The 144,179-nt window shown below is 36.6% G+C and overlaps 1 protein-coding gene across 3 annotated transcripts; it reads right to left on the bottom strand.

The window, feature by feature from the left end:
• Positions 1 to 28,683: 28,683 nt before the first annotated feature.
• Positions 28,684 to 120,232, bottom strand: GULP1 (GULP PTB domain containing engulfment adaptor 1). 3 transcript variants are annotated; one of them, XM_085321711.1, is made up of 14 exons: positions 120,144 to 120,232; positions 116,552 to 116,633; positions 106,770 to 106,963; positions 105,882 to 105,998; positions 88,068 to 88,143; positions 78,548 to 78,609; positions 66,603 to 66,674; positions 59,719 to 59,817; positions 56,746 to 56,883; positions 54,341 to 54,457; positions 53,871 to 53,963; positions 41,984 to 42,122; positions 37,932 to 38,026; positions 28,684 to 30,998 (listed from the first exon to the last, which is right to left on the bottom strand). In XM_085321711.1, exons 5-14 carry the CDS (start codon positions 88,093 to 88,095, stop codon positions 30,927 to 30,929), a joined length of 915 nt encoding a protein of 304 aa, XP_085177837.1. In that variant the 5' UTR covers positions 88,096 to 88,143; positions 105,882 to 105,998; positions 106,770 to 106,963; positions 116,552 to 116,633; positions 120,144 to 120,232; the 3' UTR covers positions 28,684 to 30,926. The 3 variants fall into 3 exon arrangements, with proteins under 3 accessions (XP_085177837.1, XP_085177827.1, XP_085177844.1); XM_085321701.1 differs by lacking the exon at positions 106,770 to 106,963; XM_085321718.1 differs by lacking the exons at positions 106,770 to 106,963; positions 120,144 to 120,232 and adding an exon at positions 44,972 to 45,196.
• Positions 120,233 to 144,179: the final 23,947 nt, after the last annotated feature.

Below are 144,179 nucleotides of genomic sequence, written 5' to 3' on the forward strand. Positions count from 1 at the left end.
CAACTAGGTATGTAATTTCTTCATTATCACACATGGTCACATGATGTAAATGCCCGTGTGAAGGACACTAGATGCTTCCTGAGCTATCATTCAATCAGGAAACTAATCTCTAGAGTTCTACACTATAAATGGGTAGTTTATTTTATTTTGTGTACAAGGGTTCAGCATCTACTCTTGGTCCTTCTTGGATACATGTTGTTATTCTTGTACCATCCACATTCATGCGTTAACTCTTCATAATAACAGCTCATTGTTTATAACTGTAATTGTGAAAGAATGGTCTTTTTTTTTTAAGTTTCTCTGAGGGCACAGGGGTTAACAGGTTAATGGGTTTGTTCTATCTCAGAAATGCCCATACTCAAGACATTGCATAAGACATCAGCATCCATGAGAGGCACTTTTATGCTGGAGTGAGGACTGCATTTTCTCTTTTAAAAGATACAAGAAGGCCAAGCAATTAAAGATGCTACGGCAGTGTTTTAAATATGCTTCAGTCACACAGACCTGCAAGAGCTGAATAGCGCTGTCATAAGATGCACACTGTCCACATTTCTCTCACATTTTTATTTTATTAGTGTGAACTGTTTGCCAGGTGCTTTGGCAACTACTTCCGGGAGGCTTCGCTGGCTGATTTAAAGAAAGAAACTCAGGATGATGAAAYGAGCTCTCTAGGTGAATGTCTTCTCTTGGAGAAAGCAAGAAACTCCAAGCTTCACAGCCTACTCAGTTACTTACTGAGGCAAGAGAGCTGATCCACAGGCTTCCCATAGCCATCAAACASCTGACACAAACACAACTGCTGTGAAAACTTCAACGAGCCTGCTGAATTTAGCTATCCTATGAACAAGACATCATCCAGATAAAGAAGGGATTACCTTTGCAAAGCCACAGCCGCCTCTTGCAAGATGCTGACACACTCAGACAGAATGCTGCTTTACCAAAGAGACTCTGAAACAGGAATTTGAACAGATTGAAGTTRTTAAATGTTGCTAGTGCCAATTTGGTATGCTATGGCCATACTGGAAAACAGAACAAACACTGGACCRGTGCTATGACCAATCCATCCCATGGGATCTGAGTTGGAAGAGGTGATAAATGAGACTAACGTGCCTTTTAAAGCATCAGTTCAAACAGAAAAACATGCACATATTTCGTAAGTGGAAAGTGCAAAAATCTGTTACTCTGCCACTAGAGAGCCTTAGGTTTCAGCTTCTTARCAGACTGTAACCCTTAGCATGTTGCATGACATCTAATTGCTACATAGSAGATACGCAACTACAGAGCACTTCAGAATGTGCTAAGCAGCATCCCTCATACTAAGGTCACTCTGCTACCATACAGAAAATGTAAGTGCCCCAATAAGCAACTAAGTGATTRAAATCAAGCCTCAGGCTCCTCTGTGGAGATCAGCAGCCAGGTATCTGTCACCAGAGGGCTGCCAGCTCTGCCAGCCCATGCTCCATCTCTCATGCCAGCCACAGGCAACACCTGCACGGGACAGCAAGAGAACGCGCTTTGAAACTTTTCTAGCTCAAAAGTGCAAAATCTCTGTCCCAGACAACAGAGATAGAAGTAACATAAAGCAAGATTTCCTATAAATATGCCAGCTGTTGTTTTTATGTTATATTCATTTTGGCTGGTACAAATTATCTAGGCAGGCAAGTAGGTAATTCTRCTACACGTTATTTATTACAACAGCATCTCACTGATACGATGTCATTTAAACTCATGTTCACCAATTCCAGGGAAGAAAACTTTCCTGGGTCAATTTGCAATTTTGGCTATCAAAACAGCCTTCCCAAATCCCCTTCTTTCCTAAAAGTTTGGACTAGAGATAAGCTATGCAGAATTTCCTGAAAACAGGACTGCTGCAGGCCACAGATGGGCCCACATTCCCATTTTTGGTGGAAAATGGCATTTAGATGTCTCTCTCTTCAGGCTTTTATGTATTTTTATGCTTTGTGCAAGCGACAGGTCTGTGACAGATTTTGGTGTGAAATATAGGAGAAAATGGCCCGTTCTCTCACTGCAGTGCTCGAGCAGGTCCCACAAGTGCCCTAGATGATCCAGCCAGTATCTGCTGGATATAGTGGAAATAGTGTGGGGAGTGCAGGGTATTTGTACACATCACTGTTTTGCAGTGTGATTTAATCATAAGTAATGCACAGGAATAACAAAATGTTATTTTTTCACGACCAAAAGCAAACAAATTCTGATATYCTGCTCTACAATGCAACAGAAGCAGCCACATTTTATGTCTTGATATTTTGTCATTCATATTCCTTTGCTTGTGCTTTTAGAAAAACAAGGAACAGAAAAGAACAGATTTTTTCATCATTGGTGAAATCTCATTTATATCGGTGAAGTTAACTAAAGGAGATTCTGATTTAGAGATTTTACTGTGTAGCCAAGACTTCTCCTAGCTCTACGATAGGATTTAAACAAAGGAAGAATCTAATTAGTTGTTACTGCACTGAGCAACTTAGATCTTACAAACAGTAATAATTATGGCCCAGATGGTAGAGTTTACAAAGTTAGCAAATAAAGCTGATTTATTCAGTTTAGTAACATACAGTTAAAAGATAGAATGTTTATGCCTGTGAAGTTTAATGCATTTCCTTCCAATGTGAGTTAGGTAAAGCATAAAAAATGAGCAAATACGGATATGAAAAAGATRGGATTCATTGTGCTTTGGGATTTTCAATTAGAAGGGATTGATCCATAGCCCAGGCTTTCAGCAGTGTTTTCTACAASGCTGTCTGCACTGAAGGGTGGCCCTAATGTCATGCTAGTGGTAGCTGCAATTTCTGCAAGATTTGGGTGATAAGAAGGATGTTCTGCTTTACTAGAGATGCTGCCTTTGGTGCCACCAACCCCAGTCGGCACAAAGTAGCTCGTCTTTCCTGTGGCCAAGTCTGGCCTCCTACGCACTGARGAGAAATATGGGGTTTATTGGTTCAAATTCTTGCCCATTTTCCACAGGAAGTAACCTTCTTCCACAAGGCTGGAATGTTTAGGGAGGAACTCCATCAAGAGAAACTTCTTGGATGTTTATACATATCCACTCATAGCAACGTTTAGTTGCCAGAAAAGTGTTTTATATTTACTTCATTTGCCAGTTTTCTATAAAAAACAAAAGGATCTGGAATTAACTGATCTGCATTCAGTGCAAATTGTTAATGTGTTCAAGCACAGCTGGATGCTGAAGCAGAAAATAATAGCTTTGTCTGATAATGATGTCTTGCACAAAATAGACACCGTATTTTACTGAGTTGTGGTTAATGAAAATGTTGTTATAAATATATACAACTTCATATAAGAATATTTCCTGTTATCAAACTTTTTGCTTTTATCAAACTTTTGATGAAATGGCTTTCCTCAAACACTGATTTGAGGTTCAAAACACTGGTTCAAAACACTTTTTACCCCAAAGTCCTCATGTAGTTTAACAAAGCTTAAAGCTGTGGATTCAAGACTGTGGAATCACTATGCACAAGGGTGAAATTCACTTTTTTTCTTTTCTCACATAATTCTAAGAAATAGACATTTTACAATCCTTTTCACAAGAGCAGCATTCATGCAAGTGAATGGTCCTTGTTCATATCCTATTCTTTGATAGAAAAAAAAAAAAACAAAAAACAAATTTAGGGAATATATGCCCAAATTGATCCCACCAACATTTGCCTCAGTCCTCCAAATGCTGCTGATGTGAGTTATGCCAGTAATGTAACTTTAGGCCCTTGGACTATGCAGAAGACAAAGCTCTAAAATGCTACTATGCACAACATGGAGTACTGCAGTTAAAGGCTAGAAACTCCAACGTAAAGAAGCATATACGTTTAAAAACATTTCTGTTCCATTAACAGAGAAAGGAAATAAGCAGAGCTGAAGAACTACTTTGGCTTATGAAATGAGAAAAAATGTAGGAAAGGAAATCAGTTTTCAAACAAAACACAACTGAAGAATAARACAGCAAGTCTCTCAGTAGAGCACTGCAGAGCTGGAAAAGCTTTTTGTATTATAGACTGTGTATTTCAAAACATGTAAACCAGGTCTATAAACTTGCAAGTCCTCACATGTTCTCGAGACGACCGTGTCAGATAAGGTCAAACAAAAACATTCCAAATGTGTCTTATTTCCAGAAAGAAGTACAGTTGAGGGAAAAATTAAACAAAACAAAACAAAACATTGACTGAGAAACAAAATGAAAGAGGCTAATTAGAGTCTTCTTTTTTCCCTGAAAAACTTCTAGCTACAGGGCTGCAAATTATAAACACACAATTTCTAATACTGCTTATCTGCCTATTTTTGGTAAACAATAGACTAAATTTCTACTAAAATAGCTGATTACATTTRTGACCACTATTCTTTGGACACATTAGAAATTGTCTGCAGACAATTTCTGTATCTGCAACTGTGTCCAAAACAATACCCAGATGCTATTTAGGCTTTCCATCTGCAAAAGCAGAGATACAACAACAAGCAGCCTTCAATACAAATACCCAGATTATTTAAATACTATGAATTTGAAAATGTTTATCTTCCTTCATTTTTGCAAAACTGTAGCTGGTGACTCTCCCATCAAAGCTGCATGATCCCCATGTAGTATGTAACTAATCTATRGTACAAGAAACAGAACAAGGTAGCATTTAATTTTGTGAGTTGAAAATTATGTTTTATTTCTAGTATTAAAGTGTAAAGATAAGATAATACCTAACTTACCAACAAATATAGCAAGACTCTGTGGGCCTCCCTCCTTCTGCCTACTCTCTGAATCTAGTGCAAATGCAAACTCTCTCTCCCCAACAGCTGAGACATTTACAAATTTGTGTACCATACATTCCCCATTTACACATCAGGGAACATGTTACAGGCTAAATCTTGTAGCAGATGCTGTATCTCATGGGGCTCCTTGACTTCCACAATTTCATTTCTTGGTTGTTACCTTTTGCTGCTTTCCTCACAGTGCATGTCAGAAGCACAGAACTGCTTAGGGTGGAAGGGTCCTTTGGAGGGCACGTACTCCTGTCTGCTGCTCAAGGCAGGGCTAACTTCAAAGTTAGGTCAGAGTGCTCAGGGCCTTGCCTAAGATGGTACCATACGTTAGGTATGAAGGATGGAGGTCCCACAACCTCTCTGCACTACCCATTACAGTGCCTAACCACTTAAGCTGTGAATTCACATCCTGCAGGAGTTCCCAAATTGCAATTTATAACCATAGTCTCTTTGTAACCTCTGAGAAGAGGCCAGCTCTGTCCTCTCTGCAGTGTCCACCCCCAGGAGAGCTAAGGTAGCAGTTAGACTCTGCTATTAAWGCTGAGCAAAGCCAGCTCCCTCAGCCTCCCTCAATATGCTCCAGGGTGCAGGCCTCTAGCCCTCTTGGTGGAYCTCTGCTGGACTATGTGGAGGACCTTAGGAGTTACTTACAGAAATACATACTTATGTTCATAAGTTCCTCTAGTATAGTCTTGCAACAGAAACAAATGACATATATTCACATAAGCATACCTCAGCTGTGCAGTTAACTGTTAATTAATGCACTTTCTGTAATGCTGTCCTRTTGATACTGAGACCTGAACAAAAACCTTTTGGGATCCATCAGGAAGACACTTTTTTTTYCCTTTTTTTTCTTTTTATTAGTGAGCACATGCTTGTTCCAAACACATAAATGTAGCTACACAGAGATAATTGCAGTAATCTTGCTTGCACTAAAGTAACAAAAGCAATACTTCCATATTGCCCCAGGCTACGGAGAGCAAGGCTAGCCCAGTACCTGGTGAAGTTTGGTTTGGTCATGCATGTCACGAACATGTTAACCAAGGTTATATATCTCTTTTCTTTATGAGCTTTTGGCAGTCATTTTGATACGATACAGGCACTGCAAAATGCCACTGATGGTATGTTAGCCCACCAGTGTTTCAGTTTATTTAAAAAACAGCAGGCTTATTTACAACTTGGCTGTTGCAGTAAACTATTGCTCAGAAAATCCCGCTGACTTCCTCTGCAAGATTTTAGAGTTCTATTAATCTTTCAGGCTTCCTTTCCTGTTCAGATAGTGATGAAATAYCACTGATCTACCACCAATCTAATGAGAATAGTGATAAAAATATTAAAGCTACTTTTGTCCATCAACTATATTTAATACATATGTATTAAATTATACATTAAATACTTAGATGTAGGCACCTATTATCTAGCCTATAAGCAGTGAATATTCTCTGTCATTCTATATGCTTTCATACTGTGCAGAAACATGGATGTTGACTTTTTTCCTGAAATAGGTTTCATCCCTACTCATAAATCTGTCTTCTGGGTCCCCAGAAAGTGGAGATGCCTCATGTTTGAAACAGAAGCTGCTTTTTCATATTTGGCTATTTCGAGAACTCCCTCTTCTGTTCACATTTAATCTTTTGTTTTCTAAAACCAGCCTGGGAGCAAGAGCCACCCAGGCAATTTATTTCTTGGTATTTGAGCCCCAAGAGGTCACATGACTCACCCACGCCGGCTCCCACCAGATGCTTTCAATCAGAGACCTGCAGGAATCCACGCTTCGGAAGGCTCCCAAACAGATGCTCTGGACAGACTGTTTCTGCTTTGCTGTCACGTCTTTGCCTGGAAGGGTGCTTTGGGCTACRCAAGCCTAAAGGGAAAAAAGGGGGTAGGGGAACGAGAGCTCAGAGAGCGCATCAAAGCCCCGGTGAACTAGTACTTCAAAATAAGGATTATCAGATATCAGATGTAAGGAGGGGGAGGGAGGCCCATAGGTCGGCTTGGAAGGCCCAACTGGCTGCTTGTTAGCATCAGATCTCTGGAGATATTAAGACTGTCAAGAGGAACATGGAGAATAATGAAACATTTCTTCAGCGCATTAGTCAGAGCAAGAATGCCTCTATTGCAGATTTTACTGCCTTTAATGCCAGGTTTGGTTTTGGCTCCGTTAGAAACAGTCTCCACTGATTACATGTTTGAGGAGTGATTATATGTATGAAGATGTTTTTAAAACAAATTTTATTTGACCTTTACTATAAAATGAAAAAATAAAATGTCAGTTTGCTATACCTCAAACTGCATTTTTTTTTTTTACCTAATCTGAACAGTACAAAAGCAAATTAGTGTAAGCTGAAGTTGCTCCAAGAAAACTTTATATACTCCTGTTTTTTTAAAAGTTAGACTTTTGGCTGTGTTTGAACTTGTGACATCTATGCAGGAAGCATTTTGTAACAGTTTTATAATGAGAATCGTATGCCTAACTAATGGAATAAATAAATCTAATAAAAAAATATATATTACCTAAATTACTTTGCATTTCTATACTATTTTCAACATTACATGCTGAGCTTGCTGATTGATTTATAATAGTAATAATACTTTAAAAAATACTCTACATAGCATAAACATCTATTGAAAGTGAATAATAAAGTCTATTATAGCTGTATGACAGCTATGAAGCAAATATTGTTCGATCAAAATAGAAGAACATGAATACAAGAACAGAAAAAAGCATCATTGGCTTTGAATGATTCAGGATCAATTCTGCTCACACCCTTTTTGTAGGCATTTGACAGCCTTAAGTCTCATTGATTTGAGTAATATTACTTATAAGATTTCATTTATATATATACACACACACACATATACACGCTGAAGTATTTTCAGAAAGTCAAGAACTGATTTAAGTCTAAATTATCTGAAGACTGTTATTTGCTTTGTTTAACTTTGACTGCAGCTCCCCTTTCTGCCTCACAAAACAAATTAGAAACTTTCTCATGTCTAATGATCTATAAAAGGCTAGTCTACAGTAGGTTGCTATCTGCATGACACCACCCATGTGGTCACTGTTACAATTTAGCTTATTTGGCAAAGCTGGTCTGGACAAGCCCCAGAAGAACTCGCCTTTTTATGTAAAGAACTACTTTCCTGTAAGGGTTAAAGTTGAAAGATAGGCCACTATGGGCCAGACAATCTTTGTGCTAGCATATATGTAATTAATTATACGTCATCCTTTATCTCCTATGTGATATGTTCATTAAAATGAAACATGTATTGCTTAATGAGACATTTGACTTTATGTTTGTTTCCCAACTGTTCAGGGAAATTTATATTTGTAAGCTTAAAGCATTGCCAAATTAACAGTGATAGATGCTTTGGCATTAGTCACTTTTTTCCAAGATTTAATCCAACAGTATCTTATTGAATACAGCTGCAATGTTCAGATCTTACAGATGGTCACCGCAATTCTCTGAGACTAGAAAGCCAAGACATTGGTGCCAGCTGATGTAATGACCCTTAAACAAAGTACTGACACATACAAGAAAATCCATGCGACTCTGCCGTGACTTTTTTCACAAGTAGGCACGGTTCTGAAGGGGACCTTATCTGAACAACACTAAGAGGTCAGCATTACTGAAGGCAAATGTGAGGGTATACACTTTTATCCCCTCATTAGGAAGGAACAAAACCAGACTGTTAATGACTGCTTGGCTTTCCCATGGTGGTAGGAAAAAGAGAGGACAATCTTTGCTAGTTTAGTTTCTTCTCAGGGCATATTGACTGCTTTTATTTTGTGGGGACTCTGCGGGGGGAGGGGAGAATCAAGGTGCAGTCACTAAAACAGGGTTTTTTCCCACATCTTTGAGCACACCTAGCTTCTATGACTATGAAAATTGCTCCTATTTCGTGGAAGAGAGCTTATCATACAACCACTTGGAACAACAAATAAGAGTAGAAATTGTTTCAGAGCAGCTAGTTAGCATTCACTGCAGTTTAGAATGTACCATCTCTGTTTTAAAGAATCGGGTCTACAACTAATGTTTTCAAAAACATTTTATAAAGAGAGCTCTACTTCAATTATTAAAATATTTGTTTTCTAGTCCTAGTATGCCCACTTCTTACTCAGTGAGAGTATTAGGACAAGATATCTTCATGCACAGTTAAGATATCCTAATACACAGTTAATTGCTGATTTTGAAATCATAAAGGGACAGTTATGGACTACAACAGAAAATAAGAAATTGGAAATGCATGAGCTTCTGTTACAAAATACATCCTGTTCTTACGCAAATGTAAGCATTGCTGAGCATCTAAAAAGGAGGAAAGACAACATCCATAAATTACAGACACAGAATTATTTCCTTTCCAAATATTTCAGTAGAATTTTCTCTGAGGCATGAGCACCTCTCTGAGAAAGAGGTAGAAACTGCATGACTTTTTGAGGTCCAGATGATCCAGCAGGCAGCTACACCAAAAGCACACCCAACTGCTACAGCCCTGCATAGCGATTTATCTAGATTTTGGCTAAGCAGAATGTACGTGGGTAGCACTTACTTCAATGTGATAACATTGTATGTATCTTTTTTCCCAGGTGCAGAGGCAACTTGTTACAAAATTTGGAGAACTGAATTTCTTGAAGTGTTTTGTAGTAATAAAATGCATGTGCTTTGGATATGATTATTAAATATATACCTGAATTATTTAAAAATATTATATTCTATCTTAATAAGTAAAAATCAGAATAAACATAGCAGAATTAAATATGAAATCGTCTTCTTTTTCTTATTTCTACTGGGTCTAATAATTGGAAAATGTGTGTTTATATATTTATACTAGTTTTACATTTTGATAGCAAAGAGCAGGATACAGAGATACTTGGCAATTTAAATCAGTTGCAGATCTGGCCTGTGACTGTGTTGTTTTAGATTTGGCTGGAAGGATATGCAGTGCATTAGCTGGTCATATCCAAAGCAATGATCCAAGAGTTATTTAGCCAGAGAAATTATTAAGCTGCCTGATTTTGCACTGTATCCATGAACTTTACACACCACTGTGGATGAACATACAACTTTTCTTCACAGTAATAAAATCAGCATAATGGTATATTCTCCTCCGCTGTCCTATTTAGAGGAGGTTAGGAGCATTAAAAAGGCACCACTGAAAGCAAAGTAGGGGACTGCTATGCCACCGCTGCCCTCATGTTTCTGCGTGAGGCTCTGTGGCGATGAGTAGGGCCCAGGGAAATAGAGATGGGGAGGAGAGAGGGAAGGGAGCTACAAACAAGACTATATAGCATGTAACCATCCTAACTATCACGTTATTTATTTCTACACCATTTTCTGCCAACCTGCTAGACAGAAGATTAAAAAATCTTACAGCTTATTCTATACTAGAAAAAAAAAAAATTCTCAGGTGTATTCCCACTAAATTGTTGCCAGCTGCCGGACACACATTTAAAATGTATCACATGCAGCAAAAGGGGATTGATACACAAATGTATTCTTACTGTCTGAGATTAAACCAAATACCCTTTTCTTCCTAGCCCAAGCTTATTTGTGCTTATTCCAGAGAGCCAATTTTTCTGTGTTACTGACATGGTCTCTTTTGAGATGTTTTTATAATCTTTGGAACAAGCAAAAGCTAACAATTGTCTTGATGTTTGCTGTTTATTTAGGGCCAATGTAAACCATCTATTATATATTCCAATCCTTAAATGACCCTCAGATGTCGATTTAAACATATTTTTCTTAGGATTAATACTGTTGATGCCAAAAATTCCATCCAGGATTGCTAAGGGCTAATGTTGTGCTGTTATGATCATGCTTTTCTAATAACCTTAATCCACTTTACTGGGTCTCATCATTTGCAGGAGTTCCAGCAATTGCAGATCATATACTGTTGGGGCCTCGAAAGGTTTGTGGGTTTTATACACCCTAGAAATACATAGGTTCTCACTTTGTACCATTGCATTTTTGCCATACAGCTGGAACAGTACGTCTTCAGGCATCAGGTATCTTGTGTGTTTGTATTTAACTTGACATTTTTGCAATTGTAGCTGAAAAGTAATCTTTTTGAGAGTTGTTTGCCAAACACCTGTTGCTCACCAGAACCCGCTTTAATTCCCTAGACCTTCTCTTCCATAAAGCAAAACATTGTCTTTGTAGTTCTTAGTATCTGTTGTACAATGAAAATGTGTTTCTTGAAGAGCTGCAGTGCCAAACACAGCTAAAATAGGGGGCTTAGAAGAGAGTCAAAGGGGGTGTTGAATATAGACAAGTTGGTTTACTGCTTCCCTTAAACTGTTTTGTCCTTTACTCATGGTCCATCTAAGGAAAACACCTTCATGATGACTCTCTAAGGAGCAGGTACTTATTCTCTCTTTTTGTGAATTTTATCCATTCCCACTTGTAATGTATGCATTCACGCACTACAAACACCACATTAATGAGGATGAAATCACCACTGCAAATCTACTCTGTATATGATTTTTTTCCTACTGTCCTCTTACTTTCATTGCTCCCTGTGTCACTGACACCACTTTGGGTTGCAACTCTCCGCAGAGTTTAAAATTAAGAAACTTTCCATTTTGTTCTGGAATGGCATTTCTGCCACGCTCTGCCTTGACCCCAGCGTGTTTGTGTGTGGCCGCCCCGAGCTGCAGGGTATCTTGGCCCCTGAAAGGGGCCACAGGCAAATTGAGACACTCACGGTAAAGGCAGGAAGCTGATCCAGGGCCAGGCCGCAATGGTGGTGAAAAGCAGCTTTTTCTTCTGGTTCCTGGGGGACTGCATAGAATTTGCTGCAAAGCAGAAAGTAATAAAATTGCCCAACTGAAAGCACGTACAGGGAACATCCTGTCTTTCAAAGACAAAAAGGGCTGGCAAAGGTTATTTTCAGACCCCCTCCTCCTCTTTTTTTTTTTTTTTTTTTTTTGGGGGGGGGTGAGGGGGGGGACATTTCCTCTCTTTCATAAATTAGCTTGTTCCAGACCATATGCTAATAAAATTGAAGCTAGTCAAAATCTTTTTAAGTTCTTGGCACATTTGCTTCAGACAAGGGTACCGACAGATCTCAAAACCTGGGCTAGTTTGGGATCCTGTTGCCCTTCTGAAATGAAGGGATGAAGAGGGCTCCCCTGCCCCTTTCCAACAACAGCGTGTGTTTCTACAGGGGCTGACCACTGCTTGCTTTGTGCACGCTGGGACACCAGGACACCACGTTACGCTTCCTCTTGTGGACTCAAATCTCTTACATGGAAATATTTTGCATTCTCTGTCACATGTGAGAACAGAACCTGCTTCCTACACTCTGCATCCGAATTTGTCTGGCCAGCCTCCAGTTGCTTTATCAGCGTTTGTCCTGGGCCCTACAATAGGCTCCAACAGAATTTTGACCTGGATCCCAATTTGTCTGTTCTTTTAGCAGATTTTTTGCTCTCTCTTTTTACATGGGGTTCAGAATGCTCTGTACTGTATTTCACAATCTCCCTTTTTCCTGAAGACCTGAGAACTGTTTCTAGGATTTCTGAATCAGAAAACATCAATAAAACCAACTTCTGATAATGTCCCTTTTCACTGGTATCCACAGCACTTAAAAGGTTGTTTCAAAGCTGCTTAGGCTGTTTGCCTTTTTCAGAAGTCTCAGTCTGCAATACAATTTTTCTATTTTTCTAAAGGCTTTTTTGTTTTATTCTTGGTGTCCGTAACCATGTTGAGCCAAGCAATCTGATCAAGTTCAAGTTCTAGAGTCTGTTGATGTTCAAGTTAACTGAGCGGCATTGCTGAATTCTTGCACAACACACAAAAAAAACCCCAATAGCAACATGTTTAGGACACTATTTCTAAAAGTGCCACTACTCAAAAAGAACAAGAAGCTGCATTCATTAATTGATTAACGAAGTCCCACCTCTGAAAAAAATTACTGCTTTCATAAGGAATTAGTCTGATTTTCATTTTTTAAGAGATGAGAGGAAACTGGAAATTATTTAAATTTAACCATAAGAACCAGAAAATAGAAATTGTGACCCAAAGCTGCTGATTTTCTCTATAGCTATATAAACCTTTTAGAAATATTAACTCTATAAATGGAGATCTAGAAGATAACTAAAGATTAATATAGAAAGACAATTATTTTTTGCTGGAATCTATAATAATCTATACTGTGCTATACAGCTTTTCTAGAATTGACTCCCGATGGGAATTTTCTGCAGTTTTATTAAGAGGAAAAAAAAAATCCAGAAGTGCTACAGAATTTAAATAGTCCCAGATGAGTTCACTCTTGCATTATTTTTAGACACATATGAATATACAATTATTTTGAGTTTGACTTTTAAAGATATTATCCCATAAAATAAATATAGCATAATGAGTACAGTAGTTTTCTGAAAAACCTGGAAAGCTAAAGGTTCTTGCAATAACTATAGTTATTATCTATTATTTACTATTTTATATACTTACTGTATTTCCTTACAGCACTTAGAGTTGTATCTGCTATCAACTTTAGACTACAATCATTTTATTTACTCATTTAATTTCACATTGTTTTCTGGTACTTTTGAGATATTGCTCGTTATTGGACATCTTCTTTTCACATTTCTCCCAGTATGTAAGTGTATTGGCCATCATGGAYCACTCACAGCAATACTGCATTCAGAGGAACGTTAGAGGACATTTAATACTAAGTCACATCACTCACGGTTGTCAAAGCAGATGTAAAACAAAGTATGGTCATGCAGCAGAGAGCTTCTAAACATGACAACAGACATTTTAAGTGACATGACAGTTAGATGGAAATAGAAAAGAAGCATCAAAGCCTCTCCACAACCTGATATTGTTACTATCCTTTAAAAACAAACATAAGTTCGCATTCCCTCAGCCTCTGCCTCATCTATACCTTTATTCTTGCCACTGCTGTCACATAGGTATGTCCTTACAGTAAATGAAGGAAGCTTTATGTTCCAACTAAGCAGAGAGGCTAAAGAGCCTATAGAGTTAGCACAGAGAGTGGGAGTGAGCCAGTGCAAACTATAGCCAATAATGCTCACCATACAGCCTAAGCCTAACAGGCTGAAAAGAAAAAGGATATTCATAATAGATCCAGAGGAGGTTCAGGCAAAAGTTAAGATGGACAGCCAAACACTTCACATGATGCATACTGATTCAGGCTATATGGGAAACAGGATATGTGGGAAATAAACAACAAAATCTTCAAAACTTAGTACCTGGGAAAAGCATTATTTAACTGCTATTCAGATAGTGGCAAAATCAAACATATGACTGATACACTGATACAAAGCTGTATAACAACAGTTATACAATAGTTTATGCTGTGAGATTCACAATAGAGAGGGAAAATAGAATTGCTTAAAATCCCTGACTGATTACTAAGGGCAAGAGAAATTGATAATTATTATAGTGGATTTTTCTTCCACAGAACTCCAAACCAGGAAATCCCATGGTTAAGCAAAAACTCTTTACAGATAAATTAGAGGGTATATATTCCTTGAAGACTGGAAAGATGATTCTAGTAAATGATGTTGCTAGCTAGAAGGGAACAAAGTTACAGTTCCAGTGACATAGGGGGAAAATGACTCACATAAATTAGCCATGTTCCAAGCCCCAAAGCTATTAAATGGGGCACTGGTTTGTGGCATAATGTTACATCTTTGCCTCATGACAGAGGGAGAAACAACTACTTTCCACAATAGATGTGGACAAGATCCTTTCGCTGAGCACAGATTAAAAACAAACAAACAAAGATCAGTTTTGTTAAGAGTCAGGCAAAGTTAAAACGTGGCAGCGTGGTCCACAGTGGGTCTCTAAAGGCTCTCTATATGTGGATACGAGTGCTTTCTGGAGTTTTCACTCAAGATCAAAAGTCATCTATGTCTCCAGGTTTAGCTGCTCTCAACAGCATTCTTTATACAGGAGCTACTTTAACTTCAGTAAGAAAGCATGCATCAGATCCACGAGAGCTTGCATCACCCCCATCAGTTTTAGGGGTGGCATCAGATCCTGAATCTCACAAAGGGACCCTCAAACGTTTCCTGTAAATCAAAGGAGAATTGCTGCTGCTCAGGCACACAGTGGGACAGCCAAAAAAAACCCAGGAAGACTTGGCACTGGATATAACACTCGTAGTCAGTCCTGGAGATGAGAATGGTGGTTTGGGGTTAAATCCATGGCACAGAGCACTGAAGGAAAAGACTGAGTACAGTGGGAAGCTGTAATTGAACCAGGGATCATCAGAGGACTAATAGGGTTCAAGTGGCTCAGAGTGCCAGAGTGCCGAGACACTTCGCTCCTTCCTGACAGACTTCAGTGCTGCACCTCTGCCTCTTCACTAGGGCGACGGACAGCCCCGGATTTGGAAAATTCTCATGAACTCTGTTGCCTGCTCCACCTCCACTGCCACTATCTGTACTCAGAGTGAGCTACATCAGCTGGTGTTTTCCACTGAATTTCCACAGACTTTGGACACTGAATTCTCCTTCAGTTCTATGAAAAATACTTTAGCAACGTTTAAAAAACAGATTGAATGTAAGTGAGGACATCCAAGTAAAATTATATTTCTACTGAATATCTTCTAATGTAGCCCTTACAGTAACTGATTTCCACACCTCAGCTTTGTCACACAAGAACTCTTACAAATAGAAAATTTTCAAAAGAAAGCCACAATGTCAATCAAAAAGAAGAAAAGCATGTGGTTGCACTATGTATTAACAGATGGAAACAGTAGACAAGCCCAGATAATGTAATAATCTCTGACAATATTAATTTTAAATGAGAAACACTGTGAGCAAAAACATCAGATTTTCCCCAAAGACATTAATAAAACCTAAATCAGCTAACACACAAATAAAATAGTCTAATAAGGACATCACTGAGGTTTTTTGTTATTCTTTCTGTAATTTGGTGCAGTGTCACCTTGACACAGAATGAAGTTATGGCCAAGAGATCCACACAAATAGCCAACGGCGTCTAATAGCTATTAAATTGACTGCGCTGTGGTCAGCATTTCACCAGGCAATCATTGTGAATGGCTGCTAGGAAACATTACCGGCTCCCACCGCGACGGTGCTTCTATAAACACGGGGCCTGCATAATTGTTGAAAATTATAGCTGTATGATACACTTTATTAAAGAGAAGTACAGTAGTGGAATTAGATGAACTACACATATAAAATAATAAACAGAGAAATGAAATTGAGATCTTTATACTGCCTAAGTTTTAGAAACCAGTGCTGCTGGTAGAACCTGATTACTACTTTCTCTACTTTTTTCTGCACTATCATTTACAGCTGTACAGCCTGTTACTGAGCTTGCAAAAGCGTTTCAGTGTAATAAGCTTCAAGCAGCTCATATGTTACAGATTTTATACACACAGATTAAAGTAGAATATAGTAGCCTATATAATTCAGTGCCTTGAATTTTAAAAGAACCACAAAATTTATACTGGAAAATTATAGAATAATTTGCTTATAGCAGATATTTCTTTCCAAATCCTGTTCAGCTCGTAGTAAGATGATGCTAGGAAGCACAGGTTTTATTACAACAGCATGCTATAATCAAGCATTTTCTTATTACGTTTTTTTTTTTTAATCCCTGTGAGCTGTTGTCTTTGTAAAGGGTTTAAAATCTCTTGGTTAATAGCAGTGTAGTTGAAGTGAGCTTGTTGCTGTGCACCGGACTCCGCAGGCGCTGCGCGGGCCCTGAGCACGCTTGCCACTTACTGCCGCGTCTCGGACGCGTGACGGGGCAGGGGCCGAGGCACCTCCGCGCCCAGGAGGGTTGCTCGCTCGGATATGCTTACCTCAGCCCCCTTTAGACTCTGGACTTACGCAGAGCTAGGTGGGACTCTCTGGCAGGATAACGAGCCGATGTGGTGATGGTATGGCCGCGGAATAAGCGGTCACCAATTCAGCAATAGCCTCTTTCCCTGCCAAGCTGCTAACGGCGTAAGGAGTGCCGAGGACATAAGGGGACGCTCCCGACTCGCCTCCCTTGCTGCGCCAGCAGCAGCGAAGCTAGGCCAGTGGCTAGAAATGAATCTAAGATTTTGGTAACTAAAACGAAGCAGATGGCTGTCAAGGATTTCCTAACAGAGCAGTCTGAGATTTGCAAACTGCATGTTCAGACTTAGATCAAAACCACAGAGCAGAGCGTTTTGGAGTCCAGCTTAGATTTGAGTTTTTCCAGAAACAACGGAAACATGATATCACTTCACATCAGGGACAAAAGAAGTAAAATTTTCATTGCAGAGTTCAGCTTGTGGTCATGTCATATGAAAGAAGGTCAGGTTACTAGTGGCAGCACTAAAAGCTCTACTCGTAGATGAGTTGAGATATAACGAGAAGTGAAGGAAAAGCAACTCTTTAATATTAGATCCAAAAATATCACAACCTAGTAGTATTGATGAACTTTACTTAAAGTCTGCTAGGGCATGTGTTACTAACGATAGCTAAAACATCAATTCAGAGAACAAAACAACTGAGCTCAACACATGAAGCACCAGGAAACTCCTCTGTTGCTTCGAATGGTTTGAGTTTTTTTTTTTTTTTTGGCCTTGGAACTGCTGGCAGCATATTCATGTGCATAATTCCATTATATTAAGTGTGATACTTTTAAGGCTTAAGAAAAGCAATAATTGTGGAAAAATAATAATTAACAAATATTTTGACTTATTTTTTCTTATGAAATAAACAGAACTTTGTTTCCGTTTTAATGTATGCTACCATGGCACTTGTTAAATACGTAAGTATTCTTTCTTACAATCTGTTCCTTTTTGATAATAAGCTGAAGGCAGGAAAATTGCTGCATCAAGCATAACAAGAGTATCTGTCGTCACCAGTGTGCAGCATCTCTTCAAAGGTGAACAGCCAGTCCTAGGAAATCTGGCTGGGGCCTGTGATAAAATCTTATTCCTACTGTGTCAATATAGCCTAACTCATGAACTAGTGACTTTTATTTGGTTCAGAATGTGCAACCATAGGCTGATTCAAAGCTTTATACGTTGAAAACTCAGTAATACCAGAATGTCTCTTACTATACATTATCCTACTTTATTCTCTTGTTAGGAGAAAAACTCTGAAGTTTGAGAATGTGTCAAAAGTATTACTAAGCACAATAAGGAGAAAATAAAAAATGCTAACGGTGTTAAGCTAAAAGAATCTGTCAATACAAGGAAATGTGAAGGCTGAGAAGGCTTCTTCAGCCATCTTTTTTTTTTTTACTTCCCCTTTATTCTTGACTGAAAATGATAGAGTAAATACAAATACTCCTGGTTTTGCCTACTCTTTTCAGATATTGAATGTTAATATAGATTAAGTATGATATAAATTAAAATTCATTAGTGTATGTAAGCTTGTAAAACTGTGGGTCTTTCATTTTAGCAGTATTAATCTAGCAGTGACGAAAACCTCAGCTCTTAAAATCTAATTATTCTCCTTACTGTGCTATTTAAGCCTCTCCCAGAAGATGTTGCTTTTGTTTAAAGTTAGACACACATACACATATTTGTAAGATTAAAGCCAATAGCTGCAGTTTAAGGCATTTGTTTTTAACCCACTCTTGGCAAATTCTTAAGAGGTAAAAGGTTCATATTCAATTTTCCTAATTGTAGATTGCCTTAATATAGCCAGTGATATTACTCTTTATGAACTTTATTCAGACAAGTTTCCTTATTCCAAGGATTAGATTCCCTGGAGATGGAACTAGAAATATGCCAAATTATTACAGGAGAGGAACAATGTGCCTCTACACTGGTGGAGACAAGTGCCTATGGCACCTGACAAATACCTAAAAGTACCTATAGGACAATCACAGGGAGAATCACGTCAGCTTGAAATAATTTGTTATACTCTAACAATAAAGGCTATTGAAAAAAATAATTTAAATTAAATGCATAATATTCCACAGAAGGATCACATCAATGAATGTATTCCCATACACAAGTATAAATATATCTTCCCAAGGAATTCCATGCTATTTTCAGTTAATACATTCCAGGACTTTGGAACGTGTATTGACTGGGTAAGAAATGCTTTCTCCATGCATTATCACACACTCCATGCTCAATAGTCACCGAATATGACAACATGCAGCAAGCACTGGGGAAGCCAAAAGTGGTATCAGCATTTTCTTTTTTAATATCTTTAGTTATGCTATTGTCAGAGCCAATAGGATAACCTAAGAGTCACAGGTGTAACGTAAATGTGCTGAGCACACCTATAGTGACCTGAAACATGGTTCATTTCATCTCAGACACATCGTAAAAGCATAGACAGAAGATAGAAACAACAACTGAACAAAAAAAATTCCACAGCTTTATCTCTTCCCTCTCAGTTTCAAGTCTGTCTTATGCCTTTCTCTTTCAATTACAGTAAGAGGCTAATAATGCAAAAGCCCTTCATTTTTGACCCCAGCCCAAACCTCCTTTCGCACTAACCTTGGCCCTGCTACTTGTTTGCCCAGCCAGCTTGTCCAGACATCAGTTCCAGTTGCAGCTTCCAAAGGAAACTGATAAAGCCATCATAACCTGGCCTTGCCCAGCAACAGGCTTCGCAGCCCCTGCAGGGGCAGATTGTCTTCTGCAGTTCCCAGAGCCTGCAAAGCAGCACATACCTCCTTGTCCTCCACCAGAATCTTCTCTAAGGACTATTTTTCCTGCAGTTAAAGTCAGCAAAGTCCTTGGCCACACTGGCCAAGACTCAGAAGAAATTCTATCAAATAAAGACGAAAGTGAAAAAAGTTTGTGGATGACTTGGACCACAAGAACTTTCTAAGCTCCTGCCTTTTTATCGTTGTTTGATGTTTCCTCTGACCATCACCTCACACAGGATCCTGACTGTGCCCTGGAGTTCCCAGAACTTGGAGACAGCTAAGGACAGCAGCCAGAGGCAATGGGCCATTTGGGACCACTTATCTGTCAAACGAACAGTGGTAGAGGTGAAGCTGCAAGCTTTACGGTCTGCCTGGGTGTGTGGTCTTATCCTGAGTTAATGTATAAGGTTGGAAGATTCAGTGCCTTTGGTCCCTTTAAGTTTCTGACAAACAGCACACAGGCCTTCAGCAATACATATGAGAGGATGAAAATATGAATCAGAATATTGGTAAGAAAGAGTTATGTGGGTGGTAGATTCTGGACAGTCCAGCCAGCCAAGACTGTGGGGCAGTTATTCACTTTTACATGTGCATTTAACCTGCAATGGCCAGGGACTGGCCCTGATAGCACACTGTGGAAATCGAGAGTACGTTTGGCTTGGCCCCAGCCAGCATCTCTTCTCACCAAACAAACTGTTGCGGACCATGGTGCAGCCACACAAAGCAAGTAGTTCCAGAAAGACTTTCAGGGGAAAATGTAATTGATTTGTAAGATGCATCTAGTCTGTCTTTCATATTTCAGTACTTACGCTTCAAACAGATCTGATAGGAGCAGTGCTTGGAAGCCTGGTTTCTCTCTCAGCAGAGGCAGGCACTCCACAGGATGCAATTAAAGCTTGTAGAGAAAAAAATAATTAACACATATCAAGTGAGGTTCAACACAAGATTTCTTTTCAAGAGCAGGAAGGAGAGTCCTACATAGATTAGTCAGGAGATCAGGATCCTGGAGGCGGCCCTAGCCATGYCAACACAATTCCGCAGCCTGCATGGGGATTGCCGGTGTGAGGAAGAGGGGAGCTAAAGTAAAGAGCTGAAGAACCAAATACAGGCTCATTTTTGCGTGAACTTAAGCATCCATCCCATTAACGTATGCAAGTCATCCTGGCACATACAGCAGTTCATGTTCAATGAAACCAGCCAGGACTAGGATTCCTAAGCCACCTTGTCCTCCCGTTTTTATTCTGACCAGAAAGGCTCCTCACTGTCTCTAACAGCCTTTTATTAAGCCAGCACTTTCTGTTGACTGGTGCAAAGAATGTCAGCTGGGCCGCACAACCCCTCTTTCCTATTTGGGTATGGTGAGCCTCTATACCAACAGCGATCCCTCTCCACCTTGTAGGTCATCTTCTCACCAACCTCTTGCAGAAAGTGAATTGCTCAAGGTATGACGGGACAAATGGCTTTTTGCACATGGCACAGAGCTCATGACCACAATAGATTTGTCTGTCCTGTTGTATACAGGAATATCTCTGAGTAAGCAGACTGGAAGCAAGAGACCGTTGTCCTAGAGATAGCTGCAAATGTGCATATGCACTGGATTGCCCACTGCTGGGTACCTGACACGCTGAGCACCAGAGGATTACATGACGGTCAGCTGAACACACGAGCCCAGAGGTCACAGCAGACAGCTGCCATAGAGGTACACAGAGAGAGCTGTGGCACCAGAAGCCCAGGGGTGAGTCTTCTTGGTGATGCGGTCTTCTAGACCTTGGGGAATTATTTCTACTTCTGACCAATTTTACTCCACTGTGGAGAATCTGTAATGCATTTCCTAACCTGAGATTCTTTTAGGCCAAAGGAATAAGGATCACAGCAATAACACAACATAAAAAGACACAGTTTATATGTATAGCCTTATTTATATCTAGATAGGCAGATACATATGAAGGTAAAGTACTGCCTGAAATCTGATGCCTTGAAGATTAAAAAGTTTTCTTTTGCCTCTATCCTACACTAACAATCAAAAAGAGACTAGGAGACTTCCAATACAAAAGTGCTACTAGAAGGTAATCACACGCTTCCCCTAACAAATCAACTTTGAAAAGCCACTATTTATAAAACGGTATCAGAGCAGCACATGAGAATTTTGCTCAGAAATTCTTTATATAAAACAAAATTATACAGCAATTCTCTTGCCCTGCTTTATATAATTAGTCAACATTATTATAGCATATATTCATTTTGCATTGTTATGATGTAAACCATAACACCAGAGGAAGGCTAATAAACAGCAGCTGACTAGATAAAAAAAAAAAAAAAAAAAAAAAAAAAAAGCTAAACTAAAAGGTGGAAAGTAAAATTAACTGAAAAAATTCCCCCCCCCCCCCCCCCCAAAAAAAAAAGTTTGTTTGATTATTTTTTTTCCTTAACAGGTGGCTGCATCAAGTTGTGGTTCTTGCAGTGACACCATCAGTTTTTACTCTGCCCTGTCCCAGCCTCTCAACTGGGAACAGCAACTGTACTCAGCTCACACAGATGGATTCAGTGAAAGCCAGGGTTGGCAGTGGAATTTATTTTCCTCTGGAATCTTGTTGTGAGAAAAAACGAAGCAGCTCAAGGAATCTGCAAAACTTCAAAAACCTTGAATCTTCCCCGCCTTTCATCAGGACTCAATACATACAGAACTTGATTCACTAAGTTTGCACCTAACATGGGTGCAAACTCTCTGTTAGTTTGCACTTAAAATAGTTTCCTCCTGGATGTTAGCCACAAGTACTACTTTCCAAGTGTGTAAGACTGGAACATTTTCAGTCAGTTCTCAAGCAGCGTGATGCTGTGGCACAAGGTGTGGAAAGAAGCTGTAAGAACACATGGAGTTGTAGATTTCAAACTGGCTTATCACCCCTGGAAGACAACACGCTTCTCAAGGCCAACCACAATATTTTTCTCCAGTTTCCTTAGTAGGCTTGCATACTCTTTAAGAACATAAATATACGATTTGTGATTCCCAGGAAAAAGACTGAATTTCAGCTTTAACAAAGAAAGGTGTCATGCCATTGTTTTTAGGCAGTAATATGCTGAAATACTGAAGTATGCACAAACTGTATACTTCAGTTTTGCAGAAGCTTCTCTAAAATGAAAACCAAGGGGAAAAAAAAGGATGAACTTGTAAAATTCAAGTAAAATCTATGATAAAAATAAGCATCATTCAAATACATAGGAGCTACAGTTTTCCATGTACAAATAACTATTCCAAGTTTCAAAAGCTTGCATTTATAAAACATGGAAATAATGCATTTTTTTTTTATAAATACCATTATACTCACTCTCTCTCCCCTACTAGCTTTTTACTTTTTAATTAAATATGGATAGTCAGAAATGTACCTAGTTTGATATAGTTCTGCAGGAATCCATCAGAAGGTACCTCTTGCCATGGGTTTACTCTGGACTGAAAAGAAGCAAGCTTTACCTGGTCTCTCCTGTCTAACAACTCCCATTGCAGGCCAGGGTCTGCAATGCTTTCCATACCTGTCTGCAGTTATTGGCATTGGCCTTGAAATACAGGTCAATTTGAGATTTCTACAAATCTTGCTAGCTCTTTTAATCTGTATTCCAGTTCAGAAACTGGTGTGTGAAGCACTTCCCAGTTTAACCACCAGACTCCCCCTTGTGGTTCCCAAACTGCATTTTGAGATGTCAGTCTCTATTGAATAAGCATTCGGGACGCTCATTTGTACATTAAAATGTACACACTATGCAATGCACTGTACAGAGCAACGGAAATTGGCTTTCCAATTCCAATGTGAATAGATTGGTAGGCAAATGTCACTTTGGACATTGCAAACATTCACTTTGTCCTCAGATAGTCTTTATTTTTCATAAAAAGCTGTATGTACCTACAGGTTTTATATTTTATACATATATATATAAAACATACAATGATATAGCAGTATTTTAGACACAATAAATGTTGCTCTGTCACATTTTCTGAATCAGTTACAAGTTGACAGATGCTCGATGTTTTTTTTCCTCAGGTCACTAAAACATCACAGGAATGTTTTCTGTGATCCGTGTTGTCACGCAAATTAAGGTTTTTCTTGTTGATAATCTCATTACCCAAACTTAAAACCCGTATTAGCTTTTGCATTTTCACCACCTTCCTCATTGCTTCCCAGTGTCTTTTGTCACCATAAAAACCTGCTCAGGACCACACCAAGCATCAAGATGAATTCTATGTTTCAAAATAGGACTGCTAAAGTCATAATAGAGCTAATCTTCTTTTACACTTATTCAGTGGAGAATGCTTCTCACAAGTAAATGTTATTTGTAATTTGTTGAACTGTCTCAATAGGCAATCTGCCCTATGCTTGTGCTGACTGTACTTCTAGTTCAACTTTAACATAAACTTAGCTAAAGCAATAACTACATCAGGGACATAAGCTGTTTAGATTATTGTGGGAGTTTTTATTTTCTCTCCCCTATGGCATTCAACTTTTTAACTGGGGAGTCTGTGAGAGACTCGATCTGTGGTCCTGAGAAAATAATCTCTGCCTTCCTAAGTTTTAAGTGCATTCAATTTGGTTATATGACTCACAAGGCTTTAGTGGTCTTACAGGCTTATTTATTGTACTGCCAAGTGGCATTTTTTGGTTTACTTAGGTCTCTAATCATACATCTGACTTTTAAGTAACACTTAGCTGTTAAAAAAATATTTAAATTTTCAAAGGACTATTAAATCATTGAACCTTATTTGTCATTATACTACTTCAGTTTTATACATGAATCCATTGTAATATTACAACACCAACCAATTTTGTTATCATAGATCACAGGCTTGGAGGATCTTTTGGTAGTGTAGTTTAAATATTATGACAGTCTACAAATACTATTAAAATATATACAACGTATGTTAACAATCCTGCAACATATTGCAGAATAGGCTTTAGACTCCCAACATTAAGGTTAGAAAAGAGACAACTTAGAAAGCCAAGATTAATACTCTCGATCATTAGACGCTTCTATTGATAGCTCAGAATCAGCACGAGGCATTTTAGTTATTCTGTTTTTTCAGTATGCTTCTCAGAAGCAGTGTGTCTGATCAGCAGTTAAAACTAATATATTGCTCCACTTGGCAATCCTAGCATTACTACACAGCAAATACAACAGAACATTTTCAAAAACCTTCATCACAAAGTTTTTCTATGGGATAATCATCTCCTGTGAAATTTCTGCCTCTCGGTCATCTTAGATCATGAACACTGTATCCCTCCTCCCCTCCCCCCTTTTATTTTTCTTGAAATGTGGTGGCTATTTTTGCATCTCAGATGCATCTGTCCTAAGTTACACATGTCATCGTGTCATTATTTTATAGGATTGAATCATCTCAGAGATTCAGACCTATTCTGACTTCTTTATAACATTCTAATTTACATAAGACTGTAAAAAAACCTGGAGAATTTGTCCACTGGTGCCTATTCCTGCATCGTTGAAACGATACGCGTATTTTTGGCCTGTCAAAATAGTAGGTGCCTAGAAAAATAAGACAAGTACGTATGTGAACAATGTTGTTGGTCTAGTGTGCTTTAAGAATTAACAATAAACATGAAAAACAGATTTTTATAGTACATTAGGACCCTTCAAAGAAATTTTTTTTTTTTTTTTTTTTTTTTTTTTTTTTTTTTTTTTACAGAACCTATCTTCACTACAATCTCTTCCCAACACAGCACAGGATAAGTATTTTCTCAGAGTCTTACCTGACATCAAGGAAGATTTTATTTGAGAACAATGAAATTAAGTTCCTTTTAAAAGCAAGAATACCAATGGATTTAATATGTACAGTGAGGTTTTCAAAAGTGAACAGGTATAGATTCTTAGAGAAGTCTTTCAACTATTTTTTAAGTGAAACATGCTCAAGATGGTCCAATTCAAACAGGCCACTTTTGTGCTTCATTACACCAAATTAATATTGCTTTAGGAACTTTTGCTTACAGCTGTTATGCAAACATGTAAGAACCTTCCCCAACTTTCACTACAGAAAGCCTTTTGACTTCTGATTTTTTCTAAAGAAAATATTATAGTATAGGTATGTTTTAGTTTCTGTGTAGGAACATCAGAAAATCCCTTATTTTTACAAAATAAAACTCTTACACAATACATTCAAACATGCAAGAAATAAAACTTGTCATACATAACAGAGCCCTAGTTAGCCTTTACAAATGCTCGATTTTCTGACAGCTGCTTCTTGGTCAGAAAAGCTTAGGTGTAGGATGAAGCTGCAAAGGGAACTACAGTCATGAAAATAATGAAGGGTCTCTTCCAAGACTCCTGTTTTAGGAAAGCTCCTTTATCGTACGGAGATTAAGGTTTTGTGCTTACAATTTATTAGCGGGCATTTAGAAAGGACTTCCTATAATTGAAAGATGATTGTCATTCTGTTGACACACTTTCCAATCAATATGGGAATAAACACAATTAGCTGGAATGTATTTGTAATATTTTAAGGACAGACTCTCCTTCTGGAGGTCTTCAAACATATTAGCTAGGTCTTTATTATGGCACAACCTGCTGGGAATTAGGATCCATGAACAGAAATAGGAGCTGGTGACAGGCGGGCATCTTGGAAGAGGCTCACTGAGAGTAACCTGTTCTGTGTAATGAGGATACAAGAGGTAGGAAAAAACATTCATTGTTTATGGCTAGCTCAAACAGTTCTAATAGCAGTTCTTGTGGACTGCAAATATGTCAAATCTGCTTCTTGGCAAGTCCTTGTACAATCTTGAGGGAGCCAAAAAATTGATATGGCGTAAAGAGAGAAATCCTATAAAATCAGTAAGTTTTGCAATATACATATGTTACCATATCACATGTTAGCACAAGATGACATTAAAGAGAAAGTCATTTGAACTTCTATACTTCATTTCTATTCCTTACTATTAATGCACAGGCCTTCCTGAACTAAATGTTGGAACATGTGAAAAAGAAAGCAGTAAAAGCTCAAACACACCATTCTCATCACTGATATTCATATAAGCCTTAAAATGAGGTTTAAGTCCATTCTAAAACTCACTGTTGGAGATTGAAATTGTAGTTCATTATTTACATATAAATTATATTCTCAAGAAATTTCTTAAACACAAAAGGTGTATTGCATATTCATAAATTCAGAAATCTTTACCTCATCACACACACATTTTGTGAAGTCCATGAAATCCACTGAAAGAGTATTTTAGTTCCAGAAAGTCTTTTTGTCTGATGAAAGTACATGTATGCCCACTTCATTTAATCCATGCACTGACACTCACTGAATTTTGGTGTCTCAAGAATGCTGTATGCATTCACAGCCTTTTCATTTTGACAAAATGTTGCCTACTACTCTGAAATAGGAGAAAAAAAATGATATTTTGTTGATAAGAACTCCTATGTACTTTTTACTGTTGACAATGCAACATGTGTTACAGTCTCTCAGTAAAGGAAACATTTCTCCTGAAGGGGGAAAAATGCTGGCTAATTATCTAACAAATTTATTTTCTGTCTTCAGGTGAAGTTTACAGAGCAAGAACTTCGGGCTGCATTTTAGAACATATGACCAGCTATTTAGGTAAGACTTTCAATCTTGACTCCTGCATCCTGCTGTTCTAAAAACAAATCTCCAAAACATCAGATTAAGCAAGTTGAGAGGTTGGATGCATTTATACATCTCCTTGTTTTAAAAGGAGATATATACATTGTCTTAAAAATGCCAATCTATAGTCATTGACAGGATACAATGAAAATAGGGGCTCTGCATGTTTAACTAGAGGTTTCTCAGGCAGTGGCACACTTTTCCTTTGCAGAAGAGACTCTTTTTGTGAAGTGGAGTCTCTTGGTGAGAATGAGACAGTGCTGAGTTTAACAAATTGAAAAATAATCATAATAATGAAGCCTCAGAGCCAAATCCATTTCTTGGCAAGGACAATCACCATTGGGATTATATAATCATGCTTACTTCTGGAAGTGGTAGAAAACTTGAGGCACTTTCTTTTTCCTTTCTTCCTTTCCAAAAATGAAGCAAAAATAAAACAATTCTTCTTGTCACATGAAAAATTGATCTTTGCCAATTTGAATGACCTGCTCAAATATATGTCCAGCACAAATCACATCTGTTACACGAAAGGATAAAAGAAAGCCACTTACAAACCACACAATCTGAAGAAAATGGGTTAAGCTGAAAACATCCTGTAGTGATACTCAGTAATTCATCCCAGATGATCTCCAGATAGGGAAAAAAAGGAGAAAAGAACTAACCAGAGATAAGCTTATTAGCCTTAAGAAGAATATTAACCTAAAAACCATAGTCCTCATCATACAAGATAAGTAAGAGAAATTTAGGACTCTTGCTTCTAGGTGTTCATATAACTTGGGGACATTCATCAGCGCAGTAGCTAGTAGCTGCCAGTGGAACTAAATCAGTATCACACATTCAGGGAGTGACGTAGTCACAGTATCATCAGTAGAGTGACGATCATTAAAAATAGTTTTAAAAAAGCGTGTGCGCATGGCAGGGGGAGGCAGGGAGAAAAGCTATCCAAAAGAAAAAATAAATGAGTGGATAAATCAGGTAGCTCCCAGGTGCAGTAGTATTTTATTTTTGTCAGCAAACAAATTTCAAGTCCAAAACTTTTTTTTTTTTTTTTAATTAGTAGGCTTGAAAAACAGGAGACTTCTGTTAAGTGAAATCCCCAAGACCACATAGTTAGCAGTAGCCAAATTTCTTTTAATTCTCAGTCTTAACCGGCTATCACAACCCTTTTTAAACAGCAAGCAGATACTTAGCTCTGCAGACTATGCTTTTAAATAGATAATTGAAAGACTAGGAATTTGTTACCACACAGCTTGCAAAGACAAAATTGTTTTCAGCAGTGGGAAAGCTCTCAGTTACTCAGGGCAAGAGCAACCACCTAGACCCCTTGTGCTCTTCTCAAATGTATACTTTTAATACTAATATAATTCTACATACCTATTTCTTGCTAGCACTGACAACATCCATTTCGATAAACTGTCCAAGCCTCATTTCTGTAAATGGAAAAGTTAGAAAGGCTTTAAGTATTGTTTGATCAGAACTTTTTCAACAGAAATAATCAGTGTTTCCTCCTCTCCAAAGGATCAACACCATATGCTGCAGCATGTCCCATTAACAAGTCTGGCTTACGGAAGTTGCTTTCTAGCATTCAGAAAGACTTTAATATCTCCTTTAATTCTCAGATAGCCATAGCTAAGTATAACAAAGCAATAAAAAAAGTCCATTAGGTCCATGAAATACTGGGAGAGACAGGGAAAAAGTGAAAACAGGAGTAAATATTTTTATTTACTGGTATTAGCTACTACATATGGAACAAGGTCTCTCTCTCCTGTTACAGATTTGGCTAAACTCAACAGCAAAGGTCAAACAATGGAGTTATTTTACACTGGTTGAGATCAGCTTTTCCAGTATATAAGGTGATTTTGAAGTATTTCAACACTAAATCACTTTTCATATTAAGTCTTGAGCAACGCTCATGCAACTTCCCACCCTCCCTTCCACTGGGCATTTTACTAAATGAACATTATGTTCAGGGATACAATTTATTTAAAAACATTTATTTTGAGTAAAATTAAACAGACATTTGAGATTACATAGAAATACAATTCCAATCGGATCACTTAACCTTTTCATTAAAAATGCACTGTTGTGTTAAGTACTTCTGTATGGATTGACCAGTTATGTAATATATAACCATGCCATCTGCAGTCAACTATCATAAAAATCAGTAAAGAAAATTTTTTCTTAAAATGTGCAAATATTATCTTAGTATTGTGTTACCATTGATAATAAATGGCCACTAAATATATGCTCATTATGTAAAGCTTTTTAAAATACAATAAAAATACAAATTCTATTTGTTAAAAAAGGCCATTGCTATGGCTACTAAACATCTTCATTATACAAATTCCAAAATACTATATGACAAACAAAATTATACTTTTCTTTATGAAACATATACTATTCTATTTGTTAGTGATTTTATATATTTTTATATATTTAATACTCTATATGAATGCTAAACAAAGAATAAAAGAGGAAGGCTAAAATAATGTAGAACATTAAGGCCCACATTCAGCAAGGTACTTGAGCATATGCCAAACTTTAAGCGAAGGAGTAATCCCAATCATTTCACTGGACTTCAAGATTGTATGCAGAAGTGCTTTGTTGAACAAGGCATGAAGATATACATGCAACAATGAATTTACAAAATGCATTTTTTGTGCAAACTGTAGCCTCTAAGATCAAAACCATAAGTATCACCAGAAAAAATCTCTCCTCAAAAGGAAATAAAATATCCAAAACCTGTGAAATTGTTTTTCCAAATCTAAAAAGAGTTTTCAACTAACTATGTTTTAACAAATGTAGAGACTGGACACTAAAATGCTAATGATAATACTTCTCTGGGGTAAGTGTAAGATGTCATTTTATTGCTTTTGTTAAAGATCAGTGAAGAGTATGCATAGACAAGCATTAAACTCAAAACAGTTGAAAATTTTGGTGTGCAGTTATTTCTGTAACATCAGCTATAGTGTGTATCAAGAACTTACTAAGTTGTACTGAATTCTTGTGGCCAGCTTCAAGAATATGGTAAGACATCTAATATTAAAGCAGACAGTGCAAAAAATCCAACAGACCAAGACTGTAGACTCTCAGGTGTTGAAAGTAACTTGCACAAGTGATGCCAGCAAACACAGTGTCTGCTTATGCATAAAATTACATACATCCTTAAGTCACTGCAAGATCAGAATCTTATTTTTAAGTTATGATTATCATGTAATGAATTCCAAATTAGACACTTTACAACTCAAGTATAAAAAAGAAAAATCAAAGCAGTGGGCAATTACTTTGTCCACTCTGCAATGTAGCAGTCCTTCTATGTTCATTAAATGCCAATAACAGACTAGCATTTTGCTAGTTTCTAAAATATTAATTATAGACCTAAAAATCTTCTGGATTTTATGAACTAACAGCAATGTATATACCGCATAGTAACCATACACAGTAACAGGAATTAATTACATGGAATACAGACTAATCCTTTAAGCATATATTAGCACTTTTTCATTGCAATTCATCTTCTTTAAAACTAGATATTAATGATCTTACTGATTGGACATTAAATAACGGCTTAAGAACTTCATTTCAAAATTCCACCATGTGAAACATTAAGTAAAAATCACGCTTGCATGTCTGCTAACAGAGAGAGGTATGTATGAGCATTCTGAAGAACTTTCCCACACTAATAATCATAAAGTGTAGCAAACCCAGACCAAAGAGAAAGAAACACAACACTAATTTAATTCATATTTCATAAACAAGTACAACTTTTTACATTTGTACAGGGAAATACCAGAACTAAGTTGAAATTTTACAGAAGCAAACCTTACAATAATAAACATACTGAAAGACAATTTTTGGCACATAGGTAATATTTGTGAACGTGTGTTTGGAATTAGAAAACACTGCGTAAGAATTTCATATTTAGTTGCTTGCCATCAGCACCTGCTGTCTAGTGGGTCAAGACAAAACACTGTGCCTTCAAGAGTTAATCCCATTTTGAACCCCTCCTGCAATGAAACAAGACATAGTTAATAAACAGGAAAGCAATTTCTAGAGGTTTATGCTCTCTTTCTAAAAACTTCTAAATTTGAGCTCATCTTCAGACAGGTAAGCAGTATTACAAGACTTTCCATAAGGATACTTGTATGAGTGAATCATAGACATTTATATTATCTTGTCTGCAGATACTTAATATGTCTCAGTCATTAACCTATAAAAGGCTCTATCTGTAGTATAAGAAAAAGGCACATAAAAGTAAAGAAAATATTAAAGTTGATAGAAAAACAAGTCTGACTGCACCACATTGTTCCTGAGTAAAATTCAACATGACTGAAAAATCATAGGCAGGAAAAATCAGTGGTATGTGAGCAAACAATTTATCATATTAACACTTCAAAGACCAACAAAATCTCAGAAGTTGATTCTGAACTGTTCACCGTGCTAAATTGACAGGTCTATACTCTACAACCTGCTGTCATTTGAGCTTTGCTAAAAAGGTGAATAAAATCATACCTGCTATTACAAATGCACAAAGTATGAAGAAAATTTCAGTCTCCTGGGTGAAAGTATTGTAGAACTATATACATTTGGAAACAAGGGCTCTGCACAGAAATGCCACAAGAACACTCAATGCCAGTGCACCTGTCAGTGTTCAAATCAAAGATGTACGCACACATCTTGTAAAGTAAAATAAACTCTCTTGTAAAGTCTTCTCTATTGGGATTAAAATCAAGTCTTTTCTCATAATGCATAGGAGCATCTCAAAAACACACCTTTAGCTTTAAAAGATAAATCGTAAATCAAACTAGCTTCATTTTGAACAAATTTAAACCACAGGCCAGAATTTTTAAAGCATATGAATGCTTAATAAATCCCACCAGATACTACCATCATGAGAATAATGCTAAGAAATAAAATAAACCTTCTGGAGATGATTACCAAATGGCCTAATAAAAATATTCATCGTACAAGATGATGAGCCAGACACGCTACTGAACTGTAAACCTTATCCAAATATGTTGGCAAATAGTTTGCCTTACCTGGGTGACATAGTGCTGCCAAAGCTCACTGGCATATTTGATTGATATGTTTTGTTCTGTATTTTTCATAAAGCTAATGAAAGCAGCATTCAATGAGAAAGACACTTTAAGGAACAGATTATCTGAAGTTGCAGGTAAAACATATTGTTTCACACAGCAACAATGGTTCTTTTATCCAAAGGAGGAAACAGTTTAATCAATGTAGCTTCAGTCAAATAAGGATTTCTTGCATAGGAACATGCCTGTTCAAGCACAAAACTCCCAGTTACAGTGTACCTGAAATGCCAAGGTTGTAAAAGGTTGTTTGTGCTTCAGTCTGAGGACAGGTGATGCAGCTGCTACACAGTTGCAGTAGCACAAGGACTACGACAACTGGTTTAACAAGGACCAACAACTTCATTGGTGGCTCTCCAAAGAGCCATTCCAAAGCTGTACCAGTCCTGGGACCGACCATGCCTCCTATGCCTCCCGCCACATACCTGGAGCACAGCAGGTTGGTGTTTTATGCAGCTGCACTTCCAGTGCCGCTGTTCTGGCTGGCTATTCTATTTTCCTCATCCTTGTGTTTTATCCCTTACCACCTGCTGCATTTGGTATTATTTCACTTCAAATTATTTCTACTTTCTTGATAAAGAGCGGTCTCCCTAGCCTCTTCTTCTGCAACTTCATTCCAGACCATTTACCCCCAATAATCAGTCCTCCAGATCTTTGAAGCTGTATTCTACATTTTGCATTTCAATCATCACATTTTCACATATTTTCAACGAGATCATTGTTAATTGGATTAAGAGACTGAGGTACCATATGCATCAAATTTATTTAAAAGCCTTTTACTCTGCATTACCATAATGAACTATCATCAGTTCTACAACAAAAATACTGATGCAGTTGCTGTATTAGTACCATGCCTGAGAATCCAGCTTATACAACAGGCAGAATTTATAAGCAGACTATACTTTTACAGTGTTAGGAACTGCACTATTAAGGATGTGAATCCTTAAAAATTGCTTATGCACCTAGCTGTGTAACAGGAACATAACATTTCAATGGTCACATGTTGAATAACACAAAATCCACTATCACATCACAGCGTTAGATACTACAGTTGTTAAACCATCATACCTTCAACGAGCATACCTTCATGATAACCACAAGGTTAAAACAGATAGAGTAAGACAATCTGAATATCCATCTGGATATTTTTCAGGCTTTAAAAGAATACCAAATCCAGACTTTTCATGAACATTTAGGAGGAGGGGAAGTAGTGTACAGTAGTATAAACCAGGATACTCAAGGCCAACATTCCCATTAAATCAAATGCAGCACTCAAAAGGGAGAATTTCAGAACATCTTAGCCCAGCAGACCCCTGGGCAAAGTGATTGCAATCAAATTCCTACAGATCAAGAAAGCACAGATTTCAGATCTCCCACAGCAATCTCCATTCCCAATCCCAAAAGCTTTGCAAATTCACTTCTTAAATAATTATGGAATCTGCAAAAATTATTCTTTGGCAAAGAAATGATACACTAACAAATAAACAAACAAATAAACAAAAAACCCACAAAATCCAACTAGCTCTAGTCAACCAAGCTGTCGGAAGAGAAGGTTTGTAAGGAAAGAGTCTCTTATGTTGAAACATAGTTGATTTGTGACTAATGTAAATAAAGTATCCTATGCTGTGGTTCTTAAAGTAATGCAGAACAATTACAGCTTTATGTCCACTTCCAGGAACACTGTTCATATGCACACTTCTCAATTCTTATGGTTATTTTAAGGTGCTGTATGATTATTATGACATATATGATACAGCATATGCCTGCTTTCAACTCTCCACTCCAAAATCCAGCACTCACAGCTGAAAAAATAACAATGTCAGTAGGAATGACTGGGAAGGAGAACAGATAATCAACTCTGATTTATCATTTTCTATTAAACTAGGTTAACAGGAGGAATATTTTTTCTTAAAAGCGACATATATAGCTCTTGCTTCTGGTAAGTACTGTATATACACATGTATCACTCAATTTAATGTATGGTATTTTAAATATTTTGCCTTGTGAAATAAAGAACTCCACATTCCAATAACATGATTCTTAGCATAACACACTGCTGGCTCATTAAAACAACATGCGTGCCATGGCTTCCTGTACTTCAAAGGTTCAGGCAACAGAAACTCCTAATTTAGTCAGAAAACATTTAAAATCTACTGACTTTCAGGGAATGCAGAAAAACATCCTCTGACATTGGACAGAAGTGGGAACAAGAGTGGCTCTAAAGTGTGCATCTATACTGTGTCCTGTTTCTGTGCTCATACCTGAATAAAGACAGCATGAAGTAACTGTTTTACTTCTAAGGTGATTATCGAACATTTTAATTACCCAAGAAAATGACAATACTGTACCAAGAGACAGAATTAGTCTCTAGAAGAGAGGAGCAGAGATCACTTTCACTAAAAATAACCCCAAACAACCTCCCCGAAAATCCCCACTTTTTTGTTACTTCATGATAACCAAGACATGTGAGTTACTTCACAGTTAAATAAAGATGCATAATAAAAGACAAAGTACTTCCATTCTATCACAAAGTACATTTGCTTTCTCAAAGTCAATCCTTGTGGCTCTCTGAGGTTAACTCACTTTATCACCACACAGTCTGGCTGCGCTCTGTGGGCTTAAGGAACCAAGTGCCAAGAAACCAATGATAAATTTATACGTCTCTGTGAAGATAATCTAGAGGGCTGAGCATAACTTATTTCAGATGGAAATAAGACAAGCCTGCTGACTGCTTCAGGCTATACAGGGAGAATGGTCTGCAGCTCCTGGAAGCTTTATGATATCAACTACCTCAAAATTTTTATAAGTTATAGCAGCTGCTGCTGGTATGATTCATGATGGAAGGAAATTTCCCCTCACTACAAAATTTCTGGAAAAATAGACACATTCGTTTTATTAATGTTTGGATACAATTAAAATAGAGAGGATGAAAATATGTTTCAGCATTAGTGTGGGGGATACAGGAGATTGGATAGTCATCAGAGAGAGGCCTGAGCTGTTAAATTCAGATCTCAGCACATGTTTGAATTTCAAGCTGGAGTAGAAAGAGCTTAACTGTGAAATCTGGCTCCTCACTGAAGTTTAGGCATGAAAACAATTACCCAGAGGTCAGGGAATTTCACCTAATCTCATTAGGTTCAGAATACTGGATCCAAAATTAAAAGCATCTGCTACCTAAAGTTTCTTCCCCAGCACCTCTTCTCTTTTTTTATGCTTTTTTTTCCCCATCTTGCTCACACATCTCCCAGCCTACACGTGCTCTGGGACAGCTTTTCTGCAGACTGGCATACGTTGCTGAGGCATGCTACACGGCTCTACATTAGAAACAGGGTAAAAGTTTGGACTGAGCTGCTCCAGCCAGCCTGTCCCTGGCTGACACCCAGGTAGCTTGCTGGCCACTCTACGAGTGTCCGACAAGCTGTATTCAACAGCGCGCTCTCAGCGTAATTTTATAATTTGAACTCTCAGATGTGCTGGTAAACAACTGGCCCTCACATATTTAATCAAACATATTTACTGAAATTCAGGCTTAACTTTTATAATATAAAAGACCTCAGACCTCTTAAACTTTACTTTTCAGCATATTTTGAAAAAGTGGAACTACAGTTTTCTTTAATGTTCCTTACAGTTCTCAGAGCACATGGCATTTTTGTGGCTTTATCTTTTCTAGTGTCCATTTCACGCTCTTCCTTATAGGCTGTCTCTCACACTTGTAGAACTCTAGCAGAGCTATCTTTTTGCTCATTATAATCTTTTAAATATTTATTTCCATTTAAAACAAATACATTTACAAATATGAACAGATTAGCATAGAAACCTACGAAAAAATTTTGCTTCTAAAATACAAAACTGAATGTCACTCTTCATGAAGACCATTTCACTAACAATAATCTGATAATGAAAACTGGGTATTAAGACTTCACTAGTGAAAATGGAAAACAAACAACAGTGAAAAATAAGGCTTAACATAATGGGCTGACAAGACAGACTGAAGAAAAATAAAATCAGCTTTCCCTAGAACAAAAGTTGTAGGTCTTAAAAATTCCTTCTTCATAGAATCACATGGATAAAACACAAATACAAATCTTAAAAGATTATACATACATATATACACACACAAAGAATATATATACACAGAGACATGAACACATGCACATTTTAATTGTAAATACTTTAAATACCATTATTAAAATATGATATACCAACCATCGCTGACGCTAGGCACCCAGGGAAGCATAAGAAGATAAAAGAGATATTAGTAAAAATATGTTTCAATTTGTATTATGCATGACCACTGATTCACAGCAGCATCCTCTATAAAAAGAGCTTATACATCCCTGGCAACTAAATCTACCAGTGGTGATTTACAAAGTGATGGAAGGATGTCATAGTTAAATGTGCATAGTTTTTGCTTTGGCCAAAATCAGAAGTGAACTTTCACATCTGAGCAGCTATACCCTTGATCTCAATTGGACTATTCATGAATAAGTTTTGTACCTACACAAATACCACTCATTAATTTTCATTGAAGGCGTCAGAGTATGCCAGACTGGTATGCAAGCATAATAAAATAAAAAACACACAGGAAAGCTGGAAAAATAAAGCATGTGTGCAAGGGGGGAATACTTGACAAATGCAAGATTCTTTTCAGTAGGCCATAGGAAAACCGTAAGGTTTGGAGGTCTTTTTCTTGTTTGTTTCGAGTTTTTGTTCAAGCCAACAGAGTAGAAACAGAGATTAGGCTGCTCCACTTTGACTTCAAAAATCTTTGATAACATAGCCTTCCAGTGTTCCAGTTTTATAAAGTGATAGCAATTACCATGTCTAATACTGTAACAATGCAAAATTTCATCAAAACATTGTGAAAAGAATCCTTAGTGCACGATGTTTACCTGTAGTCATAGGATTTTTCCAGTACCCACAGATACTATAGGATAGTGTTTTTTACAATGGACTATACACAATGGATACACTGAAATGTATCAATGTGAAGTACTATAAGATTTCTTTTTGTTGTGCTGAAGAGCTTAGGAGCAACATTATGGCATTCACAAAACACAAGCAATTTTAATTGAAGTGAAAAGTTGGTTTTGGCTTTTAGTTAGTGCGTGAATTATGTGGGACAGAGTGTATGTGAGTAAGAAACTAAAATTCCTATCTGAGCTGAACTTGCTAGTGGTGCTGTCCTAAAACTAGCATGGAAAATGAAATTCCACATAGAATAGGAATTCAAAATTATACTTTGGAAAATAAACAGAAATTAAATCTTAACTCAACAAAGATCGGGTTGGTACCATACAGTATTTCAGAATTAACATTTTATCATGAAAAAACATCAGTTGAGAAAGGCTGGAACAGTTTAAGTGTCCCAGAGTACCACAGTCAAAGGCAGCTATTTTTATATGCAGCAAAAAATTGCCGTGGCGCCTGCTCCTAACTTTGTTTATGCCAATCCTATGGAAACCCAGACTGCTGCCACTAAGGGAAACATCATGGTATACGTATGGTGATGGTGGCTAAACCAAAGGATAATAAAATCAGCGTATTTATTTCTCAGGCTCTCGCCTCAGCAACTTGTTCCAATTCAATCCCTTCCTAGGCAGGGGCAGCAGCACCCATTTTGATTGTGCTGCTAAGAAACCTTGAATTGGTGCAGGTGTCTGTATTAATACCATGGGCTAATGTTTTTAAGGATTCCTAGGCAGGCAAATTCCAATTCTAATTCAAAGAGTACTTTTTTTCCTTTGTGCATTCAATTTTGAATATATTTTTAACATACTATAAAAATATATTTCAGAAATATTCATGTGGCAATAAAAACTACAAAATTGGTAATTCAGTAGTTACCTGCATCTCATCTAGTTTGGACTGAATGTCTGGAGGGAAATCTCCCGCTCCGCAACTAAAAGGGTCAAAAGGTTCTGCTCCAAAAAGGTCTCTCTCTGGAATAACAGAAAAATGAGTCACTGAGAGAAAAGGTATGGTCTGTAAGAACAGCTCTTTAAAAGATGACATCTCCTCAAAAAGCTGAATAATGGCACATCCAAGCATGCAATGGGTTATCAATTAAAAGAAAATATTAACATCTAAATTTGAAAGTCAGGTCTAGATTAGCATTCCAAATGTTAATACTCAAATATTTTCCCCAAAATACCACTGACTGTTTAAGCCTCCATTTCCATTCATGCTTTTACCTTCCTCAGGGATTTTAGGGAACCGGTAAGAAGCAGCTCCAATTTAAGTAATACTAGTTAGGTGAGTTCTAGAATCAGCGCATATGGGATTTTCAGAATTGAAGAGAGAACAACTGTACATCAATTGTGAAATCTAATTTTAATATATCAGAAACATACAGTTGCAAACAAACCAGTCTTCAGGTCCCCTGTCTGCTACCTCCCGTCACCAGTTAAGGACTTCTTTGCAAAAACAAACCACTACCCTTTGCTCAGGGAAGGTAAACTCTTCATTCGACAGTTCCTCAATGCACAGCTTGCAGTAACTAAAACCAATTGTTAGAGTTTTGAAATCTTGGATAGGATTAACGATCAAGGAAGAAAGAATGAGAAGTAGGTGACTGACCACTGAAGGCCACTTACCCCAGAATTCCACTAAACTTAGAGCCATTAATAGAATGACTGAAAATTTCTCTTTGTCAATACCGTATAGCTTATCACTTTCACGTTTCCTTAATTCTAGCATGCTTTTGGTTGGGGGATGGAAGTGAGGTTTTTTTGGTTTGGACAAGAACCACCCTGTCCAAGAACCTTCTGTTTCTTACCAGAACACTGTAATGCTAGTTCTACTTTATCCGATAGTCCAATTAATCTTTTTCTTTCTTTTTTTTTTTTCCTCCCTTTTCTCAGTAATGGGAATTTTTTCCCCTATAAGAATACTATCTAAAAACAGTTGTTCTAGTCCAGATTTGATTGACCCAAACCAGTATGGAAATCATTTTGCTATCAAAATTCAGCCACACAGACTGCAACAATTGCAGAACAAAGTTAATACAGCCTTGGTACTGCTGGAGAGAAAGTTAAAATCATATCTTATCTTCTAATCTGCACACTGGCCTAGCAGGAAACCTGAGAAGTATACTACCTAGTTTAAAACTATGTTTGCTTAAAACTATGAAAGTAAAAGGTTCTATATTAATATCTTTGAAACTATCAGCTGTTTTTGTCTTTTAGCCGAAAACATTACCTGTAACATAAGATGAAAGCTTACAATTGACTATGCAGCACTACACACAACACTGCAAAGTATTTTCTATATTAAGTGAATCCATATTGCAGTATTACCCCTTGTTATTAATGCTGAAGAATGTGTACAGAGCTAGACATCTATTTATTCTAGCCCTACAATAGTCAAGACTCTTCAATATTTTTTTCATTCATGATATTCTCCATATGTTTTAATCTAATCATTTAGTGTTATCAGGCTGCACTGCACAGTATTAAACAATAATCAGCTATCATGAAGTACAGAAACAAGCAGGAAATTTATTGATTATATACCTCAAAAACTGGCCATATAGCTACAAATTGTCTTACAGGAATAGAAGATGGCTCAAATCCAACAGGCTTATTCCAAAAGCCTATCTGAGTCAGTAAAGTCTGAGCTTTATCGGCAGAGGCAGACCACCTTTGTGCTAAGGACACTTTGACTAGGATAAGCTAATACAAAAATTAGAATCTACCTGGTCTCTTGCTTCTTTTACAGACCAAATGAAACTGCTCCAGTATGACCAGCGTCTTACATGCTTTGATGCTCCCTACCTAGTAACCTTCAGGTCTGTAGCAGTTTTGATGGTCAACCTAACCTGTACTGGGCAGAAAGTCATTAGACTTTACGTCCTTATTAAGTCGATTTGTCACTATGTCATACATTTTTACTTTCTTTATTTCCATAGTTTCTTTTTACTGGGGAACTGAGAGCCTTCTGTGAGATCAGACAGCTAAAAGCAGCCAATTTCAACACCAACCCTTAGAAAACGTGCAAGGAATGTATTTATGAAAAAACAGTAAAGAACACAACTCTTGCATTTCTTTGCACTAAAATGACTTACTGCTATCTCTAAAAGCAAGCATTACACACATTATTCTAACTAGTTTTCCATTTACGTCTAATTATTGGGCTTTTTCTAATGACAATATTTCTGAGTTCAGTAGCAGGAAAATTGCAAGAGGTAACTCTTAGTTTCACCTACTTTCAGTATAAGGATAGTCTCCATACAGAAGCATGTTTATCTCACGCACACAAAAAAACCTACTGAAATGCATATAGGATACAAAACAGCAGAAATATAAGGATGACAAACATATATTGAAAGGTATAAGGAAAAGACATCAGTTACAACTCCCTATTTTGGTGCAAAACACGAGTGCCTAACATAGCTTGTTGGGTTAAAAATATACATATACATTTATATATGTGCATGCATGCATGTGTGTTTATATGTGTGTATACACACATAATCTAAGCTGCTCACACTCCCTCTTCCATAAGAATGCAGCGGTCTCAAGTGTTTGCTAGGGAGAGTCTCAAATATAAGCTGGAATTTTGTAAGAGAAAGACAGTAGCACTGGGTATGATCAAGTATGCTTCAAAACTACACACTGAATTAAGGAGTACTGAGTTCTGAACTTTATCACATCCTAGTGCCCAAGACTCACTGAGTGACCAGATATTCTGGGACAAGTCATTCAGACCTTTTCAAAACAAAATTTGGAAATTTTAAAATCTTTCTTGAATAGAATTGTAATTTTCCAGCCGGCTCTAGGGTGCATCTGTAAATAAGGAAAGATAGAATCAACATAATCAACCACAGAGCTTAAAGTTCAAACCTAAACCCCTGAAGGGGAAGTGAGAAGCAGAATTGTCAAATCTGGGCTTTTTAATTTGTGAAAAGCAAAATTGTCCTCCTAATGCCATTTTTTTCCCCCAATAAATACTTTGAAGAATTCAAGGTACTTGATGCGTTACTTGATTTCCTGAAAATGAGATCCATTTTTCCCGTGCAGTGTTACGATTTGCCAGCTGGCCCATTGACATGAAAGATGAACTTGAGTTTTGAAAAGCACATTTTGCTTGAGCAGCACAAGTGTCATCCCTACGTAACAGATGAATCGCACGTGTGTTGCTCAGAGGAAGTCAGGAATCAAGGTCGACACTGGAAAACAGATGGCAGTCTTTCTCCTTGCTTACTACTAAATGTGTTTGCTCCTATCCCCATCCCCCACTCAGTGGTTTCCAAAGCTTTCAAAACTTATTTTTGGACTTCTAAAAGTTTTCTAGTAAAGGTGAAAATCTTTCCCTAACTACCTTGAAGCTTTTGGAAAATAAACTTGCTGTTCCTAATCATCTGCTAGAGATCTTTTAGAAGTGGTCCACAAATCTGGAGAGGCCCATCTACTGCAGCTGAAAAACAAAGCTGTAGATGATATGAAAAATAATAAAATTATTATGCCTTCACTACTTCTTCAGGAGGTTCTTCAGCTCTCCCTTCGGCATCATCTTCACCATACTTACTTCACCTGCTGTCTCCCTGAGAAATGTAGATGCTAAACCTGTGGCTTGATATCAAAAGATGTAATAGAAAGTCAAAATATTTCCTGAATTAACTACAAAAAATGTACTGTAAAAGAAAAGCCAAGTTATATTCCCCAACTCCCTTAAACTGTTAATATAATAGTTTCAGCAAGTAAATAAATCTGTTCATAGTGTCACTTGGCAGCAACAGTAAAGTCTTTGGGGAAGACTGTATAAAATGAAGTAGCATTATCAAGTGTGATTTACAAAAAAATGTATTTGGCTTGTCATGCAAAATGTACATAAATGTTTTCAGATGCTTTATCAAAAAATAAAATGTAAGCAAAAATTAGCTCAGTTACAAAACTTACTGATCTCTGCAGATCTACTGGGTACTGGAGGAGGCTGTGTGCCATTGCGAGTAGGTGTTGATGACTGAGGGGATATGGGAGAAAAGGGAACCATATCAAAGATGTCAGTAGAGGGTGATTTAGGTATCACACTGCCTGCCTACAATAAGGACAATAAGTATTAGGGCAGTATTTCACATTAATGAAAAAATCACAATATTGAATTTTTCAGCATGCAGATAAGAGCAACAGTTTCAAAAAAGTTTTTAAAAAATGAGCAAAACAGAAACAACCCCCTCAACATCAGCATGCAAAATCCCGCTCCTGACACCAAGCAAATGGCATTTTGCAGTTCAGAGTCTATGAAACATGCTCAAACTCTCCAATACATAAGCAGCGTTTTTGCTTTTGCTTTTCAGCACATTTGGTACAGTCAGAAACATATCACAGTTGAACCTGAAAAGCCTGGAGACAAGCAGTTCTATATTCCACAAAGAACAGAACACAACAGTGTGAATGGAGATATTGTTCACAAGACCCATTTAAGATAGTAAGGCAATAGCAATATGCTATATCACTGAATGCATAGAACCAATAATTGAACTTAAAAAAAAAAAAAATGCAATCCCAGCATTTCTTCTTTACTAGTTCTTCCTTACGTGATTACTTATTTGACAATCTAAGAAAGCTACTGCAACCAAAGCTTCAAGTGTTATCTTTATTGAGTAGCAACCTAAAAATGCAATATACTGAATATAAAAATCGAAATAAAACTTTCTCATCCTTGAATACCAAGCAGAAGAGATTTCATTAGTAAAGCCTAGCATTTTTGGCAGGTTTAAAAAACACTAGATAAACAACCTCTCCTCCCACCCCCTTTTTAACTCAATTACTATAGTTCTACAGCCCTATTTATTTTTTAATGCTTCATTCCTCCTGCCATCAGTCCATTACTTCAGGACATAAACAAGGCACAGCTAAGTCAAAACAAACTAAACACTAAAAACAGATGAAATAGATTAAAACTTAGACTGACAAACTCAAGGTAAAATATATGCACAAAACTAGTTTGCATGTTAATGTTATTACTTGGACAAATGAAATCCTACATTACTAAGTAATAGAAAGACGAACCTGCCAGGCACAATATGCTACTTTTTAAAAAAAGATCCATTTTAACCATAATACTTGCACAGGTTAAATAGGTCAGATAGGTTCTTTTATGTAGAATGCTGCTTCCACAGCCTGGCAAATTGCTAACTCTCATCATTGCTAGTCCGTGAGAATTTCAAAGACCTAAAACTTATTTTGGGAATACTACTTCCTTTAGTGTCTGTGCTTCACCTACTGTAGCAATTCTTTCACAGTAAAGATGTGACAAATTTCTAAGGCAAGTCCATAGGCAGCCTTGAACTACCTCTCTCTGGATTTTGCAGTGGCTGCAGAGAAGCAAAGGACATGGACCATGGTCTTCCACTGAATACAGTGCTTAAAAAAAATAACAGATGAGGAAGTCTTATATTACCTATTTTTAAAATGAATTTTGAAATTCCATATTTGAAATCTGGGTTAGTAGAGAAGTGTTCATTACCTCCAGAAACTTGGGATATTTCTATCTAGGTACACTGAAGTGCTAAACATGAACAATCTGCATTTCACATGTTGCTTTTTAGTCTGATGTTTTTAAAAAGCAATTCTCTCAGCCATACTATTCCCTCCAAAATCAGAGCTGAATTTGCTTTACAAAATAACTAATTTATAAGACCTCTACACACACACACACACACACACACACACACACACAAATCTTTCTGCATACAAAAGGAGCTGGCCTAAGAATTCTAAGGACTGTCTGTTGTGAAGATTTAAGTGAACACTGTTTAGACATGAGTCTTTTAGTATGATGTTCATAGGACTTGCATTAATCTCAGGGAGTCAGAATAGCTCAAGCTGGAAGAGATAGCTGGAGGTCATCTGCCCCCACACAAAGCAAGGCAATGTATGTGCTCTGACCCAAAATAAACCCATAGTGAACTCCATATCCTTCAAACAAACAAAACTGAGTGTAGACAGGCGTTGTCTGCATCAAGAATGTGGGACTAGGTTCAGTGACAGTAGGTATATGCTGTGTATTAGCCTACACTTTCCACTGACATTGATGGATAATCCTAGAATAACTTGGAGTTAGTAAACAATAATAGATCTTCCTGCATTTATTAGAGTGTTTATGGCTACAAAGAAGCTAGAGAAATAAACAGTATTTGTTTAGTCTTAAATGAGTCTTCTTGTCAAAACAAACTTCTCACTGACATTATTTATGTGTCATTTTGTTGAAGTTGCTGGACATTTTGATACTACGGATACAAATTAAGTTAGCTTAGTAAAGTTAAGCAAAAATATAATTTAGTTACTTTAAAAATGCATTTTTCTAAATCTATATGAGCACGAGAAGCATTTTTATTTAGTGAACACATGCAGAAAATCATGTTTGCCAAATATAGCCAAATGTTACTTGCAAATAGAAAAGTTGAGCATTAACATATTGCTACGAATAGCAGGCAATATGCATATTTCACATTTAATGATAATTTTCAATCTTCATTTTGCACAGTTTTTTATAAGGTATATTAAAAGATATTTAATGGCTGACAGTTTTCTATTAATCAAAGGAAAAAAAGCCATTCAAATCCAACCTTTAGATTATTTGCTTTGAATAACTATTCTTAGTATGAGTTCAACAAAAGATTGATAGGTAACACAGAAGTAATTCATTAATGGATTAGTTTTAAAATGTTGGAAAAATAAGAATTTTTGGTTTTGGGATGAGGTCAGGGGGAAGCTATGCAGAAATAAATCTTCACAAATTCTGTATTTGTATCAGGAGAGAATTTAAGATACATCTCATCTGTCCTCTAGCCACTGTCCAAAATGCACAATTTTAATACAAGTTAATAAACAGAGAACATCAGAAGCCTAGAAAAAGTAAAAACTTTTGCACAGCAGGATTACACGAGGTCTTGGGTAGCTGTATTCACTGGCTGGCTTTTGAAGGCCACTTTTTGAAGGTGGTGGTATTAAAAATCCAGATGGTAGTCGGGAGTCAGGAGAACTCCTAGGAGTAAGGGCAATGGAAGACATATCTAAACAAGGAGGTGAATCCTCATTGTTACACCAGAAAAAAGCAGAGGGTCTTTGAAACATATGCTCATTGTTATCACACTTTACGTGCAGCAGCTGAAAAGGAATTACAGAAAGAGAAAACATTCTGAGGAACAGAACATGGTAATGCCAGGGAAAGAAGAAAATATACATTTCATTCTTCAAAAAGTTTTTTTTGCAACCTGCTATTCAGCATTATAGTGACAAGATAGAGAATTCCAAAACATTTTAAAATAAAATTTGAAAATGTACCACAATGAAAGGTAGTCCAGCATTAACTGGAATAAAGATGACTTGCTCCTTGATTGCATCAGAACAAAATGAAGGCACACATCTTTCCAAATGCGAGTGTGGCAGATGCATTAACAAATGTTTTTCTCTACCAAAATATCAGCAATATCTCATATTTGCACATGGAAATTAGCAGTTAAGCACATATCCAGGAAGGAGTGTTACTGTGATGGTTATCTGCATAGGCCCGAATTTTCTTTCACTGTGATCTCTGTATGAGGCAACAACTACCATTTATATCCCACCAACTTTGAAAGAAAAATTTAATTGAACTAAGATCTTCTTACAATAGAAGTTCACTGTGCACAAACTGTAAGGCTCACATTACTACATTTTATTATTTGCTAGATTTCATCATCTAAGGAATTTGAAAACGTGAACATTTACTGACAGTAGTGGCTCCTGTAATCTTCTCTGTGTGTATGAATAATTAATTTAACTTAGAGAACAAATCAAATGATATAAAAATTGAGATCCTTTGTTGCAATTACAAAGGAATCCGCATCTTCATACCTCTACTACTGTGCACAGGATCCAGGACAAACTAAAACTTCTTTGGCTGCCTGGGAAATAAAAAATGTTGAGGACTACAAGATTCTCAAGCTCTCCAGAGCTCATTACCAGCAAACCACAGAACAGCTTCAAAGAGAGGCAAACAAATAATACCCTCACCAAAATGCCTAATGGCAGATGTTAAGAGCAGTCATCTAAGATGACAACATAGATGTAAATAACTTCAAGGTCTTGGTCTGAATTAGACAGACAAGGAGCTGAACCTAGCTTGTCTCGCATTAATGGTAAATACATTACTATATATTCCACCAAGATTCACTGTATATTGAAACAGAAGGCTGTCTACTTCGATAAAAATAAACAAAAAAGCCCCCATTATACTACCTTAAGTTTTGCCTGTATAAGAAATATTTGCAACCCTAAAAAGCTTCTACAGAAATGAATTCTTGTCTAGTTACACTAGAAACAGCTTTTAGCACTCATCCTTGAAGGAAAAGCAAAAAGGAAATGTCTTCAAATATTTGATTTAAAAAAACCATAAACATGCCCTACCATCAATCCTTCTACTGGGTCCAAGTCGTAATTTCCGCCTTAAAATCTAAGCAAAATAGCTTTACACTGTTAAAACAAGGTTACAGAGAAGGAAAGATTCATCTTTGAATCTTAATGGAAGGGACTGATGTCTTCTGCAGACAGTTGTTTTTGGCCAGGGTAAGAGGTTATACACCCAGAATGCGGGAACTGGATCTGTGCTGTAGGTACCTTGCTTAAAAATCACTCTAGCCTGCCCAGGAGGAAACACTGGTGGATACATGCAATGAAAAATTTGAAGTCTACTTTCATTTTTTTCATACACTGTTGACCAACTGTTAAGACACCATTATTTCATTAAAAGTCTGGCATAACTCTATTAGATCAGGATTTGATCAATGATTTTAAATCATTTTTTTCACAATTACGTAGAAAACAAAACACATCAAATTTTTGCACTGCGTCAGTTTTTCTTTCCTTTCTTTACAAATAAGCCAGGTTTAGGACACAAGTGTCCAAATTTAACAACATAAACATATTTAGGTGATCACTAACGACGAACACCACAAAACTATTTAAAATTAGCAATTTATAAGAAAAATAATCTTTTTATTGTAATTACAAATACTTCTGTTACTAAGTTGGAATTGCAAGACTGAAGATTTGGAATGACAATAAAAATTAAGACAAAAGACTTGCATAATTTTGATTAAAATTTCAAAAGTGTCACTATGCTACAACTACAAAAGACTTGCAATGCGTCATTCTCCCACTACCATATAACACTTGCTCCTAAATATATATATGGCAAAATAGATCTCACAATAGTTAAACACTGGAAGATACTAAATGCAAACAGTTAAATTATTTCCCTGAAACACAAAACAGCAGAAGCTGATAGTCTCCATACAGAAGCATGTTTATCTCACACACACAAAAAAGAAACTACTGAAATGCATATAGGATACAAAACAGCAGAAATATAAGGATGACAAACATATATTGAAAGGTTTCAATACAATAATGTAGTGATATAAAATTTGTAACAGATATGCTTCCTCATTATTATCTGATAAATGAATGTTAAGTCTTAGATAGTTTGGCACCAGGTACGTTGAGACAAAATATGTAGTGCTTTATATGACCATTTTGGAAATACATTTAGTTTCATTAACCTATTTATTTCGCCCTGCTGCGTGGAAGCACACCACGTCATCCCGTGCCACGCGGAGCGCTGCTCTGCCAGGAGGCCCTCGGCATGTCTCACAGCGAGGCCYGCAGCTGTTTCACGCTCACAGCCCACAGACAGGACAGGTCCAGCAGGAAAGTGCAACAACGGAAAACAACAAACAGAAGGCACAAAGCCAGCGGTGACACAAGGCTCGAAAAAGTACAAAATACCAAATTCAGAAAACGCAAAAGGAGGAAAGAGCGCCTTTCTCTAAAGAATACAGTCTTAGGAGCGATCAATCTGTGCTCTCTTGGTTGTTTTACCTTGTGCTTTCACAAGGCGTATTTAAAAAGCTCTTTCAAAAGGCCTGTCTGTTCCTCATTTAAATTCTCACATGGTCTTCAAAGAACTGATCTGTAAATAAGACTTATCAGTTAGGCAAAGAGCTACTTGGGAGTCCAGCAACTTCCTAGTTCACAAGGCTGCCAATAAAAGTGTATTATAGGGAGAGATCAAAATCAGTGTCCTAACGCCCCTCCCTTTCGTTGAACAGAATCATGTTACAAAGGATTTTAGGAAGTCTTACCTATTCGTTTGATTACCGTAAAAGTTTCCTTTCTAACAGCAGCATGTATCTAGAGTTTTACACACAACTTCAACTTCTGAAACTTAATGGTCTTATGAAGTAAATAGAAAAAATAGTTAAATATATTAAATTACCATGTCATATGGTAATAGTATATCTTCTGAATTTCCCACTGTGTAACACTGAACACAGATAGGGTTGACATTACCCCTTTCAAGTTTGGGTCCCATTTTGTCAGCACAAGAGAACAGTACGACAACGGTTCTTTGCCCCGCTGCAACATAACAAAGCCAACACATGAGCTAAGCGGACTGGGTCCCTGCTGTCATTAGATGTTACCACACGCCTGTGAGAGGATCTGCTTCTGACTCAATTCTACCTAGTATGATGTTGAAGGACCAGTTGGTTCCTTTATACTAGAAAACATAGCATGATTTAGTTTCTTAACAAGAGATCGTTTCAAAAAATGCTTTTAACCAGGTGTCTCAAGACATTGATTTCAATCATTGTATCATATACCAACAGTAACCACATAAATGGGTTAATAAAGTAAGTGTTTTTAGTAGCATATTCAAGTCAGTAATGTAACAACAGCCACAGGATGCAAGTGCAGCAGGAATCTGTGACCTAGAACTGGAAGTTACACAGTTAGTTACAAAACTAAGCATCATAAGCTATTTGAGATTTGGAACTATCAAGGATATATTAGTTCATTAATTCATACAGTTCCATAAAAGCATTACTAATTACACTAAACTTGTCTTCAGCTCATTTAGTACTTCCTTCAGTAATACAAAATTTGACATCAGCAATTTCAAGATTTTTTTTTTAAATCATAAACATCATAAAATTTTAAACCCTAGTGAACAAAATCTCACTGAATGGGATATAGAACATTATAAAATTGAAAGAGCAGAAAATAGTTCCAGAGCAAATAAAAAATATGCAGGTCTTCACATCTGGCAAGCAGTCTTAATGACAACACAGACCAAATGATGTACCTAAACATATTCCAAAACTGTTTATTGGAACTATGCACACAGTTCCACCTTCTATCTTGTTTTGTATTTTTGTTTTTTTTTCCACACGTTAAAGTCTTTAATGAGGATAACAGGTACATGTGACCTACACCTCTCTATCACTAAGAACTTAAAATTAATCAGTATCTTTAATGCACTAGGAMTGGCTAAAAAGGGATTTTTTGGCAACACTGCTACAATGAGGAAGATTGAGCTGTGTGTGCACATACGTATTACATCTCCTTGACAGGATGATCTACTTCTTCAGGAACTCTATGAAGATTTYGAAGGAACTAGCAAGACAACCCTCTTGCCCTCCAGCAAAAGCACAGCTGAAATCTTCCTGATACTTATGGTTAAGGGAGGAACATAGTTCCTTTTGGGCTGCTTTTCTCTCTCCCAACCATTCTCCTTTCCCTTTTAGTAACGCCCTTGAACTCTGCTTCTTTCATATTTCATTATCCTCTCTGTTAAGTTCTTTGTCAGAATATTCCTGTCATTTTCCTATCTAAAGGTGAAGTCATGGAGTTGTCACAACTGCCTTCTCTGCTTAAGCATCTTACTCAAAGAGAAATCTTCAAAAAATCCTTGAGAAACTTCAGCCATCCCTAAAATAATAGAAAAACACCCTCTCCCCTCTCAAAGGTTCTTTAGTGTTCAAAAATGATTTACTGTTCACTCTACCAGAAAATCTGATGGTGCTAACTATGCAACTGGTAATCCACATGATGGCCATGTGTACAGCTAATCTAGGCTACTCTAAGTAGTACCAATAGTAAAAATACACTCTATGTCATAATGTCTATGTCATAAAAAAAAAAAAAAAAAAAAAAAAAAAAAAAAAAAAAAAAAAAAAAAAAAAAAAAAACAAGTCAGGTAAACTAGTGCTCCCAGGAATCCACTGAACTTTGGAAGCTGCATTTATATACAGAGGCAGTATCCAAACTTTTATCATGATACAGACTTGAACAGTCTCATTATAAGAAAATAAAATGAAAATCAGATTGTCCCCACATAATCAAGACCAAATGTAAGAAAGACCAGTGATTAATGTATTGCCAAACCACTAAAACAGAGGAAAAGTAAACAGTACAGATACAAAAGTAATGGAAACTTTAGCTGTACATCCAAAGGAGTGAGAGACAAAGTAAGAAACATCCCATGCCAACACTTCATATGCCAAACATAAGTGTAGCTATACAGGCAAACTATTTTAAGGAAACCACATTTTGATAGAGTATGCCCTTCAGAAATTGATTCAGGAAATTATAAAAAGGTAACAGTTTCTATTGCATAAGCCTTCTTCACTGGCAAATATATGTATTTTAGTGGCCAACCTTTAAAAATTTTAGCAAGACAAGCAACACTGAAACACAACACAAAATAGAAAAAAAATCACTAAGCAATTTATTTACACAACATGCTGAATAAACATAGTTATAATACCCTGACAGAAAAAATATACACAGAAGATTCATAATTCAGTATTTCATTTTCCCAGTGAATTTTATGCTAAAGTATTTGATTATACAACCGAGTTGCCTTTTTTGTAATTCCAACTATGTTCTCATTGTTTTTAATGGCTTCTTTTATAGATTCAGAAAGAAATTATTTTTCCCATACATAGTTTAAGTACTGACAAAGAAAGCAACTAATTAGGTTCATGTTAGTTTGGTCATTTGACTAGATTTAGAATGACCATAGAAACATTTTGGTAGTGAGAGCAAATATACCCCTCAGAAGCAAAGCCCTACTGCTACCAATAGTTTGCCTCCACCTACACTTCATAAAAATGTAAAGGGTATATTAAAAAATAAATAAATATTTTGAACTAATGCAATGTCCAAATGCAGGAGCCTTTGAAGTTAGATATGGACAAAGCATATCTACATATAAGAAAAGGGTACAACCTTGCAGGGTTTTCTTAGTTTTTACACAGTTCAAGATTAAATTGAATAGCCACTGACTTACATTTATTCAAAACTAGCGTCCTGGGATTAATCAAGACTTAATAGGTATTTCAAGTCCTGAGGAAGGGTAACATTGCAAAAATCTCTAAAATCATTCCAATGGAACTGAAGGAGGGTTTTTTTATTCTTAAGTGTTGTAACATTGGATTTTTCATGCATACAGTTAGTACTCATTTCAGTCTGCCAGTATTTTAAAATAATTCCTGAAAATAATTCCTTACATGCCTGATAAGGATAATCAGGAAAGCAGTTCTGTATTACTTATCCTGTATATTTTCCAAACATTCCTATAACTTGTACTACTTCTGAACTGTACAGAGAAAAGTTGTCTGTATATTATTATTATTTTTTTTTACTGTTTTCATATGCAAGTGTATTTTCTTTTTTGAAAAAAACAGAATAACTGCTTTTGTTATTGCCTACAAAGGAATGCAATTGAAACAACCGGTGGTGGATGTTCCAGGTCAAAAAAACATTCTCTTATAGGTAATTGTTAATTACCCAAAATATTTTGAACTCCATGCTTAAAATGAAGCTTTTGCTTACGAAGTACTTGCACTTTTTCCTCTTAGTTCGGCTCTTGATGAATTTTGCATGTGTCACTATCTAATTTTCTTTGGGTACATTTTAATGTCAAGTAAYTACAAATTAAGAATATTTAGTACTATGTTTTGCAATAAAACATTCCACATTGTTACCCAAGTGTTCAATATATGAACCATGTTCATCACCTTTTAGAGAGGTAAATCTCCACCAGTAACTCTAAATATCGTAGTCTAGCCTTGAACATTGAACTTGTTCTTGAGAAGCACACRTATAAAGTAACATCTTTATTAAATACAAAACATCTTTAAAAAAAAATTGGAAGTAAAAGAGGATCGGAATTTTAAGTCTTAGGCACATTCCATTTGATCTTGAATATGAAATCCAGTAAAAGGCCTTAACATACAACTTGTAAACCTGGCTGTTTAGAATTGAGGAATACCAAGGCTAGTTTTTTTTGTTTGTTTGTTTTGTTTTGTTTTTTAACATGCAGTGAGCCAAACATTTGATTATATATACATACTAAGTTTTACCAACACAGTTTACAGATGTTCTAAGATTGTTGTGTTTTTCATATTGAAGTCAGTTCTTCAACAGAAGTTTGGCTGCCAAACCTGACAGCTTAAAAACCAAAAGTAAAGAACCCCTAAGGATCTCACTTGTGTATTCTCAGATTGAAGGAGATGAGACTGAAAAAATCCAAAAAAGAGATACAATCTAGCACTGTTAATTGGAAAGGGATCTGGGAATCAGAAGACTTGAGCTTTAGTCTCATTTTCAAGAAAAGAAGAAATGTCTTTTTATATAAAAATGTCAAGATACATATCATCAAATCATATCTGCTATTGCAGGCACCCTATGATGAGTCATTTAGCAAACCCATCAAACTATCATAAAAACAGTTATGCCTCCTCTTCCCTGCACTGAAAAGTCATTTCACAACCGCACTATTCCACTTGCTGCTTTTATTTTTATTTTCAACCTAATTGGTTGACTTGCATGTGTTTACGCTTATGTTAACATAATTACAACTCTGATCTACCATGCACATAACACAATTTAAAACACGCCTACTTGAATGATCTCTTTTCGTAAGGCATAAAAGTTGATAGTATTTGGCAGGTAGGATTACATTCTTATGTATGAATTGGCAAAGATATTTTCCTGAAAACGTTTATTTTTGTTGTTGACTACAAAATTCAAAGAATCATACAAAGGTTGGAAAATACTTTTAGAGGTCATCTAATCCAATCTCCTGCTCAAAGCAGGATCCAGTTAGAGATAGATGTTGAGGACTCTGACCAGTCAACTTTGAATACCTGCGAGGATAGAGATTCCTCAACCTCTCTTGACAGCCTGCTTCAGTATTTACTCATCCCATTTATCAAAGCCTATTGTATGTCAAAATAAGGTTAGATATTAAACAGGCTGTTAGATTGTTCCTACTGCAATTCTAATCATGTAAAAACTCAAAAATTGAGACAGGAGAAGGCTGATTTTTTATAAAGATTAAACAGTAAGTAAAGCGATAAAATTTACATGTGAAAACTAATTCCTGATAATGAATTAATAAAATGATTTTATGAAATAGCGAGAGACTACAATTACTGAGAGATTGCAATTATACTACTTCATTTCTGAGAGTAGATTTGTGATGTAATTATACAGATATGATAGGTAGATGCTGTACCACAGGAAATAAAAGCTCTATGTTAAATGACAGGTATAAGTAACAATATGCTTGTGACAGGAAGTTCTTAGAAAAAATCCAATATTGCAATGCCCTAGTGCTCTTCTTGAACCAGATCCTTTAAATGCAGAACAGAGTTCTTCATCCTTCACTAATGTGCTTAGGTGTCTATAAAAATGAGCATTTACCATCATTAGGCATCAACAAATGGGTATAAGAGGATTAAGAAATCACAATTTATTAAAGGATTGCAATTTGCACTTTTGTTGGCTTGCCATAATCTTACTGTTACTTCAGCACTGCATTTCAACAGATAGATGATCAGTGTATGTTAATCATGATCATTAAAAACAGCATAGATACTAACAATTATCATAACACAGATGATCATAAATTGAGTAACTTCAGATATAGCAGTTATGTTCATGTACTTACTGGAGATGTATGTACTTGTGTTATTCTTAACTGATTTTCCAAATCTTGAACTTTATTTTTCAGTTCTGAGTTTTCAGTTTCTAGTTCTTGAATCTACAAAGCAAGTGGTTATTTCAACAGCTATTAGAGCATTCATTCATTYCAATAGTAGCTACGAACTGTCCATTTAGAGTAAGTTTTATCTGAGTTCTCTTGATTTAATAGTAATGCTTAACTAGTTAGCTGACTACAAAAAGTAATTGAAAACAAGCTTTTAAGTCTTCCATATTACAACCTTGCTTTTCTCTTTACTGCTCACACAAGATGGGAGGGAAAACAAAATATTGTTTCATAGTATCAGGTCTTTTTCAGTACCTGAAATTCTTAGCAATCTGAGAGTAACATTGAAAATTATACTGTTGTAGAAAGTAGCACATAACCACAATAGTATATTCTTTTTCTCTCTTTAAAAATTATGATGTAGAACTTACTCTTTTCTGTAAACCTGCAATTTGTTTTCTTGTCTCAACATCTTTTCCTCCAGATTCCAGGAATTTCCTGTAAGCTAAGTCAAATGCTTGACCAATTGTTAAAGTGATCTCTTCTGCCTTTACACAAAACACAAGACCGAAATTAGTGTACTATGAATATTTTATGTAATTACTTTCTCTTCAGAGGATCACAAAATATTTTACATAATGTACCACATTCAAAGAGATTGCTCCATCCAACATTAAAGTCAACATTACAAATAAGCATGGTCATTACTCTTCAGCAAAATAACCTGACACATAATACACTAAATGCCCTAAACAAAGAAGGCAAATTCAACAGGCAGAATACAGTTAGCTAATCCTTAGTACTAATTATACCTCCAGTTTGTATAAAGAGATGCCGTTGTAAGTCTTTCTGACAATTTCTGGAGCAATTACAGCCTTTTCTATCATTAAATACATTGCTTTAATTTTAATGGATGCACAACTGTTTTGCCCCATTGCTTTTAAATTTGTGTTTCAATGCTTATTTTTAGAATTCCTATAGTATACCAATTACCAAAGCACAGATGAACGTATCTACCCAAGTATTTAAGATTACAAAAATTCAACCACAGAGAATGTGCACTTGTATTTGCAACATATAGTAATTCAGTAGTTCTGTGCAGACCTGCATCATATATTGTGATGTTTATGTACAACCCATAGAGAGAATCCCACTTTAAAAATAAAGGTGATAAAATAATAATACAAGTTTAAGAATATTAAGGCTTTAAAAAAAACTGCTGACTTACATGAGGCATCAATAAATGCTGGATATATGGATATGCCATCTTCCTTAATACTTTAGTGCAGGAAATAAACATACATGGTAAGTTTTTTGGCTTTTTTTTTTTTTTTTTTTTTTTTTTTTTGGAATGAAAAATAAAAATTGTTTCCCACCAAACCAGTTTGCTGCTCAATGCTATGAGCATTTTTCTTTGATCATCTATAAAAACATGAAAGGCTAGATGCACAAAAATGATACTGAACATGGTTCTTCCAACCTTTTATCCATTAGTTCAACAACAGTCATGCAACAGGGGTGTGTGAAGACCCAAGCTCCATGGCAATAGGGAACTAATCCCTCTATCTCTTTCTGCTGGTGGGTGGGGGGGAAATCAATCACATCTACAGACAATCAGTGCAAGAAATTATTTAAATTACACTGATTTCAACTAAATTAGACCAAAAAAGTTGAATAACAACTGCTTTAGGGAACGTTTATATTACTAAAAGAATGGTTTAATGGATGATGGGAGTATGCAGTCCTAGTTATTTTCTTGGAAGGGTGAGGTTGGCCAAAAAGAAATTCAACTGAGATTCTTCGAAAGCTGAGTGCAAAAAAAGGCGCAGTGAAATTGAAGAAAGAGGAAGAGTACACTAAGTTATATACCAGGGAAGAAAGAAGAGGAAGAACTGAATTGGTTTGGAATAGAAATTGTACTGCCATACGCAAACTGCAAGGGTAAATTAAAATCAGGGGAATCTGAAAAAGAAAGGCACAAGATAGACATTGAAGAGAAAAATGAACAGAGGCATACAGCAATTCTCAACAATATTTACTGAAGCTGGCACTGGAGTAGCACAGGTGAACAACAAAATCATCAGAAACACTGTCTATTAAGTAATACACAACGATATATAATACACACTATAAGAGTAAATATGCATCTTTTTCAGYGTTGATTCCAGTACTCCTATTTGTTAATTACTTTCTGTCAGGGTAAACTTGTAACCCTGTTTCAGCCAGACATGATTTTCTTCATTTCCTGTACTAAAGTATTCTTTCTTTTCCTGCTATCACACATTTCTGAACAGTTGCCCTATTCTATCACAGAGGTGAGAAAATTTCAGTGGTTGGTGAAACGAACTCTCTGGTAGCACACAAGGCCATCAATAAACCTGAGACACGTGGCAGGGAAGGGAGAGGGAGGAAAGGAGAAGCCTTATTGCTTACAGAAAAATAAAAAAGCTGAGGAAGAAAGGTCAGAGGCAGATGCATAAGCAGAAGAGTCAATGAGGGTATCACAGTTACTGAGCTGCAGTAATCTCTGCAGAACAGCTGTGCAAACATTTCAAGCTTGGTGGGATACAGTCTGTTCTAAGAGTAATTTAGAGGCTTGGTTTAGGATATTGAGCCAGGCAGTAAGAACTGTTGTCTCAGGGGAAAAAGAAAAACCTATCTTAAAGTAATGCATCAAATTTACAAGGCATCACATTGGCTTGAAAGATCCTGTCACGCCAATACCAGTCAACAGGATGGTTATTTGATTTTATTAATCCCTTTCCCTTTAGCTGAAAACAAAACAAAGTTCTTTAAATAGAGACCCAAATTCTTCTAAAGCATCTTGCATACTTACACACTTTTCGCTGTCAAATACATAGCACAAATGCTTATTTGATTCTGAATCTTTGCATATGAAAGTAAATATTCTCTTGTCAGTTTTATCATCAGCACAAAACGATATCCTATGGAGTTGACAATTGTGCTGGACTTCCTGCAAATAAACAGAAAGATTACTAAAATTACTATAAATGCCTGAGATAAAGATGAACAAAGTAATTGTCCTGTTTTTTCACTTATAAAGGAACAGATGCAGTAACATTTCTGAATGTCTCTTACTATAGAGAAGTAAAATGTACTTAAAGTATGATAAAAGCTAACAACCTCATCTCCTTTAACAAATGTTCCCATTTTTACTGAATGTAATCAGGAAAYGTTTATTTAGAAGTGTTTATTTGGACAGTAATTTCTGCTTTAGGAAAAGGGTTCTACTGTTGCTCTGTATCCCCGTACTATTTATTTAGAGATTGGTCATGTAAAACACTCGGATCTTTTTCCAGGTGCATTACATCTTCCATTTCATCGATCTCCTAGGGTTTGCAGTTCTATCAAAATGAGGCCCTTACCTTTCTACCTTAAATACAGACAACAGAAACAAAGTGAATGTTATCTAAACACAGAAGCACAGAGAAATAAATTAGAAATCTAAATAATTACTTTAAAAACTAATAAAAACAGTTTTATCAGTTTTGTTTGCATGCTTAGGATACCACAGACATTTTCTTTTCCATTAAAAGACATGCTCCAGCTATTTTAAATGTTACAATGGTAATGTTCTTCAGTTAAGAAAGCTGAAATGAATAATCTGAACATTTTTCTTGTTTTTTCTCGACAAGTCTGTTCTTGGTATTTTGTTTGGCTTATTACATGGGAAAACACTATTTGCTTTAAAGAAATATGCAGTTTGGATGTGAGCTATTATCTAGTAAAATGCATATATATATTCCTGTGCATCACCAGAATTGCAAACACTTCCAGGATCGCTACAGATTGCTATAATCTCAAAGGCAAGGGGGCACGTCCGCTCTACATACAGTAGTTTATCAAAGAATGTTCTATAAGGCCAATCTCTTCCACTTCTGTTCCCCTCATTCAGTTCCCTTTCTTAATGTTTACAGCCAGTCTTCTAGGCACCATTTTTCTCTCATGTCCCCAAGTGTCTCTCACATTTAATATTTTTCTCCCTTAGCTCTTTACCAGTTTCACCTAATAACACATTTGCTGCTCTTTTAGATTTATAGATCAACCTAACTGCTCCTCTGTTCCATCCATTTTCCTATACCCCTGCTTTTTGGGGGCTGAGTATAAAATAGAGTCTTGATACATCAGTATTCTCCTGCTCATACCACAATAGCTAGTCATTATACCAATAAAAAACAGTATTCCTCTGTAACAAAACTAAAGCAATTTTTTTTCTAGAAAACATACACAGAAAAAGATTTATTATACCCTGTGATGACAGTATAGAATTTAAGATATTTCCCAAAGCACCTATAAAATTTTAATTGCCCCTTCCCCTCCCTCCCCCCCAAACTCATTATGGCCAATGTCCTAGTACTATAAATGCTGCAGAGACTTAGCTGATTTCAGAAGAGCTATTGAGCCATTTACAGGAAACATACTCAGTATGTTCTAAGTATCATACCATTGCACACATTTTTAAATTTGCTTTTGCTGAATAGGAAATGACCACTTAATTCAAATTTAATTTTTACATGTAGCTTTAAGAAAAGAAGTGGAAGAGGGAAAAAAGACTGCTCAGAGTTGATCACAAATTAAGTTTGTACTAACAGCATTGTTGAGAGATTAGAATGTTCCTGCTCCCCCAGGAACTTCTGTCCCACAGATCTCTGTTAATCTCTGCAGGAAGAGTTAGAACAACTAACATTTTTTGGCATTTAAAACTTATTTTAAATCATTTCTTGCCAGAATAGAGGTTTAGTATCCTCTTCTGCCCTATCATATAAACAAGGTGCACAAACTACCATAAAAGTTGTCATGAAGATTTCTTTCCCCTTCTGCTTATGAATTGTTCACTTACTATATCAAGAGTTTAAAGCAAAAATGCGTTGCAAGTAGACACACATTCTTGAATTAAAACTAGCTTTTCTGAGAGCAGTATCACTGTTTTGGTAGCAGTAACTATTTCAGAATTAGTAAGTAGTAATTAGTAATTTTGCTTATTAGCAAAAAATTCAAGATTTAATAAATGCTTAAGATTTAAAAGCATTCAGAAGTTTAAAAGTGACAGACTATTGAATAATTACTTTTTTAGATTGATTGTATTTATTGCTTTATAATTCTATGAAGTCTGTGAAGAAGATGGCTTATTTAGCATATAACATCTTTCAAAATACTAAACTAAACAGAAAACCCACCAAGAGATGATGCAGCTGACTAACACTGCTGTCATGCTGTGCCAGATGACACAGATGACAAGCCTATAGTAGTGGCCTGCTACACAAAGTTTACAAATAGGTAACACACCAGGAAGACATAAGATTTCTAAGGAAGAAGGGATAGAGTAAANAAAAAAAAAAAAAAAGGAAAAAAAAAAAAAAAAAGGAATAGGTAAAGAAAAGAGGTGCAATTCCAAATCACAAGCACAAATGAGCCACTACAAATTTKCTCCTCATTCACTATAAATAGCATCTTCATGTGGGCACCTACATACAGCGACCATTTGGAAAGGCACCATACATAATAACATGCAGTTACCACAGTGTTTTCATTTTCCTCAGTTTAAAGATCCTGGTGTGAAAGATTAGAAAATTAAATCTCACATGAGCTTTAGTCTGTATTTAGGGGTACCATTTATCTTCTTGGGAAGGTTTGACCCATGTGTTGTAACAAGAAATAGCACTTTAGAAGAAGTTTCCATCAGCAGAATGGCTTTCGCTGTGATACTTTTAAAAAATAGAAAATGATAAAAGCATAGTTAAAGCAATATTTAATTACTAGTTTAAGAGCACAAAAATGTGTTTCTTACCTTTGTTTTGGGGTCTAGAATTTTCACACCATAAATTGAGATTTGTAATTCAACTTTGGGAGTCTTCTGGCCTTCAGATTTCTTGATGTGTCTTGCAAACTATGAAATGAAAAGCAAAATAGCAGTAACAGGACTACCAGTTTTCTTTACTTTTCATTACTTATTTCCTCTTAACTGTTTCAAATGAAAGTTGCTCTTAAAAAGCACACCAACCACTGCAAAATGCCAAATGGGCAAAAAACATTTCTTACTGTGTACTACAGAATATTCCTATACTTAAGAAAGAATATTTTAAAACTATTCAGCTAGATCCCAACACGTTTATCTAACATTTTTTGCACTTAAAATTAATTCTTGCACAAGATTTCTATGAGGACAGCAGAAATATGAACACCTATAGAAGAGGGTTTGTTTTCCTTGACTATTTTTTGTTTTGCTGTTTTGCAGTGAACATCATTYTTTTCATATCCTAATTCTATACTAATTTCTGTACACATAAACTGAGGGTACGCATCTCATGTTACACTACCAAAATCAAAGTCCTTTTTAGGAGGTTCAGTTTGAAAGCATTACAACTGTCAAMTTCTAAGAACTGTTTGATACTTTTTATCATATTCTCATGACTTATTTGTTGACAGTTCACTAGATAATGGCTAGATAACATTTTATATGAGCAGATCAGTTCACATATCCTACTCAATATGCCTTCCATCCTTTTCTATCCCCTTTTCTAGCTGCCACATTTGACTCATCTTACTCTTAACTCCTGAATACTGCATATAAAGCAAGTAGCGTCTAACATTTACTACTGCATGCAAGTTTTAAGAATATGTTATCTATCTGGATAACTTCATAAGCAAAATATGGAATTGCTCTATATTTCCCTCTGGTAGTAGCCCTTCTCCTCAAATTTTTCTAAAGTCCAAGAACTGTATTTTCAAAAGCATAAATAAGGACAATGACACACTGAAGGCCTGTGGAGTTGGACTCTCTGCTTGACATTTATGTTTGAATACATTGAATACAGTCCTCAGATTCACTCCCACTAAWGTGTACCTGAACYGAGTGATCATAAGACTGGGTTTTGKGAGAGACTCTTCTCAGCGAGTAGCGCTGCTAGCATGTTACAGAATTCATGAATGTATTTCTCCTTCACTTTCCCCTGAGCTTTCATTTCTTAAATGAAATTTGTTCCTTCTATAAAAYAAACTTTATACAAAGTGAGGACAGACTTTCAGTTGCATAGGAGGGCTGGGAAAATCTGAAAAACAGGGTGTTAACTCATATTCTTCACCTAAGAGATGGAAGTTACAATTATCCTACTGTGAAGTATTTGACTATGGCCAACTGAACCCTCCTTCCCCCTTAAAAACCTGAAAAAAAAGAAAAAAAAAGAAAAAAAAAAACTTTTTTCCTTTTGAGTTTTTGCTCTGTCCCTGTTCATGTGCTAACTAGTACTTGAGAAATCTTTCCATGAACTCATCTGCCTTTCACAGTATGACTATCTCAATTTTGTTCCTTTTTTTTTTTTTTGCAGGTATTTCAATTCAAATGAAAATTTCTCATTTTGAAAGAACACTTATTGATATCATAAATAACATTAACCTGATARTTAATCCTGTCAACTTCATACAGAAATATGACATACATAGTTAATTCCTGACTGATGTATCACATCAGCTGACAAGTACCATGCTTCAGTTAGTTCAAAAATAATTTAAAAAAATCTCAAAACTCAATCTCAAGGTCCAATTTAATTTTTAACAACTGGGATAACTTCCTGGTGAAAACCAACTAGTTAAAARCCAAGCAAGTTTAAACTAACTTCTCGTTCTGCCTCTCAGGCATCATGTTCTTGCAATATCCACATCCTTTTCCTGTCCTCCTATTTGCCTTCAAGCTGATTTTCAGATATTTAGATCATTGTTCTGCAGTGCTTTTCACTTTGAGCCACCATTACTTAAAATAAYTAAAAAACAGTAAAATCCACCGTTACAGGCAAGTATCTTGCAAGCTTTGTACATTTTATGATTCAGTGATCAGAAGATACTTTTTGCAAGTCTACTTCGAATATAGCTTAATGACAAGCTCATATCCTTTACTTCAAGTGAGGTCTTGGAACCCACATTAATCTGGAAYAGCCTTGAACTGCAGTAAACCCCTTTTCCCTCTCTTTCTCTCTTTTTTTTTTAATGCCCCTTTGGGAGAAAAATGTGCATAAGTATTTCTATACAGTAATGTACAAAGGGCAGAAATATTCAATATATACTTGTTCTTAGTGAGTTAAAGCCACAGCATATGTTGAAAACCATGATGGAATACTTGGTATTTCAAATGTAACCAACACATTAGGGTCTTGAACAACAGCTATGATATGAAGATATTTTAAAATAAGTAGGTCTGCAAGAGTTTAAGAACAGCTGGACAAAGCTTGCTCCAAAAAGTCAAGAAGTCCTATAAGACTGGGGAAGTTCCAGGAAAAAATTCTGTGCCAATATTTAAAAAAGGCAGCACCCACTAAAAATGACCCTATCACATTTCCACCCCTCAGAAGACAAAATCCAAGAATAAGAGAATTCAAGTGAGAGGAAATTAATGCTCTCTATATATTTTACAAAAAAAGCAGCTTGTCAAAGTAGATACAGCATTTAACTGAGTATTGCATGCCATTATATTTCGGAAATGAAACAATATAAAGAAAGTATTCGTTAAGTTAGTTACATTAGTCTCCAGATGCAGTAAAAAACAGGAAATTGTCATTGGGAAGATGTGTTTCTAATTTATTCCAGCAGAGTTTATTTCTCAAGAATGACATAGAACAACTACCATGAGAAAAATAATTACTGATAAAATCTGCAGGCTGAAGAAAAATAAGATAAAAAATAGGAGAAAAGTAACTAAGGATCTGTAGTAAAATCTAAAACAATTACATGGAAATGCTTACAGATCATAAAGGTTGAGTGGCAAACAGCAAAGAATATGTTAGCAAAACAGAATACTACAGATTGCCTGTATGCAAACAAATCATCTCTGTTGCAATACCAGGCCTTGTAAATCATAAATATGGGAACAAAGTTTCTTTATTGGGAGACTACCCTATGAAGCTGGAATTATGAAAATCATGGTAGGCTTTTAACTAACCATGAAACTATGATTGGAAGACTAATACAATCCTTGGATATTTTAAAAAGATCCTTCAGAAGACCACAGAGGCTGCACTAGATCAGTTGCTGGTGAGACCACCACTCAAATTTTATGTTCCGAGGTTTTTAAATTCAAAAGGATGCTGACAAATCGGAGAAAGCTCACAGGACATTTGCAAGAGTTGGCAAAGGACTGGCAAACCACTTTACAAGAAGTTCCATTAGCGYCATAAATGTGACTAACCAAAAACTAGTTAATGATAGTGAAAGAGATTCCCAAAAGAATCTCTTGAATACAGACAAGAGAGAGAAATGAGTGTTTCAATCAAAGGTCTAGCAAGATCCAGTGACTGAAATGTAAACGTAGATAAATTCAGTCTCGTGCAGTTTTTTTTTTTTTGGTTTTTTTTTTAATGCATTTCCTGCCCATTTCCAATTCAAGTAGATTTGCTCTGTATAACTTGTGTTCTGGGTAAGAACAGAAAACAAACAAATCAGTAATTTCATGTTTGACCTTCTCTGGAATGTAAAATTCAGCCACCTCCCAAACTTGTCTAGGTTCTGTACAACAGATCCTAACACTTACTCGGATACCTGCCACTGCTTTTTTTCCTCTCCTTGTTACTTCTACTTATTCCTTTAACTTGGAAAGGACTCTGATGGACCTCCAGAGGTAGAGAATTTGCAAAAGTTACTTTCTCCTTTTAGCACACGTGAAACAAAGTATTTGTAGTCCATCCACTAACAACATTATTTGAGAGGGTAAAAATCTGTAGCTTCCCATTGGCATCAAAATAAACAATGAGAAGAAATACTMAGAACTTGGAGAGACATTTGATCCTTGGATCAAAGACAAACAAGAATAATAGGTTTGGACATAAAATTATAATGCATCACAGTATGGCTTCGGAAGAGATACAATGGGCCAAATTCTTAAACTCTTAGTTTATATATGCACTGTTCTCAGGCAAGACACTCAGACTTGGCCCAATAATACAAACAGTTCAGTGGAATGAATTAGCTTTTATTTGACTATTYTGGAATTAATAGTGTATATTCCCTAAATCTTTTAGGGGAAGCAACATATGCAAATGAATCTATTATCTATGGTTTCATTTAGCTTAAAAACAAAAAAAAGGAATAAAGAAAAAAAATCATAACTTGTATTTTATTACAGTAGCTGAGAAAATTGCATGCTTTCATATTTTTATTAGAAGTTACATTTGAAATACTTATGCAWCAAGTATTAGCAAATAACAATCAGAAAATTAATCAGTTAAAGTTTCATGAGGAAGAGATACATGTTCAAAAATTAGCCAGGAGATTTTAATTAAAGAAATAATGTTTAAAAATTATCCTGATATCAAAACAAAGCTATGTGCTTTTGTTTAATATTTACATTTCACTATGATTTGAGAGGTTATTAAATAGACTTGAAACTCAAAGGAAGCAGTTTCTTTGATTTGGGTGCTATAGCGAACAAAGGTTCAATTCCTTCTTTTTATGAAGATTTCCAGTGAGAAATCAGCCATGTCAGTGCACACAAACATCTTTAAGAATATCTATTTGAGGGTATCGTACTTGTTGAGGCTGACAAACCAATCATGCTCCTGCAATCTACCTTCGCCCACAGGTTGTATTTAAAAATTTTTAATGCTCTTATAGTTTAGTTAGGTGCCACATTAGCTAGTGCAAATATATTATATCATACTATCACCTGTAAAACGGTGAAATTAGTATTTGTAACAAAAAATAGTAAAAGTACTCAACAACAGGGACTACGTTAAGACATAAGACATATCTTCCCTCTCAAGTTTTAACATTTTCATCTTAATTCTCATGTTTTCTACCTAGCTTTGGGAAGACTCTTTTCCTCCATTTTGCCCTAGCAACACTATATGGAGACACTTAGGAAAAAAAYAGACATTTATTTCTTTTACAGTGATTGCATCTTCTAGGTCATGTTGCAGTCCCACTTCGGATGTTTGTGTTAGGTGTATCCAACAAAATTACAATCTCTGAAAATTCATTTCTTCAGAATGAATTATATTCTTCCTCAATTAAGAGGAGTGCTCATTTCACTTTATAAAATGAGATTTGACAATTTTATGTCTCAATAGCCTAGGCATGTTCTGATATGAAAGCAAATGCCTTTATGTCATCTTCCTTACAGTAGTCTTTACCATTCTAGAAATCAGTTTGATTAGAAAATGGAAAAGAAAAATTTGGTTGTAATAAACTAAAAGAACAGGTCAATTTATCTTAGAAATATAAAATATTAGTGGCCATTTTACTTCTTTATATCTTTATCCTGCAGTACATCCCTGCACAATTTGAAAACAAAGAAAAACCCTACCAGTATAAGAACAGCCCTCTGGAATAAGTTATAGAGGCTTAAAAATATATTTTAAGTGTAGCTGATCCAGTGTGTTTAGAAAATACACTAATATTATTTGGGATAAAACAAGTAGAATGAAGTATTAACAAAAAGTAATTCTTCCAAGTTATTTTATCTTGCTGTAGAACATCAGCTCCACCTGCTGGTAAAGATAAGTTGACAGAGCTGCAAGCAACAATTTTGCACAAAAACWTTTTGGCAAATTAAAAGTTCTCAGCACCATATGAGTTGTGAGTTTCTGATTAGAAGGAGTAAAGAGCTATAAATCAAATGCCTATTCTAACATGGGTTGATAAAACAATGGCTTAAGAAATTTTACAACAACAGCACATGCAATCAAGGAAGTTCAGAGAATGATTACAACATTGAAGTCAGAGACCTACTATCAGCACCCCTCACCCGGGCAAAAATCAGTGAGTAGCAACACATTAGGACTAAAAACAAACATTAGCATACCATGAGCACTCTTATCTGGTTTTGACCTTCTCATCGGCATACTTTTTCATTCTCTGCCAAGTCCCTCAGTGCCCAAGAACACATAACTAAGAAGCAATTATTAATGCCCGATTTTCGCAACCTCTTGACATCATGCAGCCATTCACATAGCTGGCTTTTGTGTGCCTGAGCCAGGATCTGGCGAACAAAACAGTAATGCGCCATGTCATAAACATGTCCACATCAGTTTTTAAATCTTGTTCTCTYCTTCCAGCCCTGCTTCCAGATATGTCATTGATTATCAAAGCTAGAGGGTGAATGACATTCATATGCCAGTGTCACAAACCTTCACCACCAGCCTAACAGGCCGTTTTCCTAAATTACAYGTTAGCTTTGGGTGAAGGGCAGTCCAGAAGAGCCAGTATCCATGGAGTTATYGTAGTCCGCTTACGCCTTGGTAAGGCATTCTTTTTCCTGTTCTCTGGCGCTTGCAGCTTTCCTTAAGTGAGTACACCATGTTTTAGAACATGTTTTCTGCCATGAGGYTGAAGTGATCTAATCAGAGATATTCAACAGCCATAAAGGGAKAACGGCAGATAGAACAATTTGTTGCTATCTAATCCGGGCTTAACAAAGCCCTAAAATTTCCAAAGAAAGCTTTAAGATACATAAATGGTATACCAGAAATAACAGTGTAATCCAAGAGACAATGAAATATTTGTACAACCTGATAATATAGACACAATAGTGAAGTACCCACTTGCCTGTGAAGAAATCACTAAAAGCAACTATGTCTAGAACTCTCATGCATTTACCTGGAAACACTTGTTCTCTTGTGTGCTATCTATGAAAGAGGATACATATGAAATATGTTCTATTTCATTACAAATTTACAAATGCTTCCTTACCTTTAATTTTCTAACAGCATCTCGGACAACTTCTGTGCCTTTGGGCTGCTCCACTTCTGTACTGCCAAGAAACTGAAAAGATGGTAGTTCATGAGAAATAAGAAGTTACACAATGAAAGACATCCCATACAAACCTACGCATTACAGGATAGGGACTCTATTCCATTCAGGCACTATTATATTGGCAGTGTCGAATCTTTCAGAAAATAACAAAAAGATATAGAATATTAACGATGCATTTCAACAAAACAACATGTATCAGTGGTTTAGACTAGGTTAGTAGAACTTGCATACTGTGATGCAAATAGACCTGACTCAATTCAGGACAGTAACTTCACAGATTTGAAGGAAACAGGCTCCAGTTCACCTAAAAATATGGATTTCTACTAGAAATATTTTTGTTAAGTAAGGTTCTAATAAAAACCAAATATTATACCTATTAATATATAGAATATATATTTTAAGAGACACTCACCCTTCCTTATTTGTACACTGAAAATGCCTTTAAGTTCTTTCATAGTTTTGCTTATTTTCTAGTTCATACTAWATTATCTAGCATACAGTATACAAAGAAGTGTGATAACACTACCCAAAATGCGTTTGTGTAATAAGTTAAGAAATTACGGGTTGCCTGCCTGATTTCTGAGGCAGTTGATTTAAGTCATACCACTTGTATATAGCAACATAATGATAGGGAAAAAAAAAAACTTTAAAAGGAAAAAATTCAGAAAAATAATTGATGTAATTAGCAATGCCCATGCTATCACAATAGCTTCTTTATATGAAGAAAAGTACCTTTTCACTCAAGTGGCTTTTCATTTGCCTCTACTAACATGATGTACAGAGATAATTTTAAGTCTTTGCAATTTCAAAAGCAACTTGTAAGTTTACCAAGCTATAGAAGCTTTCAACATTATAATTCTGAAGTTTTCAATTTCATTAAAACTTCGTAACATGTTTACTGTAGTCAGTGTGCTCTGCTGTACACCTGCAGCTCTACCAATAAATATTCACATTATAAATTTGTTACTGACATCTGAGATACGATGTGCCACCTTGAATGCAACAGCATGTAGATCAAAACCTAGTGATACAGGCACATCTGTTGTCAGCGCTCTCTACTGTTGTAACTCCTCAGCTAGGAGATCAAGGGTTTTTTCTTAATAAATAACRAAGTAGAAACCTTATATTGATTTGTTTCCATTCATGCAACATCTCCAATGACTAGAAGAAAAGGGTACATTCTTTCATAGAAAAGTGACAGTTGCAGAAAACGCATCTAGATGAAGAATGATTCACTGGTATTCCACAAGATGAAGAAAAAAAAAGGTGAGTGATGTGTAAACACACGCAAGAAAAGCAAAACAAAAACATACATGAACAGGAAAGAAAGAAAACAAGGACTGACCGGATGCAAGAGGGACACTAGTAATACCACATACCTGCATACATGAGTGTTTAACACAACACATACTTGCCACAACAAGAGAGGTAAAAATGTAATTGCTGCAGAGTTTGTGTCAAGGCCAGGTTTGTTGCATTAGTACACTATGTTCAGTAGAGGGATCTCGCATAAATACAGGTAGTGCAGATGYGCACAAGGCTTAAATGAACAGAGAGCACTGCTGTCTACAGCAAGGGGGAAGATGGCTGAGCATCCTTCCATYCATACTTGCTTCCTAATATTGCTATATTTTTGAAACTTGCAGCTCCAGAAGCATTATCTATGCAGCTTGTTATTTCCCAATACATAAGCAATTTTACCCCTATATAAGTTATGATAAACTTAGCACCCAGACTTGGCCTGTATTTGTGTCCAGTTCCCTTCTGGTTGCCTCAGAGCATGCTGCCTCATCTCCAGTCGCTTTTCCAGAAGTGCATAAGACTCCTGTAAATTTTGTATTTGCCTACTTCCATCCAGATGAATCAGATAACTAGGCTGAGAGAGCAAAACATGTCTAAAAAGCAATAAAATCATTTTCCCTCCCCTTCCTCCTCAGATGTGTCCCTCTGATCTGAYGAAAAAGAAAGATGAAAGCGAGCTTCTTCACTGCAGCCAATAAACCCAAGCAGTAGACCAATCTTTCTACAACCATCAATTTTATATAAATACTGTTTTTCTGAAGGCTTGTATCTCCCATTGATTAACTCTGCTGCCTAAAAATGCATAAGCATCAAATGAAGCTTCTGCCATAGCTGGACCACCTGTTAAATTTTGCTGAATTTTAAAACTTAATAATGTACTCAAAATTAGAAATCATCATTTGTTTAGTGTTCTTAGTGTATATCCCTGCCACTTACAGGATATTTATAGAGGGAATAGTTATCTAAAAACAAAGATGAAATACTTAAGGCACAGGATTAAATGACTATCTGACAAAACCTGAAAAAACATATATAAATTGGGATTACTGAAAAGGTTAYGAGAAAATCCCCCTAAAACAAAGTCCTGAAGTATATGGAAATATCATGAGTGTTATATGAGTACTTAYGGAGCTTTTATTAACTAACTAGAATTCTACCAATCATTTGCAGTGCAGTGCTTTCCAGATGAGTTTTGGTTTTGACATTTAACATTGGTCTGCAATTTTTATTGGACTCCACAATCTGGATGTGTAATCAGAGCTTACACTTAAAGTATGCAGCATGGGGAAAATATAGTAAGATGTACTCTCTAACGTAAAAAAATTTGAAGCATAGATGTCAATATTAGTCAGAGTTGATGAAATCATGCCATGAGTTGAACTGTTTGCAGTTTGAAACTTATATCTTTGTTAGATGCAATTCTATCTAGGTAAGCTCAAAGTTTAGTTATAACTGGTTATTACAATGCTTCTTACATTTCTTAAATTTCCTGCCTAACCTTCATAGGCTAACTTTCCCATTTGTTTTTCAGATGGAATAGAGCAATAAACAATAAATAAAAAACAGCAATAGAGAGAAAATATTCTGAATATATTTGACTGATTGAAATTCTATTAATACTTTGGCCAAAAATAAATCAAGACAATTTATTTTCTAATTACAATACAATAATGACAGTACAGTAGGGTKTTAACATACAGCTGATATTAACCATTTGGTGTCTTTTTATTGCTAGCTGTTTCATCTGTTCTCTGTAATCCTCCTTTTATTTCATATGCCCAGTCATCATACTTTGCCTAATATTAAGTACCAGTTACTATAGAATTACTTGTAATAGTTAAGCTAAACAAACACATTTGTCAGACTTTTAATGACAACCTTGAAAGGATGAAAGCCTCTGTTTCTATTATCCCTAACACAGAGAATGCTCTTCACTTCTGAACTTCTGCAAACTTCTGTAAAGAATGAGCAATTTATTCATCACTCCACATGAAATGTGGAGATAGCTATTTCATCATGACCTTTTGAGTACCAAATGTATCAAATGCACATGCACACACAAAAATAAATATTTATCAGGAATCCAGTAAGGCTGTACGATGAAGATGGTAAACATTCATTGTGGAAGGGTTTGTTATATAATAGTATAATAACCAAATGGTTCTTAAGAGTTGAGCTAGTACTACTCCTACAATTGATAAAATTCTTGGACTTTCACTCTTCCAGTAGAGAGCAGCATAGGATATTTTAACAATATAAAAGTGTTTGTTCTTTTGTCAGGACATTTCTAGCTCTTAAAACTGTGACACACTACTTCATGGTTCTGAAATTCCTAAACATTGAAAGYTCTCTTTTTGCAGATTTAAATAAGAAATATAGAAAAAAAACCCTATATAGTAAATCCACTCAATAAAGAAAGGAAAAAAGCAATGCAAAATTACTGAATACTTGCTGCCAAAATATGATAAATTAGCTCCTTCTAACAGCAGAAGTTGGAGAGATTCTGATTCACTGATGAAAGACAAATATAGCCAATTCTCATAACATCAGAATGAGTCTATAATAAAAAAAAAAACAAATAGAATGATGAAAAAGAAAAGTGGAACCAGCTTTGAATTTTGCAGAAAACAGATGAGCAAATGCCTAACCTGTTAATCACATCTTAAGACATCAGTGTTTTTTGTTCAGCCTTGCATATGACTCTTCTTCATCAACTCAATAGGAAAAGTACAGTATGGACTATAAAATACTTTTACGCTCCTTCTTATCTTCTCCTCCCTGGAGTGRAACTCTCTCACCAACAGCCTTCTTGGTTCTCTACAGATCTTTGCCAGAGTACATAAATGCTTGGATTTTCTCCCACTGGGGAGCTGCACTTGGTAGCCACACTTCGAAACATATCCCTCTCTCCTAGGCAAGACTGCTGTTCAAATGAAACAACAAGAATATATTTAAAACTAATCAGACAGCAGAGCTGTTCTCAGAAAGAAAAAAAAAWWAAMMAAAAAAAACTCCCCCAAACCCCAGAAGACTAGTCCTAAAAGTAAAATAACATTAAGAGATACAGTTAGTACCTATATGAGRAAGATAACAGGATAGAATACTGAAAAAAAGCAGAAAAGGTAATAAAGCTTATCGTGTCAGAACTCTCGCTATAGAAAATAGCAGCTGTACAAGAAAAACATTCAGTATTTCTTCAGTCCATCAAACTACACAGCACTTCAGAAGCACATCTTGAGCTATATCATGCCTTGAAAATATCAGACAATCTAAAGATTATAACAGGGCCAGTGGGAGTACACTGCTTTGCCATTGCATAGACAATTATCAGCTATCCTAAGAACTACTGAGATTTTAGCCACAGGGAAACAGAATAAACTTCAGCTACATGCAAGACTTGCTTCCTCCTCAGACTACTGGATGAGGAAAAACTGGCTCTGCTCTACCAGCTCATTAGTTGGAGTTAACAGCTCACTGCTGGTTTGAGCAAGCTGTGGACATTACTGCTCAGAGGAAGCAAGCAGGCAGCAGGAGAGTAATATGAATAACCCTTATGGGTTCTCCAGCCCTGACCAAGAAACTGCAAGTTCTGGTTATATCTATCTATCTATATGCATATATATGTGCATATATTCTGGAAAGCTCRTAGAAGTTTGGATGGGGAAAGAGATTTAAAAGATGAAGATTTTAACAGTGCACAATGATAGCGATGCTACTATAAGTAGTATATCACACTGCAGACCTGTTTTCCTTTTAAGTACAAGTGAACTTCCAATAGTTGATATGCAAGTACAACAATTTCAGAAATATTTGTCATGAAAGAAAAAAATAGAGGCTAAGAGGCAGGGCAAGAAAGTAGTGTGAACAAAGTTATCTCTGGAGGAAAACCATTCCTTATCATAATTTCCCTGGATGTGACTGGGACACTTGAATTTTTGGACAGCATTCTTTCTTCATGTGTGCTGCACATGACCCCTCACATGCAAGAATCTTTTGCTCAGAGTGGATAAAGTGGAGAAAATCAACACTAGTAATGTCAAACCCAGCACACTTCCAAACTTTATTCTCTGTATTTCAAGGTGAATATAATCTGTTTCAAATTCTGGCACATATGAAAAGATTGGTTTTTTTTGTTTTTCTTTCTTGCAAGAGTGTTTGTCAGCTCTGTTTACTACAACTTCAGATGTCTGTGGGTAATCCAAAGGCACCGTCTTCATTCACCCAATCTGGTCCTAAACAATGGCACCAAATGACTCTCTTCCACTCCTCCATTACTATTCACCAGTTCTGCAAATCCTCCTGTAAAATTCACTGTTACCTCCTGGAAGTTTTAGGACAACTAAACTAGCAAGAGAACTCAAATGAGCATGCTGTTGACTAATGTCATCCTGCTGGAGCATATTCATAGCCCTTGTGAGGTATTTCTGATTTGCCTGGAAAAGGACAGATCATCTGACTACAACTGAGGCTGAAATCTGTTATTGTCTATTTTAAGGTGGTTGTGCCTCTGTCTATACATTGTGAATCTTATCAGTACTACAGGTTAAAATATTCTTAATTTTTGATTCATAGAAACACTTGATTATCAAACTAAAAAAGAGCAATGCACCTAGAAAAATAATCACGAAAGCATAGAGCTAGTAGTTTAACCATAGCACYGTGGAAATTTAATAGTGCTTTCAATATTTCTTTTATATCATGAAAATATTGAACACAATCTGAACTTTAAGTGCTATTATCACAGATGGTCATCTGTCCTTTAAATTCTAGTATTACATCTACCTTGGTATGCAAACAAGTACTTTAAAACATAAATCCTACACAAGAGATAGTCACTACAGCACAGATATATGTACTTCAGCATACCAAAGGAGACCAGAACATGAAGTGTGAATTATTCTGTTTCTTAAACTGCAGKTCCTATACTGAAGACCATTACAACAGAAAAAATAAGCTTACATTTTCTTCACAAAACAGCTTCAACAGGGAAAAATGTTTAGTCACATGAATAATATACAAGAATGTGCTTAAAAATGCTATATTGACATGAATTAGTAATGGTATTTTGACCAAAGTGGCCAAGAAAATGTCCGTGTTTTATAAAACTACCTCTCTTTTTCCTAGCTCCTAAAAATTACTTCCTAAAAACATCTACTACATTAAATGTATTGCTAGTCTTAAGTAGATAACACCAGTACTATCTTCCCTAGTTACTGTTTCACAGAACACCTTCAGAAATTTCAGAGAAGATTCGTCTAGGAGAATCAAGTAAAATCAGATTAACTATGCATCTATGGAAGATAAAGAGGGAGAAACTCTATGGAGCAGAGGGAAAAAAAAAAACAGTGACAACACAAAAATAACTGTAACCCCAAAACTGCACAAGTTGGAAGCTCTATGAAAATATTTAAACAAAGTTGGTATGTTGTGGTTAAAGAAAAGAAGGGATAGAGAGAACAGCAATGCTTTACTTATCTGAACTGAAAAGTAGTAATAGCAAAGAGAAGGTGTATCTAAGGAGTAAATGAGTGACACTCAAACACGGCCACCTGATAGCATTTTCATCTACTACAGTTCCATGACTTCAGTRTAAGACAATATATTAAAAAAACTCCATGAACCACTTCCAAGATCTCTGTGGAAAAGCATGAATGTACCGGCAGTCTGTCTGYCTTACAAATACTTGAAACATACCCTTAGCATACCTCTGTCTCATTAACCACAAATGTCCTATCTGCATAAAGTCTAATCCTGTGCTGAATGCCCCTTCTGAGCATAAGGTGTATGAGTAAAGGCTGAGGGAGCCATGTTAGTTCAACTYGAAGACAACAAGGCTATGAAACAAGGGATCCCACTGTTGTCTTCCACTACCTAATGGTGTAGAACTGGTTGCCCACAAAGGCTGGGAATCTGTCTTGCAAGTATTTAAAACTTGAATGCTAGAGAAAAGCTCACAAACCAAGTGAGTGCAAAGAACTGTTGCATAAAACTTCCCCCTAGACAAATAACAGATGGAAAACAGGAGGCCTCTCACCTGTRGCTTACTGCTACAGCACTGATATGTGACATGCAATGCCTGCAAACAAGCGATGCTGCTAAATGACTAACCCCTGGAAGTTTGTACAATTCACTAAGTACCACCAAGAAAGAACCCAGACTACTTTGAAGGGGCTCTATCCTATCCTGCTTCACTATAGCAAGTTTGACTTAATAGTGAATTAATCAGAAATAATCTGAGAGATTAACTGCCTACATTGCAAACACTATCATTAATTGGTATTTTTTTTCTACTTTCTATTTTTCTATATTTTTCTTCCTCCCACAAAATTATAGGTTCCATTTCTTATTTGCATTGTAAACCTGTTTCATACTTGTAACTGAATTATTTAGACACGAATTAAAACGTAGTTTCTGAAAGGAGCAAGGGATCCTAAGCACAATCTGAGGTCTACACAGAAGATGAGCGCTCTGGAGACTAGWTCAAAAGCTACTGTTTTGTCTTTTAGTTGTAGTTTAGAACATACTACAAAAATATAACCAATATTCTGTTATCCCACATCCATCTCAAACTAAGAAATCAGTATCTTTACCACAAGCCACCAAAAATATTTCACTAAAACACATGTGCTCTASTGCTCCTCTTAACCCCACAGACAGGAAAAAGTAGAAACAAAGTATCATATGAACTATACTACACAGTTTTGTATCATTTCAGAACTTTCTGAAACCCTTTGTAATTTTTTTTAGTCCTGAGTGGTGAGAGGATCATGCCATGCCAGAGTTTAGTGTGTCATCACACGACGCGCAACAGCAGTTTTTCAGGCTTAGTATAAAGTCAAAGCTACCAATCCAGTAGCATATTAGTGCCAACCCAAACACCAGGCTGTGCTGCAGAACCTCTGATCAGCAAAACGGTYATCTGGCAACACCAATCAGCCCATTTTGAAGGCAGTCAGATATAAAGACACAGTTGATTACTTTTTGCTGGGGGGGGGGGGTGGCCTAAAAATCTAAGAATTAACTTAAGGCAAAAGAGAAYTTTCTTCCTGTAGTACGAAAAAGATACAAATATCTGTTCTTACCTATGGAACATTACAAAAAAATGACAGAATTTTTGATTTCTCTTAAAAACCTTACATCCTGGTAACAAAGTTTGTTAGATGAAAATGGCCATGAAAAATGCCATTATATCTAAATGACCCCTGTATCTCCATATTTGATAAAAAATGTCACCATTATCAAGGTTACAAATGATCTTTTGGGAAAAAAATTGTGATATGTACACTTTCAACTGGAATAATATATTCTATAAACATACAGAACCACAAAGAATCTGAAAGCAAAATTCTCACATCAGTAGGCCAAGATCTCACCTCTAGAGRTTAGTGGAACATGAAGAGGCTTATTACTATCACCTTCCACAAGACCAAGACTACAGGTATCAGCAAAACCAAAAAACCCCAAACAAAATCAACCTTATATAAAAATAGTATCAATTATTTATTATTAAAAATGAATTATATTTAAGATGTAAATTACTGTTAAATTGATTATTAGTTATAATTACTTACTAGCATCAAAATTATACCAAATATATCCATTTAAACCTTACATGAAAAATTATAGGCTAAATATCTTCAGAAACAGTGTTTCATCAGAACACCAAAGGCTACGCAGTCTGGGTACGCTGGAAAGGAAAGATTCACAATTCTTTCTTGCTTAAGAGAACTCTTAATGGGACTCATAGATCCTGGATTGTACTTCCAGAAGAAACAATTCTGCCCATGTTGTTTTATAAAATGGAGTTTTCATAAATGATTCTGGCAATTCACATCCTAAATACAAGATGTTACCAATTCTGTATTAAAAAGTCCTTTCCAATTTGTACCAAGAAGGCCAATTCTGAAAGCTGCAGCCTTCCACTGGTTTCCAATTAACTTGACTAGGTTTGGTCTTTATAAGACATCTAACACACGAAGTGCATTTTACCAATAAGCTTCCACTAACTCTTAAAAAAACAGTCTTTAGGAATTAAGTAAACAAGACACCTTTTCTAGTTGTTTTCAGCAAACTCATTTTCTGATMATCACAGAAGTAAAAATTAGCTTCAGAAAGATGCTTCTTGTGTCCTACAAATAGGAAGATTTATCACATTTTTCATCTAAAGTAATTCTGACGCAAAAAACTATATAGCAAGTTATGTTATCCATGTAAAAAAACTCCTTTGACATTGCTTTCTATCACTAAGTATTATCAGATTTGGTTTTCTGGAGAGTCCATTTTTATTCTTCTTCTCACATAATAGTATTGCTAAATAAGTCAGATGGAAAGGTGTTGCCTTTTCATTTGAACAAATTTAAAAGCTGCACAAATAGAACACCAGAATGCTAGAGTGCAGCAGTATCTATGAACATTTGAAAAACATCAGTCTTCACAAATATTGGCTCTGTAGATGTGTCCTGAGTTTTTAATTGGCATTTCRCAACCTAGTTACAGTATGTGGAATTAGTTGGTTAATCTGGTATATATCAAAACGCTATAAAAATCAACTAAAGTATTAATATATATGTGCTCTCATCTTAAAACATATTGCAAAATATGATGAAAGCAGTACATGAGAACTGAGATGGAAACCTCATTTAGAGTCAGTAGATTCCTTAGCTGGCATATGCAGACATAACAAAACTAACATCAAAAAAAAGCTGTGCAAATTTATTCTAGATCTTAATAAAAAGCCCATGTGGACATCTCAAAACCCTGCACATTCTGGTTGCAAAGCAGAGAAATTTTTTGCTTGTTTTGGAAGAATGAATCAAATACCTGATAGTTCTGAATAATTATTTTCCATCCTGATCCAAAGGCAAAAAATGCGCAACCCTTACTTAAACATCTCCTGCAGCACATTGCAGCCTCTTGGGGGTATTCAGACAGAACTTGAGGCAACAGCAAGGTCTAGGAATTCCTGGAAGGTCAGAATCTACACTAAACAGTAGCAGAATTAAGAAAGTATTGGGCATACATTAGCCTAGATATATTAAAAAAAAATGTTTTTCATATTGAAAGACTTTGTAACAAAGCTGAAACAGACTTCCTTTAGATAGGAATTTCCCGCCCCTTCTCCTCTCCCACACTAGTTGATGCTAATCTCCCTTACTCTAACAGGTTTTTGAGTGCCTGTGCTCACACCTATTCATGAGACATGCTCCACTTGCACTCAAGAAAAAGAGAGAGGAAAAAGACGAGAGAAGTTACTTTTTCTGTCTCTGAAGAACACAAAGCAACTGACACTGCTCTGCACCTGCATCAGTAGGAATCACAGCTTCAGCTTGCTGTTATAACAGAAGAACAACCACTCCAGCAAATATTCCTCCCTCTTAAAAGTTACAATATAAAAGCCAAGGTTAGGCAGTTAAATAGTAATACATTCTTTGGCCAAAAATACATTTTGAGAGCATAAAAATAAAAACATGTTCATGTGGCAACTAGCAGAATGAGGATCAAGTTTCCACTACAAATGCTTGCTCGGTGTGGCAATGCTAAGCTAAAGGAAAACTGCAAATAGAACAGTGAAGAACACCAATATAAGAAACTAAGTCCTAGTCTGTCAACAAATTTTTTATTTTGTATTTTAAAAAATACCAATCATGAGATAGAATACAGAGAGCTTTATCTAGAATGGAGCAGGGCGGAATCCTATTGAACTAGTCTTCCACTCTATGGGCAAATAATTGCCAATTACTCAGTTCACTCTGAGTTCTCTTGGTTCRTGTTTCCTCCTCCTTTTAGGTAGAGCATTTTTTAAGTTTCTAAATTCAGGAATATGCACCTCCTATGAAAAGATGTCATTAGACTAAAACACTACTGTAGAACTGTATTGTAACTGGGATGAGAAAGCATCAGAGTAAGACTTCTGATTTTACTGTGCAAAAATCGCATTATCACTCAGGAAGCTCCACCTGAATATAAGGGAGAACTACTTTACCGTGAGAGTGACAGAGCACTGGAACACGTTGCCCAGAGAGGTTGTGGAGTCTCCGTCTCTGGAGATATTCAAAACTTGGTTGGACACAATCCTGTCCAACATGCTCTAGGTGACCCYGCTTGAGCAGAGGGGTTGGACTAGATGATCTCCAGAGGTCCCTTCCAACCTCAACCATTCTGTGATTCTACCAAATTTCCAAATACTTGACATTTCAGTATACCAAGCAAAGGCCTTCATTCATTGCCTTTGCTATTTTCAGAAGTAGTTCATGCTGTTACTTTTGATTCTTGTGATACTGTAAGCAGCCCGATTCTACTTTCCTTTGCACTCAGAATTTCTATCCAGTTGGCATCCACAGAGCATCAAGCAGAACAGGAGCTCAAGCATACTTTCTAGAAAACTACAAAGTAATTCAAATAGAGTAAATTGGCTATCATTTAGGAAACAAGTTTTTCATCTGCAAAATATTCATTACTTAGTAAGCTTTTCCTCACCACTTCATTTAGCAAATTCATGTCTGCAATTTTGAAATGAAAATTAAGACGGAATGCACTGTGTTCTAAAGGCAAGAGGACAAGAGAACTTCATATTTTCTTACCTTCGCATTATAGGGAATATAATGCTTCGATAAGGCTTCAGGAGTGTGCATCCATGTTTTGTCTACAGGAAAGCAAAAAGAAGCACTGAATAGATTATCCAAYTGTTAAATACAACTATAACCATCTATCTGAAAAGCATCAATCATCCTAATTTTATTCAGATACTATCTGTCCAAAGTAGTTATTGGGGCTGGAAGGAAAAGCAGTGTATCTTACAACTTCCCAAACATTTACATGAAGCAACTTTCATGTAAATTTCAAAATTATTTTTGAAAAATTATCAAAGTGAAAATGAATAGAAAAACAGCCCTATTCTTTCCATACCTAAACAGAAGAAACTCAGATTGCAGTAAATGATTCAGCAATTCAGATCTTACAYAATCTTTCATTATGTATTCTAAATAAACTTGCATATTTTCCCTTAATAATTTTCACATCTCAGAAGACCACACTGTCATCTTACTTTTCCGTCTGTGCATTTTATATGGCAACATGAATTCGCTGTTTATATCTTCCTCCCTTTTTAAGGATCATTTAAAATGAATAATGTAAGATGGAATTCTAAACATTAAAAATATATTATTTGTATCAGTAGTTCAGAAATCCTGTAAAAATGCTTTCAAATGAAAAAGCTTTAAAATGTATGAAGACTCAAAGTTCTGAAGTGTATTACCAACTGCAGGAGAAATTCTACAACACAAGAGAGTATTTTATTTTCCATACATTCAATAGGGAGTAGTATTTTCAACATGAGACYTCTGTATTAATTGGCATGAATTAAAGTCACAAAACCTGGAATGTTATGGAATTAAGTAACATAATAGCTTAAAAGAAAATTCTAGCCTTGGATATTGCCTTTAATAGGAGTTGCAATAGAGCAATTAACTCTTCTCTAGTCATGCACAAGAATAAACTTCAGTTAATTTCTTTGGGCTTATCAAGAGYAAAAGCTGCAAAGTTTACTGACATTAAACGAACAAGAAAATTTTGAAACATACGAGAAGYAAAAAAACTTGTAAAACAAGGTAGTTACCACAGTCACGACTGTAACAGGATCAAAACTCCAAAGCTGGAGCAGATTTTTCTTCTTTAAGCAAATTTCACTCTATATGACAAAATGTTCAGGTCCATCACTGAAGAGTGATATTGCCACTTCTTSATTAAGGAAGCATGATTCCTCCATTCAGAGGCACCCATGAGTACGCTTTTGCACTGAAGTGGCTCTTCCCCTATCTGGTTGTGGCTTGTGACTGGAATATTGGAACCAGGAATGGAACTAGTACCCCAAAATACATTCAGAACTGAAGCCTAGTCTCTGTACAGAGTACAATATCAAAAGTTGAGGTTATGCAGAACGAAAAAAGTGACAGTCAGTGTGAATTAGAAATACTGAAATAAAGCCTGATAACTCAAAAAATAACTGTAAGCATTATATTTCAATTCACTGCAGTAGTGAAARTCAGACAAGCAAAGTAGTCTTTGTGGTTGACTGAAAGACCCAGATGCAGAAGAAGCAGTCACRTAAGGCAGGAATCCTCTCTGTTCCATAATGTTTACTCCAGCAGAGCAAAGACCTCCACAGAGGAAAGTTCAGCTCTGAAATATGTCTGCACCTTGCTGACAAAAACATTGAAATTCCCTGTCTCTCATATCTCAACAATTTACTAGCTTCTGCAGGATACTGGCATATTTCTGAATTTTTAGTAGTAAAAATTCAATAGTAAAAGTGCCCCAAAGTAATATTTTGAGTCTCAGAAAATAAAGTAAAATAAAAAATCCCCCAATCACTTCATTAACTAGCACCAGCACAATAGGGCCTTATCATTTTTATAACCAGATTAATGAGTAGATAGGTACCAATAATGTTTGAATGTTTCCATGTACCTTCTTCCCATCCCCAAGCAGGACAAGTTCAAAGTTGAAAAAAGATACTATTTAACTTGGGGACCAAGTCTGAAAGGCTGATGTTAATTAAGCAGCTGGTTTTCATTCTGCTATTATTACTAGATACAAAGCTTTACTACACAYATTGTTGTGAAACCATCCACTTGCCTACCAACCTCAAACCGTAATGCCACAACAGAGATTGTGGTAACAAAGTAACACTGTCAGAAACGCGTTCCCATGAATCTTGGCACCCTAATTCAGAAGAGATAAGAAAATATGGGTGGTTGCTGTCAGCTGATAAGGAGGAAGAAATCTGTAAGTCACTGGGGTACCAAAAAGATGTCAGGACTCTTTGAAGACTCATGCCATTGATTAAAACCTGGAGTCAGCAAGCAGCATTTCCAACTTGCACATACAAATCAGCAKATCCTGTGACACAGGATTAAATTTTCCATTGATGTTAGAAGCTTATTTGCTAAAAGCAGGTAACAATTAAAAGGATGGTGGTATTTTTGAAAAAATCTCTAACACTGAACAAAAATCAGTGAGAGGCAAAATTCACATTCATAGTAAAGACTTGCAAAACAATGCAGATACTAGTAAATTCTTGTTATGAGTGTCTCCTGCTGAATTATAAGCTCTGATTTTGGACTCATGTCATTATTTTTCAACAACTGTTTGAAATACTGTTTTGAGGTAGTTTGATTCAACAGCAATTGAAAAACACCAGATTTCAGAACAGGTTTTGCAAACCATCCTAAAAACTATGAAAAAAGAAAACCCATTAAAAAGGTATTCTTTAAATAGGTGAGCTAAACATGGCTTGCTATTTATTTTACCCCTTACTTCTAAAGTCAATTTTAAATGAGTTTTCATGGTTTACTAAATTATTCATTCTGAAGCAATAAACAAAAAATGAAACCCTACTACAAAACACAATGAAAAAACACAGTCCACATTATTATTTTATTGGTTATATAGCAGGAAAATCTAGACTTCACAAATAAGTAATACAGTAAGTCCTTAAAARGAGCCTTAAAAGCCTAAATAAAACAAAACTGACAAATGCATGCATCTAACATGATAAAAGTAGAAAGTGAAGCRACTTGTGCTATCATACCTCAAAAACCATAGCTATTTTACACCTTGTCTGAAGCTCTTAACTTATGTTGCCTTGCACTTAATATCCGCATGAAAGTTCAAAGAACTGCCCGGATATTTTTTGAAAATTATGAATCTGAACCATCTAAAGACGATAGAAACAAGTAGGATCACAGCCTGAATGAGAATTTCTAGGAGGCCAACCCATGAGCCATGCGGTGGGCTTTCCCCAAACCTACTGCCAATGTGAGAGAGAAAAGAGGGAAAAGGGAACAGTGCTGAGAATTCAAGTGCACATGGTAAGCCACAGCCCCACTTAAGAGAGTCAGTAATCCTTTAACTTACGTGCAACACCTTCTCAAATACACCACATGCTAAATATGCAGTTCAGACCGAGCTTCCCTATAGTAAAACAGCATCCAACCTAATTTTCAAGAGAACTCTATGTGGGTGAAAGGCTTCTCAGGTTTTGCTCTCTGCCTACGTGCACTCATCRACTAAGACTAGTAGAAGTGCATAAAATTAACATTTTGAAGATGCATGGTTTTAGAGACGGATTGCAAGGAGGGGAGAGGCTGGGCACCTTCATGGTAAGATGCTTAACTCAATTGAGATCTCAGTCCCTTCTTGGTCCCTCTGGATCATGCCAGCTCTTTTCCATTATAACGAAAAAGTCCTTTTACAATGTACATTTCATGCCAAGTGCTCCTTGCACCAGGAAGCACYGGTTTGAGTCACTGCAGAAGCCTGACTGGTGGTTGAGTAGGGTAAGGGGCCATGTTCATGGAACATGCACATAAAACAAGGATCCAGAAGTGTGCTGCACTTTAAATTATGAATGACGACATTATCTTAAAGAACAGCCACAACTGGCCATTGTCTGTAGCAAAAAGAAAAGCAGTAACAGTGCTGAAGAGTTGTTCCCTCTTTGAAATACCTTCCTCTCCACGTTACTTATTGCCCTTAAATATTATAGAACTAATGTAGTAGAGAGGTATAGTTGAACTATTTTTTCCAAATAGTGAAACCTTGCTTAATAGGGCAACATCAAGCAAGCTTCCCCAAACCCCACACTTATTATACATGTGACAGGTGTAAGATCTACTTAACCCTGYTCTCAAAGGATTTATCAAATCATAAGTCTGAGTGGCCATTACACTTGACACAGAGAGAACATAAGACTCCTATCTGAAWACCCTTTGAGTGTTACAGTGAAAATGCAATCAATTCCAGAAGAACTAAACCTTTTTATTCCCTACTGAAGCAAAATCCCTTTGACAACAGACATTTTCCTCACTAATAGAAGAGATTTTGGAATCTTTCAGTCTTTCTCACGTTTTACAAAATTTTCTTTATATGAAAAKATCTTACAAGAATCAGCTTAGTCTCCTAAAGAAGAAAATCCTACAAGATCAGTGCTACATCTATTAATGATCAAAAAGCTTATTTTTTCAGTGTGTTTACATACACTCTATTTCACTTACACCAGATTTTTTTTAAAAAGTGTTTTTTTTTTTTTTTTTTWAGTATGAAGGTATTCTTTACTGTTAAAAAAAAACATACCTCACAAACCACACTTTTGCTAGTCAAAAAACCTATTCTATCTTATGCGAAGTGTTTTCTTGACTACAAGCAATACTGATACCTTAAACAAAATTAGATTTAACGTTTGGTACTAGAATTTCCATTTGGATTATTAACAATCATTATTATTATTAACAATCATACATCTACCAATATTCTTCTAAAATCACCTTCTATAGGAATAAACTAGAGACTCAGCACAATCTGTGTTTAATAACAGAGGTTAATAACCCAAAAATGTACAGGCCGATACCAAGAAATATATATGGTGCAAAAATGGKTTTTTTTTTAAAGCATAAAATGTGCCTTGGAGACACATACTCATTCTTAGCCAACACTGGAAGCCTTATCTTCCTAGAACAGAGTGGGTTTCTCCAGAATGTTTAGCCTGTGTCCTTCTCTCAAAATATTCAGGACTTTATGAATGGTTTTAAATAGCTGCTTATTAACATAACAAAAAAATGKTATAAGCAACACCAGGTGTGAATAGTTACAAAATACCAAAAAAAGACTATCATTTGCATTTCCTCAAGGAGTAACACTCACTGCAAAATCTATGCATTTTACACTGCATATTTTAAGACAAGGATGCTAATATTTAGGACAATATTTAACAAGAAATAAAAGAAAGAACAAAACATATTAATGCAAGTTATCAGTGATGAGGAAATTTATTTTTGCACTTAACTGTTGGTGTTATAAACTCTKAACAAACATGGCTTCCTAAAAAGAAAACAAATTTTGAGCAATTCAGCCTGTACCTCTTACATCTTCTCGCTACTAGAAAAGCTACATTGTACCGCTACTAAAAGCAATGAGTTGAAGAAATCAAGTAAGAGATCATTTGTCTAATATAACTTAAGCAACTCTATTTTCACAAGTTTTCAACAGCAAGTATTCACAACTCCACTATTTGATTTAGAAGTCAGTTATTCAAATATTCCAGTATAAAGAAATTYGGCAAAGAGAGAATGAAGCTTGTCAAGAATCAAAACGGCAAGTTTTTGAAGACTATCAAATTGCCAAAGTAAGAATACCATATGAGCCGGTTTGGCTGAGCAAAGACAAAGGAAAAGGAACACAACTGGGAAAATTGATTYAGTTTCAGTAACTGGAAAAAAAGCTAATTGACGTTTGTTTTAATTTTTCTACATTAAAATAGTAAAATGAAAAAGCTTCAGTAAGATTGAAAATGTTTTTTAAAATGCAAATTGGAAAAAAAAAGGAGGATAACAGCAACCATTTCAAACTACAATGTGCAAATCTAACTTCCATGCTTATACAAGCAGCAGGCTTTTAATATTCTAACACACYTTACTTCACAAAATATTTCTCTAGTTTAATCAATAGTTTTATACGACCAGAAGTCCCAGGAAAACAAAGTAGTCACTGTGATTCCTATTAAGGTATGGTTGTATAGTACACAGTCAAAATTTATTTCAATGATTTTTCATTTTAATGAATGAAAAAAATTAAAGCAGTAAATACACAAATTTGAAGAATTTGAATTATAAAAAGTGTTGGTCTCTGAAAAGAGCATCAGCTGACCTTTCACTGACAGATTTTCTCAGTTGTCACTTCCAGATGGATATATGTTTTTCAGCTTCAAACTCATATGCTCACACAAAATAATATATCAGGTTAGAGATCATTTAAAAAAAACTTGACACCCATAAGTCCACAGACACTGACARCCTGCACCCATGTGTGCTGACGGAGCTGGTGGACGTCATGGCTAGGCCACTCTCCATCCTCTCTGAAAGCTCATGGAGAACAGGAGAGGTGCCTGAGAACTGGAAGAAAGCCAGTGTCACTCCAGCCTTCAGAAAGGGCAAGGAGGAGGATCCAGGCAACTATAGGCCAGTCAGCCTCACCTCTATCCCTGGAAAGGTGATGAAACCRCTCATTCTGGATGTCATCTCCAGACATATGGAGGAAAAGAAGGTGATCAGGAGTAGTCAGCATGGAGTCACCAAGGGGAAATCACGCTTAACCAATCTGATAGCCTTCTGTGATGGAATGACTGGMTGGGTAGATGAGGGAAGAGCAGAGGACATTGAATACCTTGACTTCAGCACTTTCAACTCTGCCTCCCCTAACATCCTCAATAGGTAAGCTCAGGAAGYGCRGGTTAGATGAGTAGACAGTGAGGTGGATAGACAACTGGCTGAAAGGCAGAGCTCAGAGGGTTGTGATCAGTGGCACAGAGTCTAATTAGAAGTTAGCTAGTAGTGTCCCCCAAGGGTCAGTACTGGGGCCAGTCTTGTTCAACACATTCATCAGTGACCAGGATGAAAGGTCAAAGTACACCCTCAGGAAGTCTGCTGATGATAAACAGAGGTGGCTGATACACCGGAGGGCTGTGCTGCCATTCAGAGAGACCTGGATAAGCTGAAGAGTTGGGCAGAGAGAGACCTCATGAAGTTCAACAAGGGCAAGTGCAGAATCCTGTGCTCAGGGAGAAATAACTTCACGCACCAGTAAGTGCTTGGAGCATACCTGCGAGAAAGTAGCTCTGCAGGGGAAAGCCCTGGTGAACAAGTCGATCGCAAGCCAGTAACGGTCCTCGGAGCAAAGACAGCCAACGGTATCCCGGGCTGCACCAGGAAGGGCGCTGCCAGCAGGTCGGGGGAAGACGATAAACCTTCCCATCTACTCAGCCCTGGGCTGCRTCCAGTTCCGGGCTCACCAACACAAGACACACAGGGAGCTACTGCAGAGCGCCCAGCAGAGGGCTATTAAATAATTACGGCACTGGAGCAGCTCTCATATGAAGAAACGCTGAGAGCTGCGATTATGCAGCCTGGAGAAGAGAAGGCTGGAGGAAGGGGGAAGTCTTACCAATGCGAATAAGTAACTGAAGGGAGGGTGTCAAGACGATGGAGCCAGACTCTTCACGCTTTTGCGACATGATGAGAGGCAATGGGCACAAACACACGAAATTTCACTTGAACTCAAAAAAGCACTTCACTGCGAGAGTGGTCGAAGAGCGCAACAGGCTGCCCAGAGAGGCTGCACAGTTTCCATTCTTGGAGTCATTCAAAAGCTGTCTGGACATGCTCCTAGGCAGTATGTTCTACGTGACCATGCTTGAGCAGTGGCTTTGGACTAGATCTCCACAGGTCCTTTCCAACCTCAACCACTCTGATCTATGGAATATATCTCAAGTCTACAATTAATTTAAAGATCACTTTACATACAATGCATACATATAAAACTACATCTTATAACCTTTTATTGCTTTCTTCTGCTTTGTCAGATCCTACTTATTAAATGCATTGTCTTTATTACCATAAACGAGACTCAAAGCCWTTACACAGAAAAGTAATTTCTGAATCTTTTTATGATGGGCTCTTTCTTTAATACAGTCTTTTTAACATTATGAATACATTTCATGAGTTTACAGTCTGTCAGGAATTACCTACCTTATGAACTCCTATTTTATGGGAAAAAATTAGAAAATTCAGATTCCCTCATATAAAAACAGCTTTGGCATTGAACATTGTGCCATAAGAAAGYTAAGGTTGACATCTACTTTGGGATGAAGCAGGACCACTGGGGTACAATAAAGTATGAACCGAATTTAGCCGGGATTTGCATCCTCTACAACATCAACAAAATCTAGTGGTTTCACATCTATTTCAGGACTAAATTTAGTCCAAAGTGGATATATGTTCCTACATTTTTAACACTGTTTTGAGAAAAAGTGTTGCTTTTTTACTCCTAGGTTTGGATTACAGTCATTCCGTATTTAGATAAGTCTCTATCTAAAAGAAACTAGATTTCTTTTACRTTCCTTATGAAACAAAACCAACAAATGCTAGCTCATTTTTGTTTACTTACATGAACCAGCTCCAATACTAATGCCAAAAATTAGCAAAATGTGCCAAATTTAACTGAGAGATGAACCTTTATTCACTAAAAATAAAACACATTAGTGCTTTCTAGTTTGTGTATACACATGACATGTATGCACAAGCACGTAAGAACAAATATTTAAGTCGTCCATATTCATAGAACAGTATGCTAAAAATGAGAAAACATAGCAAAGATCTCTTACAACAATTACATTAAAATCCCTAAACTGCCTAAACTAAATCAAAGACTGGGATTATCAAGATATAAATGTACCTTAAGACTAACAGAACTGATTACTTCTTGCACTACAATCTTCAACGGTATTTGAAGAGATTAAAAAAAATTTCAAAGTGATCACCTACCACACCAGACTTTAAAAGAAAAATTAAGCTGACTCATCAGCACCCATGAGCCAAAACTGGATCATGAAACAGAAGCTCCTACTACTGTGATAGATGCATGTTTTCACAAGTTTTGTCATGCTCAATGAAGCAGCAGGAACACTCATAAAATTGCTCTCAAATTTATTTTTAATAGAGGAATGAAGGAGATTCATAGAMGATAACCCTATTAAAGTAGCTTTGGATTAACCTGCATCTACTCATCAAGAAACAGAAAATAAAATGTATATTTTTTTTTACAGTTCTTGAATCATAATATTTCTACAACAGAAAATGCTCCATAATATATGTAAATTGGTAGTTCAAACAACTTCTAATTAATCAGTAGAAAGGCTATCATTCTTTGGACAGGTACTGAGTATTTTCCTGTCTAAAAGTTGTATTTAATCACAAACAGATCATGAAAAGAGGATAAGCAAGCTGAAAGGGCAATATACTTATCTCTGAATATTTAGTGGTTTGTAAYACTTTTAGAAAGGGTACACTGCAGGTTGCTGCGAGCTCCAAATAGATTCCTAAAGCTAAGAAATATTCTGTKGTATGAGATACTCAGAATATTAAAGCATGCTTTCTAGAACAGCTTCTCCAAAAATATGACCCAATGAATGTATATAATAAACGCAGAAATTAAATCCTTAGAAGTTCTAAAAGTATCCAGCAAGAACATCTGGGGAGAGGGATTACTTACCTTTCTTCCTGCTAAAAGCACGATTCATGTTGCAAATATATCCAAATATGTTTGTGTTTTTCTTCCCCACTTTAACCTGCAGAACAACAYATACAAAAAAGCCAGAAAAGTCCATTATTATATTTGGAATTAGCAGATTTTCCTCATATTAAAAGAAATGCAAGTGATTTTAATGATTCTGAAGTAATTCAGAGAAATAAAATGGAGTATGCTTTGTTGAGGAAGAAATTGCAGTTTTGAAAAGGTCTGAGTGAGTTAGGATCCTTAATATAGGAGGACATTTTCCAGCTTTCTGTGAAGCTCTTTCCACTGAGATTTTTGAGACAAGCAGATGGTCTTACATGTATACATGAAGACAAGTATTATGCATGAACTTTATAATGAATGCTGAATATGGGGGTCCATAAAAACATTTGGTCCACATATTCACTGCCCTGTTTTGTGCCATTTAGGCTGCCAGCTTACTTTAGGCTATGCTTCYACCTTCATATGAGCTTGACTATCGAAAAAAAGCACAATACAGAATTTCTTACTCATACAGGGGATTCGATACTGAAAAAATTTCCTTCAATCAGTGCGACAACCTTCTTGCTCCAATTATGTCGGAACTTGAAAGCCTTACTGGTATCTACCTCATCTGATAGCTRTATTTGACTCTTCCAAGTTCAACCTGCTACACTGTTGCATGTGTTTATAGGATAACAGAATTTGTAATATATTCTGTATTTTCTTCTTACACACACAAAAATATTCCTTCAAATTCTTATCTCGATTTTAAATTCACAACATATTAGAATTTTCTTTTAATATTTTGCAGAAAAAAACCCACAAAGTCCAAAACAATTCTATTTTGTAATTCAGTCAAAWTTTTCCTTTTTTCCCTGTCATACTTAAAAGATAATCCCACCACCTCCCTCCATTCAGTTCAGATCCTCTAGTCAAAAGCTTCCCTCTCATAGTAATCCAGTCCAAAGACTGAGCATGAGAAAAAGAAAATCAAAGCACTTGGTATCAAATTAACTCTAAAATCACCTAGATTATTATACTTGCTTTTAACAGAAACAGAAGTTAAGCTAACATTTCAAACAGCAAATTCCGGATGGCCAAATTCCTCTAATTCCATATTTATTGCAAATTTATGAACACTTTTTAATGATTCTTGGACTCTTTTTCAAATAAATACATTCAATATCTATTAAGAAATTATATTCCAATTTCTATGTAGTTAGCTATATCTTTTAGATTGGAATCTGTGGGTAATTACTCTGTGGGTAATCTAAACTCTTATTTTCAAATTATCACAGGTTTGGCAAGACTTCTCTTCTCTGAGAATGAGGCAATAATCATTGTCTACCTAATTGGCAATGTATTATCCTATATGTGCAACAAACCTACRTTTACTTTAATACATTTCTGTCAATCAAAAAAAAATACAGAAATGGCTTAGGCAACAATCAGGAATTTTTAATGTATTAACACTTAAGCAGTGAACTAATCACACGAGATGTTATTAAAAAGCAAGAGAAATGATTAACAACATACATGTTTTTAAAATACACTTGAGTATTTACTCAAACTTCAATATAAACAACTCCATGAACCTCTCAGAGGCATGAAAAGCAGGTGGTTAAGTGCTGCACAAATGTTCATATTTCAAAAGACAGATTTCAAAAAAGTTTATTTGCTTTTAAATATTAAGGATTTTAGAGACACTGTACTGCTGSTTGTCTGGTGAGGACCTCAGACAACAGATGACAGATTGGTTTTAAAATCACACAACAGCAAGAACTTACGACTTGCAGATTATCTCCACCTTCCAGTGAAAAACTGTGTACACTTAGTTTTGTGAGCAGGAGTCCCGCACATTTTAAAATACTACAATGCTTATTTCAAACATAAGTGGAAAGGGATAAGGTTTGAGCTCTCTCCAGAATCCCTAAAGCTGTGTATTGGGCAATACACTGGTATCAGATCATGAGAACCAGCAATAGCAAGTTTTCGACTGGGAAAAGAGCAAAGCATTGGTTAAATGCATCTTTGCTAACAACGTACCAGCAGACAAACAAGCCAAATAAAAACATGCTGTTCTCTGATTGTAGATGCAAGACAGGTTTTCTAATAGAATCCAATTCAGTTTCTCCCAATGCTTTACAAATAATTAATAATCAAAGCTGCTGAAAGAAACTAAACTGCAGAACAGCGTTATAAGCTTGTAATGAAATCGAAAGGAACAAGACTCCACTACGGTGCAGGGGACTCACTGCAGAAGCGCTGTCAGCATAGGGTGAWCATTCTATCAAGTCATCTGTTCAGAAAGGCTAAAGCAGTGTTAACTATGAAAAGCATTAGGAAATGTGGACCAAAATAGTACATTGCTCATCATGTAGGAAGACACACCTATGCAAAGAATGTTTTCTTCCTTACTACTAGCAGATTTCTTCAGCTTTCTCCAGAAAAATCAAACCCTGTTTGGAAAGGTAAACTTGCACGTGAAATCAAAGCGATTAGTTGCCAAAGTGCAAAGATTTTGAACAGGTGAAAATTTAAGGAAACTTTGGGTTACTTGAGGTTATTTACTTTGAGGCAGGAAGAAGACCAGAGAGCTTAGAAAGTAAGTTCATAGGAGAACAGCCAAACCCCCTAAGACAGAGTCTGGGCAGGGAGGTGTCAGTCTGAATGCTAATCACATGGCACGGGAAGTTGAGTGTATAAACTACCATAGGAAATGAACAGTAACAGGCAAAAGCAAATGTATTTATCTCCTTTTCCTTTTGTCTTCACTTTCATCAACCCCTCACTTTTAATGGTTGAGATGCTCGTCCAAGTAAGGAAGAAACTGCTGCCAACAAAAYAGCAAGAGCTGGGAGGAACCTGGTAGATTCGGTGACTGGTGCTGTGGGTGCTGAAATAGTCACCTCTGCAATTACTTTTCACCACTAATTATAGTGTCTGTTGTGGTCTTCTATGCTCTATTCTGCAAAGGAAGCAGAACAAAAGGAAGGAAAGCGGCAGCCTTCCAGCCTCAAACATAAGCAATCACAATCCTTCCCGGCTGCAGAAACAATACTGAAGCTTCCAAACATCTTTAGATAGACATCTGCAAATGCCTGTGGGCTCCATCAGTTTTGTGTTTTGATGCGTTTTCTAAATTTAGTGCTGTCTCAGATGAGCAAGGGTGTATTTATGAAAGGGATGGAAACCACCAAACCTAACTGGTCTCATTTGTCTCCTACCTGCTTGTAGTAATTGAGCATTCCTCAGGATATGTTTGAGGCTTCCTCCCCATACAGCGCATCCCCTCATATGCCACAGGTTATAAGGATCACCTGAGCCAAACTGTTTTTTTTCTTCAATACCTTCTTCACTCTGCAACTAATTCTTCCAAAACAGTCAATCCTGCCACTTCTCCCTGGATACACAGTGTTTCCGCACTAACCCAAATTTAGCTTAGCTTTGAAAGAACCAAAGACTTTTTTTAAACTCCTAGAATCCAGCCTTTCAAACATACTGTTGCTTTTGAACATACTTTCTTAAAGAATGAAACATAGATTATCTCAAATCCTGTTTTCAAAAGGGCTGCAGTATTTTAGAATGTTATTCATTGATTTGAAATGACTCATAGGTTTATAAGTTACTTTTGAAGGTAAGATGAGGAATTTTGAAATATGGTAACAGCTTGAAAACTTTTCCTGAGTTAGACCAAAACTTCATTATAAATATTGTCCTGAGATGACACATGACAAAATGAATGAAAAAGACAACTACATGGAACAATATATAAAACCAGATGAACATGGTATCATGAACTCTCCTTCTGCATGACAAATAACTGAAATAACATCTAGCTGCAATCCTTTCTCCTCTGAAACATTAGAGTCAAAAGAAAAAGATGTTGGCATGTCAATGAACAAAATTCAGTGCAGACCTGAACCTGCAATCCCATGCAGCCATACTTAGTGCTTGGTAGGCAAGCAGTTCCATTCAAGGTAACGAGATTATTGGTGTCTTAAGTTAAGTTTTTAAGCAGCAATGGAAAAAACCCTTGTTTTTTTCCCAGGTACTCAGGTACTTGTCAAAAAGAAAATACCAAGAGAAGAACAGGTGACAGATGCACACAACAGACCTCTGGTAACAAGAATAATTCCTCAGAAAGAATAGTAGTAAGTTTGGTTTTATAGGAGCAAGAAATAAATCCCAGAATTTAAATACTCAGTGTGTAACTCTAAAGAAAATTTGTTTAATGGGGCTGCAAACAACAATAAATCTTCAGACCAGCTGTTAACCRCACAATTCTATTAAGAAAAAACAGAAATGCAAAATTCATAGGTTTCACAAACATGTAGCTCTCTAAATCTGCATTATAAAGCATTAAGCAAACTAATGAAACAAGCAATGTGTTTTTTTTATGTATATTTCTAAGCAATGATTTTTTGTTTTGCTTATGAATAATTATGTTGAGATATATTAGTGAAATATGTTACTTTTAGAACAAACTGTTTCCAGTGTACAAAGTAGTTTTAAATAAAACAGGAATATTCCTTCCTTCCCAAATTTCCTGTATTTTGCAATAAAAGTCAATACTTTATTTTGTTCACTACAATAACRTAATCATAACAAGACACAAGAGCGTCCTTTTTCCTCAAATCCACAGGCACCAATGTCTAGTGAAACATGAAGAAGGACCGCAATCTTCTCAGTCAAGTTTTTGCTTTACAAGAATTTACAGATATCAGCTGCTTAGAGCCAGTAAAAAAGCTTTATCCAGCTCCTCTAACAAGGAACTGTCACTTTTGTATGAACCCAGGGACAGACAGATAGCAAATATCTTGCTCATTCACATACAACGTCAATATTTGATACTGTKAGACTCCTATCTATATGAAGTTGAACAAAATTGTTGCTTTTCCCATCACTTTCAGACATGAAGCGGAAAGCCAGAGGAGCTTTGTTAGTACTTTGCTTTCAAAAACAACACAGTGGATTCAGTGATGGGTCCACCATAATCACATGAACACAACAGCTCTCAGAAGCAAAATATACCTGGAACAGATGCTTGAGCTCTTTGACTTAGAGTATAAGCACATTTCCAAACCTTTAGACATAGTCCATGCTTGGATGGATATAGACAGTTATCAAGACGGACATGGCCTAGCAGTGAGCCAGGGTTACTTCTATGTTGCTGCCATCCTTTCTCCCTTTATAAGAGTTGATATCCTGCATACACAACCTGGAGAAACTACTGGCTTTGTTACTGACAGATTATTTTCAAATCCTCTATTATTTCCTTTGCAGAAAAACAGCATTTGAATTCACTGATTTGCCAAACAATAGCAAATTCCTGCTAACCTTCCAGAACTTCACTGCATTCATCACATTTTCACAATCACAGTGTAGTAAGCAGCACTGAAGAAAAGGCAGCAGACKTAAGTATTCCAAAGATAATCTCCAAATACAGAAGAATTTTAGAAACAGCTCAGTTTAGCTCTGGCCTACAGCAAAGTGTATTTCTGCATTTAGCAGATCTGTTCTGGAGGTACAACACAGTTTAACCAAAGACAGCACTTTATCCTATCCTACCCAAGCATATTTTACCAGACTTGAGAAGTGCATTAGATACACCATTGCATACACATGCTTAGTAGGTCACACAAGACTGCTCTACACACTTGCTACCAGAAGCTCAAGAGGCCTGTTTCAATTCATTACAAATGCAAAACTAAAGAAATAATGACGCTTTCCCCAGTAGCTCAGAACTAAAATATCAGTAATGATTTCCTAACTCCTTGAATTCAGTTTTTTTTGGCATGCAAGAGAGAGAGAGAGAGAGAGAGAGAGACTGTAAAAAGTTTTTGCATATTTTTTGATGTACGAGTGATACATAAATAATAAACAGAGGTATTATCCTTTTACAGAAATGAAAAGTACACGCTGAAAACAATCACATCAAAAGGAAAAGAAAATGGTATCATTTGATCCCATTTTTCTACGGGACTTCAAGTCCGTATTTTTGTACCTTCAGTAATCTGGAGACCCTTATTCCACCACTCAAATGAGAAGCAGAACCTTGCAGAAATTCTAGGCATACAMACTGCTAGATAGAGTGCATATACACTTCCTTTCTTACCTTTTACAGTCTCACGTTCACTTCTTCCCAGCAGAAAAGGTCACATTTTGAAAATAAGTGCCATAGGAGCCCAACAACTGATTGTCTCTTAACAAGTTTATTAATCTATTTCACTTTTGAAAGTATGACGTACCAAAGTGCCAAAAAAGTATTCCATTTACTTCAAAGACTTCTTTTTAATGTGAAACTGAACATGTTCCCTTTACTATTAAAGTCACTAGGTTTCTTATTATCTTTAATATATTCAGAATCATAACTTTAATTTGTTAGCCTGAAGGATAGCATTAAGTTGAGTTTATACAGGTAAGTAGAGGTTTATTTAATGATTGTTGATGGTTTTCAAAATTGAGAAAGAGTCAGGAATAATCACTCTGTCACCCATGCTGAAATCAATCTCAGACTGCAAAACTTCAATATTAGATCATATTTTTTTAGGCTTTATTATGTAACACTCCCTGTGATTCCAGTCCCTGCTCTAATAAACTTCCATATCGTTGAAACATGCTGCGAGTTTAACACTTCACATTCACAGTTTGTTCARCTTTGCCTAAAAAACACATCACTGAGGCATCTTCAACACAGGAGGATGAATGACTATCTTTGCTTGATCCTTACAAACATGAGACTTTGGCAACCATGATCCCAAAACACTATTCACAGTAATCCTAACTCTGCAGGTAGGCTGAACCTCCAGCAGCAGAGGAAAGAAATGACTATAAATCATCTTTTTACGCAGTCTAAGAAAATTCAGACAACTGCTAAGAACAGATTCAGTGACTGTTCCCATAATCAAACTGCTGGGAAAAACACACCTGGAATTATGCTCTGGAAAAACACTAAGAGTTATACGGTACAYAGGCACACACAAAAGGCCTACAAACTAAAACAAAATCAGAGTTGTAGAGAAATATTCAAGCAAATGCAAGTTTTAGTTTTGCAGAACTTGATGGAGTGGAGGAACAGAACTATAAGACTCAAAACTGGGAGTTTTAGAAGACTAACACCATTTTTCATGAATCTGTTAAAATAGTGTGAATGACAATTCCCAAAATATTCAGTGTCTTTCTAATAAAGCTGCAAAGCACTGAGCTGTGTTATTATTCAAAGGTAACACAGTATTCTTCATAAATCATCATCATCCAGCGCCCATCACATACAGCTGCCATCTCAGCCCTGAACTGCTGACAGAACTGCTACCAAAAGGCAGGTGGGCAGTCAAGCACATAAATTTTCAAAAAGCCTTACATATTAATGTCCCAGTACAGCAGAATAAACAGATAATAGAAGACTGACCAACTCACCCCCAAAAGTTGCTTCCAAAGTTGCAGTAAGTCTGCAAAAAGGATTTTTTTGCGGGGGAAAATAAAAAATCATCCAGGAAAATAATACTTGCTTCAAAAGGAAGAAGATACGGTGATATGGAGAAAAGTATCTAACAGAGAACCCCTGCTTACTGCTATACAAGCAGGAGCCCAAGATCACAAGTCATACATACGTATATATATACACGTGCATATATATATATATATATATACACACACACACACATTTATCTCTACATTTGATTTTCAAAGTTTCTTTAAAAATGCATTTTAGTTGCAGAAACCTTCATAAAGTGCCTGTAATCTTTTGAAAAATACCCCCCCTCCAAAAAAACATGTAGTGTTAAAAACACTCAATGTTTCACAGCTGATCCGCAATTTTCTATTTTACATCATCAAAACACAACCTACTTGGCTACCCGGGTCTGATTTTCTATCATTCAAAAAAATTTTTCATTTTGGTCTATTTCAAAACAGAAGTGTTCTACCTGCAAAAGCAGACTGTATTTTACATCTAGCCAGATACAGTTACAGCTATTCAGAAAGCTCCTTTGTTCAGAATTTCTCCTCCCCTATCTTGAATTCTGTAGTCACTTTGAAATCCAAAGGAGCTGTTACAAGAAATACACACACCTAGTGAGCCAACTAAGATGTCAGTGTTTATTCATAAATGGCTAATCATATAACAAGTTTGAGTGGTCAGAGGACAAATTTATGTAAAATCTTCCAAAATGTTATGAAATAAGCCATCATTCATAGCAGTACTTCTAGACTGCATTTAGATGAAGCGACACATCTTTGCTCAAAAGGCTTTTTAAACATTTACACAGCGAGTTGGTCTTTGTACTTCCATTCCAAGAGCAAGTGAGAATGTCCCAATTTTACAAAAGAAATTAATGGTTAATGGATCAGGAAATAAGGTCACAGAACTATGGAAACAAAGGGGCTCACTGTAAGTGATGTGTGTTTAAGACCCTGATTATACTTCAGGTGGGTAGCCCTMGTCTTCCCACTTCTGTGGTTCAACAGCTAAAGGTGAGGATAAAAAGGCACTCATTGCAGGATAGAAGTAATTCAAGTAGGGGGAAAAAAACTTCCAAACCACTTCAATAGCTCATCTGTCTCTATAAAGCCAGAATCAAACAGCCTCCTAACTGAGACTACAAATCTGTACATTTTCCAATTCCTGAACGGAATTACAGTGTAAAATAAATACAATTAATACAGTACTTCGATTATTAACAAGAATATTATACGTTTGCATGCTAAATCTGTAAAGATGTGAAATGTAATTCTTCACCTATCTCAAGAGAAGTTGAAATAACACTTAAAAAAAATAGTAGGAGGATATAAACAATACAAAACACTTCAAACTCATTAAGAACATTAACATTAGGGAAAGAGTTCTTTAAAGTGATTTATAAATCAAAAACCAGAAGTGACAATAGATTGCATTGATAAATCTAGGAGGACGTCTTTTTAATTTTACCTATCATGAAACAGATTTCAGATGAAAATGAAATTACCTAATAAATACCTGCTGTGCAAAGCCACTGAGCTTCTTACCACCGATTACATTGACTGGTCTTTGATTTAAGACTTGTACTATAACCATAAAGTATGGAAACTCAGAGAAAGATCTTGCTTTTAAAGAGGGACTCGAAGGGTAGACAGAAGAAGACTGTGCAACTCCTCATTCTAAACTCTACTGCATAGAGTTGATTGCTACAAAGAATAAAACATACTAACAGAATTGTCTCAAAACAGTTCATTTCTGTGTTCACATCTGATACTTTGTTTCAACTATTTACTCACAATGAAATGTACCCCTCTATAAATGTGGAAGCTATTCTCTGGCCTAACAAGTCTAGATGCTGCCTTTTTTGTTCTGTTTTGTTTTTGTTTTTTGTTTTGTTTTTGTAGGCAAGTAGAGAAGTAACAACTTTTGATGAAGAATTTCAACATCACAGGAGGATTCTCCAAGTCAGCATTTTGGCAGCTCAAGGACAAACTACTGACACAGTAACTTCTTAGAAACTTAGTTCAAGTGACATTTGTGGAATGGTGAAATTGAGGAAATGGGGAAAAATCACAAATGGAAGAGAAAATCCTTTTTTTTTTTTTTTTCTTTAAAGTACATTACTTGTGTTCAGATTGACAGCGTTTTTGGAAATCACCTATAAGCTACATTCTACTATTTAATCTAATACTTAGCACAAGAAATCATATATAGGACTTTTTACAGATTGTATTTTTCATCTAATAAAAACTGCTTGCCCTAAAAATCACCAACTATAACATCAACTGGTTTAATTACTATGCGATAGAGAGCTTCTTCCTCTCTTAAAGAGGTACAGATTACAAGGCAGGGTCAAAAAATGCGTAGAACCACATCTGCTAATACACTTCAAGTGTAAAAGTTCAATGAAGCAATTTTTTTAGTATGGATTTCATGAAGCCAGTCAAATTTCAGCTTAACTAAACAGAAGTTCAGAAACTTGGAAAAACAACGCGCAGAAATGACCTCAGAGAACAAATCAGACTCCATCACTACTACAAACAGATGTAGAATGACAAAACCAATTACTGCTTCTAAATTCATGCTGTGGAAATGCTACTAACACTCTCCACGCCCTCAGGACTGCTGCTGTTTCGACTGCTTTTCCGTTGTAAGCACCACAAAAATTGCCACCTGATACTTTCTTTTTGCTGGTTGAGAAATGCAATGGGGTAAGCCCTGCTGATTCAACACACTAGCTTAAACTGACGGAGGGCAGTTTGTGCTACTGTGCCAGACAGCTGGCGCGGCTGAATCACAGGCACGCATCTCATTCTGCGGTCCTCGCCACAGCACGCAAGGAAGACAGCCAGGACATTTTCTACAGTCATGCAACTGGATCCAGACCTTATGTATCAGTGCCTTAGTAGCTAAAGAAACCACGCTTCTAAGAAGGTGGCTTCACCAACAAAATCTAAATAAGGTTTCTCAACATGCAAACAACACTGTCAAGTTCCTGATTTAGCACTGACAGCAACGAAAGGCTGCATGTTCAAATAAAGGACTGTTCCTTCTTTGGCTCAGATATGAGCTACATGATTAAAGAATAAGAATAGCGTGTACTTTGCTATCTAACAGAATTATAGCACTTTCTACAACTCATTCTTCTATGGCAGAGAAATAGACAGACATATAAAAGATAATTGATCTTTTCAATGTATATAAATGATCTTCAAATGATGTTTTCAAACTATCTTACCAATGTACACAAATACCTTAAGGGACGTGTCAAGGGGATGGGCCAAACTCTTTTCAGTAGTGCCATGCAACAGGACAAGAGGCAACAGGCACAAACTGAAACACAAAGTTCCGCCTGAATACGAAGAACTTCTTTCCTGTGAGTGACAGAGCACTGGAACAGGCTGCCTACTTGGGTTGTAGAGTCTCCGTCTCCGGAGAYATTCAAAACCCACCCAGACACCCTGTCTAACACGCTTGAGCAGGGGGAGTGGACTAGATGATCTCCAGAGGTCCCTTCCAACCTCAACCATTCTGTGATTCTGTGAAAAGGCCTATACATTCTCCCTATCTCAATTCTATATTTTACTTTGAATTGAAAAACTATGCAGTTATGACAAACGTTCAATACCACAAGGGAAGAAAAGCTCATCATCATCCACTTCCAGTTTCACAGATTCATACTCTTAAACAACCATAACAGAACCACACACGAACAGAAGGGTGAGCAAAAGAAATATGTACAGCAATACTGCCACAGATTAATTTGCCAATATAACCTTTAATTATATGTTCACTTGTAAACCAAATGATTACTTGTGATTTAATATTTCCTCCCAAATTCTAGCTGTACTTGTATTCCTATTTACACCTCCAAGCATTGAGTGGTAAAATTCACTCTCCCTTTACTATCTAACCTTTACAGTATGAGTAAAGCAGTTCTTTTAGGTTAGGTTCCAAGAACCTAAGATATGTAGTTTTACAGTAGTCATTCTGCTGACACTAGTGAAGGCCATCCGAAACTTAAACCAGTCTCATAGCCCTCCTTCTGGTTATATTAAAAACAAATTAAGATACTTCATGTGTCTGACATTTCATCAGAATGCTAATTAAAGGCATTTCAAAAGAACTTGTGTCATGTACTATTCCCAAATAACCAATTATTTCTGGGTTGAATATGCATCCTTCAGTAGAAGGGTTCCTAAGGAATACAGACCAGAAGGGGGTGTTCCTAAGGAATACAGACTAGAAGTACACTAGAGCTATACTACCTGTCTTAGGTACTACTGTCCCTCATGGGAAGACCTAATAAAATAGGTTATGCCCACAGTACCTTGAAGATGAAAAAGGCAGAATTTGCCAGGGAACCAAAGGCTTCCCCAATTCAAAGTTTTCTTAAACAGAGTTCCCTCTCAAATCAGCATAAAGTGGTTTGAGAAAGCTCTCTTCCTCTTTCCTTCCCATATATACAAAAATCTGTTTAAGTACTGAGAATATTGATCACTCTAATATCAGGAAACAGATTTGTGTAATCAGTATAATAAAACCACAGCTGATACAAACTATTGTAACTTCTGTAACTGTGAATAGCACTGATCGAAAACCTGTACAGCAGTGGCTAACGTTACAAAAATTAGTAATGGAATGTGTCAGCTTGCTATACTTGAACTATGAACTATCCAGAAGTAAAAACTACAAGTGTAGACCAAGTTCAATCCAGTTAAAATGTACAAGCCAGGCTGCTGACATGATGCAACTGAAACAGCCTGTAAGACACTACCCCGTCTTTTCACTCTTTGATCTTGTTCTTAATTTGTTTTGAATAAAGTGCAAACTATTTTCCACTGTCAAATGCTGTAAGTAAAAGGTAAGTACCACCTACTATCTTCAGGAAAAGTCTGCATTCAGATATAAAGTATCTGTAGTAGTTCTTCAGTATCTGATATGAAACTAAAACAATTTTAGGTACTCATTTTTCTGAATTCAGTGCTCAAGAAAAGCAAAATAGAAGGACAGTTCTAATGAAGTCCTGAGTAAAAGAAGAAAAATTAAAAGAAAAGTTCTAATGAAGTCCTGAGTATGCTTCTTCTCCGTGAAACCATTAAGAGCAGTGTTGGGTTCTTTTTATATCACAGGCCAAGTTCTATCCAAGATCCAATGGACAGATCTCAGCTAAACAGCTCAGATGAAGGATTATCCTCAGGGAAGTGGTGATTAACTAGATGCTTTTATTGTTGAAATTAGGAATTTGTGCTGTCCAGGCATCATTTGCTTCTGCCACTCAATTACTGTGTGCGCAACATGAAATTACAATTCCATTTGAGGTAACATAGGCTTTCATTCATATCTTCTAGAAAGATGTAGCTTTCCTGGCTGAAAACAGACCCAGTAAGAAGCTACTGGTACCTGTTTAATACATCTGACTAATCCATTTGGATTTTGCAGATAAACTCCTTTCCATGCGAGTCCTCACTATTTACAGTAATTTAAAAGAGCAGGAATAAAGCAGCTAAAATAGTCTCACAATCATACCTTAAACTGAAGGCTAATTAGACTTTGTCCTTATACATTATTCCAAAAGACACTGCAATGAGTCCATTTATTTTAATAACATTGCAAAATACTTAACAGGATAAAAATATCTTAAATCATTTAACTGCTTGATGTTCAGTGATGCTAAGAGTCTAGTGCTGAACTGAAAACAGTATGAKCTATTGTAACCTGTTAATGATGCAAGAAGTAGGTTTAAAGAAAAAGGAGGGGGTAATTGCCCATAAGGAAGAAAGTAATTAGAAACATGGCAGAAACTTTACCACTTGCAAAACTTCAAGAGGCATCAAGCTGGAAGTCACTTCCAAAAGGCATGAGAATGCCTGCAATACAGGTGGTGCAAGGTAATGAAGTGCAACAAAGCTGGAATTTGGCACTTGGCAGAGCCAGTCTGACATTGACTCCGCTGGATGCAGCATAGGCTGGCTCCTTGCCACTGCTGCTTCCACAGGCAGTAATGGGAATAAAAAAAACAGGGATAGTATCAGTCCAGGTGTTTGGAAGGGGAAGCTAAAACCCTCAGTGGCAGGAAGAACGCAGGTATAGTGGCAGCTTGGTGTAAATAGAGAAGGGGAGGAATGGTGCTTTAAATAAGCAGATTATGGTCAGCAGTATCAGGTACACTGTCAGATTTTTACTGGTACACAGGAAATTGCTACGTTCCTTAAACACAATTAGCAAAATATTTTCCTTTTCAATCAAGAAAAGGATAGCAAAAAAAAAAAAAAAAAAAAAAAAAAAAAAAAAAAAATCCCAAACAGGCACACACCTTGCAATTAAGACTAGGTCTTATTGCTTTTTTTTTCTGTGCTTAAAGATCTACATGCCAAATTTTCAAAACCCAGATTGTGTAGTGTATTTCTACCCTCCTACTTGAAAGCTATATATTTCACTCAGATCACTATTCAGAGACAAAAATGGCTTTGTTTTAAGCAAAAAAAATTAAATATTGATCTGTTAGACCAGGTTTGATTTTTTAGATTCCATCACCAGCCAAGAGTAGATTTTGGGTAAATCTCTGATGAATCCTGCCTTTAAGATTTCTGTGTGCAAATCAGGGCATAGTCCATGTAATTCAACTTTACAATGCTACAGCCTTCCCTTACTCACAGTAAGTGACAGACACTAAAACGTCCAAAGACTGCAGTGCTCTTAAAGGGAAGGTGGGGGGCGGGGGAGGAAGAGAGCTGGGGGGGAACTTTGCACAAACATAGCTTTGCCTTTAAATTCCAGAATTCCAAATCTATGCAAGTCTGTTGAAAAGCAGCAAAAGCTACACAAGAATTTCTATCTAAGCATCTTAAATTTGTTTCAGGTATGTCTACCCCTAGGAGATGATTCCACATTTTGGTGGAAATAAGGCCTCTTAACAGCATTTTCTCTCCAGTGGGTCTGTGCCTTGCCCCAGTCTGTGGACTGTGGAACAGGAGCCCCTTCACGCAAAAAGGTGCAGAGATTTTTTTTAAAAAAAAAATCCAGCACATACATGGAAACATTTTGAGTTGATGTTGTCAGAATGAAAGAATCTAGGCTATAAGATCCTTTCCTAAGTGATGAACTCAGATTTTTTTTTTTTTTTTTTTTTTTTTTTTAGCCCCCTCAGTTCTCAACTGCCTAGCACAAAAAATCTTCCAGAATACAAACTTTTGCCTAAGTAGTGAAGCAAACTAATCGAGAATGACACGACTTATGTACCCTTTGTTTTCTTTTAAAAAGAATGCAAAAATCCACAGCCATTTAGTCTTTCAGCCCAACCAGCAAGGAAAGGAGAATTGCACCACTTGTCTGAGATTGAGTGGGGAGGTATAAGCATGAAGTCAAACCTACACAATATAAACCCCCCCACACCTTATCAGACTTATTGAAAAAAACAGTAGTAATCAAAGTCATCCCTTAGTCATCATACAACAGGATGCCACAGTACTAACTCCAAATCTAACAAACTTTACTTTAAACATTATTAGTATTTGCAAACCACCTGGAGTATTTTGCAGTAGTCCTGTAGAGGTAGGCTGATTAAGCTCTGACACAAAACATCTATGAAAAAGGAACAGAAGAGGCAATAATAAATTTTTTCCACTTATCTTATACTAAGTTCACTGAAAGAGGGTTTGTGGGAACCACTGATATTGTTAATTCTGCAAAGAATTTTAGAATTTTAGCTAGAAGAAGAGTTAGGATTGGGAGACTGGGAAAAGGAACAGAAGGGGAGATTTAGAACTCCAAATGATTATATTCTGAGATTGTTTTTTTTCTTTCAAATATACCAAAAGAACATTTTTTCAATGTTCTTTTATTTAAGAAGTTAAAAAACAGAAAGATTACAGTAACCCCTAAGCAAACACCTTTCTTTCATTCCACAGAACAAAGTTTCTGCTTTAATACAATACTAACTATAATGGTTTCTGACTTTCTGCTGAACAAATGAACAATGAACAATTTAACAATTTTTGATACGCTAGAGATAATGTGGAAGACAGGCCAAAAGAATTTATCTGAACATTTCTTAACAGTCATTTTTGCTCAAAATACACTGGAGAACTGTATAATTTTGAAAAAAAGAACATGCTTCTTAGGTACCCTGTCTTATGCCTTCTGCAAGCTGAGGTTCAGCTGGATTGTTAGACAAGCTCCTGTCTTTCATCTAATGATGAAAGTCCCATTTGAGTTTCTCCTCTTCTCTTACATAAGGAAACTTTTCAAAAATTTTGCCACAGAACCACCTTGTCATGATCAATCTGTTTTTAAACATAAGTGACAGTTATCACACACACAGAGTTCTAAAATAAGGAGTTCCCAGAACAATACCAAACTGCAGAAATATCTTGGTTCCTCAATACCTACATCATTTAGGAAGGTTCTCCTCAAGGCAAGCCTAGGTTACAAGACAACAGTATTGCCTGAAGAGTTTAACACTACAAAAAAGTCCCTGTACTAAAATATAATCTCCAAATACTGAGATTGAAAACAACAGCAAAGTGTGTCTGAAGCAAGTTGACAAACACTGCAAGAGGGGGGAACAGCTATTAACTATTTTTGGTCCCTAAAACAAGTATCACTTCTATCCTCTAAAAATCCTGAATGAAATCATTTTAAAACACTTCTAAGTAAAAGATAACACGCAAAGAAAAGATTGAGTCTGGTAATTCAATAGTCAGGTTATAAAAGCCTGCTCTAAGCCAATTATTTGTTTAGTATGGTCTCTTCTGTACCTCAACCTATCAAAGGTAGTTTCCTTCCACCTACACTGCCTGAGACCTGGTCCGTGGCTAAAGACTGAACAGTACTCTCCCCCCTTAAGTACTCCAGATGTTTTTCACTCTTCTAAGTGGATGTGTGCACATGCACACACAAACACACAGCTATTGAATTACCAGACTATGTGTATATATACACACACACACTTGAAAAGAGTGCTGTAGTATCATTTGAATGAATAGTAACACTAACGTGTTTATCTAAGTAACACCATTTGGCATGCTATTATGCATATCCCTTCTGAAGAACAGCTCAACTAAAAATAACAAGTAGCTGGAAGAGCAGGCGACTCAGTCACTTGAGAGTATGTGGTAAAGGAATAGAGGGGAGAAAGATTTGAGTGCTCCAAATCTGCCAAAAATTGCTAGGTTGAGGAAATCAAGAGATATAATGGAGGTCAGAAAGGAAACGAAAACTAGCTATGTGTTTTTGAGAAGTAATGATATTACGGGAGTATTTTTCACAAGGATACGGTATAATACAATCATAGTAATAGCCATCTTGGTGCTAGATTGAAAAAATCTTTAGGAAAGCTAGCAGCATCAATTGACTGACACAGCCTAAACTAAATTAAACTTCTAAACCTTCTCAGGGGTACTTGAATAGATTTTTGGATTTATAATAYAATGAAATAGCATGTACTTGCTCTAAAGCACATGGCTGCAACTGAAGTAAGCAAGCCAAGGGAAAAAGTTTTGTCAACCCTTAAATTGTTTGTTAAACACATGCTTTTGTTTAAACATTTAGCTCACCTTCCTTTCAAGTAACACTGAGCTAAATAAAACAGTTTTTCAGAGGATCCTGGTTCCCTACCCATACTTGCAAAGAATTCAGCTCTATTTTTTAATGTTTTAGAGAAGTATATCACCATCTGCACAAGTAACTCATTCATCACATCGTAAGTCCTCAAGTTTGGCTTTTCTGCAATAAATCAGTGGAAACTTTAGTTGCTGCCTTTCCTCTAAACCCAAGCAAAGCTTTCTCTGTACACCAGAGAAGCATAAAAACTGCAGCCTCACTGGACCTTAGTAGTGTTTTGAATGCAAATACTGAGTGATCAGGTGTGCAGAAGAGAAAGACAAAAGAGAAGGAGATGTCAAACATGTCAATGTCAGAAAACAGTATTCATCTCAAAGAAAATGAAAAGGGTGATTTTGGTCAGTTGGTAATAGCAGTATCAATAGGCATTATTCTGTCCCTCAGCAGCATGGTGGTTGAAACACAATAACACAGAGCACTTTGCATCAACAACTTGCATATGCCATATATTGAAGGGCTGACTTCATGTCAAGGGTACTCATAAACAGGGGAAATGGACACAAGCAGTTCTTCCTTTCTCCCTGCACCAGTAAGGGGCTCTAAACTTAGCCTTTTAGCTTTGTTAAAAACACTTGAAGAAAGAATTCTGACTTGACTCATTCATTCCACATTCTTAAAAAAAAAAAAAAAAAAAAAAAAAAAACTTCAACTGAGGAAAAATCCTCAGTTCCTGAGCATAATCCTTTGCTTTAAAGTAGTTAACAGCAACAATTAGAACAGCTTACCCTTTTGCATTCAAATTTCTTGCCAGGGAATAGAGCAGGCACTTGTTCTCATGTAGAATAAATCACTCATTTGTCAGTATCTGAATTTGTCACTGTTGCTTTATAGTTTCTCATGTACTAGAATAAAAAGAAACAGTGATACATTAGTTGTGAACTAGTATGTTACAAAGTGTTCTCACTTAAAGAAATTAATATAAATAGTTTAATAGAAATACACTTCACACTAAAACTTTTCAATTGTTTTAGACCTTTCCAACAGAATTCTGAGTAAAACGCTGGAAGAAATAGAACTTCATCTTCCAACAGGAATTCAGATTCCAAGCAGCTCCTGTAGCTCCCTGATTCAGAAGTGTCCCATACCAACAAAAAGACCATTTAACACACAGAACAATGCACCATTTGTTATTTGAACTCCACTAACCACGAGATGTGCAAAGGCATGCAGCATTAGATCAAAGTCTTTCTCCTTTATAAGAAGCTCGTTAGTAGTCCCACCAGAACTAAAAAACTCTATCCCAATGGATGCTAGGAAATTGGTCTGTAGAAATGGCATTCTATCTTGGTTCAACATAAGGTGGATCAAGCCCACTCTCCAATAGAAATGGAAGCCAAAGATATCTGTTCTTGCTCTCCATTTCCAATTTTAACCAGAGAAGCACACGACATTGTCCCTAAGTATCTAGCCTATGTTCTGCATTTCAAAATATTTACCGATGATTTTTCAAATACTCTTATTCTTCGTTGAACATTTGGACAAACTACATGAACTTAGTTATCTGAAGCATCAAGAATTGAAATGTGTAATTATGCTACTCCCCTCAATTCCTTTGAATACGTTAACAACTTTCAGGTATTGAGATAAGAACCTTTACATAATAGAGTTCTTACCTAGTCAGCAAGAGAATATTGCTCCCCGATCCATGAAATGATAAATGACTACATCTTCCATATAGACATTCTTTTTATTGGTCTAGTTTTTGCTGCCATAATATAAAACTCACTTTTGAGGGAAATATGAACTCATTCAGTTTGTTCTTTTTCCCTACTTCACTCTGACATGTGAAATCACTGGTTGCTTATTCCTTAAGGAAAGAAAAAAAAAATATTCCAAATCTTATTATGAGTCCTTCCCATCTTACACCATTTCTCATGTCATGACAATTTTTTCATTAGTTCAACTGATTTTCACCTCAACCAATCCAATTAGATGCTTATGCTTTCTTAAGTCATGGTGGCAAGTAAAACCAGACCAAGCACCAAAGCATTTAGCATGTTATCTGATCAGTTCCTTCAGTTTATCATTTACATGCTTTTACTTCTTCAGTTACTCTGCTATTGGTTCTTTGCAGCCTGTTGCAAAACACGTCACAAAACTAGAGACACATCTGACACATCCCTTATGTGCAAAATATTTTTCTTTTAATTAAACTGGAAGATCTCTGGTAGGTCATCTCAGGTAATGGTAACGAATGCGAGGCATGTTACTTCTTTGGAAGCAAAGAATCCTAACAGACTGTGTGCAGACAAATGAAAAAGAATTTTACTTGCACAGGTAAAAGATTTAGCAATCATGAACCAGCAGTGCTAGGCACAAAATATAACGCACTGGAAGCAAAGCAGGTATAACAAACTCAGCTATAAAAATTCAGTCCAAACTACAGAAGTCCTAATGTAAAGACTCTCCCTAAATAATCCATTTTTATTCCAGCCCCAAGAGTGAAGACATCTCTTTGTAATCATAGCTTAATGGCATCTGTGCCAACTTCAGAAGATAAGCATTTCAGTCAAGATATAAGATCTGTTCAAGGTACTGTATTCTTGACACATCAGTACAAAATGATCCAATTCATTTAAATGCTGCTCTTCAAAAACTCCTAGATGAATAACTATGCTTGCTCCTCGTGCATAGATACAGCATATCTAATCCAAATATACTTATAATCCTGATATGTGTTAGTATGAAAAACCAAAAAAAATCCACAAAACAAAAATTCCAAACCCATACCTGATTACTGGAAGATTGTTAACAGCTCCAAAGCATACAATGCTCATTCGCAAGTAACTGATATCTCTTAATATAATATAGGTAGTGGGTATACACCAATATACAATCACATTTTGAGTAACTGACAATGACATCACTTCATATGAGAAAATGTCCCACTTAAATTACCAAAAAGATTTTTTTTTATTTTATGATAAATTAGATTACTCAGCTATTTTAACTGTTGCTGTTATTGAAACTCAGTATGAATAAAAGTGATGTCAACACTTACCCAGTAACATTGGCAATTGTTTATGAAAAATGCCTTCATTATTACAGCTAAAGAATTTTGTTCACTGACACTCACCCAACTGCAAAGGATTGGCAGGGTCCAGAGATTAGCCCCTGCCATCTGCACATGAATATGTATTGAGCATTCATTCAATTAGTAAAAAAGTTACATTGATTACAACTAAAACTTATAGAGTACCATTAAAAAAACAAAACCAAAAAAAACCCTCTAATSGAGTGATTTCATCCTGCAGAATCCTAATATCCGTCAGGATGGCAATTGCCAATATGAAAGCCTACCATTAGCAGGGCTTTTCGAGGTCAGATTCATTCGGCTCCCAAAGTTAAAATGTGACCCAGTGTCTTTAAGAGAGAGAACTTGCTTTCTTCAAAGTGGGGAACAATTCCCTGTGTTAATATTTTGATATTACATAATGAACGCTGCTACCAGTCACATGGTTCTCAGAAAGCTTGCTTACCTGAACTTTCAGATTGGTTTTCCAGGTCTTGCACATTAAATTCCTATGACTAAGTCACTGTTGGCCTGTAAAAGTTGTGCTTCAGAAAGCCTAAAAAGGACACTTCCTGCTTATTGCTATTTCATAGACTTGCACTTGGAAGCAGCTGATTACATCCCCGCTGACTCCCTATAATGGCTTAAGCACACTATTATGCAGACCTGCATAATTCAACCTCGGCCTGGATTTCCTTGCTATTTTAGTATTTCAGGTTAGACCGGAATTGCCTAGAGCACTTGGCATCCTCCTCCCACAACTCTAAAGTTCTCCTGTGAATCAAGGTACTTTGGACAAAGTTAAAATCAAAATTCTTCTCCTTCACACTACCTCCAGCATTACTTCTGGAAGCAGAATTCAACAGATTAAAACAGCACTTCCTATTTCTCATTCCTTTTTTATTTTATGTTATGACAGTATCATAATAGAAATACATAGGCAAGAAACATAAGAAAGCAAGTTAGGCAGCTAAGTGGAATGATGATGAAAATGAAGCCTCAAGAAAGTAGAAACATGTCAGGTACCCAGAAAATAAGACAATGCAGTTTAAAGTAGCATTCCTCTATAGTGATCACGGCTTGTAAAGATCCTCACTATGGCTCACTGGAGTATTCTCCAGGCATTATAATCTACCATTGGCTGTATCCATTTTGTCCTTAATTCCAGGCAAGAAGCATCCAAGCAGTAAGACATACACTACGACTGCCCGTGTGGATGGAGGCAGTGCAAGAAGTACTGTGAGCTTCACTGAGACTCCCAGGATTATACAACATCGCAATAATGTCACATACATACACTTACACTCACTTTAAGGAAAATCGTATTGCTATAGCTTGCGTCAACTAAGCCATTAGAAGTATCAAACGGCCTCTTCCTGGATACTTCATCCTGCTTCTCAGGAAGTGGCCCAGAAAGGAAAAGATGGAACAAAAGGGAAAAAAAAAACGAAAGTTTCACTCAACTAAGTATTTGCTGGGAGCACCAACATTTTGACATTTTTAGCACCTACAGTAACTTCCTTGACATTATCTCAGATTACCCCGACCAGACCAACATCCACTTTCTTTTAAAATGCACTCTAATTGCTATTAGACACAGGTAGTGAATAGCTTGACAATGTATGTAAGGTAATCTACTGGATAAATTGAAAATCCTTTTGGCATTTAAGTTGGTAGAGAAGATTATACACAGCAAGTTAAATGAAATCTCAGTCTTCAGACATTTTAAGTAAATAGTATCCAGGAAAAGGAAAGGGAAACAATACAAAAGAACAAGACTACTAAACTCTATTCAGATATAATTCATTATTCACTGCTTAATCTAACATAGTGTTTTTTCTATATTGTAGAGGTACCTACAGAATGCTGGCAGTCCTTTAGTAAGAAACAAGTATGAGACTTATCTTTTCAAAGTATTTTAGAAAGGCTTCTCAACCACATCAGATAAAGTTATGATGCTTTTTATAAATTCAAAAGATGGTCAAGTTCAGTTTTCATCTATGTTACTAAAAGCTCTCTCAAAGATTTGCCTCAATTTGGGCATATTCATCATTGCAATAGATGAACAAGTCAAGGTCTTGGCCATGTCAGTAYGAGTGCAAGCATACTCATCTGGCTTGCTGTAAAGTAGGAAGATACGCAGTAAACTAATTAGAACAAAAGATAAGGTACAGCCCCTTTCTTCCACTAAAACTTGCTTCAAACTCCTAAAACAGGTGCAGATATTCTTTACAGAAAGTCAAAACTAGTTACTGCACAAATTCTTCACACTCATGTTCCTATTTATCTCTATGAAGCACCCTGATTTTAGTGCTTGCTTTCAGTGTTTTCTTCCTTTCTCCTCTTCCTTTTAAATCGCTTTCTCCTTTCACAGTGGCGTCCGACCTTTAATTCCTGCCTCCTTCCTTTTCCAGTTAAAACTTCTCTGCTGAGATGACACAAGTCGTAGCTTAAAATGACTGATGAGACACTGATACCTTCAGCAACTCCCTCATTCCTGCATGAGATTGCTCCAAGTTCTTTGCATCCCGTGCTCTGCAAGATTGCTACTGCTGCTGTCAGACAGCATACTATTCCAGTTAAATACAATAGTACATTGTATTTTGTGTTGGTGGTCTGGTGATGTCATGCTTGACAAATACTTGACTAAACAGGGGAAGATACTGCTTCTAGTTGATTTCTAGGCACAGATTTATTGTAAAGATCCAAATCCAGTACTAGCTGTATACAGGGGCAACCGTTATATACACAAAACCAGCAATGCTATTTTATAGTTCAATACAGTAAATTCTGCAACATCATAACATCAGTCCCTCAGCTTTTTATTGACAGGTTTACATTTGAATCAGTCCTTGTGCACTCACAATTTATATCACAGCAATCAACTCCCTCTTTTCCAAACCTGATGGAAAAGGCTATCAAGTATTCTTTTATTTGCTAATCTTTATGATTAATAAACATTTATATTTATTAAAAAAAAAAATTCCTTCTTATTTGCCTATCACAGATGTGTCCACTTTAAACAAATATAGGTTCAAGCCTATAGACATTTGCTTTGCCAGTTGGTGTTATAGAAGGTTAAAGTCTGAGAAACTAGTTTGGACAGTACAATTTTACTTTTCTCAAGGCTGTTACTAGATCTTTTGTGCTATTAAAGATGTGTATTGCTTTTTCATGCCTGGAAGCACACTGTAATAGTATCACAGTACAAAAATCAGTACAAGTAAAATTCAGGCCATACTATAGGAACTAGTCTTACTACTGCTTCCTAAGTTTCAAAGACAATATTACAATCACTGTTTCATAAAGACTAATATTTCAGTATACCGAGTTGTGCCTGACAGTTCTCATGTGCATATGCAATAAGCAAAGAACAATTTCCAAGAGGCAAAAAGAGCCCAAACAAAAAACTAAAAGCTCTTGCAAAGATACATTTGCATAATAAAATGTTACAAACCAGTAGCAAATAGAGCTACTCTATTGAGACATTATTTTTAATCTCAAAATCTAGCTCTACTTACCCTAAGTAAAATCACTTCCAAGAGTCTCCAGGGAAGAGAACCTCAGAAAGGACACTGATGCAACTGTGATAGTCACTAGACCTGGAGACAAAGGTCCACAGCTCCAAGGGAATATCAAAGGAGGCCAATTCAAAGGGGATTTTCTCCAGACTCAACACAACCTCCCTTCAATGACTCTGCATAAATTTGAACTGTCTTCTGACTATGCTATTTTTTCTAGGAAACAGATACTTTTTTAAAAAAAATACCTGACATCTGTATTTTTAGATTTCATTTTAGGAACAACCTGAATCTTCAGTGGAGAGATCAAATACTATTTATAATTGCCAAATATAAATCCACAATGCATTCTTATCATACAGAGAACAATACGGATAGCATTTTTAAGTGTATTATGAAGAGGCTGCATATGCATGCACCTAGTCCAACTGCAAACAGACATTTCTTCAAAGACCTCAACTTCCAGTATATGAAACCCATTATTTAACTGCAGAAAGGCAGCTGACCTTCTGTAGAGGAACAGTAATAACTATACAGTCAAAGGCAAGAAAAATGCAGCCAAACTAGAAAAACAATGTATGTACAATCAGGAAAATCCAGGATATGAGATATTTAGCAGAGACCAGCAAAGTATGAAAGCAGCAAGTTACAATAGTGAAGCCTTTTGGACAAGTAAACTTCAGAGCCTCATAGAAGATCTTTCACTTGTTTTATTTACTGGCTGTTGAGCTAAGCCAAACCAGGCTACTAGGGAAGAATCTAGGCTACTGAAAAACGAACTGCAGAAACTGCAGGAGTTATACCAAGATGCTACTGTATCATCAGTATGGGAAGGTAAACAATGGAAAGATACCCTAGAAATCTCATTTCATTTGATTATTTCTATTCCACATTAACTGTAGCTCTTGAAATTCAAGAATATGCACATGCCCAAACTCTTATTACCAGAGYGAAAGGTATTCAGAGCTTCCTACAGAATTCCTAACAAGAGTATTAACCCTAAGCAAGATTGTTAGATAAACAAATAAAAGATACTGATTTTAAGATGGAAAGAGATATGAAATTCTTTTGAGAACTCGTATCAGTGCACTCCAGGTTATCAGCTTCCCCTAATTAGGAAATGCCTTGGAAGTCAACTGAAGTAATTAAGTCCCTTATTTAATGCTTAAGCTCCCCTGACAGGTAGCTGGGACATAGAAGGAACTCAGTGGGAACCTTTCCTACTAAATAGGTATGCTTTCAGTTACAATTCTGATGAATTGGCACCCAATAAGTGATTTTTTAAAATACATATGTGATTACTAACAAAACAAGTGATTAACATCGACATGCTAATATTCCTTATAAAGGTGTCTTCATTTGAAGAGTTTTTTTTCATTTACTATATTTGTAGAAAAAGAAGTATCACAGCTTTACTTATTATTGACCACCAGCCAACATGGATTTCTAGAACCAGACCTGTAAACAGACTAGAATCCCAAGGACATCTCTGTATCAAATTTACACTACAACCATAAAGAAGTGTACTAAAGCAAGACATTCTTTATGGATGAAAACAATATGGTGATGGGATCTGAGTAACTGATTTATTCCAGGAAACATTGACTTTGTGATCCTAGGAAAGAGATGGATGTTAGAACTGTCACTGTGAAAATTCAGCTCACATAATTGATAAGAGCTAAAGCAGATAGTAACTTGAATTGCACTGTAAAAACTTAAGATTGCACTGAATAAAGTGTTCTGCACTGGCATTTTTACTACTTTATATATGTCTCCATCAACACAACCATTCTGAGTTTATAAAAATCAAAGATTCTTTTAGTTAGATCCCTTGCATATTGCCTAAGATATCCAAACCCTCTTCTTTCCCCACAGACCAGTATCAGTTGTGAAAGACGCATCAATAACACACACTTACCAAATAATGCATGTCGTCTTTCCTGATAACTCTGTCAGTAGAGTAGCATCTAACCTTAGCATTTCTTATAAATTCTATTTAGTCCCCTTTTTTGTAAGGTATTTGTTATCAAAGACTTCTGGACATCTCTGCTCATGTATAAACATCTAAACCCTACACTGCAGTTCCATTTCCCTATCCCATTTCTGCAAAAATACCTCTCCTCAAACCAGGAATGTAAGTTCTTCATGTTGCACATATACCCCACCTTTTTAAGATGTTACAATTTGGGGGATTTCATTTATGAGATTTAAATTTACTAAAAAGTAAAAATCAAATAGTGAGCACTTTACATATAGTTATAATATTCCAAAATCCAACTAAGATCATACCTTCAAGTTTATATAAGCCAATCTTTTGAATTCTTCAGTCTTGTTCAAATTTATATGAGAGCTATGAAAATGAWTTCTAGCACCCTCCATTTTTTTTATAAGAAAAAAAAACTACGGTCTCAATTCTGTAAGACACTGCATGCCTCCCTCATTCTCCTACAAAAGTATAGTGTATTTTACAAAGTTAAGTAGAACTGGTCATTTGTGTGCAAAACTTTTTTTTAATTACAAGCTCCACAGCTACCAATATACCTATGCATTCACATTATTCATTGGATTTTCTATCAAATGGGATGACACTCAGTTTACATTATATACTCAATTTCCTTTTTAGAAGCCTCTTCAAAGGCTTTCCTTCATTTTTCTGGAAACTACATCGCATTTAACTGATGAGATTTGAGAGCTATTTTTTTTTAAGGTACAAGTCTTCAAACATTTCTCTAACACACTCCATCAGTGATGTAAAACAAGAACATAGTTTAAGATTAAAAAGCAGCATTTTTCAAACCAAGCTTTAAAAAATATGTACCTATAATTATGTATTAGTTACTTATTTCAGCTGCTTTCCTTGTATTAGGCTTGTTCTCTCTAAAAAAAACAGAGAAATTTTAATGATTACAGTAAAACTTAGATCAACTATGAATTACATTATAGCATCATCCATATGTTGCTCTAAATCCTGCTTAACATAAGGCAGTACCACTATGCTTCTCTTTTAGACGCAGCAGGACAAAAAAATTTTGCCAAGGGTCACACTCTGAACTAGACAAATACAGTCTTGTTATGCTTATAGCAATATCACAATACAAGCAAGCAATGAGTATTAATTAATTTATTAATTCGCAGGCATAGGCTATTCACATATCAGAGGAACAGAAAGAAAGACCAACAGATAGTTAGCAAATAAAGCAGAGTCTATGTACCACCAAGCAATTTGGGCTCTCAGCCTCGAGGAGTTTCCCGGTCAGGCCTTCCCGAACCAGGGGGGAGGCGACTTGCATCTGTCTCTCCTAGAGCAAGCCCCCTTCCCTTACCTACAGGTATACCTGCCAGTGAGGACCACAAGTCATACGACAAAGCTCTGTTCAGCCGGTGGAACTGAGACGCGGTTCAGATGAAACAAAGATGGGGTTCCAGGTGGTCAGGTCTTGGCAGACTGTCCTGCTCACAGGACAAGGCAGCTGTCCAAGTCCTATTAACAGAGCAAGTTGCACCAGCCCTCAGGTATCCGCTCACATTAAGAACAGTGGCTGGAGGGCAGCCTGTGGAAGCAGGTGTACCTTTGGTGTAACAACGGKGTTCAGTGTAGCCTCCCCTACAAGTCTAGACCTAAACAAATTAAGAGAATACAGTATTTTGTGTATCAAGTGGGACTGAGCTCATTATTTCTACATTCCATATAGACTGAAATCCATGTTGTAAAGCAATCTACTGACTATTCATCTCTTCCCATGTATCAATTAATAGTTGCCACTGTTCTCCAACTTCTGCCAAGGAGTTGAGGGAAAAAAAAGACAACTGCTTCTGTATACAGATGTTCTAGTCATATCACATGGTTTTAAACATTCACCAGTACAGCAATACACAAATATTTACTTAGTTGTCCTCAAAACAAAATAATGAAAGTTACATTCACAATTATCGTCAATACCATAATACCAAGCTTGTGCTTTGCAAATAACAAATGAAATCAAGCAACACAGATGATACTGTATCTGAAATTCATCGTGCCAATCAGTTAACTGAAATAAACTTACAGTCAGGAAGATGCCACGTAAGGAACACAATCTCACAATGCCTATTTGCCTGACTTAACTAACACATTACCTACATAGAGAATAATTGCCAGAGCCTAAATCCTTTAAACAGAACTAAGTATAGGCCTAATATTATCACACAGTTTAAAGATCAAAATTTTCTGTATTCACAGAGCAGTGAATAACACACGTCAGTGATCAAGTCTCTTATGTTTAACTCCCAGCAGACAAATCCAGATTTTGGATTTGAACATGAACATTTTGAGACTTTCTTGTTTATACAGACACTGTACTATTGATTGGATATTCAATATAAAAACCTCTTATCCTACTTCACACTCCAACTCCAAACCAAAAAAAAAAAAAAAAGCAGTTGATCTGAGTTTCTTAAAGAGAGCTCAGGAGTAAGTTCAATATTTATTACCAGGAAGCCTTTCCTCAGACAGTTTTCCTCACCAAATTAGAGGTAAATATGACAATACTTATTCTCCAGTATTAAAGGTGTTGCCTGTCAAGGAGGCAAGATGTTGCAGAGAGCTTATTAATGGTACCTTATTTTTGCACAAAGCTTTTTTTTTTTTCTTTTTTTTTTCCTCAACCAATTCAGAAACCTCATTCAGGTTGCCTAGTTCATTTTCTTTCACAGGATAGCATGTTTAAGGATATTTTGGAGAGATGTTTGCTTAGGTCCTCTCTTCTCCATCTGACTCACTGAAGGGAGTATCAAGTGAATCTTGCACAAATGTATATCCCCCCCCCCCAACAGAGAACTTACTTCCTAGTATGACACAAGTAGGACTGGAAGTGTCTCTTACCACTGTTAGTCTGTATGAAGGTAGCTTCACTGCATTAGAGATTTTTCTGTCAAACCCCACGGTCAGTGTGCCAGGTCTGTTTCTGTAAAAGCAATATACAAAGATGCTTTAACATAACTGTCAGTTTACTTCATAGAAAAATTACAGGCCATATTTTAACTCTTGAACTGTGGTAGTAAGCTGTAGTGTGCTTCATATTCTGTATTTTTGACAATGTGTGCAACAGTTGAATATAATTACTGTTTAGAATTAAAGTCATTTATTGTATTTAGGGACAAAAATATATTTCCTTACTAGATGGGTCTTTAAGGTATTTTGAACTTGGAAATAAATCACCTTGCACTTAGGAAAGTATTGAAATTACTAGGAGTTACAATCCACCAAAAAAAAAACAATCACAAGAACTAAAATCCTATCACTTGCTGCGTGTCAGGCACGACCTGCCAAGCTGTTAGCTTGCACTTTAAAAGCGTGCGTTTGTTCAATGGCTAACCCACGCCACTCAGTCTTAGCATGAAAAATGGCTTTTCAGCTCAGCTTCCTTTTAAGTGCCACCCATCACCAGAAGAAACAGATTATTCCCATGACCRGTCTGCTACTTTGCCAAACTCTTCTGGCTCTGTTTCCTCAGTTGCAACCACACTACCCTGGGGAAAAGTAAATCCTCCTAACTCTGTATCTTGCTCTTTCTAAAGCACAGAATAAAAAGCATTTTCTGTCTGATGCCATTTATGAGGAAACTGAGGTGAAAATACAACTTTTATCATTTATCATCCTCCAGTTTGCTGGGCCAGTTCATAGGGTGCAGCTAAAGTTAGACCGTGAACTTTAAACATGAGGAGAGGGGAATGGGAAACACAGCAAATTTTGCATAACAGAACCATAAACAAACCAACACAAAGCAGGCTGTACTTTGGAAGCCCTCCTAAAAACACACATACACTTGTCACTGACAATATCATAAAGGTGCCACCAGAACTCAGTCTTAAAAGATGGTCTAACAGAACTGCTCTGCTTTCCAATACGGCATTTCTCCCAGGAGTTTGTTTACGTTCAGGAATTACAAACAAGATTCCCCTTTCAAATTCAAACATGCACTCTTTCATTCACAGTAGAGTAGCATGAACAAAGCACAAAAAACACCACACACCACAGCAAGACAGCAAGATTCCACCCCATGATGAGAGGGATTCCAAAGATCCTAATTCCCTTCCCCTCTTTTTCCCTCTCCCAGGAAAAGGTAAAATAACAGCAACAGGTCACAAGAATATCAGTTCATCATTCAGATTCAGCCTAGAAAATGAAAGAGCTTCAGCAGAGCACTTACTATCTTTAACTAGACAGCTGGCATAAGAGGTAAAGAGGAAGATTATGGTCAGCGCTTCCCTGTGGGCTTGTATTCTGAATTCAAAACAGTGCAGTGAGTTTGAGGGCAAATACAGGCAGCTAGGCATAATTCTTTTTACATTCAGCTTCTTTCAGTAGTTTCTGAAAATTAGATTCCAAATTATTTCTTGTAATCACTCTTATAATCAATGCTAAAGTTTTCGTAGTAAGTTAAGGATGACTGTATCTCCTCAGGTTCATCTGTTGACAGTTTTGCCGCAGTCTGTTACGCATGCCACTTACCTGTTTAGTAAAATTATGGCAAAGAAGAATTTGCAGAGATTATCAGTAAATTGAAGTATTTTGGGGAATGACATATCACTGGAAACAAATAAACCCAAACCCCTGTCCCTCCTTTTAAAAATATGCCCAAACCATACTCCAGACTTGTCTGATGTTCCTAATACTTCTGAGTAAGGCTGCCAAATGGAAACCTAATGTACTGACACCTCTTTCCCAGCTTCCTCCTCTCCCCCTCCCCCCCCCCCCCCCCCCCCCCCAAGAAAAGCCCCATACATTTAAGGGATTCTTCACAGCTTGACACAAGGATGTGGTTTGAAACCTAAAGCAATCACTAAAGATATGATGCACTACAGTCCAYATTCAAATAACTAAGAAGAAAGTATGACAGCATTAGCCTTGAGGTGGAAGGAGAGGCATACATCAAATTCGCCTACCTCCTCCAAAAAAAAAAAATCAAGGGGTTCTGTGCATTCAGTTCCTTCTAAAGATGACATGCTACGACTGAACTAGAGCTGTCATATACCCTAGCAGGGCTGATACACCCTTATCACCACCTCTGCAGTGAYAAATCAGATGGAGGAAGATCCCACTATCCACCAATACTACACTACCAAGTTGCAGCAGTAGCCACTGTCGACACTCTTTATGTGGGAAGAGGTCAGGTACTGAAGGATTTGYATATAACTGATCTAGGCCTTTCCTCAAACCATGGGTGCAGACATCTCTAAACTGATGCAGCCAAAGCAGACTCACAGCATTGGCCCAGCTCTTCCTCAGAGTTCARTCCTGGACCCTGAAGATTTGATCCCAATCTTCAACTTGTCAGACTTAAGTACTAGTTTTTGAAACTGGTTTTTGTCCTCTCTTTCCCCTGTATGCTTGCAAAAAGGATGTTAGTATCAGAGCACTAAGTCACTGGTTCTTCTATATCCACTCTTTTTTAAAACAGAAAAGCTCAACAATTAAAACACAAAGTGGACYGCTTCCTGCAGGTGCTCTCCTGAGTGCTCTGCAAGTCCACAGTAGCGGTCTTGTATCTTTCCTGTTACCTTTAGTGGCAAACTGACTACATGTCATAAAGCTCTTCCTTCTAGGACAGGCAGATATCACACACTTCCTGTGAATCTCACATCAAATGGTGCAGTAAATCAGACTGGTAAGGCAACTCTGTCCCTCATTCACTCCAGACAGATTAACCGGCTTTGAACTGATGACAAGTTACAAAATGAAAATTAGACACTTCTAAGGAAAGACTGTATTAGTCTCTGGATTTTGATGAAAAACTGTTTTCAACCCTCTCCYCCAAGTTCAGCGGACTCCATCTACATTAATTTTATTGCTTCTTAATAATTAAATTCCATTCAAATAGAGCTAATCTGTGCTGTTTCAAAATAATTATTACCTTGGTTCTTTTCTTTTTTTTTCCAGAAAAGGAAGTTTAAAATTAAGAAATTATTCCTTAACAATTTGAGTCTTCAGTTGTCAGACAGATCTGTGAGAATAAACCCTTCTATCACTTCAACATGGCCACATCAGTRTATTCAAGGCTAATTCAAGTCTCATTTTCCCTGCATTTGTTCTCCATCTTTTGCATTATGCCGAGTCTGTTAGCTATTGATTTCACTATACTGGTTAGTATGTAGACATATTTATGATTTTCTTTTACAAATACTAATCAATCTTGTCTACATCTAAGAGAAAGGGATAAAGGAAGAATACTCAGTAAACACGTAAAGTGACATTAATATTCTGAACACAGGGTTATCAATACTCATATATTCACCATATTAAGAAGTATTCCCTACTCCAGAGGTTTGTACAGTAAGAATTCATAAGCTGACTGCATTTATTAAGCTAGCCAGATTTTATTGTCTGGTCCCTAAGCATGCATTAGCACACCAAGTCACCCCAACCGATGAATAACATGCAAAACTAGTTCTGGACTGGCAAAGGCTTCTTTTACCATAAGGGCATCTGGATCCAAAACAGGGACATGAGTTTATTCATATAGGCTCCATCATTTTTGCTTTTCATCTTAGATCAATGCTGCCACCAACTTCYAAAAAACAAAAGAAACAATGCTTGGATTTATTGTATCCTTAATACCTGTTAATTCTTTTTGTTCAGAACCTGTCTGATTTGGACATAAYGACCATCTATAATTGTGTAAATTATTCCAATGGTGAAGGAGAGAAGAGGAAGTGAATAAAATTTTGCACTAATCTCACAGGTAGGGTTAATGATGCCAAGCATTATGGAACCATATGATTACTTCAGTAGACCAACCTAGAAAATAAAAATAGGCAGTTTTCTTTAGAAATTTGGTATGACAGGAAATAAGTGTAAATAAGAGCTTCCTATTCATCCCATCACTTCTTACCCAAGATGACCCTGCAAGACTGCTTGCTGTAACTAAACAATCTAATAATTTTTCACAATGCAAGTACTGAAATTTAAGGTTTTATTTTTAAACAAAGGCAGACAAAAATTGTCACATAAATGAGGCTGATACAGACTTTCATACAAAAGCTGACTGACTGTCCCATGTGACGTGCAAGCAAAAAGAGCCCATTTATATTTGTCATTACAGSTGAACTTAATCCTTAGGAGTCTCACTGGAAGTTACAACTTTCTATACTATAGCTCATTTCACAGAACTCAGGTATTTCTGTAGGGTTTTTTGGTCTTTTTGTTTTTGTTTGTTGGGTTTTTTTTGTCTCCCAATTTATGCAATAGATCTATTTAATCTGACTCTTGAGAACACTGGAGACTCACAGAATGAAATCTTAAAACATCGCCTCTGTACAAACAAGAATTAAAAACAAACCAAAACCAAATCCAACAACTTATACAACCCTACCAACTCAACCTCAGTTTACACAAAATTTCCATTAAATTAAGAAGCCAAATCTCAACTTGTGACATATTGTCAGAAAATCTAGTTATTTTTGCTTTCTCAGAAGTAGTTTAATCTAAAAATTTCAGCATCTRTTATGAAACTTTTCATGTGTCAGAGCATCATTTGTTACATACCTCCCCATGCAGACACTGTCAGCATGGCCAACGTTTTCTAACACTGCTCACAACGTAGTACATGAACATAAACATTTCCTCCCACCCCTACTTTAAACCAAAYTTCATTTGAAATGCAACTACGTTCTCATGACATAAATCAGAGATTAAAATCTGTTATTTTGAGAGAGAGAATAGAAAGTTTTTGTAAGCCAGTCAACTGCTCAAGCTAAAAAAAAATTTCTTCAAGGCTAACTTTTGCTATGTATTAACCAGGAACTAATCCATGCTTGCTTACTTGTGCGTCTTTCATATGTAAAATGCTTTTCAAACTGAAATGTTCCTCCCACTCCCGTACCACAATTAAAAATCTAAAGCGGCAACTCAAACCGGTCTCAAACACAGAGCCCCACTAATCAAACCAACCAGGCCATTGTTACCTGCTCCCTGTACCGGCACACAAACTCGAAGGGAGACAAAACAACTTGGGCAAGTACAAAAGTTCAGAAACACAATTATCTTTTCTAAAGCATTACACTGCTGAAAGAAGCTGCAATAGTAAAATAACTAGATTTCTGTTCTCTCCCAAAGCAGTAACATCATTCTGAATAAACAGACACAACGTTGTCAGGGCTTTTGAAAGACAACTACACCTACACATCTGTGATGTAACCTGGCAAGGAGAAGCAATAAAATAAAACAGCAGATAAAACAGTACATGAAGGTGAGAAGGAATAGCCAAGAAAAATGTCATGGAGGAATTAGTCAGTAACAAAAGCTGATAAGTCTAAAGAAATGTGATGGTTAGAAAGGTCTTAAACACAGTGGTCTAGAAATAATGTTAGCTTCTTTCATTCCAGTTATGGTTCCACCTGCCTAAAGCCACAACAGAAAGCACTCAGACAGCAAAAGGCGTATTATGTAACCTCTGCAGCGCTCTTCACCACGTTATCACTACACCCACCACATCACATTCCCACTCACTGGTATCAACAAACTGCTGCTAACTGAACGTGCACTCTATTGAGCATTAACAAATCATTCCTACAAGACAGACCTTGAGCACTTAAGTGAATGTGCCAAGCCCTGTCAAACATCTAGAACAGTAGTAATTCAGCCACTGTCGTCACTAAATCAACATATGCATCAAATTGGAGACCATGAAACTGAAAGAGAAAGAGCTTGATGGACCATAGAAAGTTCACATTTTCTTCTATATAAACAGTACAGTAAAACACTGTGTCTATTGTTCTGACCCAACAATATGAAATCAGATAAATAACGTAGCATAGCAAACTGGCTACTACTTAGTGTTACAAAGATTCTTACATGATTAAATGTAGATATCCAAACTCTGGAGTAAACTGAAAAAGCATTGTTACTTAGAGGAAGTTAATTATTCGCTCATTTCTAAAGTTTCTCTCTTATTCCACCTGTCTCTAATCTCACCTTAAAAGACAACTGTCAAACTAAAACAGAAAACACAATCTTTGGATCAAACTCTATCACTGTTAAGATGACATTAAAATCTTCAAAGGTGGAACAATTCACACTTGCCTGTATTACCAATATATGAATGTCAGCTTTCTCTAGCCTAATACTTGGTCAAAAGTAGGCCAAGTAGTGATTTGTGGTATGGCTGATCCTTTGCATTTAAATCTCCAGGAAGAAAAATAAGAGTCAGTGCCAGGACTGATTTCCTAAGGCGGAAAGCACATGAGATTTTGGCAAGATACGCACTCTTGGACAGAAATCCACTAAAACATCTTCAAAGGATTTGACAGGCCCTTACTACAAATGATTCAAATGTCTTTTTTGGGCAACTTAAACATGTATACTAGAGGGGCTCTGCATACATCTACTATCTGAACACTATAAAAAAAAGTCACTGCTGTCATCTCTTAAAAGCAGCTTTTTTCTTAGTACTAGTGAATAAAACTAACCCTTCATTTTGAAGGTAGGTTTGGACAAGGTTGTCTTGGGCAAAGACTAAAATGAAAGTCATCTCAGAATTGTGTAGTCTTCTGTAAAGTCCAATAATAGAATGTGCTAAGTTTATTTTTCTCAAACAGTACAGATTGAAAAATAGGTTTTAGTAAGCAGAAACACTTCCTGCTTTTATGAAGAAAAAACAGAAAGAATATGATCAGCATTGCAGTTTCTTTTCAGTGGTCTGAAAAGGTATATATTAAAAAAATAAGGAGGCTCTATTAAAGGCATATATGAAGTGAAAAGCTTTCCAATGCAAAAAATAGATGGGGCTACCATGGCAAGTGTATCTTGCTCTAACACACACTGGCAGGTTTAACATAGGATATTTGAAAATTGCCATTTCAGAAAAAAGATCAAAATGACAGAGAAAGATTATCTATTGACTACTTATACCGACATAATGATTCAGAGCTCAAATCTTAGATCACAACTAACTTCGTTCAAAACTCTGTGGACAAAAACTAGCAYCACAGTCCTTACCTAAGGGCACACACACCTGGAATCATGTTCACACATCATTTTTCAGACTCAGAGGAATTAGTAGACTCAAGTCCTTGAACTCTACATCTGAGGTAAGTCCTTCATCTTTTCCACCACCATGAAAAATCCATATTTCTGGGATCCAGCCAGCTGAAATCATGCAAAGAACTCCGATAATCATCTGTTAATCATGTCTCAATTCCAGGATGAATACCACCAGATGTACCTCATTTATTCTTTTGTTTTAATTTGCATTAGACATTCATTGTAGCACTTAACAAAATTTAACACATGCAATTCTAGAAAATCGTCTCATTAACTAGCAAAACTTTAAAACTAGCTCTATTTCACACTTGCAACTTAAACAGATCATTCTGTAATGATCACCATGCTATTCAGAGCTGATCTATAAGCGAACACATGCCTTACTTTCTCTCTCTACCCCTTTATTCTCCCCCAAATCAGTTCAGGTTTTAATACCACTGCCAATGCAGCTAGGATTCTGTGGAAAAACAAGATACTGCAAGTCCACATGACATCTTAAACATCAATTATGTAAGCGGGACTTCTTTGGAATGATGCTAGCCCCAGTAAGCGTCTGTACTCCAAATACCTTGTCCAGTGAAGCCCTCAGGACAATACTCAAACATTTCACCTTACAYGCTTCAGCTGACTCACTAAAAATATTAGCACATGAGAAAAGTCCTGAATTTGAGAGAAGCATTATATCCAAAATTATTTTGGTGTTAAAACACCTATTATTGCCTAATTGAAAGTTTATACATTCTTTTCATTTTAGAGAGGTTAGATACAGAGCACATTCATATCTACAGATTTCTTTCCAGATTTTAATGGACCCCAATAGGCAAATCTTGACAACAGTGCAATGTTTCAAGGCTGTCTTCCCATCACAGAATGGTCTGCATTTTCAAAAGAGAAAGGCTCTATATTTCATTTACATATGTACTCACACAAGCAGAAAGCATTTCAGAATCTAAGGCAAATTTTATGCAAGCTTCACTATCATCTTATTTCCAGACTTGTTTGCATTTAAACAATTTAAAACTTGAATATAAAGAATATAAAGAATCGAAGATGTGCTGTCCAGCTGGTATCAGGGTACTAAATTAAAGAAAAAAAGAATAGCTGACTTGTTCTTTCCAGTTTCTATTACATATAGGATCAAACAGCTGACAGCACAACATAGCCATTCATTTATAACTGCTCAACTTTTGATATATTTGTCAGAATCTTTGACCAAAGGCAATCTCTTTAAAGATTACTCTATTCTCTACCTTTTCTATTGACAGCAATATAAAATAGGAGCACTTCAGGTTATTTTCAAGCAGATGCTGTAAGTAAAAACACAGAGAGCACGTGGCTTCACTCACTCCAAGTTTCTTTGAAAACAGAAGCACTTCTATCMGCATAGATTTGAACTAGATATGCTATCTAATACATACCTATATTTTCACAGGGGAATAACTAATGATCACGGAAATAACACCAGTCACAACCAATATATATTTGTAGAAAGCTGCAAAACAAAAATTTGTAAGGCAGATACACCAGCTTAACCAATCCATGTAATTGCTAACAAAATGCTATAAGCTGAAATTTCATTTCTCATTTACATTTCATTTTTACAACCTAGACAAATCAGATATTTGTACAGCTCACAGCAGTTTTTTTTTTTTTTTTTTTTTTTTTTTTTTTACAACTGGTTCTAAATAAAACATAGGAGGTCTATTGCATTGAGTATCAAAGAACTGCAATGAATGCCAATTATAACAGCAATTAAGGGATTCATCTATCAGAAGTCTCTCTAGAAGATATTGGCCCAATGACTTGTTTTATAAGTTAATTAGTCATGAAATTTAAACAAATATATGATCCAGAAACAAAATGGTTCTGCAAAAACTGTTTTCTATCAAATCCTATTCACGAGTTAATCCCCATAATCTAGTTATTAAAAAAATGAAAACCAYAAATAAGGTCACCAACCATATCTTTTCAATAGGAATTCTATGTCTGAGTTTCTTTAAATGTATTAACAGAAACAACTTATGAAAATGTAGTTTTGCATTGTTTTTACACTTCTAGTATTTACCAGCATTCTCTCTAGCAGAAGTAATGGTGTTTATCATATGTAAAATAAATATGGTGGAATGGAACAACTAAAAGATTAGGAGAAATTCTTCTAAAGACAGTGAGATCTTCATCAGAGTTGCCTCTTCCCAAAACAAGAAAAACAGCACGCAGAAGTGGAGGCCTTAGCTTACAGCTCCCTTCTCGAACCAAGCAAGCCTCCTGATCATCGTGCTGTCACAGCCCAGGAAAAGAAAAGGATTTTTAGTATTTCGGACAACTGACTCTGAAACATTCKCCATCATAGCCGCGCAATTTAAGGCCCTATTCTTTTAAAAAGCTAAACAACTATGATTATGCTAGTCTCTCACATTTCAGATTAAATACTGCATGCAACATTTGAAGAATGTTAGAACTCAGAAGTAGGAAAGTGACAGAACAACACTGCTTATATGACCCTAATTGGGGTCTCTTACATTTATATAAAGGTGCTATGTGATCATGTAATTAAAGACATTTTCTACAGGCTTGCTGCCTCACTCAGGGCACAAAGTGGATGCTGCTCACCGGATGTGCAGCTTGCTCAGTAGTTCACCGCACAACCTGGGGCRTTGCTTCCCGCATTCTCCTCGGGGCAGAGTTGCCGCAACGGCTATTCAACATTCAAGAGTCTGGGGTCCAGTCTGAGATGCTGATTACAAATAGCTGCCAAGTCCAGTGAGAACGAGTTTAAACTAGGCTACCTGACTAGTGCTGAAGTGACGGAAGCACACTCAAACACCCCATTCAACTGCCTGGTGCAGGTATAGCAAACCCTTGCAGAAGCTACTGCAAGCTCTCTGCCAGACAAACGTACGTCTGAGCCCTCAAGCGTGATTTCCTAAAGAGCTCTAAGATGTTGAGTACTTTATTTTCAAAGCAGGTTGCTCTTGATTTCAGCTACAGTGAGCATCAGCACTTCTGCAAATKAGACCCAAGAGCTCAAGTCAAGTATTCCTAACATCAGTGAAAAGTTAGCTGAAGCAGCTTGACTGATATCCAGTGACAGGAACAGGGAGATGCACTTTCTCGCAAACATTGAACTGCTGAAGTTCCTTTTCAGGCTCGGGGGGGAGGGGGTAATGCTCTCAAAATTATGCCTTCCCATTGCATGGCACAGTAACCTGTTCTGTCCCAATCCCTTTCAGTATGCTTTTGTGCTCATTCTCTTGTCTGGCTGCATAAATCCCTTACCTCCTCTGCTCCACAACTGTCCTCATTCCCAGTCACTCCTTGCTAGCCAAATAGCCATAGCAAAGTTCCTTGATCAATTTTATTGTCGCCTCAATTCATGGCCTCCATCTTTTTATCCAAGAAGTTTTAACTACCAGCTCCTCACAAGACATAGTACCTCTGCTCAGACACTCCATCCTCCCAATTGACCTTGCTTTTTACATTTCCCTCAGATTTGCTCTCTGATCCAGCACTGCCTCCTAGTACAACTTCTCTTTCCTCAGGCCCAATTTCTTCACTTTGGTGAAGTATAGGAACAAGCAGGTGATCTCCAGAGGTCCCATCCAAATAACATTCTAAGATTATTCCAGGTAAGAACCTGCAAAATATCTTAGCAGATTCAGAAAAAGAATTCTGCAAATTCACAAATTCAAAACAAAACCCTGAGAAAAGGTTGGAAATAAAAGAATTAAAAGTCAGTAATTCATTACAAATTTTTACAAAAGACCTAAGATTTGACGACCAAGACTGAAACATTCTAAATTAACATTTTCCAGACATTTATTTGGGGAGCATRGGGGTCCTGAGATTTTTTGCTTTAGCAATGAAATGCAAAGAACATACCAGAAAATTTAAGAGTTTTGTAGAAAGCTATATTAAAAGCTGGATCCTATAGTGAAAACTGTCTGACAATCTTAGTAAGGAAAATTCTATGATCTCCATTTATGATGTGCACGTGCACACTGCTGATAGTAGAGAGGGTACATAACTATTACCTAGTCTCAGTGTATTTTGGAGACTACCTAGGACTCACTGTAATATGCTTCACAATGGCAAATACAATAGTGACATACAGCCACAGTTCAACTGAAAAGCAGCTTTTGAAAGCTGCAAATGAAGGGCTAGAGAATGAAAATTCATCTTGAGAAGACACAGTGTTAAAAAGCTAAAGCTAAGATAACACATTACTGTTCAATCAGAAGTGGATCTGATGCAAGAATTTAACACTCCTGCTAAACTCCTCCTGTTGCTCCCCAATTCATTTTCCTTCCCCCAATATAGGTTATCAGTTGGGCCTTGAAGTACATCAGTTCAAATGATTTCATAGCCATGCTCTTATCCAACTTTTTGAAGATATTAAAAATGCACAAGTGCACTTGCTGCACCTATTTAGTCAAATTACGACAATCAAGAGGCCAATATGAACAGCTGACAAGTGGTATCAACATCTAATTTGAGGTAGTTATAATTCCACATTTTTTCCAACATTAACCTTTAAATGATCAAATCAAGCAAATTTGTTTTCCATCTTCAATATGTTCTCATTTTTTAGAGACAGTATGTTTGTGCTTCATAGACATATCTAGTCTTAAAAGCATTACAAAAGAAGTTGCACCTAAAGCTGACAGCTGTAACTGCCTACAAATCACAATCTGATTACCTGAAGTACACCAATATTCATATTAAAACTCACTCATGCCAGTGCTTCCCCCAGCAAAAATGTCTACAGCTGCCAGCATTTTCCTTCTGTTTGGCACATACCATATATTCAAATTCAGTTCAATTATTTAATTCTAAAGCCTCGGATTATGTTTATTTACATACATACACAGAGCTTCTTTAAAAAACTACCCCATACAGAAGCCACATGAAATCCCTAGGCTGTTAGTTATACAGAGTGAGTCTGTGCATAGTTAGAAGTTTTTACATGAATCAGAGTCTCTCCATCTAACACACAAACATACTCCATTCCCTCATTAACATTACACCCTACTGGCAAATCTGAAAATTAACCTAACGGCCTTTTCTCAACATACGTCACTCCAAACATCTTGTAATTTAGTTCACGTATGCTAGAAAATCCGACTTAACTTTAACAGTAGCAACTATCACAAATTTACAAAAAGAACCTGAATATTATTCTACTAACTTAAGATGTAGAGACAGACAAAAATATAAATGGAACAAGTGGAGTTGCAGTAATAAATAGAGGCAGCAGTRAAATCAGATTTCCAAAGGTTGCTCTCCAACATCCCACTTGCTCAACCTCACGAATTTTTGAAATCTGACAAGCCTGTGCAACCACTGAGACTTGACACCATTTATGACTTATCATCATGCCAAACACTCCCCATCTCCTGAATAATGGGATTCTCTTAGTTTATTAAAGCACAAAACTGTTCACACCTCCACAATTTTATTTCTGGAATGGAGCTGTCTCCCATGTGGTTAGCACAAAGCAGAGGCTGATGAGCTCAAATTTTTCTGCCTTGATCAAGGCATATGCTCCTTAAGTAGTTTCATATCCTCAAGCACAAAATTGTACAATTTTGCTTAATTTCTAACACTCCTTAYAGAATTGCAGAAGTTATCATACACACTTCTAATTTTTTCCCTCCCTTTTTACTCCTATTAAGCCCTTGCTATCAACATTAGTATAATGTAATGAGTGCCATGGTTCAGCTAACAGAATTAAAAATAGACATATGATGTAAAGCAGCACATACGCCATCAAAAACACTTGCATAGACTTCATCAAGTCTTTTTTATTGCTGAAATGTATTCCACAACAGACCTTAGGTCTATAGCTATGAATAAACAATTCAAGAATCAGTTTAAAAAAAGAGACACAACAAAATCATCACCAAAAACCCACAAAAAAAATAATATTAACTTGACTATTTTACAAATCAAAATCTTCATAAGGTGCACGCCCACACAGAGTCATCCACCTTTAGAAAAAAAATCACAAATTATTCAGCTTTATCTTGACAACAGCAACTCCTTAACCAAATCCCATCCATTTAAGAATTATGTTGGTCTGTTCATTACTGTGGACTATACAAAATGGATGCCTTAATCGGTTCCTGCTAACTCGCATGGAAAAACACTTGTTTTTCCTGCAAGATATTGGAGAACATGACTGCAAATTCTAGATTTGTGAGTCATCTCCTATTTTGGAACTGAAGCTTGCAAACATGCCAAGCCACTGAGTTTGTACCACAATTAACACGTACAACCCAGCATTCTTTGGAAGCAGGTTCCTTTAAATTGGTTCAGATTAAGTAATTGAAACAGACTATTTGTCACACTTTAAAAATAAAAATAAAGCAGCCAGGATCAAGGTGATCAAGTATCAAAGCCAGCATCAAATAAGACTTAGTATCAAACTGAAATATTGCAATGTAAGAACAGACACTTTGCATAAGTTTGAAGATGCCTCCATTTTAAGTGTTTTGAACAGTAATGCACAGTTCAGCCAACCATGCTGATAAAAGCTATCAAAAAAACTTCACTTAAGACAGAGACAACCCTTTTTATGAGTGTGGAAACACGAGATTTATTTGCAGGGGAGGGAGGAGGAAAGAAGAAAGAAGTTGTGCTACATGCCGCAAAACACAGTAATCCTGTATTATGACAAGCCTTCCCGAGATGCTATAAAGATTTGGATCCTATGAAGAGAATGAGGCAGTTCTGTGTTCTGAAAGCAAASACAATTCTGGAATGTTAAAAAAAAGTGCCCTGGATATATGTCCACACTAATCAGTAAATTTGATCTTCATATTGCTATGACAGAAACCTATGCAACAGACTAGTTTACTTTAACGGCTGTTTTCTCTTTGAACTTGAAAATAGAGGGGAAAGAAAAAAAATATTAGCCCTAATAATTACCTTAAATCTCCAGAAAGGCTTGCTGAGACTTGAGAGATTATCACACCTGCCTATGACAGTCCTACTGATTTAGATCAGCAGTGTATTCCAGTGAAGATTACACTTAGTGTTTTCTTCAGAACATTTGCATTTCTCATCACAAAGATGAGAACAAGAGAATAATAGGAAAAACCTTTCTAAAACATTAAGTATTAAAAGTCCCAGGAGGTTAAAAAATATCTTGTTACGTGACACCATAGAAAAGCAAGAGATGATGAAAGCAATTTGGAGAGGATTCAGCTTTTCTTTTGATCCATCTGATAGCACCAGAYCATCTTTAACCAAGATATTTTGAAACCTTTCATCATATACAATCTGGAATGGATCTTAAAAGCAAGCTTACAAATCAAGGAACTGGGAAAGCCGCAACAGAATTGTTAGTTATGAGAAAAGAACATATGAGACATCGTAGAGACTAAAATTGAGAGAAAGGCATATGCATACAGTTTCAATGAAAGAAGAAATGCATGCTGAAGAGGTATTGAGCAGTAGAAGTTAACAAATGGGATTGTAAGAACTAGTGAAGAAGTCCTGCATTTGCAAGGTTAAAACAAAGAACATTGGTAAACAGAAGTGTAAGAAAATGAAGGAAAAAAGGACTTTTTGGTAGGTCAAACCACCAACTAAAAAAGATGGACCAGAAACATAAAACAATAAAAAAAAATACAACTAGAGAAGAAAAACACTAGAAATGGTGCTGCACAGAAGGAAAATGCACAAAAACACAATGCAATGGATCAATCAAGTAGAAAAAAGGAAAAACCTCCAAGCATAGACAAAAAATTAAYAAGCAACAAAAAGAACATAGAATAAACGCATAAAAGGTACAAAGACACACAAAGTTGATGAAACAACCTTGAGAAACTTTCAATTAAAAGAAATGGAGTGCAGATCCTAAAATTTCATGTAAATAACCTTAAAAGTTTCRCAGGAGACATTACAGAACCACTTATAACAGAAGACACAGTAGAGACAACACAGAAGTATGCAACAAGATTTCCAACTTCATTAGTTTTCAYTTTAATTTGTAGAAAGTATGAAAGTGTACCAAGCTATAAAAAGACAAAAGTAAACATGAGGAAAAAAAAAATACCAATGTAAGCCTTGTGCATGTAGAGAAAGGGGCTATTTTGGACACTGATGAAGAAACTAAAAAGACACTTGAAAAATAACAAGCCCAAATAGAATCATCTACTTGAGAAATACACAATCGTACTATCCCATTTTAAATCCAAATAGGCTTCTGAAAAAAATCTGCCAGAAAAAACAAACAGATTCTGAGAGCATATAGAAGTCATAAAACTTCAAGCCAGTARAGACACCTACAAACTGAGACATCTCAGAGAAAAATGGACAGCCAGACTAAATTGATGTTACAACTTCCCTCCCCTCCCATTCTGGAGCATTAAAGAARTTTTGGTGAAAAAGGAAATGCTTCCTATTACAGCACAGTTGGGAGGATATGGGGAAGGTAATGACACAACATCAAAACCGTAACACCCACTGGACTAGCCAGAATCATCACATTGCCTGCTCCAGCCTCAAAATCTGTCTATCTGTTCTACATGATGACAACCTATGTGACAATATTCACCTTTTGATCAATATATTAAACAGTACTGTCAAGAGTACTAACTCCCGTTCTTAACCTCAACAGGGATTAGTATTCAGCTGACTTCAATTTCATAGCATGAACAGTGAAGTCACCTTAAAAGTAAACCTTAATACCTTATAAACACATTAAACTTGGGACCCAAATTCTGCTTATTAACTTTAGGCATTTCTGAGTAGCTCTGATGGAGTGTAGGCATAAGCACAGAGAACATGAATGTAAGACTACTGATACTACTGGAGTGCCACAGAGATATACAACTTTTTTGCCAGGAAAATTAATCTACGTAAGAGACAGCCAGCCTAGCCTAATGGTTGACATATGCTATTTACAATACCATAAGGACTAGGCTAAGACATTCTTGGTTATTAGCAAYGGAAAGAACACTCAATCCACAATACTTACTCTTTGTAAATGATAATGGCATATTATATTAATAACTTAAACATGGAAAGAAACTATCAAAATTCCCTCTTCTGTAAGYGGTAGCCAGGGCCACCCAGAGAAATCTGCTTTTAAAGAACAAGAAAGCAAACACAAAGAAATTGAGCTAAAAGATTTCTCAGTTTCTTTTTCTTTTCCATTATTGTTTAATGGATAAAATAAGCATTCCATTGTATTCAGAAGTCAGTGCATTTTCTATTTTGAAAGAAAGGTAGGAGCCAAGAAAAAAAGTTTTGTATTTTTCTGATGGAGCTCAGCAGCAGAAAAAGTCAACCTCCTTAATACATATGTTTAGCATAACCTGCATTTATGAGAAAGTCTAATAAAGTGCATACAGTGACTAAGAGCAAGGTGCGTGTTCTTCTCAATACAGGACTATCTTTGTCCTCAATTGTTAAATAGATGTGCCTTAAAGAGTATAAAAGTGTTTACAAGCAGGAATCTGTTCTGGTCAGGTCCCCAATGAACCCTAGTGCAAGCAGTAAAAAAAACCTGCATACACCTGACCAAGGCTTATAGTTAACGTACAAGTTCTGCTTCGAAAAGCTGCCTTATTGCATCTTGCTCTTCAAGCAGTTTGGACCTGCGTTAAGTCCCACTGCGAGTACTTGGTCCTACTTGATCCAGTTCCCTGTGCAACACTGCAAGCATCTGAGTCAACATCAAAGGAAAGGTGCACTGGGCAGGGACTGTGGGTAAATGGGTAGGGAAAGGCTCCAACAACTTTTTCAGCAGTGTCACTGCTTGCTGAAGCTACTCACTAATTACAGCACAACTGTCCAAACTAAATACACTGATGTGTCAAAAGTAGACATGAACAGATTCATATATCCAAAACAAAACAGAATTAGTAATAATGTAATTGCAACCATTTACAAGGCAGTTTTCTACACACAAGCTGCTGCACTAATATCTTACCATGTACAAATTTAGGTTTTCCTATTATCCACCTATGAGGGCAGATATAAAGGAACCATTAGTCCAGATCAGTGGAGCAAAGATTTAGCTACCATCCATCTTTCTATAGTGTAATAGGCAGAGTATACAGTTAATAAGTTGCTTCCTCCAAACCCAAAAATGTCTTTGAGGTCCAACATTTCCTTAAAGACCCTATCTTGTAAAATAATCCTGGGCAGTGAAAACCAAGTTTCAGAAATCTGTCAAGATACTCCAAGATTCAAAATAAATTTGCCAGCTAAAAAGAAACATGCTTCATTCATTTTACCATACGCAAATATTGGCTGGGCCTTCAGTTTGTATTACATCCTCAAAAAGCAGCTGAACATAATAGGTCATTGGATAATGCTATTTAGGGAAAAAAAGTATTTAGACCACAAGTTATCAATTGATCCAGAAGTACAAGAAACACCACAGTAAGTACATCATACAGGAATGCTCTCTAAGAACATCTGGCAAAATTCAACATAATGAATTCAAAAATATTCAAAGCATTTAGTTACAGCCAACCACTAATTTCTTCCAGAGATGAGATCTTCTGCATTTTATTATGTTCCTTACTATCCAGGCATATTTCTTCAGACGGAATTTTTTTTTTCCTTGCCACTTGACTGAGCAATCCAAGAATTTTGTCAAAGTAACTTCCAGATGACCTAAAAAATGCACCTGATTTGAATTAAATAGGAACAGATTATTTCAGTGATCAAGGAGTCAAAGGTATCCCTGTAATATAATAGATTTCAAATACATTCCAATAATTTTCTTAAGTACCCTTTTTATTTTCTCTCTCACTAAACATCCATTTTATGATACATTAGTTGTGTTTCTTTGTATCTTTTAATCACTGCTGAGTTACAAAGCCAAAAAACTAGAAATCCTGTACTGAAACATACACACAACCACAACATAAGTCATTCTAAGTATAGAGCAGCCTGCAATTGAATCATTAGGATTTACGACTATCTATTTGCTGTTTTGCATATTTCTACAACATATTTTAGTATTGAAAGCTTTTCCTTCAAGCACTTCTAAAGAAGCTTCTAGGCATGTTCCAGAAACTTGTCTGAGGAAGGCATAACACTTTTTTGGAAGGTGCAAGGGTAAGAGAAGGAAAAGGACAAGGAAAGACGAAGTAAGTTGTTCGTATGGGAAGAGGAATCTGTATCTATAGTTTAGAGTCAAAGGGATTTAAGCTACACACTTAAGTAAAAAATTCTCTTCCATTCCTCAGCTTTCGCTTGCTTAACTTTCATTTATTTTCCTACCTCAGTGCTCAAGAAGTTCTTAGATTCTAATCAAACCTAACAATGCTACAGAGGAAACAATTCCAGAGTGGGAAAGGGGAGCAAAATCCGATTTAGGCATTCTTTATAAGCCATGAAACTATAAAAACTGAGGATATCCTCTAAAAATTGCATGAGAAATGCCACACACAAAGTACAATGCCCTTAGGTTATTAGAATATGACTTGGCTCTGTATTTTCTTCAGACTTGGAAGGAAAGGGCAGAATTGCAGCAAATTCCTTCTTGCCTATCTCCATTCAAAGCAAGAGGAAGAAACCTCACTAACAAAAATTTTTGTTTTAATGAGCAGAGGGGAACTAACGCCTCAGAAAGGGACAAGAGCATCCTTCTTTCCCCCAAGCTCTACAGATCTGAGGTACTGAGCAGTATATAACGAGCAAGTGAATCTGGYATTCAACCAGTCACTGACACGTCTGTAGAGAGAATGGAAAGCAAGCTTATATCAGGTTTTCTGCTATTGTGGAAAAGCATCTAAAAAGGGCTCATACCTAAGACTAAAATAACTAGGGAAATTCTTCAGATCCACTCAAAAGTGAAGTTCAAGTGCTAAAAAAAAAATCAGCAATTCTGTAATACATTCTGGCAACAGAACTGTGATGGTAAAAGGGCAGGAGGAAAATGCACCAACTGTAAAGACTGCAGGTAAAGCAAACCATGTTCTGACATCTGTACCTACAGCAGCAAAAAGGCATGGAATTTGGTAGACTCAGGGCAAAACGTAACATTCAAACCTAGGACATTTGCCATCAAGTATGTTACTCCTACATCCTCAGTTCATGCACTTCCAGTTCCTTAGAAATACAGTACAGCTGTCTCATATCTGTATAATCTCTTGTAATATTGTAGAAATTAGATACTGCAGTACTCATGTCAAGAAGTTCTCGTGAATGTGCGAACTGCCCTTTTGAGAACTAGAAAAATTAAGTTAGATTTTACCTCTTGCTTTATCATGTGAATTYAAACTTGTCTCTCACTCTGCTGTTTTCTCAGTTTGAGTGAAATAAAGAAAGAGACCACAGAGGAATCATCGTATTTTACAAAGAAGGAAGCGAGAGCTTGGCTTTTCATCTCAGCATACAGGACACAAAGAGATCAGATGACTGCCACTTCCAACATTTAATTTCTGCTTGAGGTATCCCAGATTCCTTAAATGAGTAAGATTTGGAAATAAATTATAAGTAAATTCTTAAAAACAGAATCCGTGACTACCAAAGACTTTGCCAACAGGGATGAATATAACAAGACCAAACAAGTCTGTTGTCAAAAAGTCTCTGCAGAAAGAAGCTTTCTACTCCATTTTAAATGATCATCTTGGCCAATTTAGAAGAATCTATGCATTTTTTATTTCTTCATTTTTCTATTCAAAGAACAGGAGCAAGCAAACCAAAACCAAAGTGCAAAAAAGTAACTGGTAAGGGTTTTCTTAATGTATGCTTATAGTTCCCCAAACTAATAATTCTCATACCTGCTAACTAGGCAACAGACAAATAATACAGCATAAGCTCAACCCAAGGGAAGACAATCATTTTGGACTGTGACTTTTCTTGGGACACTGAGGTTCAGCAAACTTTTGCCTGTATTTTAGAAAGCAAGTATAACATAAGGTATTACAAATGGTCTACCATAACAAGTTAAACTATTGAGCTGTAAATGTACTATTCACTGGGTTAGGGTAATCGTGTTTTTATTCAGTCTTTTTAAAAATTTCATTTCAGAAGTCTCATCTAATCACACTGCACAATCATTTATTTTCCTCACATAATACCACCTTTTGTCTGTATCAGCCCTCACTTTCTCCAACTTGCTTTGAATATGTAAGCAAATGTTGCACCTTTTTTTCCCTATTTTTAGTGCTTATATTTAGAGAGCTAAAAGTAAACACTACATTGTTGCTTTATTTATGAAATTTGAGGATTAAAAAGACAGACTAATGTTGGAGTATGTGTAAAGAAAAGTATTTTGAGAATGTATTCTCATTCAACAAAGTAGTATTAGCTCTTAGGACATCCTGTACTTAATTAGGCTCTAGCTTGGAAAAAAAAGCAGAAAAAAAGTTGTTTCTGCAAATTGTTCACTAAAACCATCAACCTTTCCTGAATTTATGTTCTAAAAACATTGCACACATTCTGTATCTTGGAGATGGAAGAGACTGAAAGACATCRGTTATATTGGGAGGAAGGTAAAGTATGTGTTTTAGCATACGCACATTAGGTTTGCAAAACACTTATATAGAGTATGCTGTCTAATATATAATGCCTTATTTTTAAATGATCTACTTTAAATGCATAACTACACACAATATACTACCATGGCATCTTATTATTGCTAAGCAGCCAACACCTCATTCGCTTATGCTCAGAAAACTCAGCAACAGAAAAGAAAATCCAAAGTGTGACAATTTTTCATCAACAGCTGCAGATAATCAACAGCAGTTTCCACTACATTGGTGCAAGACTGCAAAATAAGAATACAGAACACAAAGCACCAAAGCAGTTACTTAAAAGTATAGCATACTACCCCACTTAATCTGAGAAACTGTTATGCTTAAGCAATGTCACAACACAAGCAAGCAGTGAGTAGGATACAATTTATTAATTCGCAGGCATAGGCTATTCACATATCAGAGGAACAGAAAGAAAGACCAACAGATAGTTAGCAAATAAAGCAGAGTCTATGTACCACCAAGCAATTTGGGCTCTCAGCCTCGAGGAGTTTCCCGGTCAGGCCTTCCCGAAYCAGGGRGGAGGCGACTTGCATCTGTCTCTCCTAGAGCAAGCCCCCTTCCCTTACCTACAGGTATACCTGCCAGTGAGGACCACAAGTCATACGACAAAGCTCTGTTCAGCCGGTGGAACTRAGACGCGGTTCAGATGAAACAAAGATGGGGTTCCAGGTGGTCAGGTCTTGGCAGACTGTCCTGCTCACAGGACAAGGCAGCTGTCCAAGTCCTATTAACAGAGCAAGTTGCACCAGCCCTCAGGTATCCGCTCACATTAAGAACAGTGGCTGGAGGGCAGCCTGTGGAAGCAGGTGTACCTTTGGTGTAACAACAGGGTTCAGTGTAGCCTCCCCTACRGAAATAACTTATTTCCTTGCAGCAGTCATGCATTAAAATCATTTTTGCATTCAAAGCAAAGCAAATACTAGCATTTCTCTAAAATAAGCTGCCAACATGTGCTTCAGTTTCTAACAGATTATTACCACATCTACATAGGTCATGCTTGGTCTGTGGATTTTCCACAGCTGCAGACTTGCCATATATGTGGGCATGAGTTGTCTCATGTCATCTCAGTCAAAACCAAGAGAGCAGCTGGCCACAAAAAACAACTGTATTCACAGTCGTAGATACTACCAAGGCAGCTTGTTCTTCAGTAATACATGGCTGAAATACTATCTAGTGGTTTGGATGCAATAGTCGCTCTTCAGACTAAAGAGAATTTCAACTACAAAATCAGTCTGGCAGTTTAATAGCTGCATTCTTCATCCTCGGACGTAAGACATGTGAAACACACAAGATATTCAGGAAAAATACTTACTTTTAAAAGAGGAAACAATATGTAGCTGATATTCTTCAAATCTACAATTGCTGTTAGCAACAGACCACTTGGGACAAAAGTTTAAGACAACTGCAAGTCAGTATGGCCACATTAAAATACAGTGTGGAAACAGAACTTTAGTCAAGAAATAATCCACAAAAGAAATACTGTTACCTTTCAGAATAACAAACCCCAAACAGAGTTTTATATGTATCCAAGAAAGGGAAAGAAATGTTTTAAGGACTCCAACTAACATATCAACATATCTAGCATGTCTCTGTAAATATATCTTTTTCCTCAAAAAAAAAAAAAAAAAAAAATGCAGCAGCTAGGAACTTCAGAGACCCTGGAAAAATTTCCTGTTCCATCACAGAACTCCTGTCTGTCCGTGAGTCAGACAGAACCACAAAGCAAGACATCACCAGCTCATCACTAGAGCATCTGTTATTCAGACTTCTGTTGGCCACCTTTTATTCAGGACTAGAATCCATAAGCTAGTATCTTTATCCAATGCATAGAAAAAAAATAACCGCAGCAATGCTGGGATTTCCAGCAATCTGCATGCTGAGCAGGGAGCTAAGCCAGTCAAAAGGAAATATTATAGGAAGCAGCATGGCTTAAATCTGACTTCTCGCCTTCTCTCCAGAGAGGGCAGGCACAATAAAATCCTAATTGTCCAAGATGTTTCACATCAGTTAATTTTTATTTCCAAAGAAATCAGAGCAAAAAGGCGTGACACCACGTTTTTACATATTAGCTTAGCATTCCCCTCAAGATACAAAGATCTAGGATTCATTCCCTGTACCTGATGGAGTTCAATTAATGTTTCCTAACCTATCCACATAGCATTTAATCGTAACGCTCTTGGGGCAAACAGGAGACGTACTCTGCACATCTTTTATTGAATTTGCTGTATTTTGCATATCGTTATAAAACCTATGGAGATAGAAAAAGAATGAATAGAGTTCTTAGCCAATAAGATCCTTCAGTTACTGTAGGAAAACCTAGTAAAACATCCTTGTTCAGATTTGCTGGTGTTTCATAATTTTACCATTTAGATATCTAAGTAAAGTTCTGAACTCAGATACAAAGCATGGCACAAAGCCAAACATCTCAGTGTCTGACAATGCACAGACACACGAACATGAATTTTATGTGCCTATATTTTCATCAGTGAAGGTTTCCCAAATCCCTGATATCTATAAGTAACCATACTGGGCACAGAGGAAGCTCATGAAGCTCAACAGAGAAAAGTGTAGGGTTCTACAGCTAGGAAGGAATAACCCTATACATCAGCACAGGTTGGGGGAGCTAGAAAGCAGCTCTGCAGAGAAGGACCCGGAGTCCTGGTTGGCAAGTTGAACGTGAGCTAGCATAATGCCCTTGTGGCCAAGGAGGCAAATGGTATCCTGGAGTACATTAGGAAAAGCGTTGCCAGCAGGTCAAGGGAGGTGATCCTGCCCCTCTACTCAGCCCTGGGGAGGYCTYATCTCGAGAACTGTGTCCAGTTCTGGGCTCCCTGGAACAAGAGAGACAGGGAGCTACTGGAGAGAGTCCAGCAGCGGGCTACGAAGATGATCAGAGGGCTGGAGCACCTGCCCTACAAGGAACAGCTGCGAGAGCTGGGCCTGTTTAGCCTGGAGAAGAGAAGACTGAGAGGGAACCTTATCAGTGTCAACAAATACTTCAAGTGAGAGTGTCAAGGGGATGGGACTGGACTCTCTTCAGTGGTGTCCAGTAACAGGACAAGAGGCAACAGACACAAACTGAAACACAAGAAGTTCTATCTGAACATGGGGAAAAACTTCTTTACTGTGAGAGCGACAGAGCACTGGAACAAGTTGCCCACAGACGTTGTGGAGTTTCCTTCTCTCAAGATATTCAAAACCTGCCTCGATGAGATCCTGTGCAATATGCTCTAGGTGATCCTACTTGAGCAGAGGGGTCGGACTAGATGAAAGTCTGAAAGTCAGTAGAGAAGCAAGGTTCTCCAATAAACCTTTTCCCAATCTTACCTCTGGCAGGCTGCCCCAGGCACCTTCTGCCGAATTCTCACTTTCCAAAGCCCCTTTCTCCATCAGCAACAATGCACTGAACAAGATAGGTCAGCTCAGCAAACAGCAGCGATACCCTCAATTGCAACAGAAGTCCTTCTGATTCCTTTCCAGTTAACCAACCTCTGCCCCTTCCAGACTGCATCTGCGCCAGCATCTACAGATCAATGTATGCTAGACACTTGACAAACTGTTTCACAGCCTTGGCAGACTGCAAAACAAGGAGCCCTACAGCTCTTCTTTCCTTGTACATCAAAATAAAAAACAAAAATTCTGCTCAATCTTTGGTGGCAAGTTTGATCTAAACTTTATTCTATCAGCAAGTCAAGTTTTCTAAAATAAAATCCATTTACACACTCTGTTTTCTTCATCAAAATCTTCTCTTCAGTAACTCCACAAAATATCAACTTTCCCCTCATTTTCATAGGGCAGATCTGAAAGGTGATTGGGCACAGGCATAGCAAGTCACCCAGTGTTAATATTTTCCTTCCACATGTAGACCTGTATTTAGCAACTTCCTGCAGTACATCCCCTTCTAATACATAAACACAGAACAAGACAGCAAGACAATGCTTAATGGCCATACCCAAAATGACATGGTTTCTCAAAATATCTAGAGTGAGGCTCTGATGAATAAATTGCTTAGATTTCTCACTTTGTACACATACTTCATTAAAAGAAAAATTATAGTTAACTTTTGTGGTTGCAGTTTTGTTGTCCACATGAAGGGTTGGGCCAGAGGCCCATCATCCCATGCACCTCCAGAAGCCTCACATAAATTAGAAAGGTTCCTTCTGAATTAGCAGAATTAGAAAACAAAAAGACCACCCTCTATCCCCAACCCCCCCCACCTTTTTGTAGGGGTAAGGCAAGCAGAAAAACTACAAAATGTTAAAGTTTTTTACTTTATCCTGTATTTCCTCTGCTTTCTTCTTCTGTGTAACTCTTTGAGGATACTCTACAAAGCTGAGCTAAAAGTGCACTTCCAGCTTTAATTCAAAGTCATCACCACCATCACCTTTCTCTCATCATGACTTGTGGTCTTTCAGGAGGTGTTCTCCTCAAAGCTCTCTAGAAGAGCACAAGGATTTAGACACATTTTATCATAATCRGAGACTGCAGCTTACAAACAGCAACTACAGTCCACTGATCTCTGCAGGACTCTCCACTATCTTTCAATAGAGGAGCAACAGACAGAACTGAAGTCTATAAAAATTCCCAGGCACCATCTCCCTGACTGCCTATTTTCTCAAAAAGTACTATTTTTGTACCTGTGGCAACTAAGCCTGAAATAAAGCTCTTAGTATATAGAGGGGAAATCATGGAATCACTTTTTTAAAAAGGAATAGATTTATACAAGTTTGCCTGGTCTACAAATAGACCTATATGCCTTACTTTTTTTTTAAAAAAAGAAAAAGACTCAATATAAGAGAGTTGCACTAAGCTATATAGATATCATGCAATTTAATGGAAATTCCAACAATTCTAAGAGATTGGGTAAGTGAATGTTACTTTACATTCTGCTTTCCCAGCCATGGTCTTTGGCCCACACCACTTGTTAGGTTGCTGCTTTTTATCTTGGAAGTGAAAAAAACACTACACAAAAATACGTATTAAGACTAGATACAGGAACAATCAGTTATAAAGAAAAAACAGCTACAAACTTTTGTTATAAAAGGAAGTATAAAGCACTGCAACAGCAGTTGCACATGAAACATTCCACACAATTAGGCGACAGATCAGTAAGTTCTCTCTCAAAACCATTAGCATTATGCAAACTATTGTTGCGATTTAGCAGTGTTGGCATACTGCATTTCACACTACAAAACACAGCACAAGAAAACAATTAACTACAATTACTGTACAGTACAGAGATAAGAGCATTAGCATCAGCTCTAGCTGCAAAATTTGTTGGAAAACCGCCTTCCAGCCTATGTCTATTGCCACAACAGGATAAACTGAATATTAATGAAACATATAGCTTACAAAATTAATACTGCAATTTGTAGACTGCTTAATTCAAGGAAACATCTAAGTTTAGTTTTGATCTTTAAGATCTTTGTGTCTGCAAATCCACAGCACTCTTAAAGCTTACACATGTGAAACAGATTAAGGGGCACACTAGTAGAGGTTAGTCTCCCAAACTACCTTCTGCGGGCTACATAGTCCTCTGCTACTATTTCCTGCCCTGAATAAAAATTTAGCACCATACTACATCACATGTACTTTACTCTCACTGTTTTTATTATTTTGCTTTAACAAAGTGTTTGACATTACTTTAGCTCTGAAATGGGAATAACTGACATACAACCTGCAGTATGAACCTATCCTTTATTTGCAACTACAAGCGTCCACTGCTTTGGAAGTGAAGGTTCTGTCCATGCTATCAACTTGCATTGGGAGGCAGAAAAAAAGACATACTATCAACTAATTCTTAGGTCTAGCATTGACTCTACTTCATTGAATCTACCTTCAGCACATGAACAAGCAGTCAGAACTATCAGCAGAGAACCGTATGTTATACCAGAATATAAGCAGGGAAGAAAAAAGTATTTTTTAATATTATTTTCYTCGTTTAAGACTGAAGCTTGTATCAGTAGAAGCTCAGACACAGTCACATCATCATTCATGGTCTTATTGTAGATCTTGGTCTTCAAGAAAAATGAATCTTAGAAGTCCTGGAATTTTGACCCTGAGTTAAAAAAAATAACCATTTTCAAGTTTCAGATCTTCATAGTTGGAATAAAGAGCTTTATGGGAGAAAAACAGATGCACCAAACTCAAAAAGGACAATGTGAAAGTGTATATTATTTTTAATCTCACTATTTTTAAGCTCATTTTATGATTTTGAGGGGTGGGGGAGGATCTGACTCATGATCTTTGAATGCATACGGCTGCCAGCACAGCATGTAGGAAGAAGCATTAGAGACAGCACATATCTGCACAGCAAGACATTTGGTCCAGAAAAAGATTAAGAAAATAGGTTGGAGGACACAAGCTTTTTTTTTTTTTTTTTTTTTTAAAAAAAAAACTCCTAATGTAATTGGCATACAAAGACAACCGCTGTTCCAAACAACATTTTGAGATGTGATTGCAGGAAACATCATCTTTTATTGGGAACACAATCCCTATCTAGGCTCATTACCTCACTTCAGTTATACTTTCCAGAAGATTTCACAACAGATTAAAAAGGGATATTGCAACAGATATCTCCTTAAAAAACAGACAAAAAAGCTTTTAATCTGACAAAATAGAAAGTTGTATAGGCAAAATACCAGTCACACAGGGCAAGAGATGCTATTTTGCTGTTGTTGGCAATTTACTAACTCAAAGCCCATGCCACAGAGTAAACACCCAGCTTGCAGCTGCGAGGCAATCAGCCCTCCCAAAGGTCTCCCTGCTTCAAGGAGAGCTGTGCGTGCACGCAGCGAAAATGGYCAGCTGTCTAGCTCCCATCCATCTTTCCCCAACATTGCAGCAGTCTACCCCAGCTTTTCACCTACGAGAAGCAAAGTTTGATTTTTGCCTTCATTGCTAAGAACTCTAAAACAACTTTAAGGATAACAATGATTTAGCTTATCCTGTATTACTTGGAA

Source organism: Rhea americana, unplaced genomic scaffold (assembly GCF_003343005.1).
Source record: "Rhea americana isolate MKP2758 unplaced genomic scaffold, rheAme1 scaffold_12, whole genome shotgun sequence".
NCBI classification, from domain to species: domain Eukaryota; kingdom Metazoa; phylum Chordata; class Aves; order Rheiformes; family Rheidae; genus Rhea; species Rhea americana.

Excerpts from the sequence above, each read along its gene's own strand:
- GULP1 (XM_085321718.1), bottom strand. The coding sequence starts at position 88,095 with ATGAATCGTGCTTTTAGCAGGAAGAAAG. Across the intron at positions 66,675-78,547 it reads ATATTCCCTATAATGCGAAG|TTTCTTGGCAGTACAGAAGT; the intron begins GTAAGAAAATAT and ends CCATCTTTTCAG. Across the intron at positions 59,818-66,602 it reads ATGCTGTTAGAAAATTAAAG|TTTGCAAGACACATCAAGAA; the intron begins GTAAGGAAGCAT and ends TTCATTTCATAG.